The sequence below is a fragment of the Cervus canadensis genome, chromosome 13 (genome assembly GCF_019320065.1).
Source record: "Cervus canadensis isolate Bull #8, Minnesota chromosome 13, ASM1932006v1, whole genome shotgun sequence".
In the NCBI taxonomy this organism is placed as follows: domain Eukaryota; kingdom Metazoa; phylum Chordata; class Mammalia; order Artiodactyla; family Cervidae; genus Cervus; species Cervus canadensis.
Window position 1 is genome coordinate 65,775,297 of NC_057398.1, and position 126,186 is coordinate 65,901,482.

Here is a 126,186-nt window from a genome sequence, read left to right on the forward strand (position 1 = left end):
GTCGGACTAGAAACCAGATCCCATATGCTTTCTCCATAAGATAAGTCCTTGGGAGCCACTGAAGTAACTTGTGCACAGGCTCTTGTAATGGGAGTCCAGGCTGCAATGTCCAACTTGATTTATTTTTTCGGCATAAGATTTAAATAAACAGAACAGAAATTTCAAGTCTGGCAGCAGTCCTTATGGATACTCTGGAGAGAAGAGATACTCAGGAATACCGAGATCAGGAATACCAAGATAAGAACCAAAGAGATGAAACCGAATAAAACATATTTGTAAAGCTGTGCCTTTAAGATTATAAATATCCACTTCATAAGTTCAGGTTGCATAAAAACTTGATTAATAGTTCATTAGAAATCTACAACTTAATTAACCACAAGATTAATGAAAGTTTAGTGGTAGGTAGCTCCTAAAAACAAATGTCCTATTTGGCTGTGTGATCTGAACATGAGTGTCCAGAACAAGAAAGACGTGACACTGCACGCTTTTTATCCCACCAAGAAGTGCGTCCAGTTCCAGGTGCTAAACTCTAAAAATGACACTCTTCATAAACTGAAGAAGTATAAACTGAACCGAAACAACTAGGATGACGGTGAAGGACTGAAGAAAACCATGGGCGTTTTATGAGGAAACCTGAGGTTTAACAAGAGAAAAGGAACAGATTTCCAAGAGCAAGAGACAAGACAGAATGAGGGCCAGGGTGAGACTGCAGTGTTTGGTCAAATGTAGACTATTTTCTCCCGGGTAAGAGTCATCTGCAAAATGCTAAGTCTGAGGTTCCAAATGTACAAGTAACAGCTGGGGGTCTAATATGTTGGAGCTAATTGTCAGTCTGCATACAGGGTTTTGAGATCTTTGAAAAATTGAGTTTATGATTTTATACACACACATAGCTTTATACACATAAAGTTATAAACTTTTGACAAATTTAGAACAAAAGGAGGCTATAAATTATGGTGTTTAAGAGTAGAGAAACTTTTTTATAGCTCATTCAGTCCCAAAATATCGTATTATATTTCTTCCCCTTCAATTCATCCAGAGACAACCACATGACATTATATCTATTCTACAAATATTGTGAAAGATGGATATACATATTGATAGTAATTTATGAGTCACCATTTTCATTATTTGTAAATTAATAAGGGACTTCCCCAGTGGCTCAGCTGTAAAGAACCCATTTAAAATGCAAGAGACTTGCAGGAGATGTAGGTTTGATCCCTGGGTCAGGGAGATTCCCTGGTAAATGGCTTGGCAACCCACTCCAGTACTCTTGCCTGGAAAATCCCATGGACGGAGGAGCCTGATGGGTTGTAGTCCATGGGGTCACAAAAAAGTCGCACATGACTGAATGACTAAACAGTAACAAAATTAATAAAATAATTTATAGAGACAGGGATTTTCAGTTACCTTTTATTTCTTTTATGGGTCTTATAAATACAGTTGTCACTTTCTAAATAACTTATCAATATTATTATTAAATGTGCAGCAATGCAATATCAAACATTCATCATTCAAAGCTTCTTTTTTCTCATAATTTATATGTGCTTTGAGGAATAAACAGTCATGTAACTGGACTTTTTTTTTTACTTTTTTGGGAATAAAACATTTTTGTTAATTTCTGTTTAGTGCTTTCTCTCAAAAAAATTAAAGAACAGAAAAATTCATAAAAATCACTAAATTTTAACTTAAATCACCTCACATTTTTCCAAAAAGAACCACTTATAGATAATTTTATTCATATAGCTTTTTTAGCTTGTTCTATACATGTTTGTCTAATTTAGTGTTTATGTTATTTATCACATCTTGAACTGTGAACAATTTGACTATGTAACAAATGCCTTTGTATTAGTCATCAGTTTACGTACATGATAAAAATCAAACCTATTATTTACTACACTGTTAATTAGAGACTCTTTCTAGCTACCAATTCTGCATTTAGAAATAAAGTGATATCACTCTGAAACATCTAGATGAGGCCTTGAGGTATTCACTGAAGTATGTTCAAATTAGATATAAAGTATATCTAGTTATGTTCTTATTCTCTGCAAATTACTAATATAAGTAGTATATAAATTGTATTTTTAACCACACATCTCTTTCCTCAATCAAAAGTCCAAAACACACTTAAATACTAAGCACAAAACCTATATAAACTTCTTTTCCATACCTAACAGAAACACAAAAAGTAGAATTTGCTGAAAGTTTTCAATGAGCTTATGAGCTGTTCAATGAAATAAGATATTTGTGAAGATATAATTAAAAGTATGACCAAAATTTTACAATGACAGCTAAATGAGTAGTGATAACTAATATAAAAATTATTTTGACACAATTATCTTTTATCAGATCTTTTATCACTGACTATTCCTTTAGGTCAAATGAATTCAAAGAAAATGCAGTATGTAAACTATAGATCTTTATGTTTGACCAGTTAATAATGGTGCATCATTTATAGGAAGTGCCTCTTGATATATGAGCAGTACCAGTTTCTATAAGATTTCATTACTTAAACACTTTATAATCAAATAAGAAGCCTGCTGAAACATGAGAAAGAATTCTTCAGTTGGCTTTAAACAATTGTGGTCAGTTGTTCTTTTTTTAAATGGTCACATTCTGTTCTAGTCTTATTTATATTTAGGGAGATTTTTCTTTTACTGCATCTCCTCAAAGATTAATTTTATTTATTTTGTTTCATTTGCCAATGATGCATCATTTAGAGAAGGGTCAGACTCAGCTATTCTAAAACAGGGATGACTTCTCTTAGACAACATCCAACCGAAACAAAGCAATTAATATTTATATATCAAATCTGGAGCTTCCCAGGTGGCTCAGTGGTAAAGAACCCGCTGGCCAATGCAACAGATACAGAAGACGTGGGTTTGATCTCTGGGTTGAGAAGATCCCCTGGAGAGGGAACTGGCAATCCACTCCAATATTCTTGCCTGGAAAAATCCCATGGACAGAAGAGCCTGGCGGGCTACAGTCCATAAGGTCATAAAGAGTCAGACATGACTGAACACAAGCATGCATCAAATTTTGACATCTGGAAGATTTTCAAAAAAAAAAAAAAATCCTCCTGTGTCAAGATTTCTTTTAATGTGATAAATAATATGGCTAGAGAAAGAAATGGATAGATTTTTGAGCATCAACAAAATGACCAACACAGTTAAACAAGGATGAGAGTTGTTTCCATGCCTCTGCTTCTCAACTCTTTTCATTTGTTATCAGAGTTATGTGTTTGAACTTGTCTTCTGATTATCATCCACTAATATAGATTACAAGTCTTGGCTCACTGTTTTATAAAGCATCCTATAATTCAAATGCTGTAATAGCAGTTAAGCAGCAAGGACATAAACCAGGTTATTTTCTTTTAGAAGTCTTAAATTCACTTCTTATAAAAGGTGACGTTCCTTACCAATAAATATGCACAAATAATTTTTAGAATATGTTCTCTCTAGTCAACAGCTTGTGTAAAAGTAAAGTATATACCAGAAATTAGAGAAGTTAGTAATAAAAAATTCTTCAACCTGTAGAATCAATTAGCTGTCTTCTGAAGACCAACCCAGAAGGAACTCACTCTATGATGTGGTTAGTTACAAGCAAACCACCTAGAAAGTAATCAATCAAAAGTAATACAGTTAAAACATAGACATTGTTAATAGACTATGATAAAACATTAAAATGAGAGAGTGAAACAGTAGTTAGTGCAAATCCAAAGTAGTGATCACAGAACAGTTTTAGGAAATTTAGAGCTGAAAAATTATAAATGGTGTATAGTCTTGGTTTAAGATCTCAGATAATGATTTCAGACTAATCAGAAAAGGAAAGCTCTTCATGGTATCATAGCTTGATGGAAGCCATCTTTAAAGTATTCAATTTCTTTTGCTATTCCCTATTTACCAAATTCCTAAGCAATGATTTCTTGAGTAAAAATTTCCAGGAAGAGAGTATCTTGGGCAGAATTTGCTTTTATAAATCAATACTTTTGTGAATTCATTAAGTACAAATCAATTAAGAGCTTCTGAGACCTAAAATTCAGACTGGAAACAAAAACATACCAATTTGTGACACTTGAGTCAGACTGCCAATCCCCCTACTGTTGCCAGTTCATTGCTAAATGTGGACCATTTATAAACATTTATAAACATCACAAATAGTGTCCACATAAGCAGAATCTCTAAGACTGTAACATGATACCCATATAAGTAGACCTGAAGACTTTTAATTTTTAACATTAAAGGCCCAGCTACATAGAAAGGTGAATGAACTTAAAACTTCAAAAGTCCTACTTATGTGAAAAAATACATAAAATTATGAACTCTTAGGCCAGAATAAATAAAATATTGATCACATTCCATGTGTGAGGCATATAAAAATAAACATCGTTCCTGTCCTCAGAGCAGTCACAGTCAACTTGGAAAAATAAGATCTATGAATAAGTAAAAAATTGACTAACAAAGCCAGGCATGACACCAAGGTGAAGGAGAAATCTGTGTAGATTAGGGATGAATAAACAAAGAAAAGGGCATGATTTGAGCAGGACTTAAAGAAAAGGAGTGGGAAATAAGTCAGGAAAGATACTTACCTGAGTAGGCAGAAAGGACACATAAAACACATTTAGGGAGAGCATGTCCGCATGTGGGACTTCAGCGGAGAGTTTAGCTAAGGTTGAGTGGGAGATAAATTAAGGAAGTAGAGTAGGATCAGCTTTTTAAAAGCCACCAAATATAAAGATTTACCAGCCTTTACAACTGCGTTTCAGGACAGGAACTGTATCTTACTCATTCTAGTAGTTTCCTGTAGCCTAACCTCTGCCTTTTACAGAGTAGGTACTATGTGTGTGAATTAGCTTCTGTTGGAAATTTAAAACAATTAAAGTCTTTTAATACTGACACAACATGAAAGAACAATTCATAAAAATATTTACGTAGCTAAGCCAGATGCTTTAGGTAGGGAGAATACTGATTGGAGGGAGACCACTTACGAATTAGGAAAGTCAAATCTACTTTATATTTGCTTTAGTAGAAGCTAAGCACCTCTTACAGGTTTATTTTTAAAGGTAAGATTATAGTTAAAGTCAGCACTCAAAAGATGCTCTCATATTAATTAACCTACCACATGACTATGGGAATGCTAGTTGTACAAAACAAATGTTATAATTATGATGTTTGTAATTATTAGCAGCAGCAGCGTTGAAGCTGCTGCCAAATATTTCAACCAGATTTAGAAAGTGTTAGGGCATATATCTGCTAACTCTCCCTGGTAAAATTTCCCTGGGAGGGGAAAAGTAAAAATACTTTCATATTTTCTGTGTATTCTTAAAAAGTTTAAATTATTACAATATGATGCATCTAAAATACTGTAGCCATTTTAAACAGGGTTTTGATGGGAATTTAGGCTTAATCTCACATGCAAGTTCTGTGGAAAACTGAGGCAAACAAGTGAATTTGGTTCCAGATATCTAGTTCATGAAAAAGAGAAAGCAGACGAAAAGGAAGAAACATCTGAAGCTAAAGTGGGTTTTATTGTTGCTGGTTTTTTAAATTGTCAATTATACAAATACGTTTCAAATACAGCTTGGCTTTAGAATAAAATCACTTGGGAGGTTTTCTATTTTACAGTTTTCTGTTTCTAGGAAAGATACCATGTCCTTTAAGAGGTGTCCTAATCATTATGTCAGCACAACTGAGCTTCAGATGGAAACCCAGTTGCACTTGGGCCCAAACCCAGGAGATGAAACAACCTACACTGCGCACCTGGGAAGAGAAGAAGCCAAAGGCACGTGCATGGCCTCTGAATCACAGGGAGACCTGCTTAAAAACAAGACTATCCTCTTCAAGACATTTTTAAACAGTCAATTAGGAGGTGACTGGGAGGAGCCAAGGAAGAGTCTGGAGAGATAAGAGCCAGGTAATGAGTCATTCTACAAGGATTTGTATCCATTGCCATGCAGAATGATTCAAAGTTGAATCATTTGGTCTTTCAAAAATAAACTTGGATTCAATGTGCATGTGCGAACTAAGTCACTTCAGTTGTGTCTGACTCTGCGACCCTATGGACTGCAGCCCACCAGGTTCCTCTGTGCATGGGATTCTCCAGGCAAGAATACTGGAGTGGGTTGCCATGTTCTCCTCCAAGGGATCTTCCCGACCCAGGGATCGAACCCACGTCTCTTATGTCTCCTGCCTTGGCAGGCAGATTCTTTACTGAAGCCTCTGCAGATTCTTCAATGCAATCCCTTTCAAAATGTCAACGGCATTTTTCACTGGAACTAGAACAGATAATTTTAAAATGTGTATGAGAACACAAAAGACCTGAAATCACCAAAACAATATAGAGAAAGAAGAACAGTGCTGAAGGAGTCATACTCTCTGACTTCACATTACACTACAAAGCTACAGTCATCAAAACAGTCTAGTACTGGCGCAAACCATACACATATGTCAATGGAACAGAATATAGAGTCCAGAAATCAACCCGTATAAATCATTCCAGCAAACTGAGCCATTGTAATTTCATCAGGCTACTATTAATAAGGGAAAAGTTTCCCTTAGAACAACCTAGAAGTCATTAGACCTCTCAAATATTTATTAATCAATTTATTGATTTGTCAAATATATTTAATGCCTATCATTCTAACTCCAGGGAGTGAACAGGAAGATAAAGTCCCTCCTCTCAGGGAATTTAAATCCTAGTAAGAAGAGAGACAATAATCAAATATGTCAAGTGCCAGGGGGTCAGAGGCATCAGTGAAGAAAAATAAACAGAGTAAAGGTGATCTTGATGGTGACTGAGGAGAGTGGATACAATTTTCTACTGCAAGCTTAGGGAAAGGTCTCAAAAAGTGAGATATGGGAGACAGGGAGGCGGTGAGGGAATGAACCATCCAATTATATTTGTGAGAAGAGTGACTTGATAGGGGAACAGTAAATGCCAAGCCCCCAAGACAAGGTGCTCTTGGCCTGTTTCATACACAGCAAGTCACCTGGTGTGGCTGCAGTGGGGACGGCGGGGAAAGAGGGACAGAGTGGATGACAAAGGCGCTGGGGGGTCCAGAGGGAGGTCAGAAAGGTTATATAGAAGCTTTCAGGTCACAGGAGGTATTTGAGCATTTCCTTTCAATGGAAAGCTGTTTGATGATTTTGAAGAGAGGAATGCCACTTTGAAAGAATCACTGTGGCAGCTGTGTGACAGGAGATGGGGTGGGTGGAGGCAGGGGTGCTGAAGAGGCAGCATTATAATCATCAAAGTGAGAGGTGACCCCTGCATGGAGTAAGGAGAGAGCAGCTGACATGGAAAGAAGTAGGCGTGTTCATGACACACTTTCCAATAGACCCACAGGCTTTGTCTATGGCCTGACTAGGCGGTATAGAAGAGCTGAAGATGAACACAGTGCTTCTAGTCTGAACAGCTGAAAGGATGAGTTGCCATACCTGGGAAAATTCAGGAGGAGGTACCATGGGGGAGAGTGAGAGGAGGGTGTATTAAGAGTACAGTTTCAGCCTGGTGCACCGGGAAGACCCAGGGGAATCGGGTGGAGAGGGAGGTGGGAGGGGGTATTGGGATGGGGAATACAAGTAAATCCATGGCTGATTCATGTCAATGTATGACAAAAACCACTACAATACTGTAAAGTAATTAGCCTCCAACTAATAAAAATAAGTGGAAAAAAAAGAATACAGTTACGATAGGTGAAAGGAATTAAGGAGTACAAACTAGCTGTTATAAAATAAACAAGTCACAAAGGTGTAATATACAGCACAAGGAATAGTTACAATAACTCTGTATGTTGTATAGTCCATAAAAATTTCAAATCACAGGACTTTCCTGGTTGGTCCAATGGTGAAGACTTCAGGCTTCCTCTACAGGGGCACAGGTTTGATCTCTGGTCAGGGAACTAAGATCCCACATGCTGCGTGGTGCAGCCAAAAAAAAGAAGAAAAAAGTCAATCACTATGCTGTATCCCCCTAAACTAACATAATAGTGTTAGTCAACCATACTTCAGTAAATTACCAAAAAAAAAGTACAGTTTGAATGTTACATGTGAAATGCCTATTAAACACCTGCATGGAAAAACTGAGGTGCTGATTGTATGTACGGAGTTCTAGACAGAGGTCAGAGTTGAAAATAGAAACTCAGGATCATCAGCTTTTGCATGATATTTAAAGGCATGGGGTTAGATGAGGCTACCTGGGGACTGACTCCAGAGAAAGAAGGTAAGCTTCTGATACTGAAACAAAATCTAGAGTTTGGAAACAAGAAGACTACAGAAAAGTGGGCTAGTCAAGCAGCAGAATAAACAACAACAAATGGCATCTTAGAAGCCAAGTGAAGACTGTGTTTCCAAAAAAGAAAGGGCAGGTGTCAATGTTGCTGATTGGTCCAGAGAGTTCTGAACCAAGAATGTGACATCCGATTGGAAAATGTGGAAGTCATTCACCACCTTGACAAAGGTGGAGGGTGAATGATAATAGTTATGGGTGAAAAAGAATTAGAGGGGGAGAATGAGAGAGAGAGTATGGACAACTCCTTTAAGGGCTTACTTGCAAAAAGCAGAAGAGAAATGGTAACTAGAGGAAAACAGGCAGATTTAAGGAAGGAGTTACTGAAATGAAAATTGCTTCAGCATGTTTGTTTCTTGGTGAGGAGCCAGTAAAGATGGGGGAAAGACAAAGAGGGACAATCATAGAAGCCATGTCCATTGTAGCCTGGGAGAGTTGGAACCCAACAATGCAAGATTGTGATTGTTTTACGTTAAGAGCCCTTGAGTGTGGTTCTTAGTTCTATCAATTGATCACATTAGCAGCCTGTTTGAGGACTGATGATAAAGTTGTACTGAGCACTTACAATATATCAGGCACTAATCACTTGACCTATTTTCTGTCTCATGCTCAAACCAAATCTGAATCAAACTGAGCCCACAGTGCATTCATTTAATGAATCATTGAACAAATACCGAGTTAGAATCCACTGTGTTCCAAGCACTATATTAGCTGTTGAGGAGTAAAAAGTCAATAGTGAATTATCAGGTAAGAGTTGTGAAATATTCATGATGGACCAGGTTTTTGCCTATCAGTTCAGTTCAGTTCAGCTGCTCAGTTGTGTCCGACTCTTTGCAACCCCATGAATCACAGAACGCCAGGCTTCCCTGCCTATCACCAACTCCCAGAGTTTGCTCAAACTCATGCCCATTGAGTCGGTGATGCCATCTAGCTATCTCATCCTCTGTCTCCCCCTTCTCCTCCTGCCCCCAATCCCTCCCAGCATCAGCGTCTTTTCCAATGAGTCAACTCTTCGTATAAGGTGGCCAAAGTACTGGAGTTTCAGCTTCAGCATCAGTCCTTCCAATGAACACCCTGGACTGATCTCCTTTAGGATGGACTGGTTGGATCTCCTTGCAGTCCAAGGGACTCTCAAGAGTCTTCTCCAACACCACAGTTCAAAAGCATCAATTTTTCAGCACTCAGCTTTCTTCACAGTCCAACTCTCACATCCATACATGACCACTGGAAAAGCCATATCCTTGAGCAGATGGACCTTTATTGGCAAAGTAATGTCTCTGCTTTTTAATATGCTATCTAGTTTAATATGCTATCTAGATATGCTATCTAGAAAACTTTCCTTCCAAGGAGTAAGCGTCTTTTAATTTCATGACTGCAGTCACCATCCACAGTGATTTTGGAGCCCAAAAAAATAAAGTCTGACACTGTTTCCACTGTCTCCCCATCTATTTCCCATGAGGTGATGGGACCAGATGCCATGATCTTGGTTTTCTGAATGTTAAGCTTAATTTAAGCCAACTTCTTCACTCTCCTCTTTCACTTTCATGAAGAGCCTTTTTAGTTCCTCTTCACTCTCTGCCATAAGGGTTGTGTCATCTGCATATCTGAGGTTATTGATATTTCTCCCAGCAATCCTGATTCCAGCTTGTGCTTGTTCCAGCCCAGCGTTTCTCATGATGTACTCTGCATATAAGTTAAATAAGCAGGGTGACAGTATACAGCCTTGACGTACTTCTTTTCCTATTTGGAACCAGTCTGTTGTTCCATGTCCAGTTCTTACTGTTGCTTCCTGACCTGCATACAGGTTTCTCAAGAGGCAGATACCATTTCTGTCCTTTATCGAATCCATCTTTGGATCTCTAGTCTTTCCCATTCTGTTGTTTTCCTCTATTTCTTTGCATTGATTGCTGAGGAAGGCTTTCTTATCTCTCCTGGCTATTCTTTAGAACTCTTTAGAATGGGAATATAAACTCTATATTTATGATCTCATTTACTTCTGATACCAACCCTGGGAGATTGGTATTACTGTTTAAGTTCTATAGATTAGAAAACCGAGGTATAAGAAAGTTAAATAATATCTAGGTGAAACCATCAACAATTAAAACTCAGACTGTGTGATTCCACTCTGGTACCTGCATGTTCCCTCTCTATCCTTTACATCTATGTTGCCGAGACAGACAAAACTCAAGTGAAAAAAAAATTTAAATAAGAAAAGAATTGCAATGTGCTAAGAACAAGAAAATGACTGGGTGCCAAGCCAGAGAATGATGGAGTAACAGAATGGGGGAAGTTAATAAAAAAAAAAAAAGGGTTGGCAGGGAAAGCTACTTACTAAGGAGAGTAATATTTCAACTGAGACCTAAGAGATAAAAAATATATTGAACGCGGATAGGAAGAAACTTCCATGTCAAGGGAAGAGTAGAAAATGCAAAGGCCCTGAGGCAAAAAAATAAATAAATAAACACTGTGTGTGCTCAAGGGGAAAGGAGAAAAGGAAAGATATACCCATCTGAATGCAGAGTTCCAAAGAATTGCAAGTAGATTTTTAAAAAAAAAGCCTTCCTCCAGTGACCAATGCAAAGAAATAGAAAAAAATGATATTGGGAAAGACGAGAAATCTCTTCACGAAAATTAGAGATACCAAGGGAATATTTCATGCAAAGATGGGCACAATAAAGGACAGAAATGGTATGGACCTAACAGAAGCAGAAGATATTAAGAAGAGGTGACAAGAATACACAGAAGACCTATACAAAAGAGATCTTCATGACCCAGATAATCATGACGGTGTGATCACTCACCTTGAGCCAGAAATCCTGGACTGCAAAGTCAGATGGGCCTTAGGAAGCATCACTACGAACAAAGCTAGTGGAGGTGATGGAATTCCAGTTGAGCTATTTCAAATCCTGAAAGATGATGCTGTGAAAGTGCTTCATTCAATATGCCAGCAAATTTGGAAAACTCAGCAGTGGCCACAAGACTGGAAAAGGTCAGTTTTCATTCCAATCCCAAAGAAAGGCAATGCCAGAGAATGTGCAACTTACTGCACAATTGCACTCATCTCACATGCTAGCAAAGTAATGCTCAAAATTCTCCAAGCCAGGCTTCAGCAATACGTGAACCATGAACTTCCAGATGTTCAAGCTGTATTTGAGGCAAGAAAAGGCAGAGGAATCAGAGATCAAGTTGCCAACATCCACTGGATCATTGAAAAAGCAGCAAGAGAATTCCAGAAAAATATCTACTTTTGCTTTATTGACTATGCCAAAGCCTTTGACTGTGTGGATCACAACAAACTGTGGAAAATTTTTCAAGAGACGGGAATACCAGACCACCTGACCTGTCTCCTGAGAAATCTGTATGCAGGTTAAGAAGCAACAGTTAGAACTGGACATGGAACAACAGACTGGTTCCAAATTGGGAAAGGAGTATGTCAGGGCTGTATATTGTCACCCTGTTTATTTAACTTATATGCAGAGTACATCATGCAAAATGCCAGGCTGGATGAAGCTCAGGCTAGAATCAAGATTGCCGGGAGAAATATCAATAACCTCAGATATGCAGATGACACCACCATTATGGCAGAAATTGAAAAATTAAAAAGCCTCATGATGAAAGTGAAAGAGGAGAGTGAAAAAGTTGACTTAAAATTCAACATTCAGAAAAGTAGGATCATGGCATCCAGTCCCATCCCTTCGTGGCAAATAGATGGGGAAACAAGGGAAATAGCGAGAGACTTTATTTTCTGGGGCTCCAAAACCACTGCAGATGGTGTCTAGAGCCATGAAATTGAAAGATGCTTGCTCCCTGGAAGAAAAGCTATGACCAACCTAGACAGCACATTAAAAAGCATAGTCATTACTTTACCAAAAAAGGTCCATCTAGTCAAAGCTATGGTATTTCCAGAGGTCATGTATGGATGTGAGAATTGGACTATAAAGAAAGCTGAGTGCCAAAGAATTGATGCTTTTGAACTGTGGTGTTGGAGAAGACTCTTGAGAGTCCCTTGGACTGTGGGGAGATCCAACCAGTCCATCCTAAAGGAAATCAGTCCTGAATATTCATTGGAAGGACTGATGCTGAAGCTGAAACTCCAATACTTTGGCCACCTGATGTGAAGAACTGACTCATTTGAAAAGACCCTGATCCTGGGAGGGAGTGAAGGCAGGAGGAGAAGGGGACGACAGAGGATGAGATGGTTGGATGGCATCACTGACATGACAGACATGAGTCTGAGTAAGCTCTGGGAGTTGGTGATGGACAGGGAAGCCTGGCATGCTGCAGTCCATGGGGTCGCTAAGAGTCAGACACTACTGAGCCACTGAAGTGACTAAGTGACTGACTGTGCTCAACAGAGCATAAAGGAAGAACACAAGAATGACTTGAGATAAATTAAGCAACTAGGGAGAGCTCTGATTATGCAGGATTTGAAGACCAAGCAAAGAGTAGTTTAGATTGCATTCTAAGTTTAATGAGCAAACACTGAAACTTTTTCAGCGGGAGAGGTCACACCAGATATATATTTAAGGCTAACTCTTGAGCAATGTATCTGAGGGACTAGAAATATTTGTAGGGATGGGCAGGGTGCAACAGTGGAAAGAGGTAGACCAGTTGGCAGGTTGTGAAGCAGTGGCCCAGAAGACAGAGAAAAGTGATGCATGGACAAGGAAAGAAGCAGCAGGATCTGAAAAATATTTTGGAGATGGTGTTTATAGGATTTGGTGATGAAATGGATACTAGGGATAAGAGTAAAGGTGGATGACTCCTGGGTTTTAAACTTGACCAACTAGATAAATCATGAATTCATTTATTGAGATGGGAAAATTTTACGGTCTGGGGCAACAGAGAGATTTAGGAAGTAATAAGAATCCTCTTTTGGAAAATATTTGTTAGAAATATCAGAAAACTGAATGTTGGGATCTAGTGAAGAGCTCTGGGCTACAGAGATAAATTGGGGAGTCAGTGATGTAAAGACAGTATTGGATGAGATTATGCAGGAGGAGAAGAGTGAGGTGAAGAAGGAAGGCAAGGGAAGAGGAAAGGATCCAAGAAAAGACCCAAGATCTTCAACCCCTTACATCTGGATAAGGAATGACAAACTGGGGGGGAAAAAAAGTGAGGGCTGAGAAAACTGTCCAGTGTGGTTAGAAAATGTGGTTCCAAGGAAGCCAGAAGAGAGATTCATCGAGAGAAAGGGACTAGTCAGTTATCCCAGATGCTGGTGAGAACTAAGAAAAACAAGGATAGAGAAACATCTGCTGAGTTTGGCTACATGGAATTTACTGGCAAAAGTGGCAAAACTTCTTTAGGAGGGACAGTAGCATATGGATGGGCTGGGGGTTGAAGAGTACACGAGAGGTGAGGAGAGAAAGAAGGAAGTGTGAGGTAATGACAGGGAGCCAAGAAATGGGGAGACGTGTGTGCAACGAGGGCTTTTCAACATGGGAATGTCAAAAGGTCAGCTGAGGGATACTAAAGAACCTTAACAGTTAATTTGAGCAAAATATCGATTCAAATCAGGCAGCACCAAATCAGAAGTGGTTAGGAGCGCTCCATGGACAAGAGTGGAGGGAAAGACCTCTACAGAGAAAAGGAGGTACAGCAAGGGCATTGCTCGATTGGCTTTAACTTAAGCCTCTGCTTTATCTAGAAAATTCTACATGGTTGGCTGTTTGTGACTGGCTGGCCTTGGGTTTGGATTTCTTACCCTTCAGAGGCCGTGGCCTTGGAGTGCCTTCTTAGGCTGTTAGGGTGGTAAAGCCACCTCAGTCTCATGGCCTCCTTGTTTAATTAATACATTTCACAAGAGATATGAAAGCCCATTAGTCTGCTGATTGAAATGATCCGGCAGAGAGGAGTATGATGTATCATAGACCACACTGAAAGGACAATACTGTGTGAATCCCTAAAGGAGGTGAGAGAAAATCGAGTCCATAAAGCAAGTGAAAACAACTAGCACCAATGTAAGAGAGAGACAACCTCTTCCTTATAGGGGGAAGAAGCGGAAAACAGGTGTCAATATGGGTAGGTTTGTACATTTGACAAAAGGAAGGAAGATACAGAAATTGGCTGATTAAACACAAAATCAAAGTCTGAACCCAGGTCTGTCCATAGAGACACACGGCGTGGCCATGGACACAGAGCCTTTAGAAAGCAACTTCCAGGGAGTGAACAGGGTCTCTGCCCAGCCTTGGGAATCACTATTCTCCCAGAGCAAAAATGGTCCTAACTTGGCCCCTGCCATGTGAGGGACGTCCTGCCTGTACCTTTCTCCTAACAGGGTCGGGGCTCAGAGGCTTTAGCTCAGGACAGAAAGAAGGTAACTTTCCTAATCCTGGGGAAGCGAACACGCCCCAACCTGAGAGGGAGTGGAGCCCACTGTGCTCAGTCTCTTCTTCTTGGCCATTTCATGTGATAAATCTAAAATCTACATATTGAGCATCTCTAGGTGTTCAACTTCACATCAGAGACTGTTGCACGTATCAAACTTGGAAACTCAGAGAACAATTGCTCCAAAATACCGGTTATTACAGCATCATTTTCCCTCCCCAGGCCCCATCCACCATCCTCTCCCCCTGCTTCCCATACCATTATCTTGACCGCTCCTCCCCATTTCTGCCAAGACAACATCAAAGCTTTCCTCTCCCTCTTGTCTTTGCTACCTACATTTGCTAATCATTGTCTAATCGGGCAACAACATTCTTCCCAGCACGATTCACAGGTTGAGTCCCAGGTCCTTCAAGATGACATCTGACAGAGGCCAGATTTTGTTTCCCTGAATGGTTTCTATCACAGTCACAGAAAAGCCTTCAGCTGAAAAATTCAAACTGCTCAAGCTCCTGTGTTTGAAAATCCACATGAACATGGTTTCCCTCCCTCCAGGCAAAAAGCCTCCAGGACCGGCTTTTTGGTTCCTGGATTTTTATACCCAACGGTTACTGTCAGCACTCCTGGCTGCTCCTTGCCTATTATCTTTCATTTCTCGTTTTGTTCACAATTCCACCCACTCCTCATCGTTCTCCTTAGTAATCCTGTCAAGAAATCAATTTGCTCCTTCCTCTGCTATTAAATAAAGTGGCTTACCCAGCAATTCTTTCCTTTTATGGAAGAGAAATGAGGGTAGAAATAAGCTCTCCTCTGCTGGTTCCGAACATAGCATGACTGGGTTTCTAACACGGGTACCGTGTCATTTTAGATATTTTACAGAGACCTAGCACTTAAATCAAGCCTCATTAAAATGGAAATATTCATTAGAATTCAAGAGTGCTTGCTGAATTGTACATTACTTATTCCCTGAAAGCATTTACTTTTAGGGTAATGTGAGAGTCTGTCTTTAAATACATTCATCTCTTTCTGATCTCTTCTGAAATCACTGTAGATGAGTGAGACAATGCACTCACTGCAAGAAAGAATATTTAAGAATAAGCCTCAATTTGTGAGCATGTAAAAGTAAAATGTGAATATGAAGAAAAAAGGAAGCTTTTTTTAAGAAAAAAGGCATTCATTTCTATTTTATTTCTATTTCCCAACATTCAAGCAATTTTGTACAGTTCTACATTGGTCTATATGCGGGTACTCATTTTAAAATGTTATATCATTATAAGTGAACACCAAAGATATAAAGAAGTTTGACTTCAATAAATTACACTGAAGGAGTTTAGGTTCAGGACTATATATTGTTGATGTTATGTAAAAGAAAAATAATCACCAGATGTTATATTTAATGGATGTCATCACTCATAAATAAGTACTTATAGTATCTAACTAAAAAAATCTTTATTAAAATGAGCAATATTTGACATGGGCATAATAAACATATGGGCTTCCCCAATGGCTCAGCCGCAAAAGAATCCACCCGCAGTGCAGGAGGCGCATGAGCCTCAAATTCAATCCTGGTTCGGGAAGATCCCTTGGAGGAGGAAATGGCAACCCACTCCAGTCTTCTTGCCTGGGAAATCCCATGGACAGAGCAGCCTGGCCGGCTACAGTCCAAGAGGTTGCAAAACAGAGCACGATGATAATAAATGCTGCTGTAGGAGAAGGCCTTGCATTTACCCAGAACTAGACCAGGGACAATGGAACCAGGAAGTTTAAAAAAAAAAAAGATTTCAGACCTGTAGGACATTCTGGATCTGAGATGCTAAAGCAGCCTAATCAGGGCTGTGGCTGCTGTGTATTTAGTCCACCTGAGGGAAGGGATGGTATTGTCAGCATTTGGAAATTATATCCTAAAACTTAGAATTAGGGATTTTCCTCTGAAAAAAAGGTTAAACAGTGAAGTTAATACATAGAGGTTGGAGTTCTTCCTCAAGATAGCAGTGGTCCTCCTACACAATGACCTGTGAGTAAGAGGCTGAAGATTTTCATCTAATTATGTGAACAAGGTGTAGATCTGTTGGAACACTAAGTACTGTAAATTGTGGCACCGATACCAGTGTTCATATGTCTAAGAAGAGAACAGGAAGAAAAGATAAGGTATAGGTCCCGAGATCTCATGCATCCTCTCATGCTGTGACTCCAGAGGGTCCAAGATACCCCAGGAGTTGGGCCCCCAGTAGCCAGCTCTCTATATAGAACATTGATTCAAACTAGTGATTGCTTTTAAATTTACATTTTGATATCATTTCTTTTATATTAGTATTTCCTCTCTCTCTTTCTCTGATTTTTTTCATGTATTATTTGCCTGTAAGTTGCAGATATAATGCCCCCATTAAAAAGCCCCAAACAGAGTCACCATCTTCTCCCATGAAAGCAAGCTAAGATTTAACTGCCCTTTCAGCTTATCTCAGGAATGTGATCTTTAAACAGGCCATCTGAAATTTCCTGATCAGCACTATTGAAGTGACCTGCGTAACAGGATCCCTGCTGTTCCTTGGCCCCCCCAAAAGAGAATTGTCTGTCCCCAAACAATTCTTTCCCTCTGCCAGCATCCTCTTTGCCCCTCTTTCTGCCTGTAAAAGCCTCCCATTTTGTACTGCTCGGAGCCCTCTTCTAGTTGCTAGATAGGATGCTGTCTGACTCATCAATCACTTAAAGCCAATGAGATAGCCAAATTTACTCAGCTAGATTTTGCTTTTGTTTTAAACATCTCTTTATTCCCGAATACTTCAGTGTGTATATCTTATCTAGCTATGGTACAATTATCAAAACCAGGGAATTAACTTTGGCTCAATACTATGGCCCCTATTTGGATTTTGCCAGTTATCCCACTAATGTCCTTTCTAGCAACAATACTGTAAGATGAAGAATTGATTCAGTTGTCACATGAGCCTCTCACCTAGAAGTCTTACTCAGTCCTTCTGACAGTGACATTTGAACAGTGGACATCATTTATTTGATGGAATGGCCCCCAATGTGGGTTTCTCTGGTGCTTCCTTAGAGTAGGTCAGCTTTATACATTTCTGGAGGAACATCGCAGAGTGATGCTCTTTTCCTCTTGGTGCTCAGTGATCGTATCCGGAGGCACTGATGTCAGCTTGCCCTACTCCATGGACGTTAACTTTAAACACTGTGTAAAGGTGTTTTTTGCCAGGTTTCTCCACTGTAAACTGACTCTTTTTCCCTTTATAGTTAATAAATATTTGATGGGGAGCTATTATGTAAGTATCCTCTTACTACTCTCCCACATGAGCATTTATGGTGACTTCTGCCTATATTCATTATTATTTTCATGGTTGCCAAAGGTCATTTTCAAATTCCATCATTCTGGCATCATTTATTAGTTGGTTTACCTCCATCCCTGTGATTTTCTTTATTTATATGTCAATATAAATCCATACAATAGATCATAACACACATATAGATAATGGATTATACTTTTTGCTACCATTTATTTTGATTCTCAAACTGATACTCAGATTTATCCACAAGCTAAACTTTTTTTTTTTAATTCAGTTTTCTGACTTTTACTGAGAAATCAATGCATTGGAGAAAATGGGGCATTAATTCCATGGATCAGAATAACTGAGAAAAATGTAAGCAGGCTTGTTTTCTACAATTTCCAGATTCTGCTCCTGGTTGACCTGACTCAAATATGTTACCTAACCTAGCATGTATGTGCCTGACTCTACTATAGGATTTCTCATTTGTTGTTGCTTTTCACTCGCTAAGTCGTGATCGACATTTTGTGACCCCATGGTCACACCAGAGGAGCACACCAGGTCCTCTGTCCTCCAGTATCTCCTGGAGTTTGCTGCAATTCATGTCCATTGAGTCAGTGGACATCTCATCCTCTGTTGCCCCCTTCTCTTTTTGCCCTCAATCTTTCCCAGCATCAAGGTCTTTTCCAATGAGTCAGCTCTTCACATCAGGTGGTCACAGTACTAGAGCCTCAGCTTGAGCATGAATCCTTCTAATGAATATTCAGGGTTGATTTCCTTTAGGATTGACTAGTTTGATCTCCTTGCAGTCTTGAGAGGGACTCTCAAAAGTCTTCTCCAGCACAACAGTTCAAGAGTATCAATTCTTCGGTGCTCAACCTTCTTCATGGTCCAGCTCTCACATCTATACATAACTACTGGAAGTACCATAGCTTTGACTAGATAGACCTTTGCTGGCAAAGTGATGTCTCTGCTTTTTAATATGCTTTCCTTCCAAGGAGCAAAGTGTTAGTCATTCAGTCATGTCCAACTTTTTGTGCCCACGTGGACTGTAGCCCACCAGGCTCCTCTGTCCATGGAGTTCTCCAGGCAAAAACACTGGAGTGAGTGAGTCATTCCCTTCTCTAGAGAAGATTCCCAACCCAGGGAGAGAACCCAGGTCTCCTGCACTGGCAGGCAGGTTCTTTACTGTCTGGGCCACCATGGAAGCCCTAAAGGAGCATGCATCTTTTAATTTCATGGCTGCAGTCACCATCCACAGGCATGTAACTGTTGAGTTTGTACATTTGAAAGCCATTGATCTAATGAAAAAATAGCCTAAGGTGAAATTAAGGCCCCAGTCATATGTCTGACTCTTATATTTGAGTAAGTTATTTAACTCCATCTTGTTCTAGTTTATCTGCTATTTGGAAGGAGTAATGCTTGTCTCTGCCTAGCCAAACATTGTGAGAAAAATGAGAAATGCACATACCTGCCACAGCACAAATGGAAATGAAGACATTCAAATGATAACATGTCTTATTTTCTTTCTATAAGGATATTATTAAGCAAAATAGGTGTAATAATACCTTTTATACAGATACTCTGAGAATTGAAAATAATGCATGTAAAACCCTCACAGTAACTAATGTAAAACAGGAGACTAATAAATTGTAGCCATGATTTTTAGCATCATTACTGAGGGACTTTAGAGTCATTTCTGCCCCCTGTAAAAGGAATAAGACAGAACAGCTGTGCAAACAACGTAGAAGTTCCTTGGAATTAATAGAATATGTGCACATTTCAACTTTCAGGAGTCCACTGTGTTCTTGTTTGCTAAATGAGGACACCATGAGCAATGAGAATGAGTCAGTTCTATCTAGCCTTCCTTGGATGTTATAAAATTCAGCATAATGTTAATTAACAGGAATCATGGTTCTCTAAGACTCACACTGGTGTGTCTCATCAGAATTGCATTACAACGTAAATGGGATATCTATTTTTATCACCACACCTAGAAAGTCACCAAGGGTTTAGAAGTCAACCTGTCACTGAGAAACTCCCAAAGCAAATATGACTATCTCTTTACAGGCTTATTATTCAGTCAGGCTGAACATGGGATCACGTTTGGATGATCTTTTTGAAAGTTCCCTGGTTCTGTGATATATATGAAGTATATATTACTCTTGTCTAACATGTTTTCATCATTCTTAGCTTAGTCAATTCTCATGCTGCCCCTGTAGTAGTCATGCTGACTGCAATAGGTGATATGATCTCCACATTACAGATTTAAAAACTGAGATGCCATGAACTTCAGTGACTTCTGAGGGTCAGTGATTAACGCAGAACTAGAATCCAACTTTCTGGGTCTAGCTTCTTTCCACTGCACTTTGCTATTTCCACATATGTCCAGTGTGCCAGGAAAATAAAATGACTCTAGGCAATTCACCCCTCTTTTTTTAATGACGACAAACAATACAACCAGACAGACATAATACTAATCACTCTAGGGAGTTCATCCGATATTGCCATTTGTAACATGCAAGAAGAAAATAACTTGATATCTCAGAAGAGGAACTTCCATAATCACGAACGATAAGAACTAATCTGTCAGAAAACTGACCCCAGATAAGGGTGCAAGCAACGGGAAGAGCTTCAGGTCAGAAGGCTGGCTTCCCAGCTAATTCTGGTTCTAATTAGCTATGGTGATTTTGGATAAATTCTTTCTCTCTCTAGGGCTCCAGTGTTACCATCTGTATAATAAGGGAGTTGGACTGAAGGGAGCTGCGGGATGTTGAAATGATCATAACAAATCAGCACTGACTCCACGGAGGCACTCATCACTTTACCATAAACACCGATAAGATGAAGGAGAGACTAATAAAGTTTACAGTAGTGTACTGTACAATGGAAGACATGAATTATTCTCATGGATAACCTGTAATAAAATATATGGCTGCACCAACAAGTGTCTCAGAGCCTTATCAGAGTCAGATGAATGATTGTGGCATCTGCTCATGGGGCCTACTGAAGTGCCCTTGTCACTGCAATTTTTTTCTTTATTTTTTTATTAAAGATCTACTTTATTTAAGTCTTTTATTACTTTTTAAAAAAATTTCTCTTTTATCTTTTTGCCACCCCACGCAGCATACTGGATCTTAGCTCCCCAACCAGGGGTCAAACCCATGCCCTCTTCAGTAAAAACACAGAATCCTAACCAATGGACCATCAGGGAATTCCCACAATATTCTAATTTTAAGAATAACACTTTTTCCCCTTTGTGCCCAGTTCACCCTTGGAGGTTGAGCAGTGAGGAAAGGTAGCTGCCCTTAGATTGCCCCAGACCTTGAAGAGACCTCATTTGTCCAGGAAAGGCCAGTCAACCTGACCACTCACTTCAGGAGCTACTTCTCTAGGAGAGAGGGAACTGCCTTTCCTCACTTTCCACATGCAGTCCACAAAATTTATTTTTTATGATTACTTTTCCCTCCTAAAGACTTTCCTGAAACTTATTCAAACTTGGTTTTACCTGACCTCTATCCCAGAAATTTTTTTTTTCTTATTGCCACTTACAGTAATCAAAAATTCCTTAGGGAAACAATTTCAATTTTCTTTGCTTTATAAATATGAAGCAAATATCTGTTTATCTTGAATTTTGATGAATGTCTCTTTAAATACTTGACTCATCTTGAAATAAATGAATTGTCATATTCCTCAGATGTTCCTTGAGACAGATCATTAATGAATAACAATAGATTTTAATGCTGCCCTAGAGAAAGAGAGATGATTTTAGATGGCTAAAAAACAACCTTTTATCTTTTTGTTAAGAATTTTAAATAATTCATTAATTTACCACCATATGTCAGTTTTTTTAATAACTGGAAATAGAGCAGAACAAATTTTTAAAATTCTAAGAAGGGTTCCAGAGGCAGCTCTGGTACCTTTCCTTCAAAATTGTTCAAAATGTGGGTTATTCTGTAATATATCAAGTATCTGATCTAGGTTTTCTGTGACCATCCTAATTTAAAAGACTTTGTCATCCTCTATAAATAAGTAAACTTCTGCCTGGCAGATCATGATTTGGATATAATATCACAATATGCACAAAACTCAGGGAAAATGTCTTTCCTCAGAAATACTCTAACTTCTGTGCACAGTAACATAAAGAACTTAAACTGAAATATTGTACTAGTATATAATGTGAATATTACATAAATTAATATACTAATATTATGTATAATAATTTAATATTATTAAATTTATGATACCTTCAACTTTCTTAGGAATATGAAAATCAGAAAAAGTATTGTTAATTCATGTAGCTGTTTCTCCTTTGATGCTGGTTTGCTAGCCTCACATGGCTTACAAATACAAAGTGGAGGTATATATCTTTCTGCTACATAAATATACTAGATGTCATTATACCCTCCCCAGGTATAAGCTACCATCTCTATGTAGATAACTCTTGAATTTATAATTCTAGTATACTGTCCTTTTTCTCTGACCTTTCTTCTGAACTCCAGACCTATATTTTCAGTTGACATGCCCGACTGACATTTCAAATTCATCAAATCATACCGTCTTCCCCTAATCATCAGAGGAAGACACATTAGAGTTAATTCCTTTCCTTGGTCATCAAATTCAAAAGAACATTCAAAATTTTCAAACCAAAAGCCTCTCAAACCAAATTGTTATTGCAGCCAACATAGGAGAGTGGTCTGGTATATGAACTTTGACATCAGACAGAGCTGAGTTTTATTCACCACTCTGCCACTGATAGTGTAATAGCTGGCAAATAATTCAGTCTTTCTGAACAGTTTTAACCGGAACCTGGGGATAAGAAAACCAGTCCTATAGGGCTGTGTGAGGATTTATAAAGGTAACACATGCTCAGGAATCAGCATATTCCCCAGTTCAGAGTAAGATCACCACTATCGCTGTCTTTTCTAGACTCTGATCCTAGACTACTTGTCACCTCTCTGCTTTCTGTCTTCTTCTTTAGTCCCTGCTACACAATCTTTGCTATGCCACAATAAAGATCTAATCAGTATTCTAATGAAAAGCTTTCTGGTTGCCAAGGAAAACCAAGCTGTTTATTGGATGAATGAAGCAGCCATCACTGCAGTGCAATGACCAATCTTGGCATCACTAACAGTGATGAAATATGACAAGTATTATCTCTTGATGAGATAAAAGATGAGGTATACAACACTACACGTGTTAGAGCAAAAAAAAAAAAAAAAAAAAAAAGTTCCACTGGAATCTATTCAAGTCTGTAGCTGTAATTTGTACCTTATAAGGAATATAGAGAATAGAAGCTAAATAATACCAATAAGTCAGAGAGTCCCAGAAGATAGGACATAAGACTGGAGAGGAAAGGGACTATTCTAAATTAAAAGATATCAAGGACCTACACCATTATACAATGGTTGTCCAAGATTGGACACTCATGCTGACAAACGAGCTATAAACATGTGGAGAGTACTGGAAATGCTTAATACAGTCTGAATGATAGATAATGCTAAGAAATTATTATTTTAAAAATATTTATTTTTGTAGCATGCAAAGTCTTCAGTTGTGGCATGTGGGATCTAAATCTCTGACCAGGGATTGCCCTCTAAATTGGGAGTTCAGAGTCTTAGCCACTGGACCACCAGGGAAGTCCCCAGAAATCATTGTTAATTTTAAAAGTTTCCATAGTATTTTTTATATGGAAAAATGTTATTTTTAAAGATGCGGACTACATCATTGAGGGGTAAACCATAATGTTTGCAGTTTAAAGTGCTTCAGTATCAAAAACAAGAAAGTTTTTAAAATTCATAATCTTGAATACATTACTATTGTCTACAAAACAGTGCTACTAACATAGAAATATAATGCAAGCCACATGTGTAATTTCAGGGTTTCTAATAGCTACATTAGAAAGATAAAATAAATAAGTGACATTCATTTTAATAGTCTATTTTATTTAACTTAACATATCCAAAATATTATCAAGCATAAGCAATATAATACATTATTAACAAGATGGTAGAAGATACTAAGAAGAGGTGGCAAGAATACACAGAAGAACTATTCAAAAAAGACCTTCATGACCCAGATAATCACTATGGTGTGATCACTCACCTAGATCCATACATTCTGGAATGCAAAGTCAAGTGGGCTTAGGAAGCATCACTACAAATAAAGCTAGTGGAGGTGATAGAATTCCAACTGAGCTATTTTAAACCCTAAAAGATGATGCTGTGAAAGTGCTGCACTCAATATGCCAGCAAATTTGGAAAACTCAGCAGTGGCCACAGGACTAGAAAAGGTCAGTTTTCTTTCCAATCCCCAAAAAAGGCAGTGCCAAAGAATGTTCAAATTACCACACAATTGCACTCATCTCACACGCTAGCAAAGTAATGCTCAAAATTCTCCAAGCCACGCTTCAACTGTATGTGAACCATGAACTTCCAGATGTTCAAGGTAGATTTAGAAAAGGCAGAGGAACCAGAGATCAAGTTACCAACATCTGCTGGATCACTGAAAAAGCAAGAGAGTTCCAGAAAAACATCTATTTCTGCTTTATTGACTATGACAAAGATTTTGACTGTGTGGATCACAACAAACTGTGGAAAATTCTTCAAGAGATGGGAATACCAAACCACCTGACCTGCCTCCTGAAAAATCTGTATGCAGGTCAAAAAGCAACAGTTAGAACTGGACATGGAACAACAGACTGGTTCCAAAACGGGAAAGGAGTACATCAAGGCTATATATTGTCACTCTGATTATTTAACTTATATGCAGAGTACATGATACAAAATGCCAGGCTGGATGAGGCTCAAGCTGGAATCAAGATTGCCAGGAGAAATATCAATAACCTCAGATATGCAGAAGACACCACCCTTATGGCAGAAATTGAAGAAGAACTAAAGAGCTTCTTGATGAAAGTGAAAGAGGAGAGTGAAAAAGTTGGCTTAAAACTCAACATTCAGAAAAGTAGGATCATGGCATCCAGTCCCATCACTTCATGGCAAACAGACTGGGGAAACGAGGGAAATAGTGAGAGACTTTATTTTCTGGGGCTCCAAAATCACTGCAGATGGTGACTGCAGCCATGAAATTAAGAGATGCTTGCTCCTTGGAGGAAAAGCTATGACCAACCTAGACAGCATATTAAAAAGCAGAGACATTACTTTACCAACAAAGGTCCATCTAGTCAAAGCTATGGTTTTTCCAGTAGTCATGTATGGATGTGAGAGTTGGACTATAAAGAAAGCTGAGCGCCAAAGAAATGATGCTTTTGAACTGTGGTGTTGGAGAACACCCTTGAGAGTCCCTCAGATTGCAAGGAGATCTAACCAGTCCATCCTAAAGGAAATTAGTCCTGAATATTCATTGGAAGGACTGATGCTGAAGCTGAAACTCCAATAATTTGGCCACCTGATGTAAAGAACTGACTCATTGGAAAAGACCTTGATACTGGGAAAGATTGAAAGTGGGAGGAGAAGGGGACTTCAGAAGATGAGATGGTTGAATGGCATCACCGACTCGATGGACATAAGTTTGAGTAAACTCTGGGGGTTGGTGATAGACAGGGAAGCCTGGCATGCTGTAGTCCACGGGGTCGCAAAGAGTTGGAACTAAGCGATAAACTGAACTGAATGAGATGGTTAACATTCTTGTATTTTTTCATACTCAGTCTCCAAAGTCTAACTTGTGTATCATACATACAGCACATCTCAACTTGGAGTAGCCACATTTCAACTGGCCACATGTAGTTAGTGTCTCCAGTATTGGACTGTGAATGGCATATAAGACTACTCTTGATCTGTGTTTAGCCTATACCTTCAGCCCCATCTCCTCTGTACACCCTATGATTCAGCCATTCTGTAAAACGTCCAGCTCACACGCACCATGTGCTCTCACAGAGACCACATTCCTCCAACAGATCCAGCCCTTGGCTGTTCTCAGTCTGAAGAACTTCAACTCATGTGACAACAAGGATACTCCTTTAACTACACCTCATTGTGGCACCCATGATTTTTACAAGTGCTTGTTCTTTCTGACCCTGGCTAAATCATAAGTTCTTTAATGGGGGGACCATCACAATCATTTTTGTGCTCCCAGCATGTTTGATGAAGGGAAACATAAATTCACATCACAGGCTTTCCTTTTCACCCCTTATCTCAGGTTTTTTCCTTCCTTCCAGCTCTTCACACTTTTATTAGCATCTTTTCTTGTCGTTCAGTTGCTCAGTCGTGTCCGACTGTTTGTGACCCCATGGACTGCAGCAGGCCAGGCTTCCCTGTCCATCACCAACTCTCAGAGCTTACTCAACTCATGTCCATCGAGTCCGTGATGCCATCCAACCATCTCATCTTCTGTTACCCCTTCTCCCCCTGTCTTCAATCTTTCCCAGCATCAGGGTCTTTTCCAATGAGTCAGTTCTTTGCATCAGGTGGCCAAAGTATTGGGAGTTTCAGCTTCAGCATGCGTCATTCCAATGAATATTCAGGATTAATTTCCTTGAGGATTGACTGGTTTGAACTCCTTGCAGTCCAAGGGACTCTCAAGAGTCTTCTCCAACACCACAGTTCAAAAGCATCAACTTTTTGGTGCTCAGCCTTCTTTATGGTGCAACTCTCATATCCATACATAGCTACTGGAAAACCATAGCTTTGACTAGATGGACCTTTATTGGTAATGTCTTTGCTTTTTAATATGCTGTCTAGGTTGGTCATAGCTTTTCCTCCAAGGAGCAAGTGTCTTTTAATTTCATGGCTGCAGTCATCATGTGCAGTGATTTTGGAGCCCAAGAAAAGAAAGTCTCTCACTGTTTTCTTTGTTGCCCCATGTATTTGCCATCGAATGATGGATGCCATGATCTTAGTTTTTTGAATTTTGAGTTTCAAGCCAGCTTTTTCACTCTCCTCTTTCACCTTCATCAAAAGGCTTTTAGTTCCTCTTCACTTTCTGCTATAAGGGTGGTGTCTTCTGCATATCTGAGGTTATTGATATTTCTCCCGGCAATCTTGATTTCAGCATGAGCTTCATCCAGCCTGGCATTTCTCATGATGTACTCTGCATATAAGTTAAGTAAGCAGGGTGACAATATACATCCTTGAAGAACTCCTTTCCCAATTCTGAACATTGTTCCATGTCTGATTCTAACCGTTGTATTTAATCTGTGTACAGGTTTGTCAGGAGGCAGGTGAGGTGGTCTGGTGATGCCATCTCTTGAAGAATTTTCCAGTTTATTGTTATCCATACAGTCAAAGGCTTTGGTGTAGTCAATAAATCAGAAGGAGATGTTTGTCTGGAATTCTCTTGCTTTTTCAATGATCCAACAGATGTTGGCAATTTGATCTCTGGTTCCTCTGCCTTTTCTAAATCTACCTTGAACATCTGGAAGTTCTCAGTTCACATACTGTTGAAGCGTGACTTGGAGAATTTTGAGCATTACTTTGCTAGCATGTGAGATGAGTGCAATTGTGTGGTAATTTGAACATTCTTTGGCACTGCCTTTTTTGGGGATTGGAAAGAAAACTGACCTTTTCCAGTCCTGCAGCCAGCGCTGAGTTTTCCAAATTTGCTGGCATATTGAGTGCAGCACTTTCACAGCATCATCTTTCAGGATTTGAAATAGCTCAACTGGAATGCCATCACCTCCACTAACTTTATTCCTAGTGATGCTTTGTAAGGCCCACTTGACTTCGCACTCCAAGACGTTTGGCTCTAGGTGAGTGATCACACCATCATGGTTATCTGGGCCATTAAGATCTTTTCTGTATAGTTCTTCTGTGTGTTCTTGCCACCTCTTCTTAATATCTTCTGCTTCTGTTAGATCCATATTGTTTCTGTCCTTTATTGTGCCTATCTTTGCCAGAAATGTTCCCTTGGTATCTCTAATTTTCTTGAAGGGACCTGTAAGTCTTTCCCATTCTATTGTTTTCCTCTATTTCTTTGCATTGTTCCCTTAGGAAGTCTTTCTTATCTCTCCTTGATGTTCTTTGGAAATCTACATTCAGATGGATATATCTTTCCTTTTCTCCTTTGCCTTTTGCTTCTCTTCTTTTCTCAGCTATTTGTAAGGCCTCCTCAGACAACCATTTCACCTTTTTGCATTTCTTTTTCTTGGGGTTGGTTTGATCACCACCTCCTACACAATGTTAGGAACCTCTGTCCATAGTTCTTCAGGCACTCTGTCTATCAGATCTAATCCCTTGAATCTATTTGTCAATTCCACTGCATAATCATAAGGGATTTGATTTAGGTCATACCTGAACGGCCTAGTGGGTTTCCCTACTTTCCTTTCCATCTAAAAAAACCACAAATATAGAACACTGATTCCTTTTTGGAGCTATTTCTATTTGAGTTGGCTGTTTTAATTTCATTTTGCTTTTTTTAAAATCAGAGTGTAGTTGCTGTATCATATTGTGGTCGTTTCTGTTGTACAACGAGGTACAGCAGAAATCAACTGTACAGAATCAGCTATATGTATATAAACATCCCTTCCCTCTTGGACCTGTTTTTACCCCTTCCCATCCCACCCCTCAGGGTGATCACAGAGCACTGAGCTGAGCTCCCTGTGCTATACAGGTTCACACAAGCTATCTATTTTACACAAGTAATGTATATATGTCAGTTATATACACGGTAGTATATATGTGTCATACCAAAACCCCGACATCAAGTTAAAAGCGCTGAGTGTGACAATGTTGAGAGGGGGCTCAGGGTAGCCATAAAGAATAAATAATCTTGGAGAAAAAAATAATTGTTTTTCTTTTTATCTATCTACTTATATTATTTACATTAAAAGAATGACTAGCTGTGTGAAGTTTATGAACTTGGGCAACTCAATTAACTTAGACCTCAGATTATTATTCTGTGCAACAAGGAGTTTGAACTACATGAACTTTAAAATTTATTTCAGCTTTAAAATTTTACGGTTTCAGGGTTCATCTTTGCACATATGTGAAATATTCATGACTGCACTAAAAACTTCATGATAATAATACTTTAGAATGAGGGAGAATTGGGTAAAAGCAGTGTTGCTATCGGGGCCAAAAGGAATAAAGTGGGCCCGGCCTTGGCTGCAGAATCCTCTCACAATGGAGGAGGCCCTTGCAACCTGCTGAGTTACTATCAACTACTTCTCTTTCTAAACCCCTCCCCATTTATGGACTAAGATTTGCCAGCTACTCTATTATAAAACACTTCCAAGGAGCTAGTTTGACACTGTTAATCTCCAAGACACACAGCTCAAGTCAGACGTTGGGTTTCTTTTTTTTTTTTTAGGTTTTAACATGTGCCATTTATTTAATACTTTTATTGAATACATTCTAATTTTTGTGCACAGTGTATGCAAGGGGTATACATCAGTAAAGAAAAATGAGCTAAAATCTGGTGAGAAAAAGTCAATGAGAAGTTAACAAGTGTATATAATGACATGTTGTGGAAGCAAAGGGAATTCAGTGATAGAAATTTAATACAAACTTTTAGGGTAATTAGAAAAAACTTTTGTGATGAGATAAACCTTAAACTGGCATCTGTAAAGGTAAAGAGGCATCCATTAAAGGCAGGGATGGAGGAGCGTCAAAAAAAGTTTAGATGCAGGAAACAGTTCTCATAACTAAAAAGGTGAAAAGTGAATAGGCGAAGGAGTGGCTAAAGATGAAACTGGAAAAATAGATTAACTAGATCTTGTGGTAGCTCATTGGCTATAGTAGTAAAGGCTTTGCATTTCATTTGTTGTGAACTGGGAAACAGTTGAAGAGGTTTAGGGAAGAGACTGATTTGGAGGTAATAGCAAATAACATTTGCAAATCTTAGTTTAGACTGTAGTGAACTGTTAAAATATATAGAGTAGTACAAAAATTATCTTTAATTTCACAGTATGCATTAACATGTATATGTATAAGCATGTATTTACTGTTCTATTTTGTTTTTTCTACTTGTTTCTTTGCTATATTTCTATCTATCTATTGTGGTTGCTCCAGGGCTAACAATGTGTATCCCTAACTTTTCAAAGTCTATTTAGAGTCTATATTTTCACTTCACACTTTCTATTTCATACTTGTTGCTTCTCCCTTCACATTCAACACTTCATTCTTCCTACTTCACACTTGAAACATTGTAAATATTGTAATAGTATAATTCTATTTACTGGCATTGTTCTCATCTTTTGGGTATTTTTAATCTTTTTTCTTTTGTACATCATAAACCCTACTTTATATTGTTAATATTTTGGCTCTGGTGAGTTGACCTTTAAGTATATTAAATTATAAATTCAAAAACATAGTTAAAAAGCCCACAACTTCTACTTTTCCTCATTCTTTTCTGTAGATCCAAGTTTCCAGCTAACTTTTCTTCATATAGCTTGCAGTTTCTATCAACCTTTTACGGATTCTTATAGTGCAGGTCTGATTTTTCTTGTACTAAATCTTCTCAGCTTTTGTTTTATGAAATTGTATTTATTTCACCCTTGCTTTTGAAGAATATTTTCATGTGACACAGAATTCCGAGTTCACATGATTATTTTTGTGTGTATTTTAACACTAATGATATTACTTCATTGTCTTTTAATCGCCATTGTTTCTCATGAGAATTCAACTATTTTTCATATAATTGGTCTCCTGTATGCGGTTCTTCCCTCTGTGTAATCCTTAAGTTCTTCCAAATCTGACGAAAAACAACAATTTATATATCTAAAAAGCTCAGTAAACCCCAAGTACGATATACAGACATGCAAAAAACAAAAAGTATACCACAGATATATTGTCAAATTGTGTAAAACCAAAGCCAAAAAGTCTTAAAGGCACACAGAGGGAAGACGTTGGGTTTCTAAGACAAGACAGTGGCAATTTCTGACATTCTTCTTTTCAGCCCTTTTTAAGAAGTCAGATGGCCAGTGAGTAATTAGCTAAAAATTTATTATGAAGTGCAATTAAAGTAGCTACAAAGTGAGTCTGGTCACTGAGTTTTTTGTTTGCTTGTTTTTAGTGTTTTTTGTTGTTGTTGTTACACCCTCTCTGTTTGGCTTATGCTTCTCAAAGCTAACTGTTAGTTACAGAGCCTCTGCTCTGGAAAAGTGAGGAGTCAGTTAAAGCCTTATTAGCACTGGTGTGATAGTGCCATAGTACAACAGTCTGTTCTGATAGCATATGATATCTGTAATTGTAAAAACCCCTGTCACAAAAAGTTACTTTTTTTTTAATAGTGAAAAGATGGTCAGAGGCTCAAAGCAACGTTTTTCAATGGCTTGGGGTCCACTTGCATAAGAATTATTTGAGGAACTCAGTAAACAGTCAGATTCCTGAACACTATTCCATACCTGCAGAATCACAACCTATGTAGGGCCTGAGAATCCTGGATTTTATCAACTGCCCCAGATGATTCTAATGAACCAAGCTAAAGATCTTCTGAATGTAAGCAGAGATTCCCACAGAAATTTCTGTAACAGGTGGTAGGAAATAAATCTATGTTTTGCATGTGTGTGTTTAACAAATTGGTTAGTTAACACTGACAAAAACAAACTAAAATAACTGGTCATTCGCACTTTGATTCAAATGCTCAAGGTGAATCTTTGGCTATCACCTGGCCATGGTGTTCTAGTACAGTTCACAACTATCAGTAAACAGAAAAGTGAAAGACGAACAAGGCAGCAGTGACTAGATTAAATGGGTCAAGTTCCCATAGTTTGCACACATCAGACTTCTTTTTCACCCTTGGGAAGTGTTAGTCCTAATATTCTTATGACAACCAGTCATGATCAATGTCATGAAACCATACTGCAAATTATTTCATTATGCTTAGTTCAAAATTCTTGTATGAACAAGCGTGCTGTAAGAGAAATGCCTATATTTTATCCAAAAATACCTATAGTTGACATGTGGACTGCCAAATATTCACATGTGATGTTAAAAACGAATTTAAATGTCTGTTTAAATATCTGGATATGTTTGACATTATACAAATAGTCCAAATGTCTGCATTTTTGCTTAAAAAATCTACTTTTTTTTCTTTTTATTTTATATATATACATGTATCTGTTCTTTTTCAAAGTCTTTTCCCAATTAGATTTTTACAGACTATTGAGCACAGTTCCCTGTGCTATATAGTAGGTCCTTGTTGGTTATTTAGTTAAAATATAACATTGTGTTCATGTCAATCCCGAACTCCCTGACTATCCCTCCCTCCCAAAATATCTATTTTCTTAATCGTGCTTTTAAGCCCCCTTTCTATCAAAAATTATTTCTAGAAAAATCTACCTTGTTAACACTATTTGAGCTGAGTTGTACAGTTAATAATACAATTAAATAGTTTTTGTTTAATTCTGCTATTATAAATAAAACTAACCCATTATTAAACAATTTAAGAAAGGAAAGGAAAGCGAAGTTGCTCAGTTGTGTCCGACTCTTTGTAACCTCATGGACTGTAGCCTGCCAGGCTCCTCCATCCATGGGATTTTCCAGGCAAGAATACTGGAGTGTGTTGCCATTTCCTTCTCCAGGGGATGTTGCTGACCCAGGGATCGAACCCTGGTCTCCCGCACTGCAGGCAGACTCTTTACCATCTGAGCCATCAGGGAAGCCCACAATTTAAGAAAGTATTACCTAAAAGGGAATTGTATTTATGTTGTTTCATCCCCCAGGAAAATTCTGTCTTGAAACCTATGTAGAGAAGGAATCTTTCTGAACATAATGTATCCTAATGTTTCTTCAGATAAAGAACTTTGCAATAGCATGACTTTCTTCTCATGTAACAGTATTAAGCTTAAAGTGACCCACAATGCCCTTTGAAAATAAAATGAAACAATCACATATTTAAGAGTTTGCAAAAAAAGAAAAAAAGAAAATGAGAACCAGGATGGGCATTCTTTCCCTTCATTAAATTACACAATCATTTTTTTCATAAACAGCTGTTGAGTACTTTCTCAATGATATAAATGACATGATGGAGGGGAGGAGATGGATAAAATTCCTGTTCTTAAGTGGTATGCATTTGCAGTAGACCTCAAAGACAGTACAGATACAGGTAGCTATTATAGGCTAAGAAAACATATAAGGAGAATGTCATTTCTTCCAAATGACTCATGGAAAAATATAGACAGACGGAGAGGAGAGCAGAAGTTAATGACTAACTACACTCTCAACAACCGTCAAGGTTATACCAGCACAATAGCATCCATCGTTGCCGCTCTGGGTGCCCGCGACGGCACCTGGTTTTGGCAGTTCACCAACTTCAGGACCTTACTTACACTCATACCCTGTCACAACAATTATTCGCTTTGTGTTCCAGTCCTTGGGGAACAGGCATTTTTAATCATCAACTTTAATAAATCTGATTGTAGTTTTAGTAAATTAAGGTGATATAACTTCTCAAGAATATTTATATTTTAGTAGCACTTTCTGCATCATTAATTCATGTTATTAAAGAGGGTCTTAGTTTGGGTTCTCTCAGAAACTGATCTTGAATAAGGATTCAAGTACAAATAGTTATTCTGGAAGATCTTCCAGGAAATAGTGGAGGAGTGAGGAAGTGGAAGTAGGAGGGAGTGGGAGCAAATAAAGGGTGAATTATCAGGCAATTCTCCATGGTGGGTAAATAGAGCATAATCTCTCTGGGGAACTCTTGCCCCTGAAGGACACAGTGCCAAGCAGAGCAGGAGCTGGGGTCTTTATACACCAACGACCACCTGAGGGCTGCTCCAAACAGGCATTAATTCTTTCAGTCACCTGACAAAGTTGACTCAGGTGGCCAGAGAAAACCCTCAAAGAAATGCAGGGTCTGGCAGATGGAGGTTGGGCCAGTGTGCCCTAAAGTAGACACATGGGGGTATAGATGGCAGGCTTGGTAGTCTTTCTCCCGAGAGAAAGAATCATTTGAAAACACTCTGAAAGAAATAATTATTTTAGTCATTCATCCTCCTCTTACTGACTTCACTTACACAATATTTTGCATGCAACCTTCTTTAGCTCTACTTTAACAAAATTCAAGTCAAAATGTATATATTCAACTGCCTGTCACATAATAATTTATCATCTATTTCCCTTTGTCTACATGTTCATAAATTTCGCTTTAACTTTCTTTCCTACAAATATATTTCTCATCCATTTCTTCTGATGCTCACTGAGCACCTACTGGGAGCCAGGCACTGTGCCCAGGGCCCGAGGATAGGGATGCAAATGAATTTTAAGGTTTTGAAGAAAGAACCCACACATCTACAGAGGGGCACTAAGGCCAATGCCAGAAGTATGTTCTACTGAAAGACATAAACCGAAACAGGTGATTAGCTGAAGCCCTCAGAGAAGGTCCCCAAATGGGGGATGTCCGGTTTAGATTTTGAAGAACAAACAGTGAGGGCGTGCCAAGGCAGAGGAAGAACCTGTGTAAAGGACTGAGGTGTGAGTGTTCACTACTGTCAGAGTGTGTGCAAATGAAGAGCATCATAACCCATTTCACAGTTCTCCTCTTATTGGATATTTTCATTGTTCCCTCTTTTTGTTGTTATAGATCATTACAGCAATAGACACCACTATGATTAACTTTTTATTTAGTTATTTTTAAGTGTGAACTTCTGAAACTGGAATTACCTGGCCAAAGGAAAGTCTTTTTTGGAGAAGGAAATGGCAACCCACTCCAGTCTTCTTGCCTGGAGAATCCCATGGGCAGAGGAGCCTGGCAGGCTATGGTCTGTGGGGTCACAAAGAAGCAGACATGACTGAGCAACTAAACAATATGTTTATTTAAGATGGGCCTGACTTCTTTGAGGACAGTATCTGCAAAAAAAAAAAAAAAAAAAAAGAAAGTCTTTTTTTTCATCAGGGGCTATGTCTTAACTCTGCAGTATGGGTAATGGAATTCCCAGCAAAATGATCCAGTGGCCTAAAGGGAGTAGCTTCAGTGCAAGACGGAGCCTGCAGTTTCCTTCCCTTCTGTCTCTTCCGTAACGCTCTGGGCCTTTTCCTTGCAAGTTTCTACAGGGTGGTTCACGTGTGGGGCCGTGTGATTGGTGACTCTACTTGACCTAGCAGTAGTAAACAGAGCAGAGCTCCAGAGATCAGACTATAAATCTGGTCATTTTTATAACAGGACTCTGTTCTAAATTGCTCCTTTTACAAAGAAGAAGAATCCCTATATTAACTGAACTGACCTAGCAACAAATAGGCAACTTGTTACCTTTTATTTAAAAAATTAACAACTCTCAGGACTATTATTGAATCATTTATTTTCCACTTTTAAAGCATTCAGCCAATATTTTTATAAAATGAGTGATAAGATTTTCTTTCTACTCATCAAATCTTCAAATTAAAAGAAGAAAGATACTTGGGACTTCCCTGGCGGTCCAGTGATTAAGACTCCAGGCTTTCACTGTAGGGGTGTGAGATTGATCCCTGGTCAGGGGACTAAAATCCTGCACACCATGCACTCCACCCTCAAATTAAAAGTACTGCTTGACAAGAGAAAGAAGAAAAAAAAGGCCTCTACTTTTACATAAATACTAGCACTTTGGGCAAATTACTTTTTAAAATTATACAACTAGTCAGATATAAAATTTTTATCCATATGTAGAGAGATATAAGAATTTTAACTCTATACGCACCAAAATCTTAGTATAAAACTCTTAGGAAGTTTTAACTAAGTAAGACATAGGGGACAAAATACTATATTTACACAAATACTTATTTCCTTCACTTAATTTAAGGAAATACTTGATTTAGTCATATTCCAAACACGAAAAAACAAAATTAAGTGGATAATCCTGATTCACACAATTCCTGGCTTTTACACTCAGTACTGTTGTTTATTTTCCTTTTTTCTGTTTTTCTTGATTAGCTGCATACTTGCTGTCATTATTGCTTCAGATGAAATTGCTTCAGACAATTTCTTAAATGGAATTATGTAATGTCTCTCACTCCTTTGATTTTTTTTAAATTATTGTTTCTTTTCAAAGTAGAGTAAGGAAAATACACCACAGAAAATCTCTCCTATAGATTCACCTAGAGCAGCTTCTATCCAGGGATGAAATTCAAATTACCTTTTGGGCCATCTGTTCCTCACTCAAGCAAAGTTATCTTAAGAGGGAGTTAGAGGTGTTAACTTCGAAATCTCTCTGTCCCTTTTTTTAACAAACTCCTTGAGACACAGAATCTCCGTACTCACTCCTGGCTACCCACACCCACCCTGGAGCAGCCTGTATCCTACATATCTCAAACCCAATAAAAATGACACAATGTGGAGTCCTCGTAATTGGTGCCATCGTCCGATAACTAATCCTTACTAAGATGCTAAAGACTATGATATAAAGGCTTGATATAATCAACTGCCGTATTAGAAAGAGCACTGAGTTTGGAATCAGAAGATACTCTCATAATCTTTCTGTACCACTTGTAGGTTATCTGAACCTCCATTTAACAGTGTAGTTCATATGATTGAGTACCTATTATCTGCCACTATTCTTGGGACTGGAGATACAAAAATAATTGAGAAAAAACTGGTCAATGTGCTCGACTAGTTTGCCAATAGTGAATGAAACATAAAAGTGAAAAAAGATCATGTCAATACAATGATACTGCTAAGTCACTTCAGTCATGTCCGACTCTGTGCGACCCCATCCCTGGGAGTCTCCAGGCAAGAACACTGGAGTGGGTTGCCATTTCCTTCTCCAATGCATAAAAGTGAAAAGTGAAAGTGAAGTCGCTCAGTCATGTCCGACTCTTCACGACCCCATGGACTGCAGCCTACCAGGCTCCTCCATCCATGGGATTTTCCAGGCAAGAGTACTGGAGTGGGGTGCCATGGCCTTCTCCATGATATTAGATACTTATTCTGCAGGGAGAAACTGGAAAGCTAACTGACATTCAGGATTTTTTCTTTTTCCTGAAAATATAAAGCCTTGGTAAATACCACTCAGAAGAGATAAGTTCCCCTCTTACTGGAACAGGAAAGTCTTTTTACTTCCTTTCACTAAACCTTGTTTGTCCTAGTTTAAAGACACTACCTGAAGTAGTTAGAAAAAACACACACCAAGCTTCCTTAGAGATGTTGCTGCTGACTTAGGAGATTGGCAATGATGTCACTGCTATACTGGGTGTATGTCAAAAGTAATGGATGAGAAGACCTAATCTAACCAATGGAAACAAACACGGCAACATCTGCTTCCTCTTTTACAGGTGAGGAGATGGCGTCTGGAGAGGTCCAGTGGCTTGTCCAAGGACACAGAGTGAGTGGCTAAGAAAACTCGAAGCTAGGCCTCTGACTTTTACTCATCCTCTCATTCATTTCTTTAACAGACACTTAGAAAGAATCCACGGCACACAGATTATGCAAGCACTGCAGGGAACTCAGTATGCACAACACAGGCTATCTGCTTCTTCTCTTTCAATTCAGTGCTTAATGTCAGCTGCATCTTATGGCCATTATGAAGAGTTAGAGAGATCCTATTTATGTGAACAAAATTTAAAAGTCTGAATTAATATGAAGTGTACAAGGTGACATGAGTTCTCAGGATAATACAGTGTAATGAGCCAGCAGTATATTGGTAGAAACGAATGAATATTCTCACTCTAATCACAATGGTGGCCAGGCTGAGTGAGGGTAAGTGACCTGAACTGTGCCTTTGATCTTAGTCCTAGGGACAAAGAAGAGAGAGAAACAGCCACAGTTCCCTAAATACAAGAGTAAGGAAAAGACTAAGAAAATTTGCTCTTGGTCATTGGCCCAAAAGTGGGTAGGAGCTTTATCTTGTGGGCACTCTAGTTCCCAATCATAGCTCTACAGAACCAGACCACCATGGAACTCTGTCAGAATCCCTACTGAAATCCTTCTAGGTTAAAAGAAAAAAGTATATGAAAAGTAAAAAATAAAAATTATCTCTGTGCATACTTTACTGCACTGCTTATTGAAATATTCCAAGATGTGGTTCAGTGGGTTCAGCTGTCAGATGTAGCTGATTTGAGAGTCTCAGAAATCACGATCTCTTCCAGCTCTAAAAAACTACATTCCAACCAGAAATCCAAACCGAGAGATGGGTTGGTCGCTCCTTGCGTATCTGGCTCCTAGAACCCGTGCAAGAACTCCCCCTCTGGTTGTCGTCCTTTTTTTGTTCTTATTGAAGGACAATTGCTTTACAGAATTATGTTGTTTACTATCAAACCTCAGCATGAGCCAGCCATAGGTACACATATGTCCCCTCCCTTTTGAACCTCCCTCCCGTCTCCCTCCCCACCCCATCCCTCTAGGTGGATCAGAGCCCCTGTTTGAGTTTCCTGAGCCAGACAGCAAATTCCCATTGGCTGTCTATTTTACATGTGGTGATGTAAGTTTCCATGTTACTCTTTCCATACATCTCACCCTCTCCTCCCCTCTCCTGAGGAAACCAAAATTGAAAGAGACATATATATCCCATTTTCACTGCAGCACCGTTTACAATAGCTAGAATATACAAGCAACCAAGATGTCCATCGACAGATGAATGGATAAAGAAGTCGTCATTCTTTTTGATGTAGGGACTTCTACATCGCAGACTGCCAGGGGTGCCCCTGGTTTCCACAGACCTTAGATATTAAATTCTACAAATTTGGAAGTTGTCATTTCTCATCCTTTTTCTACCTAAATCTTCTTTACACACGACTGGTAATTTCACTGCTACAAGTTATGTAATTTCATTATGATTTAAGTAGTCACAGTAAAAAGAACAAACACCGTAGTCTGAGTCCTGTTGACAGCAGTCAATGTACACATTTAAGTCTATTCCTTTAAACCCAGAAGAAGTTAATATCTGTTGTATACCATCGGTGACAGGAGAAAATAGCTTAAAAAGGGAAGCAAGGACCACAAGTATGTCTTATCTTTTGTGAATTCCTCCTTTCCTGGTCACTGCCAGACAGAATATTTATACACCTCTCTTCTTTTCTAAGGAAATTTATACTTGAAGTGGGAGAATAAGCGAGATTTGGTTTCATAGCAATATTGAGTTAATCCTCTCATAATGCAAATGGGGAAAGGTTGACAGTTTAGTTTCATTTTTTAAAAATGCCCTCTTGTGAATACCTTCATTTTCTCAATGCACCAAACAAGAAAAAGTGGGGTTGTTACAGGCCTTTAGGGGCAGAAAAAAAATGTGTTCCTGGAATAAAGCATATCAGGCTTCCAAGCTGCAACTAAAGCCATCCACAGCTATGGGGATCCTTTTAGGGAGTTCATGCCCAGAAACAGGTTTTCAGAAACAGGGTGTAAAGTTACAGTGCACCCTATAAATGTGCAGGCCTGCAAAGAGCACCACATTCAACATACATATTAGGGCTGTAAATTACATGCAAAAGGGTCACAGCAATATTTCCACTTTATCTTCACCGATATCTCTGATGAAAACAATTAGACACGTGTATGTTACTTATTTTTTGCTTTTAGGGTTTAAAGGATTTTTGTTATTTTTAATTTAAACTGGTGCTTGTGAGTTCAACTATTGGTCAAGCTCTGGGCCGAAAGCAGCTGAAATAGGCCCTGTTTCCTAACATGCTTAGTTCCTCAAATTAGATACATTCTGTGCACATAAAATTGTACAAGTGTGAGAAAAGGGCACTCATGGTTGACCACAAAGCTTACTAGGCAAATTACCATGATGCAGGGTTACTAGGCAGAGTGTTCAGAGGTGACTGACCCCTTTCTTCCCCCACATCTGGCCTTTCTCACTCCCTGATGACAAGAGGACTGGAAAATCTCGGGCTCCAGCAGCAGCAAACAGGCAGATCCTACTGCTTTCTTCCAAATTCTTTTTTCTGCTTTTTTTTAGATTTTCGTTTTTTGTTATTTTTAATTAGAAGATAATTACTTTACAATATTGTGATGATTTCTGCTATACATCAACATGAATTGGCCACAGGTATACATATGTCCCTTCCCTCTTGCACCCCCCCTCTCACTTTCCTCCCCACCCCACCCCTCTAGGATGTCACAGAGCACCAGCTTTGGGTTCCCAGAGTCATATAGCAGATTTCCAAAAATTCCCATTCCCATATTTTACATACAGTAACGTATATGTTTCAGTGCTATTCTCTCAAACCATCCCACCCTCTCCTTCCCCTTGTCCAAAGTCTGTTCTTTATGTCTGTGTCTCTTTTGCTGCCCTGCAAGTACGATCATCAGTACTATTGTTCCAGACTCCATATATGTGTGTCAATATATGATATTTGTCTTTCTCTTTCTGACTTACCTCACTGTGTATAATAGGCTGTAGGTTCATCCACCTCATTTAGTCAGTTCAGTTCAGTTCAGTTGCTCAGTTGGATCCAACTCTTTGCAGCCCCATGGACCGCAGCACACCAGGCCTCCCTGTCCATTACCAACTCCCAGAGCTTACTCAAACTCATGTCCATAGAGTCGGTGATGCCATCCAGCCATCTCATCCTCTGTCATCCCCTTCTCCTCCTGCCTTCAATATTTCCCAGCATCAGGGTCTTTTCCAATGAGTCAGTTCTTCACATCAGGCAGCCAAAGTATGGGAGTTTCAGCTTCAGCATCAGTCCTTCCAATGAACATTCAGGCCTGATATCCTTTAAGATGGACTGGTTGGATCTCAAGAGTCTTCTTCAACACCACAGTTCAAAAGCATCAGTTCTTCGGCGCTCAGCTTTCTTTATAGTCCAACTCTCATATCCATACATGATTACCGAAAAAACCATAGCTTTGACTAGACAGACCTTTGTTAGCAAAGTAATGTCTCTGCTTTTTAATATGCTGTCTAGGTTGCTCATATCTTTTCTTCCAAGGAGCAAGCATCTTTTAATTTCATGGCTGCAGTCACCATCTGCAGAGATTTTGGAGCCCCAAAAATTAAGTCTCTCAGTGTTTCCACTGTTTCCCCATCTATTTGTCTTGAAGTGATGGGACCAGATGCCATGATCTTAGTTTTCTGAATGTTGACTTTTAAGCCAAATTCTTCACTCTCTTCCTTCACTTTCATTAAAAGGCTCTTTAGTTCCTCTTTGCTTTCTGCCATAAGGATGGTCTCATCTGCATATGTGAGGTTATTGAAATTTCTCCCGGCAATCTTGATTCCAGCTTGTGCTTCATCCAGCCCAGCATTTCTCATGATGTACTCTGCATATAAGTTAAATAAGCAGGGTGACAACATACAGCCTTGACGTATTTCTTTTCCTATTTGGAACCAGTCTGTTGTTCCATGTCAAGTTGCTTCTTGACCTGCATACAGATTTCTCAGGAGGCAGGTCAGGTAGTCTGGTATTGTCATCTTGAAGAATTTTCCACAGTTTGTTGTGATCCACACAGTCAAAGGCTTTGTTGTAAAGCAGAAGGACATGTTTTTCTGGAACTATCATGCTTTTTCAATGATCCAACGGATGTTGGCAATTTGATCTCTGGTTCCTCTGCCTTTTCTAAATCCCGCTTGAACATCTGGAAAATCATAGTTCATGTACTGATGAAGCCTGGCTTGGAGAATTTTGAGCATTACTTTGCTAGCATGTGAGATGAGAGCAATTTTGCAGTAGTTTGAGTATTCTTTGGCATTGCCTTTCTTTGGAATTGAAATGGAAACTGACCTTTTCCAGTCCTGTGGCCACTGCTGAGTTTTCCAAATTTGCTGGCATATTGATTGCAGCACCTTCACAGCATCATCTTTCAGGATTTGAAATAGCTCAACTGGAATTCCATCACCTCCACTAGCTTTCTTTCTTTGTAGTGACGCTTCCTAAGGCCCACTTGACTTTGCATTCTAGGATGTCTGGCTCTAGGTCAGTGATCACACCATCATGGTTATCTGGATCATGAAGATCTTTTTTCTACAGTTCTTCTGTGTATTCTTGCCACCTCTTCTTAATATCTTCTGCTCCTGTTAGGTCCATACCATTTCTGTCCTTTATTGTGCTCATCCTTGCATGAAATGTTCCCTTGGTATCTGTAATTTTCTTGAAGAGATCTCTAGTCTTTCCCATTCTGTTGTTTTCCTCTATTTCTTTGCACTGATCGCTATGGAAGGCTTTCTTATCTCTCCTTGCTATTCTTTGGAACTCTGCATTCAAATGGGTATACCTTTCCTTTTCTCCTTTGCCTTTTGCGTCTTTTCTTTTCTCAGCTATTTGTAAGCCCTCCTCAAACAACCATTTTGCCTTTTTCCATTTCTTTTTCTTGTGAATGGTCTTGATAACTGCCTCCTGTACAATATTATGAACCTTTGTCCATAGTTTTTCAACCACTCTATCAGATCTAATCCCTTGAATCTATTTGTCACTTCCACTGTATAATCATAAGGGATTTGAGTTAGGTCTTACCTGAATGGTCTAGTGGTTTTCCCTACTTTCTTCAATTTAAGTCTGAATTTGGCAATAAGGTGTTCATGATCTGAGCCACAGTCAGCTCCCAGTCTTGTTTTTGCTGACTGTATAGAGCTTCTCCATCTTTGGCTCAATAGAGTATAGTCAATCTGATTTCGGTATTGACCGTCTGGTGATGTCAATGTGTAGAGTCTCCACCACATTAGAACTGACTCAAATGCCAAATGCATTCTTTTTTTTATAGCTGAGTAATATTCCACTGTGTATATGTACCACAACTTCCTGATCCATTCATCTGTTCCAAATTCTAAAGCACAGTTGAGAGCTCATCTCAGAGCATAGTTGAGATGGGAGCTGTCCTGACCACCCTTGTCTACCACGGGTCCTCTCCACTGTTCAACCATCTATAGTGTGATGATATGAAACAACCCTTGTGTTAACCTCAATTTTTAAATCCAGCTTGGAATGGGGGATTCATGTGATACAGTTAAATCAGACAGACTGGATTCAAACTCTGAACACAACCATGCTGGACTGGTTGTGTACTCTGAGAAGGGTTCTTGAACTAATTCCATTCAGCAGGTATTTATGAAATGCCACAGGCTGTGCTGGGCTGGGGAATAGGAGAGGGAGAATCCATGTGGACCAGTCTTAACAAGTAGGAGAGAATCACAGCAGTTGCGGAAGAGGCGGCAGAACCCGCAGAGCACGTGTGCAGGGCTCGAAGGCAAGTCATCTGGGTACCTTGCTTCCTCAGGGCCCAGACACCTTCGCTGTTGAAACGTGCGGCAGGCCACGAGGCCAGGGGGACTCACGTGGCCTGTCCCAGCCCTCAGGAGGGATGGGTTGCTCTCCAGCTATGGATGTTCCCGAGCAGCTCGTGGAACTGAACCAGATGGCCCAGGAGGAACCTGCCAGGAGCTCTGGCCAAGCTTGGCAAAAAAACCAGACCTGGATCCTCCTTCAGAAACCATGACCCATTTCTCTTTTGAGTAGAAGAGAGACGGAATCTGAGGATGAGGGAACTTGGCAGGCAGATAGAGGGGACCCTTGGCACGCTCTTTGCTTTCAGAGGCCAAAGCAGGAAGCACAGCAAAGCCTCGCAGAGAGAAAAAGGGAAGCGGGGAAAGGGTGTACTGTCCTGACCAGTGAGGCCCTGGGGTTTCTTCTGCACAGCTGCTATGAAAGAGTCACTGTCTTCTCGTCTGCCCAAATGCAGGGTGAGGCCTGATGAGTCCTCAGATTCCTGAAAGCCTTCTGTGCCCCAGATGATGCCCCACCACGTACGAGGGGCCCATGAAACATGGTGATTCCATGAATAAATGATGGAGACAGAAATGACCCCAGTCCTCTGAGCTCCTTATCGTAGGGGCAGCTCAGTGACATGTGGTACCAGAGAGCAGGCCAGGGCTGGGCTGGGGGGCGGGAAGTTACTGCAGAACTGGGAACCCAGATATAGAAGGAAATGATATGTCAAGTGTGACCGGAAAAAAATGAGAAGTTAGACAAACAAAAAGCAGAAAATAAGGGTTGGAATGAAACAAATTCTGTAAAAGAGAATATTTCAGACCAAAGGAATGGTTCAAAGATGGCACACTGGTATAAAGTGAGTGGATTCCATCAGTAGAACTGTTGTATTTGGCCAGAGAGTTGCCTCATATTTAAAAATCAGAGTTTAATTTAAATACCTGTAATGAGTTTCTCTTTAAATGCACAAAGGAAGCCCTGTATAGAGGCTGACAGCTGCACAAGACGGGTGCCTTCAAGGCGAAAAAGTGCTGTGGCTGAAATGTAATGTGCAACCCGAAGAGTAAAGACGTAATCATGTTCAAATCTTGAAAACGTTTAAATGCCATTAAGGAGTTTCAACTTTAATGTGAGAGCAATGAAGAGCCACTGAAGTGATTTACGCAATGAGTAACAGCTCGTTTGTACTCCAGTAGGATTGCTCAGTTGAAGTGGACGGGAGTTGTGCAAGACAGAAGCTAAGTGACCCATTACAAGACAATCATAGGAATCCAAAAAAGACAGGATGTTGGCCTAGCCCAGGAAGGCATGGGAATGGGGGTGGGGAGATTCTAGAAGCATCCATTCTCCCCTTCTTCATTATTAACATGTTCTCCTTTGTTTAGGGTGACATTATGCCCAGTAAGATAACCCCAGATTTCTCTGTGGAGCTTTATCAATTTTCCAGAACAGTTGTACCAGCCCTGGACTCCTTCCAAGCATACTGTTTGCTGGATGACAAAAATAAGTCTGTTTTTGGTCAATATGTATTCAATACAATGCATCTATCAAGAGACAAAACTGGCAGAATTTAGCAGACATGAAGGATACTTACTTTATAGACTTGTAAGGATTTAGTATGTAGAGTATGTAACCCTATCCAAAATAGAGGCCAGCAGTAAATATTCATTTTATAATATTCTTTCTTCCTGTCCCTGATTAGGCATTATTAGCATACTGAAATCAGAAACTAAAAATTCTGATCCTCCTAGCATTTGAACTGCATCTTCCACACTCTACATACCAAGCATTTGAAACTGATCCACTAGCAATTTCAATAAATGTTTAAATATTACTTGGACATACAGAAAGTAATGTTTGTAGCAGATGTCCTCAAACACAAGTAAAATCCCAAATGGATTATTCACACTGATGTAGCTACAGATGATTATTGTGCCAGGAGATTTTTTATTTACTCTATTCAGCTCTTCTAGCAGTTTGATCTTTTTTTTTTTTTCATTTTGTATTCAGCGCCATGTTGAACTTTCTTTTTTTTTTTAATTTTTTCATTTATTTTCATTAGTTGGAGGCTAATTACTTTACAATATTGTAGTGCTTTTTGCCATACATTGACATGAATCAGCCATGGATTTACATGTGTTCCCCATCCTGATCCCCCCTCCCACCTCCCTCCCCATCCCATCCCTCTGGTTTGATCATTTTTGACTCAGAGTCATGGTGAAAGCAGAAATAAACTTCACATTTATTCTGATAGAATATTTATTCTGATAGCGTTTATTCTGATTAGATAATACTTTGGGTAATATCTGATCATGGAAGAGAATATTGAAAGCTGAAAGCAAACCTAAGGAGACCACTGAGAAATAGCCACGTAAACAATAAACTATATACAGGTTATATATCTGCTCTCAATGCAGTTATGTTACATAAAGAAGGATTTGAACTGCCTACGTAAATGTGTCTTGATCCTCTTAATGTCCACTGAGAACAAATTGAAATTAAACAAAAAACCAGTCAGAAAGTAGCTATGTGATCTCAGCTGTATTGGGAAAACAATTATCTATCTATGTGAATAGTGAGGAAAGTCATACAAGAGGCCTGGAAGAAAATGTACCCGGAAGTGACCATAAATCCTCATGGACTGGCTTAGTTGCGTGTGATTTTACTATATTTCTAAGTTTTCTGTGACAGCGTGCACTACTTTTATAATAAAAAAGACAGATATTAGAAAGCGTACTGGGCAGCATTCCTTTGACTTGACAGAGTTGTGTATGGGTCTTTAACTTAGCAGGTCTCTCGAGTGGTTCCAGCCCCTGGGGACCTTTATCCCCTTTCATAAGAGTAAAAAGAACGGAAACAACATGAAGTGTGGATGAGGCGATACAGTTGGGTCGAGAATAGAACCATGGACAGAAGCACCTAACAATATTAACTTAGAAAATTTATATTAATAAACCAATACATGCTTTGAATTTGAACTTCCAAAATTATTTTGATATATACAAACCCATTACACACAATAAAAGCGTGATGTAAACAGACATGATAAACAGGGTCTGTGCCTCATCTCGCCACACTTAATAGTGTATGAATGCTCTTCGGTAACTGGGGAGATCTAGTCAACTATAACTAAAGGGACCTATGATGCCCTCAAAAAGCTCATTTAAATCAATTGGATAAGCAATTCTGCCCCATGAAATTTGACCTTTTGCTGTTAGCTAATCATATTTATCAGAGAAAAGTACATTAACTGAAAAAAATAATTTGGCTTCTAAAAAGAAATGTGATCTTCCAAGCATATCAGCTAAGATGTACTTGACAACTTATTATTTCCAAAGAATAAAACTATTCCTCCAGTGGGAAGAAACTCAATAATACTAACTGATGAGCAAAATATTAGGTTAAAGAAATAGAGTTAAGTGAATTTTCTTCCCTTGGGTAATAGAACAAGAATAAAGGAAAGGACCTTGCTCCAAGAAACCTTTGGGGAAAAGAACGTTATTTGGATTGGTTGGCATTTCTCAGAGGTTTGCTTTAGACCTCTCAAAAAAAAAAAACAGCCATTCTAGAGAAGTGAGCTAAGAAAGCAAAATATTATGCATATGGCTATGGTGTAGTGTCCTTGCAGTATTGAAAGTAAGAGCAGCTGTAAGTCAGGACAACACACAGAGCCTATAAAAGCAGAGATGCAACAAAATGCAGCATAATAAAGTGAAAGGAAAGTTAGAAAGAAGCCCAGCCATCCAAGAAGCAGTGTAAAGTCAGATGCCATCAAAATTTACCATAAGGAGATAAAAGGAAATGCCAATGTTGATGACAAATGACAATCTGTAATATCCACAGAGGAATGGGGAAGAGAGAAGTCACTTCTTCATGTGAATATCTGGATGGTTCCCAGACATGTTTAGCTTAAGCAGGACTATGTGATCTCAGAGTTCTTCCTCCTCTGCTTGGCAAAAACAATGGACAATTGTCTCCAGTTTTGGTTTGATTTCTTTCTCTGCAACAAATGGCAGTTTGTTTACATGCAGGAGGGGGAAGAAAAATTGAGAGCAAAAACAAACAGGTTGTTAATCTGGAAAACAGAAATGTAATTCTAATGATCAAGCAATTTTGCTTGCTAACAGAACAATTTACTGAACACAGTGATAAAGAACAAAATGTTCAGAAACTGATGTTTTAAACACTGGATTTTTAGCAAATTCTCTTATTTGGTGCAGTCTTTTTGAAACCAAACTGATCCCTTTTTTTTGTTTTAGGTCTCACCAAAGAGTTTCTACTGAAAATGACTGAACTGTTGCTGTTACCCAGATGGTTTTCATCCTGTGATATTATTTTGTTTCCACCCTGACTGCTATACTGCAATTCATTTATGGCACTAACCACCCCACAGGTTAAGAGCTTAATCCTCCACAAGACTGATCCCACTTCAGATGCCGGTCATACTTCCAGGGTTCTCAAGCCACCCATATTTCTGACTACCTAGTTACAAACTGGGGGATTCCCATGACTCTCTTGTGGTCAATAATTTACTGGGATGACTCAGAACTCACAAAAATGCAATACTTATTGTTATCAATTATTATATAAAGGATATAGATCAGGACCAGCCAAATGAAGAGCAAATGAAGGGCAAGGCCTAGGAGGATCCTGAAGGTAGAGCTCCCGTGACTTCTCCCTGTCTAATCAGGGTGCGTCATTGTCCCAGTGTACCAAAATGTCCACCAGACTGAAAGCTCCACTAAGCTTTGATGCCCATAGTTTCCATAATATAGGCCTGACTTATGAGAGCACTGGCCATGTGGTTGAACTCAGTCTTCAGCCCCCACTGCCCTCCCTGGAGGTTAGGCTAGCTCAAAATCCCAACTCTCCAATCATGTGGTTGTTCATTCTGGACACCACCCCAATCCTGAAGGTCATCTAGGGAATGACCAAGGGTTACCTTGTTAGCATAAACTCAAGTGTGATCCAGGGGGCTCACAAGGAACCAAAAATGCTTCCACCACTTAGGAAATTTCAAGGGTTTTGGAAGCTTCCTGCCAGGAGCTAGGGACAAACCAAACAAATTCTTTTTGTGCAACATTAAACCAAGAACTGCCAAGTGACATAAAAACAACAGATATTTGCAAGACAAACAGAAAATTTTGTCTTTCTCATTTAAAGTACACATCTGAAGGATGAGGACACGTCTGGTATAAATGACACAAAGTTTTTGTGATGAACATATACCAGAGTAAGAAAAAACATCAATCCTATCCCAAGGAGAGTTGAAAGACAAAGATAAAATTGTCTTCTTTTCAATTGCTCTTGTTTAGTGGCTGAGTTGTGTCCAACTTTTGCAACCCCATGGACTGAAGCCTATCAGGCTCCTTTGTCCATGGGATTCTCCAGACAAGAACACTGGAATGGGTTGTCATGCCCTCCTCCAGAGGATCTTCCAAACCCAAGGATTGAACCCGTGTCTTCTGCGTTAGGAGATTCTTTCTGAGCCATTAGGAAAGCCCTCTCTTTTCAGTACTTTCACTTTATTTCAATGTCCTTCATTTCCCTAAGTGTCAGGCTTTCTTGTACTTCTCTGTTGACTATTTCTTCCAAAGTGTTAACTTCAACATTTATTCAGCATCCCCAGTGTACAAAGACTGTCATAACTAGGTCTCTGTTCTCACAAACCTGTCAGTCTAAAGGAGATTAACAATCATGCTAAAAATTAAGCAGTATGACAAAGGTAAAAACAAAGGATTTGGGAAGTGTTTGAGATATGAGGATTTATGAGAGAAAGCTTGGCGCTGGCTAGAAGGGGGCAGCACTTCAAAAGTGAGGTGAGAAGTTGCTATATAACACAGGGAGCCCAGCCTGATGCTCTGTGGTGAGATGGGAGGAGGGGAGGGATCTCAGGAGGGAGGTGATACACGTATAATCATGGCTGGTTTTTACTGGTTTATACAGTAGAAACCAACACAACATTGTAAAGCAATTCTCCTCCAGTTAGAAGATGGGGAAGGGTGTGGGTGGGGGATTCAGGATGGGCGGGACACATGTGCACCCATGGCTGATTCATGTCAATGCATGGCCAAAACCATCACAATATTGTAAAGCAATTATCTTCCAATTAAAATAAATTAATTTTTTTTTTTAAAAAGGAAAAAATAAGTTTTTTAAAAACCCTGTTTAGTGATACTATGTGGCTTCAACAAAATGCACAGGACTAGAATGGTAGTTGAGGCCATATCAGGCAGGCTCTAAATTCTGAACTGATGAGTTTGAATGTTATTCTTTGGGCAATGGAGAGCCATTGAAGCTTGTTGAAGAAGATGCTTTTGTGTCTCAAATTCCTCTAAGTCCTTCAGAAGCTTACAGACAAAAAGTGAGCCAGTTAAGACATTATTGAAATAGTCCAGACAATAAATGACAAGGAACCTTGGTACTGAACAATGAAAGGACTATTGGAAAAAAAAGAACCAAGAGAATTAAGTAATGGATTGTGGGGAGCAGAAATAAGAGGAACTGAAGAAAATTTCCAAATATCTAATCTGCCTGCTGGAAAAACAGTGTCATTAAAAAAAAATGATAAACTGCCTTAGACTTCTCAGGCTGCTACAATAAAATACCATAAACTGGGTGACTTCAACAGCATTTATTTCTCACAGTTCTGGAGGCTGGGAAGTCCAGGATTTAGGTGCCAGCCAGTTCAGTTCCTGTGAGGGCCCTCTCTATGGCCTTCCAACAGCTGTCTTCCTGCTGTGTCCTCACAAGGCAGAGAAAGAGAGGAAGCAAGCTATCTAGCTCAGCGACAAATACCACCATTTACCATAACTCTAAAACCTAGCATGGCACTCCCACCAAAGCTCCTCACCTTAATCCCCACGGTATCCCAGATGTGGCTCCTGCCTCTTTCTACAATATCATTTATTAACACTTCATTTCACTCTTGTCATTCAATAATATTAAGAAACATATAATTCATGAATAGGTCACAATGTTTTAAGGTTCCCTATTCTACACATGCTGTTCCTTGTCTGGAATGCTCTGTTCATATCCAAGTCTTTATTTTCTTAATGATACTCATCTTTCAAGGTTCAGTTCAGGCATCACCTTTTCACAAAACATTGTTGGGACATATCCCACAAGCTGAACTGAAATGTCATCAAATGTCATCTAGGATATACTACACCATAAATTGGTCATTGATTCATTTGTCTGCTTTTTCCATTGGACTGTTAATCCTTGAGAATAGGGATTGTTTCATTCTGCTTTCTAATTCCAATACCTAATAATATATGGCAGATGACTGCATGAAAAAAAAAAACTCAAACAGACCCAAAAAAAGTGGGTCCAGTTAATTAATTAACTGGCTTCTCAACATTCAAACATTCATGGGCAATTAATGTACAAAACAGCACCCTCAAATGCTCTGCTCCTCTTCCCTTGTGCTGCACTTGCTATTTGAAGGTCTATTTAAAGGGGCTGTGTCTAGACCAACCAAAGAAGGCAAGAACAAAAAATTCTAACTGTAAATTTCTCTCAAGTAATATGATCTATTTTTAAAACAACCCTGTGGACCATTTCCAGGATAGCCAAGTTGAACAGAGTATCTTCTCACGAATCACCTCTCTAAGCTAATTCTCCATGAAGAATAGGGGAAAATGTTTATTCAAAATGAAAACACTGGAAAATGAGGAACAGAGAATTATGTGGACTTGGATAAGCCAGCAAAGGATGCTGAATACTAAAAAGGAGAATTTGAGTTTGACACACACACATGATAAACCATTCTTTCCAAAAGAGAATAAATGTGATCAAAGGACTTAGAAGGAAAGATGTTTTGAGCAGAGAAATTAGAAGACATTTAGAAATTACATTTGTGCAGACTGTACTGTATTTTCTTTGAGAATGCAAGTTCCTAATCCCAGAATCACTTTATTGAACTCCCACAGGAAATGAGGCTTAATACAGTTGAGTCTGACAAAATACCAGTGTAAATCATCTAGCAAGCATGGCCACAGGATCACTACACCAATAATTAATCAGGCTTTCTGTTAATTCTCCTTTCCAGGGGTTAAAAAGTCGACAGTATTACATCTAATAAATTGAAATCTGCCATACATGTGCTAGGTCCAGAAGAATCTATTACAAAACAAAAATATGCCCCCAAAAAAAGCTATTTGGCCACCTACATTATTTTCCAAAACATTTTCAAACACATTCAATCTAAAATTAGATTTTTAAAACAAGTTACTATCAATTTGAAAAAGATCACAAAGTTAACTACTTTACAATCTTGAGCAGAAATAAAGGGTCCATTAATTGCGTAAAATTCAGCAAAATCTCATCATGGAATCTTACTCAACTTCCGATAAACGAAAAATATTCAATATCTGTAGTAAGTGCAGAATGAATAGCTTCAAAAAGAGCTGATATATCACCATTTGAAAACCTACATAAATGAAAGACTTGTTGGGTCTAATGGAAATACTGATAAATGGAATCTTGAATAAGATCTATGAAACTGAGTGCTAAGTATTAAAAGGATGCTCGTGATTTCAGATTTGCTTGGGGATATGTAACAAGTCAAGACATTCTGATACACTCTAATAGTTTTGAGAATTGTTTTTGAATATGATTCAGGGTTTAGTCCTTCATTCTAAAACCCTTTTTGGACATATACTATATATCAGGAATCAGATGATCTCAAGTATCTCACGTTCCAGTAGTGGAAACTGACTTATAACTAATTATAAGACTGAGGACCCACACTTCAGTGATAAAACTATTGGCTGAGAGAGGGGTAATCTCCAAAGTTTGGTGCTCTGCGGGCCCTGAAAACTGAAGGGAGGGCATTCTGAAATGGGAGAACAAAATTTTTCTCTTACAAACTAGATTACAGTTCATTGAAGGCAGAACATCCTCTTCCAACAACACAAGTGAAGACTCTACACGTGGACATCACCAGAAGGTCGACACTGAAATCAGATTGATTACAGTCTTTGCAGCCAAAGATGGAGAAGCTCTATACAGTCAGCAAAAACAAGACCAGGAACTGACTGTGGCTCAGAACACGAACTCCTTATTGCCAAATTCAGACTGAAATTGAAGAAAATGGAGAAAATCACTAGACCATTCAGGTATGACCTAAATCAAATCCCTTATGACTATACAGTGGAAGTGAGAAATAGATTTAAGGGACTAGATCTGATAGACAGAGTGCTTGATGAACTATGGATGGAGATTCGTGACATTGTACAGGAGACAGGGATCAAGACTATCCCCATGGAAAAGAAATGCAAAAAGGCAAAATGGTTGTCTGAGGAGGCCTTACAAATAGCTGTGAAAAGAAGGAAAGCAAAAAGGAAAGGAGAAAAGGAAAGACATACCCATTTGAATGCAGAGTTCCAAAGAATAGCCAGGTGAGATAAGAAAGACTTCCTCAGCGATCAATGCAAAGAAATAGAGGAAAACAATAGAATGGGAAAGACGAGAAATCTCTTCAAGAAAATTACAGATACCAAGGAGACATTTCATGCAAAGATGGGCACAATAAAGGACAGAAATGGTATGGACCTAACAGACGCAGAAGATATTAAGAAGAGGGAGCAAGAATACACAGAAGAACTGTACGAAAAAGATCTTCATGATCCAGATAACCATGATGGTGTGATCACTCACCTAGAGCCAGACATCCTGGAATGTGAAGTCAAGTGGGCCTTAGGAAGCATAACTATGAACAAAGTTAGTGGAGGTGATAGAATTCTAGTTGAGCTATTTCAAATCCTGAAAGATGATGCTGTGAAGGTGCTGCAATCAATATGCCAGCAAATTTGGAAAACTCAGCAGTGGCCATAGGACTGGAAAATATCAGTTTCCATTCCAATTCCAAAGAAAGGCAATGCCAAAGAATGCTCAAACTACCACACAATTGCACTCATCTCACATGCCAGTAAAGTGATGCTTAAAATTCTCCATGCCAGGCTTCAGCAGTACGTGAACTATGATTTTCCAGATGTTCAAGCTGGTTTTAGAAAAGGCAGAGGAACCAGAGACCAAGTTGCCAACATCTGCTGGATCACTGAAAAAGCAAGAGAGTTCCAGAAAAACATCTATTCCTGCTTTATTGACTACACCAAAGCCTTCGACTGTGTGGATCACAATAAACTGGAAAATTCTGAAAGAGATGGGAATACCAGACCACCTGACCTGCCTTTTGAGAAATCTGTATGCAGGTCAGGAAGCAACAGTTAGAACTGGACATGGAACAACAGATTGGTTCCAAATAGGAAAAGGAGTACGTCAAGGCTGTATACTGTCACCCTGCTTATTTAACTTATATGCAGAGTACATCATGAGAAACGCTGGTCTGGAGGAAGCACAAGCTGGAATCAAGATTGCCGGCAGAAATATCAATAACCTCAGATATGCAAATGACACCACCCTTATGGCAGAAAGTGAAGAAGAACTAAAGTCTCTTGATGAAAGTGAAAGATGAGAGTGAAAAAGTTGGCTTAAAGCTCAACATTCAGAAAACTAAGATCATGGCATCCAGTCCCATCACTTCATAGCAAATAGGTGGGGAAACAGTGGAAACAGTGGCTGACTTTATTTTTCTGGGCTCCCAAATCACTTCGGATGGGGATTGCAGCCATGAAATTAAAAGATGCTTACTCCTTGGAAGGAAAGTTATGACCAACCTAGACAGCATATTAAAAAGCAGAGACATTACATTGTCAACAAAGGTTCATCTAGTCAAGGCTATGATTTTTCCAGTGGTCATGTATGGATGTGAGAGTTGGACTATAAAGAAAGCTGAGCACTGAAGAATTGATGCTTTTGAGCTGTGGTGTTAGAGAAGACTCTTGAGAGTCCCTTGGACTGCAAGGAGATCCAACCAGTCCATCTAAATGAAATCAGTCCTGAATATCCATTGGAAGGACTGATGCTGAAGCTGAAACTCCAATACTTTGGCCACCTGATGTGAAGAACTGACTCATTGGAAAAGACCCTGATGCTGGGCAAGATTGAAGGCAGGAGGAGAAGGGGATGAAAGAGGATGAGATGATTGAATGGCATCACTGACTTGATGGACTTGAGTTTGAGCAAGCCCCAGGAGTTGGTGATGGACAGGGAAGCCTGTTGTGCTACAGTCCATGGGATCACAAAGAGTCAGACACAACTGAGCAACTTACTGAACTGAACAAGAAAAAAATGGAGCTAGCCATAGGGTTGATATATGTAATTCTGAAACCAGGCATTCTGCTTCCAAGTTGACTGATTTATGTGGCTCGTGACTCATATACAGTCACTATTACCAGTACAAACTCCTGGTCTCATAGACCAGAAAGTGGAAGCGAGTTCTTGCTGTGAATACTGAAAGGCTCTGGCTTATACATTGTTATGAGAGAAAGAAGTATCATAAGAAAATAATTTTAATTCTGTGGACAACTTAGAAGTCTTTATCACTGGAGAAAAGAATAAGAAAGAAAAAGAAGAAAATGAAGGAGAAATTGAAGTAAAGGATATGAGAAGAGGAAAAGAGAAGGAGGAAGGAAGAAAAGAATATCATAGGGAGCACTAGAGCCACAGATATTCCATTACTAGGATGCAGGCTAGAAAAATTTGCATGGTATCATCACTAAGCACTGAAGATTTGGGCAATAATCATATGTCCAAAAGCACAGAAATTCATACAAGGTGCTCCTTTGAAAACTAGAACTGTTCTCTTCTGCTATTTATGATATGAGATAGAAGTTTGTTTCAACTTCCAGTTTAATTAGTGCATGTGCTTCCTGGAGGTTATCCTCAACCGCCTCTTCGAGTGAACTGTTCCCCTTACCCCCAGCCCTCGTGGTCACCAGTCAAGTTAGCCCATGCCCAAGTTAGTGGCAGGGGGAAGTCAGGCGAGGTGGAGTCTCTGGGTCCCCAAGGAAGTAAAGGAAATGCTTGGTTCTCTGACAGTGTTGGCAACAGTACTTAGTCTGGGGGCTTTGGTATAATTTACTGCGATATAAACCTGCCAGGACAGGTGCAACAGTCAGCACTCAGTTGTTTGCAAGGGAATCGATTTTTAGCCCCATGAGGAACAAATCCTTGGTGTTATACAACAGGTAGGCACAAAACCAGGGAGGGAGCAATGCCCTTCAGAAGCCAACCTAGCTCTGATCTCTTCACAAGGTTTAATTGGGTCCTCACCACCAGGAGGACGATCTGGCTTCTCTTTAAGTAGAGATTGCCTGTATTACTGCCTAAACAAGTAGAGGTTGTTCTTTAACTGTTTTTGAGAGTGAATGAAGTTTTCACTAACTATTGAAGTTACTATTGTCATAAAATATGACTCTCCTCCAGATATATTTTCAAATGGTTTTATAAGCTCTGTGAACAATGGTGCAAATTTAGGAAAATATTTCATTTCTCTTAATGGGTCTGAGCAAAACAATAGACTAAGAAGGGGGTCTCTGTTTGTACCCATGATAGCTTCTATAATGAAAAAGGACAAACACTGATATTACTCTGATTTTTGCCTGCTTTCTTAATGAGGAGAATTAGGTTTTTTACCCACTCCAGTATCTTTGCCTGAGAAATTCCATGGACAGAGGGAGCCCGGCAGAATACAGTCCATGGGGTCATAAGAGTCAGACACAACTTACCAACTACACAACAACAAAGACATAGGATATCAATGTAGAAGGTGTTTGTATCATTTCCATTCTACATCCTTTCCATATCGATGTAGAACAAATCATTTCCATTAAGTCATCCAGACAATGAGAGTAAAAAAGAAAAAGCTAGTCCCTTAAATATTATCCACAGGTCACCTTACCTAAAGTAAATATTTTGTAAATGTGTCTTTTCATGTATCAAACACTTGAAGATACACATGTGCATTCATCATATCACATTCATCAGACAGCCATTGGAAGACACTGAAATACTGTTTAGTGGTGGTCAAATTAAGTCATTTAAAGTAGTATCTAGGCAGCTTTTCCTGCATTACAGTGTAGTCCTATCACTCAATTAAATCAATAGCCCATCAAAAACTATTAAGAATGTCTATTGATTTTCAGGCACCATTTTTAAATGATTTTCCAAGAGTTAATTATCTTAAAAGCACATGGGGAGCTGCCCCAGCATGTTCCACACCAGCCTCCTCTAAGACAACAGTGATCATCAGGAACCCTCCACCAATGATGACGGTACCTCCTTGAGCACCAAGCTGCTCCACAACAGGTGGGTTTGGACCAACATGGGTCTATCATTGTTACATCTTCCTTAGACACCTGTGTCTGAATTCAGAAATAGTGATGTTCATTTTCAGGCTGACATTTTCTGAGAGATTCATAGAATTAATTTCAAAAGTCAGTGGGACCTTCTACAGAGCAAATGGCCGATTAATTCTTGATTTAGTCATGAGTTCAGTTCAGTCACTCCGTCATGTCCGACTCTTTGCAACCCCATGAATCACAGCACACCAGGCCTTCCTGTCCATCACCAACTCCCAGAGTTTACTCAAACTCATGTCCATCAAGTCAATGATGCCATCCAGCCATCTCATCCTCTGTCTCACCCTTCTCCTCCTGCCCCCAATCCCTCCCAGCATCAGGGTCTTTTCAAATGAGTCAGCTCTTCGCATCAGGTGGCCAAAGTACTGGAGTTTCAGCTTCAACATCAGTCCTTCCAATGAACACCCAGGACTGATCTCCTTTAGGATGGACTGGTTGGATCTCCTTGCAGTCCAAGGGACTCTCAAGAGTCTTCTCCAACACCACAGTTCAAAAGCATCAATTTTTCAGCGCTCAGCTTTCTTCACAGTCCAACTCTCACATCCATACATGACCACTGGAAAAACCATGGCCTTGACTAGACGGACCTTTGTTGGCAAAGTAATGTCTCTGCTTTTTAATATGCTGTCTAGGTTGGTCATAACTTTCCTTCCAAGGAGTAACCGTCTTTTAATTTCATGGCTACGATCATCAGCTGTAGTGATTTTGGAGCCTAAAAAAACAGTCTGACACTGTTTCCACTGTTTCCCCATCTATTTCCCATGAAGTGATGGGACAAGATGCCATGATCTTAGTTTTCTGAATGTTGAGCTTTAAGCCAACTTTTTCACTTTCCTCTTTCACTCTCATCAAGAGGCTTTTTAGTTCCTCTTCACTTTCTGCAATAAGGGTGGTGAGCCTGCATAAAGCTTAGCGATTACTCAGACAAGTGGTTTCCAACATTCTTTGCTGTTCAAACCCCTTTTGCACTAATACACTATCTTGAGAACTCCCTTAGTGATGCAAAACTTTCATCATTTTTGCCTGGCATACAATAAAGCACTAATTTTTTTTAATTCATTAAAAATATGCATTAGATTACTCAGTCATAAAAAAGAGTGAAATAATACCATTTGCAGCAACATGGACAGACCTAGAGATTATCACACTAACTAAAATAAAGTCACAGAAAGACAAATAACATGTGATATTGCTTAATGTGAGTCTAAAAATACGATAAAAATGAATTTTGTATCCCACAGACATAGAGAACAAACTTATGGTTGCCAAATGGGGAAGGGGATAGGAGATAAATTAGCAGTTTGGGATTAACATATACAGACTACTATGTTACAACCAACAAGGGACAGCACAGGGAACTCTACTTAACATTTTGTAATAACTTGTAAGGGAAAAGAATCTTAAAAAGAATATATATGTGTATATATATACACATATACATATATATATATACATATATATATCTGAATCACTTTGCTGTACATATGAAACTAACACAATATTGTAAATCAGCTATACTTCAATAAAAATTAAATTAAAAAATTAAAAAAAAATTAATCAGGGTCTTCCTGCATGCCATGCACTGTGCAAGATGCCAGGAAGGCAGAAGAGAGCAACATGTATGTGGTCCCTGTACAAGGAATCGACCATCTTCCAGCAGAGCCAGACAATTTAATCAAGAATATTATACTAAAGTGTATTAAATGCTCTGGTAGCATTTACGATAATTTCTCCAAAAGGGAACTTTCCTATACTGTTGGCGGGAATGTAAATTGGAGAACAGTAAGGAGGTTCCTCAAGAAACTAAAAGCAAGGTTACCATATGACCCTCCAATCCCACTCCTGTGCATCTATCTGGAGAAAAACATGGTTTGAAAGGATACGGGCACCCCTGTATAAACGTGCATTGTACCACTGTTTGTAACAGCCAAGACACAGAAGCAACAGAAATGTCCATCAACAGATGAATGGATAAAGAAGATGTAGCACATGTATACAGTGAAATACTACTCAGTCATTAAAAACAATGAAACAGTGCCATTCGCAGCAACATAGATGGACACAGAGATTATCATAGTAAGTGAAGTAAGTCAGAGAAAGACAAACATCATATGATATCACTTATATGTGGAATATTTTTTTTTAAATGATACAAATGAATTTATTTACACAACAGAAACAGACTCGCAGACTTAGAGAACAAACTTATGGTCACCAGGGGAGAAAGGTGAGGGGTAGGGATAGACTGGGAGTTTGGGACTGACAAATACACACCAGTACATTTAAAATAGATAATCAACAAGGACCCACTGCATAGCCCAAGGAACTCTACTCTACCTGAATGGGAAAAGAATTTGAAAAAGAATAGATACATGTGTATATACCACTTAATCACTCTGCTGTATACCTGAAACTAACATAATATTGTTAATCAACTATACTCCAACGTAAAAAAATAATAATAAATGAGTAAAATCATTTCCCCAGTTTTGATCTTTCTAATCAGGTTTAAAACACTTCACACTCAACATGTTTAAAAAAGCAAGTGGAATGTTATAAAACAACTATACTTCAATAAAAAAATAAAAATAATTCTTTTTTTAAAAGTTAGTTGTCTTCTCCCTCCCCTTTCCTGCTGTTCCCGTCTTTTTTTTTTTTTCGTTTGTTTCACAGCTTCCCCTTCACCTGGCCAGAACCAGTAGAAACTAGAGTCTTTAAGCCTTTTCCTGATCTCTCAACCTCTACACTGAAACATCCCCAAGATGTCACTCTATGAACTGTCGCAAAGAAGCTATTACAAGAAAAAATACATATATAACAGTATATTGTTAATTTAAGGCAATTTTAACATATGTAATTACATTAATGACTTTTAAAATTCTCTTCCCCATTTAAAAAGTGAAGCCTGATGATTTTAAATTAATTGCAAAAGAAGTTATGATTTGTCAGCAAATAGAACTATATATCAAATTTTCTTTGGGGGACCAAATGTACATTAAACTTTAACCATATGCTACAGAATCAAAAATAGATAAAAATTGCTTTCATGTTATGATTGCATTTTTGTGCTAAAATTTCCTACACTTTAACAAAAAATCAGTAGAATCTTTAAAAAAAAAAAACCTTAAGTCTTCTCTTCCCACCTGAAAGATGAAAAACCATAACTCCCAGTGGTAAAGCAGCTTGTCTATGATCACAAAGACAGCAAGAAAAAGATAAATCTCCCATCTCCTGACAAATCTCCACAGAACTTCAATACTGAACTCAGAGAACATCCGCCAGTATTATGATGATTGCTAAAGTGAGATTCAAGCCAGTTAATCATCTAGATACCCCATCTAGGGCATATGATTACCAGCATGCATTTATTTGTAAGAGGTTTCTGGTAACAGACACTGTGTTATTCTGCAACAAAACACACATTAAATAGCAGGCATAACCCAACGGAATTCTTTTCTTCTGCTATTGCTGAAGGCTTTAGGGTAGAGATTGAAAACTGGCACTCATGGGCTGGATTCAGCCTGAGATGTAATTGTCTGGCAAATGTAATTTTTTTAAATTAAGTTTTGAGAAATTTTAACCAGTAATCAAAAAATTCTCCCATTAAGAAAAATCATTGTGTGTTCAACCCTGGTACCATATTTCTTTCCACTTGGCAATAACCATTAAAGTTGAGCAGCTGCTCTGCCAAGAAACAGGCATTCTCTGCTTTACCAGTGTCCCCACCCCTTCTAACCCTCTCTTTTCCCAGCTGGCTCCTCTCACTTCTGTTACTTGACTGGTCCCTAGGACATCCAAATTTGCAACATACGTTTCAGAGTCTTAGCTGACAAGATTTTGTCCATTCTTTAAAAGATATTATATAAAAGGTTCACAGGCATTTGGAGGATGAAATGTTTGAGGGAAAGTAAAGTATCAAAAGTACACCTTGAAAGTCCCTTGGACAGCAAGGATATCAAGCCAGTTAGAATATCAATTAGAATACCGATTAGAATATCAATTTAAATATCAATTCTAAAGGAAGTCAACCCTGAATATTCATTGGAAGGACTGATGCTGAAGCTGAAACCCCAATACTTTGGCCACCTGATGAGAAGAGCTGACTCATTGGAAAAGACCCTGATGCTGGGAGGGATTGGGGGCAGGAGGAGAAGGGGATGACAGAGGATGACATGGCTGGATGGCGTCACCGACGGGCATGAGTTTGAGTAAACTCCGGGAGTTGGTGATGGACAGGGAGGCCTGGCGTGCTGCGATTCATGGGGTCGCAGAGTCAGACACGACTGAGCGACTGAATTGACTAACTAACAGATGCATTTCAAATGCAGGGCTCTAATGGAATAGCCAGGCTCTAAAGGCTACATACTGTATGACTCATGCGTATGATTCTATGTCTATATCATTCTGTAAAAGACAAAATTAAAGGAACAGATAACTGACTGGGGATTGATAGGGAGTAGTGGTAGAGGGAAGTATTGGTGATAAGGGGATAGCAGAAAATTTGGGCAAATTATGGGACTGCTCTGTATTCTGGCTGTGGGGGTCACACAACCGTATAAATTTGTCAAAACTCATAGAAATGCACACAAAAAAAACTAAGCTTTTTAAAGAAAACATTGAAACCTCCTTTGTTAGGTCTTCCCTGACCACCTAATGACTCCTATTGTTTATATTCATGTTTAAATTTTTCTGTATTGTACTTTATCACATTCTGGAATTTTTGTTATTTATTTACTGGTATACTTAGTCTTTCTTCTCTGCTAGAATATGCTCTATGAACATTCAAGGTTCATATTTTTCTACTTAAAACAACTAGATTTAATAGAGCAACAGAAAATAAGGAGGTTGGTTATACTGTTGGTAATAGATAAAATGGTCATCTGAATTAAATTTACCCATTCCAGTCCATTTTAGTTCACTGATTCCTAAAATGTCAACATTCACTCTTGCCATCTCCTGTTTGACCACTTCCAATTTGCCTTGATTCATGGACCTAATATTCCAGGTTCCTATGCAATATTGCTCTTTACAGCATCGGACCTTGCTTCCATCACCAGTCACATCCACAGCTGGATGTTGTTTTTGCTTTGGCTCCGTCTCTTCATTCTTTCCGAAGTTATTTCTCCACTCTTCTCCAGTAGCATATTGGGCGCCTACCAACCTGGGGAGTTCATCTTTTAGTGTCCTATCTTTTTGCCTTTTCATACTGTTCATGGGCTTCTCAAGGAAAGAATACTGAAGTAGTTTGCCATTTCCTTCTCCAGAGGACCACATTTTGTCGGAACTCTCCACCATAACCTGTCCCTCTTGGGTGGCCCTACACAACATGGCTCCTAGTTTCATTGAGTTAGACAAGGCTATGGTCCATGAGATTAGATTGGTTAGTCTTCTGTGATTGTGGTTTTAGTCTGTCTGCCCTCTGATGTCCTGTCTTAGCGCGTATCATCTTACTGAGGTTTCTCTTACCTTGGACTGAATATTCATTGGAATGATGCACGCTGAAGCTGAAACTCCAATACTTTGGCCACCTGATGTGAAGAACTGACTCATTAGAAGAGATTCTGATGCTGGGCAAGATTGAAGGCAGGAGGAGAAGGGGACCACAGAGGATGAGATGGTTGGATGGCATCACCGACTCAATGGACTTGAGCTTGAGTAAGCTCCGTGAGTTGGTGATGGACAGGGAGGTCTGGCCTGCTGCAGTCCATGGGGTCGCAAAGAGTCAGACATGACTGAGTGACTGAACTGAACTGAACTGTGTTCTGATATTTCTTTTAATCACATGGCACTCTGCCTCCCAATCTGGCAGCAAGCTAGTGACTAAAGCAAGCTGTCAAAATTAACAGCTGCAACACTGATTCCCAGGCCACACCAGGCGTCTTCCCCAGGGGGTGCCAAGTTCAAATATAAGCTACAAGGGAATGCTCCCTGAAAAGTATGAAGTGGGATCCCAGACAACGGCACAGCACTGACCCCAAGGGACACTGAGTCAAACGTCTCTTTAGTGACCTCCTATGTTTATTACCTCCAAGGCATAACCAAAAGAGCTTCTCTTTCTCACATCACTTCTGCTTCTTTTATAACAGTGGAGGCAAAGAAATTACGAGGTATTCCATGTAAACTGTATAGAACTATTTAACTCCTCTGCCCCATTGACTTAAGATATGTCTTATTTCATGTCTTATTTCAACCCCTATGACTTATATATGGCCTTTAAAAAAACAAATTTTCTAATTTCCTTGTCTGGCTAGTAGCTCACAAAAGACAGTTCTTTCATCGGTTTATAAAACTTCCACAGAATAGCCCTTCTCTAATAAAGCTGCTGTTGACAAAACCACCTGCTCACACTGCTTGGTGAAATGCTTGGGAAATTTAAAGTAAAATTTGAAGATGCTTCTCTGTCTGTCTGATATGAACTTACAATAGGAAGTCCATCTCAGTTCAACAAACTAGATGATCTGTTTAGGCATGGGAAATCACACTGTCCTGAAAATTGTCAAGAAAACAGTTTTAAGTTCCCTTAGTAATGCATTAGTTTTTTTCTCAGTCTCAGGACTGAAGACTGAAGAAGAGCAAAGTTGCAAGAGACTTGCATTACATTCTGTGGTGTTTTGCAGTTTAAAAATAAAGAAAATAAATAAAACTTCATTATTGCTTTATGATAAGTCACTAAGTATAAGATGAAGTAGAAAGAAAACAGGGTACAAAATGATACATATGTTTCTTCCTTTAAAAAAATGTTAATGTAATCTCTAGGTAGTAGGATAACTTATTGCTTTATTTGTTCTTAAACTATTCATTGTTTTAATTAAAATTCTGCAGGGAATGTGTACTATTTTACAATTTAAAAAACTATTTTTAAATGCCTTAACACATTTCAGAAAGGGCTCACATATTCTGTAAGTATGAACATGCTCATTGTACAAACGAAAAATTGCTCAGCTGGTACAGGTAGCAACTAGCCCCCAACGTTTGAATATTCTTTATATTTGCCAACTCCACAGAGAATCCTTCTGCCAACTTCATGCTGACATGTCAGAGAAAGGAATTGGGGCTATGAAAAAGGTTGAAGGAAGCAGAGAAGTAGAGGAAAACATATGTTTTATTCATGATTCTGACAAATTGTAACTGAGTCAGTGGTAAGTGCCCATCGCAGCCCTTCTGAGATCAGCGTGTGAGGCATCAACTGTCCCTGGGATCAAAACACTCCCAGTGGTTTGGTTTTGGTGATAAAGACGCCAACAACTTGCTCTTAAGTTAAAGGAAAGCAAAAGAACATACGTCACTGGCTGTCAGCTTACCGACAGCAGCCTATTATGATTCATTATTTTGGCAAACATATTAGAGATACTAATGTTTTATTTAGAAGTTTTATACAATTTAGCAATGTGCAGAGATCATGTTTCACAGGACTTCACCAGGGGTACATCATGTAGGTTTTGCAAACATATCCTAATCAATAATGTATGACTCTCTTAAGCATAAAATAAAAAATAATCAGTCCTTATTTTTTGTTGTTGTATTTAATCTTGAACATATATTGGAAAAATAATTAAATTTAGCATGTTATTAATCCGATTCACCTATTTATATCCACTAATTGTGAGGCATTTCTAACTACACACGTCAGTTCTTAAAGGAAATTATGAATTCTTTACCACTATACTCCTCATAAATTAGGGGAAAAAATATGCAATATCTACTGGTTTTGAGGAAAGACAGCCTTTTTTTAAATTCTCCTTTCTTCTTTCTCTCTGAGAAAAATATAGCCCTTCAAAGAGTAAACAATGACATCAAAGCTTTGATCACCATGAAGTTTGTTAAGTATCTCACCCTGTTCTGACTAGAATTTTCTGTACTGAATTTTTATAAGCGTGTCAGTGTGTGTGTGTGTGTTTGGTGAGGACCTTTAGGTCAACAATTTCAAATGAAGCTTACTTTTTACATTACTGACCATAAAAAAATAGCAAAACTGAAAAACCTATCAAGACTTCTTATGTAAACTGCCAAGCATTGGGTTGGCCAAAAAGTTTGTTCAAGTTTTTCCACAAGATGTTATGGGAAACCTCAAACTTTTTGGCCAAGCCAATATCACAAATTTTCTTCAGTTAGGAATTCCGTCAGGAGACTTCACATAAGAACTGTGGTAGTAATTCAAGTACTTGATTAATATAATTACATGTAATTGCTTTTTCTTATTCTAAAAATAATTCACTCTTATAAAAAACCAAACAAAGAATAATGTAAAGGGGAAAATTAAAGTCCTACTCTGCCAAATTACACTTGCCACTGACAATGTTATGCTCGTTTTGAATATCAAATCTTTTTGAGAGCACAGAACCAAACTTAATTAAAGCTGCCTTCTTACTGCTGCCTCTGCCACCTCAGTGGGTAACCTTGAACATGTCACGAACAGGTCATTTATCTGTTAGAGGAAGCAGGTAATTCATCCTTTATTCATTCATTCAAGGAATATATACATATTGAGGGCCTTGTGAAAAACATTAGGATTCTGTCCCCAAACTGTCTACCAGTGCTGCAATTTTATCCTTAGAAATTCATATGAGAGCATGTGAGTCATTTGTCCCTAAAAAAATTAGTAACAACCTTTATTTGATTAATTACTGTGTACCCAGCACTAAACACCTTTGCATATGGAGCTTCTTTAATATTCACGTTAACGCCATGGGAAGGGCCTGTTGTTCTCCTGTTATAGCTGAGGGACAGATAAAGGGACTGGCTCCGATGCAGGTGGCTGAGCGTGGGTGCAAACAAACCCAGCGCCCCTGCTCCGGGCCTGCCCTCCCAGCCACGCGACTTTTGGCTGCGCTGCGCACACTTCTGGGGGAGACAACAAAGCCGATCAGTTCTGGGCACTTGATGAAAATGAGTTGATAGAGGGATCAGCGACAATGTTCACACTGGAGGAGGGGTAGAGGGACATGGCAAAACGGCCGGCTGCAGAAACAGGATGACTCTGGGCCTCTTAGGGGAGAGCAGACTCTGAGAGGGGGTAGAAAACAGATAAGAGATGACTCAAAAATATTTAACCGGCTTTCCCTGGTGGTCCAGCAGTTAAGAATCCGCCTTGCAATGCAAGGGACACCAGTTCAATCCCTATGCCGGGAAGATCCCAAAGGCTGTGGCGCAACGAAGCCCCTGCACCACAACCTTTGAGCCTGTGCTCTAGAACCCAGGAGCACAAACTACTGAGCCCGCTCACTGCAACTACTGAAGCCCACGTGCCTAGGGCCGGAGCTCCGCAACAAGAGAAGTCAGTGCAATGAGAAGCCCGAGCATTGCAACTAGACAGTCGCCCCTGCTCCCCGCAACTAGAGAAGGCCTGCATCAGCCATGAAGATCCACTACAGCCGAAAATAAAATAAGAAGTAAATAAATCTTTTAAAAAATTTAATCTATTTCACAACTTTATCTCCGGGCAGTGAATAAGCTGTTGGCTTCTTTTCTCTTTTTTTTTTTTTACATACAGTTTATTACAGAATATTGAGCAGAGTACCCTGTGCTATATACAGTAGGTCTCTGTTGGTTATCCATTTTAAATGTAGCAGGGTACACCTGTCAATCCCAAGCTCCCAATCTATCCCTCCCCTCCACCCTTTCCCTCTTGTTCCCATAAATTTATTCTCTAAGTCTGTGAGTTTGTTCCTGTTTTGTAAATAAGCTCATTTGTATTTTTTTTATCTTCCACATATAAGCAATATTATAATGGTATTTGTCTTTCTCTGTCTGACTTAATCTCCAGGTTCATCCATGTTGCTGAAAATGGCATTATTTCATTCTTTTTAAAGGCTGAGTAATATGCCATTGACTTCTATGTACAATTTTCCTCATTTGAAAATGTCCTGTGAGTAGCATGATATTTTTCCCTACTTTATGCAGAGTAACAGATTGCTGACTGATCAAACCAATTATTAGTATGTTAGTGCAACCACTTACTAATGTTTTAGTCAAAGGCAATTTTGTGAACCACATTCCTTAACTTTTCAAGTAGAGCACAGTTGTAAAAAAATTTTGGAATATGTTTATTTTGCAGACACCACTAATATTTTTTATCACAACTGTGTAGGGTAGATGATACAGATATCTGAAGAAAATAAAACCAAGACAAAGGTGGAAAATATTTGTGTTGTATAAACTGAAACAAAGTCTAGCAAGACCTAGTCTGTCCAATGGGGTAGTCACATGTGATTATTTAAATTTAAATTAATTAAAAGTAAATCAAATGAAATTTTCAGTTCCTCAGTCACATTAGCCATGTTTCTAGTGCTCACCAGTCATATATGACTGACGCTTTACCCTACTGAACAGCCCAAATGTAGAACATTCCCATCACTAGGTGTAAACTCACAGAGTAAGAGACCATTGCATTTATACAGGTAATTAACCTAATGAGAGGAGAGAAGTAATAAAAGGGGACAGTTTAAGAAGAGTGACAAAAATCTATACTTGTTGTTGAAGAACAAGAAATGCTAAATAGACAAAAAGGTCACTACATAATATTATTAAATTGCTATCAAGAGTAAACAAATTTGTAGTTGTGAATATATTATTAGTTGCTATATCTAGTATGCTTACTAGAGTCGAGAACTAGTTTCATTATGATTGCATAATCAGTAATATGAACAGAAAAATTTTTTTCAAACTTCATAAATTATGCCAGTAGATTAAGGAGACAAAGGAGATCAAGTTAATTGTTAGAAAGTAAGATCCACAGGCTGGGAAATTCTCATAAATGACGGTATGAGAGAACTAGATAGGTTGAACAATCCCAAAGATGTCATAAGGAGACAGAGAAATGAAAGAAGAAAATTTGCTACCAGGAAGCTGTGAAAATGAGGTAATATTTGGTAAGTGGGCTCCTAGTACAGTGTGCAGCTGGTTACTTGGTTTATGTGATATATTGTAAACATTGCAAATATATTTTGAAAAAGAAGTTGCAGGATGTAAAATTTGTCTTACTCAGCTTTGCACAACTACTATAGGGAAATTTCTGAGATGGAGAAAACTGTTTTCGCCACCTCTTGGGAAAGACATGTAACCACAAAGGTTCTTATTACTGGGCAGCTCTTTTGCCAGGCGTGAGGCTGTGTCCTTCACGCTGATACATCATCCTCACATCCTCTCTCCCTGATAGGCTCAGAGACACTTTGACTCACCAGTGCATCATGTTCTCGGAGGTTGTTCTAAGTCCATTTTTGCAAAAGTACAAAATGAACTTATTCAGTCATCACTAGCATCTTACAGTGAGTTACTTCAATTATTACCTCATTTTGAAAATGTTCATAAGTGCTCATCATAAACCAAGTGCCAGAAGAAGCACCAAGTGGAACAAGAAGGGTGCTGAGTGTTAGTGGTTTATTTGGAGCGTGACCTGAGGGAGCACTGCCCGTGCAGTGGGAGAGAGGGATGGAGCGGGAAGGAAGCACACGCAGGATGTGCTAATAATGAAGAGATGACTTCTGTGAGGGGATATACATTCTGCCAGGGACCTCTGGGAAATGCTAGAAATCATGAGTGGTTTAATCTCCAAACTTTCTCCTTTATTGGCTGAAGGCTACTCCAGGCCCATTAACCCCCCAACCCCTTCTGAACTGCCCCAGGCATCGGCCCCCCAAAAAGCCCCCAGGCAGAGAGCCTCGAGTGCTTGAAGTCAGAAGCCTCTGACGCTGATGGGAACGCTGGGTGCCAGGAGGATCTGGGCTGGGCACAGACGGCTGCTCTACCACCTCAGACAAAGATAAACTTGAATCCCAACTCTGTGTGTTAACAGGATTTATGACTTCAGGCAAAGAAGGACCCCACTGTAGGTGATATATTGTATTTGGCTATTCTGTATCTGCTATGTCTCCACCTAGAATGGTTCTGCATCTTATTTTTTTTTTTTTCCATAAAATTGACTGTTGGCTGGAAGCAGTCCAGGTGTCTTACAGGAGGTCCTGTCTCATGCTTTTGCCTGTTTCTTCATGTACTATTTTACCATGGTACTCCACTCCCTGTATTCCCTGCAAACTGGTTGTTAGATCTAAAGACATGATTAGCTTTAAGCTAAACATTTTGGCAAGAATCCCCCCAGGAGGTGCCCTGTACCTCACAGAACATCCCATCAGGAGGCTCCCTACCTCTGGCTGCCCCGTCTCTAGCTGTGCTGAGGTCCTCAGCGGGCAAGGTCGTCACAGCTAGATCACTCTGATGAGCAGATTCTTTATTTGTAGTAAGGAATCTGAATAGCACTATCTCTGGATTCCTATGGAAATTAAATGATATAGTCAACGCTATTAACACAATCCGTAAATATAGTAGGGATTCCATTAAGAAGGATAGCACATTTGAAGTACAGACGGAGGAGAGAAGGAACTGCATTGAACGTACCCTTGACAGCTTCAGAAGGACAAAATTTTAAACTGGGTTTTAAGAACAGATGTCCTGGAGAAGGATATGGCAACCCACTCCAGTACTCCAGCCTGGAAAATCCCATGGACCGAGGAACCTGGTAGGCTACAGTCCACCGGGTCACAAAGAGCAAGTAATTGAGTGACTTCATTTTCACTTTCACTTTAAGAACAGATGGGGGAGAAATGCCTCCTGGTGTCAGTTACAAAAAACAAAACTACAAAGTACCTGGTACAAATAGCAACATGGTTTGGGAAAGAGATAAAAGTGGAAGCAGGAAAGCTGTGATGAGGAGAGATTGTGGGAGGATTTAGGTATCATGTTAAGTCTTTTGCATTTTATTTTGTGGCAATAAAAAGCCTTCACAGGTGAGATTCTGTTTTGAGGAACGTTCAACTTGTGTTTCAAGAGTATAATGATACTTGAGACCTTTTATTTGCCCTTCAAGATCCTCTCTCACCTTCCTCAACCTAGTTTTCTGCCCCCAGAGGCCACTCTGGCTGGACCACGTCAACACATTTTCTTGGTTTCTGGCTTCTGTGTGGTTTGGACCAGTGAGAATCCTGAGCAGTATTGAGAAAGGCTGGCATCTGGGACCCTTTGCGGCAGTGCCTGCACCTGGACAAACTTACCTGCTCAAGCAGTAAAATACAAAGAAACTATAAGGGACTAAAAATAACTGTGTGTGCGTGAAGTTGGGGCAAATTCTGTACAAAAGACACGAAATGACCAAAAAAAACCCCAAAAAAACTCCAACTGCCACTTCTGAAGAGCTGGAGCAAAAACAACCATTGGGAGCAAAAGCAAAGTGCTGTGCATGCCCCTTGCACTCAACATGGCCCCTGGCTTCACCCCTATCCTCACCCCATAGAAGGAGCCAGCTCACCCTCCTCTGGGAGCAGGTAAGGGAACTTGTTGCTTGTTCTCTCTGCTCCCTGCGATCGCAGGGACCCCAGTAAAGGCTTGCCTGAATTTCTGCTCTGGCCTCTGGTCAGTTTCTATTGACCGGACTTCCCTGGCGACAGTGGATACAAACCTGCCTGCCAGCGCAAGGGACGCAGGTTCCATCCCTGGTTCAGGAAGATCCCACAAGCCTCGGAGCATCTGAGCCCAGGCTCCACGACGACTGAAGCCGTGCGCCTAGGGCCCAGGCTCTGCAGCAAGAGAAGCCACCGCAGTGAGAGGCTGCGCACAGCACCCAGAGAGCAGCCCCCGTTCCCCGAAACTAGAGAGAGCCCAAGGGCAGACATGAAGATCGTGGGCAACAAAAAATAATGTTTTTTCTTATTTTTTTAAATTTTTATTGATTGAAGAAGGCCAAGAACCCCATCCGGCATCAGTCTGAGTCTCCATGTGGTTCCTGCTGCATATTTTGATACAGCTTTTTGAAAAATTGCTTTATGCTGCTGTGCTTCTGTGAAAGACCTACATTCGTGTCTGCTTTTGCTAACCAAAACAAATCCAGAGAGAATTTTCACTTTTAAGAAAAAAGGCAAGAAAAACTCGCTAGCATTCACTTTGTTTTGCAGCTAGTGAGAGCAGCACCACCCAGCCCCTCCCCTGGGAAGCACATTCAGCATCAAGCGGCCATGGCTTTGAACTGTCTGTGAACACCTGTGCTCTATCTCTACTTATTCTGTGCATCCATTAGCAAGATGTGTCCTAAGACAATTGCTTCTTCACTTTAATGCTGTTTTAACTTACACAAGGTTTCACAGGAACACTCTACTTTCAGAGAGCAGGGGAAACCTGTATTACATAATGACTTCAAGAGGAGATCCTCAAAGTAAGGTTCTGGGATTCATTTGCTTATCTACTTGATGTTGTTCAACCACTCAGCTGTGTCTGACTCTGCGACCTCATGGACTGCAGCATACCAGGCTTTCCTGTCCATCACCAACTCCTGGAGCTTACTCAAACTCATGTCCATTGAGTCAATGATGCCATCCAACCATCTTATCTTCTGTTGTCCCCTTCTCCTCCTGCCTTCAATCCTTCCCAGCATCCAATGAGTTGGTTCTTTGCATCAGGTGGTCAAAGTATTGGAGCTTCAGCATCAGTCCTTCCAACCCATAATCAGGATTCAGGCCCTTAGAAAAATGAAGCTCAAATATACCAGAAGGAAAGACCTGCCCAGCCACTGGTCTGGCAGAGACAAAGAAAGACACAGAGATGAATGTGTGGTAAAGGAAAGAGGCTCTGCAGTGTCCAGTTACAGGTGTGGGGGCTGGATCTGCTACTGTTAATGTCATTTGATTTTTCTTCCTTTTTCCCTCTGTTACCTTGCATGAAAAATCCTAGGGATCACTAATGTTTTCGCTCCAGCCCCAGGCATGACTAAATTGACATCACCTCATGACAATTCAGTAGCTGGTAGGACTCCAAGTATCCTCTGTGATGAAGACACAAACTTGGTTCACAAACAAGTTTGGGTGGATGTTAATGGGCTTGTGTACCACTCCAGATCCACGAGGCTTTTTACTATTAATTCTATCGGTTGTCTCCTTCACCTTTTGGGCTGTGGTCTGGTTCTCATACAGTCTGAGCAGCTCTGATGAAGGGATGAGAATGAAGGGAGGGTGTTTATTCCTCTGCTCCCATCCTGCTCATGGTCTCTGGCTGGCTGCTGCCTCCCATGACCAAAGGACAGAGGTCCTGTCATGGGGGTGCTACTGAGAGGGTAACAGGCAGGAAGGCCAGGGGTCTCCAAATGGAGGAAAGAGGCTGTAAGTGCCAGACATTTTTATCTCTCTTAAATGGCAAGAAGAAACAAACCAGCGATCTGTTTTTCATTCTCTATACAAATTTAAAAGGAGGTTTCTCTTAACATTCTGTGTTGCCATGACACCTGGTCTCACCTAAAGCTAACCACTCTCAAACTTTGAGTTAACCAATACATGCCTTTTTCGTATGGAAATATGGTCTTAAGCTATGTTAATGAACCCCAGACTCAATCTTCAAGTTGGTTCTGCTAAACGGCCTAACTTACTTCCTCAGGTATTGTTCTCCTAATCTATGTAAACGGAAGTATTTGTTGGTATTCTGCCCTTCTAAAAGATTCAAGTCAATCGTTTTATGGCCTGGGATGAATTATCTGATGCCATTCTAAATTTTATGACATTCCTTTCATTTCATTAACAGACTGTGAGTGACTATATAACATACAGCTAAAGACTAGGAGGGGGGTACTCTTTTGCCCCCTTCTGATGCCTATGTCAGAAGCTTTCCCTATCTCCTTTATACTTTAATAAAACTTTATTACACAAAAGCTCTGAGCGATCCAGCCTCGTCTCTGGCCCCGGATTGAATTCGTCTCCTCCGGAGGCCAAGAATCCCGCGTCTTATCGTTCAGCAACAACCTTTCACTACGACCTGAATCGTGTCCCCACAAATTAGTATACTGAAGCCCTAATCTGCCAATGCAACTGTATTTGGAATAAGGAGTTAATTAAGGTTAAATGGGGGCTTCCTAGGTGGCGCTGGTTGTAAAGAATCCACCTGCCACCAATGCAGAAGACACAAGAGACTAGGGTTCGATCCCTGGGTCGGGAAGATCCTATGGAGGAGTGCATGGCAACCCACTTCAGTATTCTTTCCTGGAGAATCCCCTGGACAGAGGAGTCTGGTGGGCTACAGTCCATAGGGTCACAAAGGATCAGACATGACTGAAGCAATTTAGCACGCACGTACATGCTTTTTCCTGTCATGGCTCTAGATTTCACATGAAAGATAAAACCCATAATGTGGGAAATTACAGGCCAGGAGACTTTTCTCAGTCCTTTCTTTTTAACAAGTATTCACTAAACATCTGCCTTGTGCCAGGCAGAAGGGACCTGTCCTCAAAAACATTCTAGTGCAGGAGACAAATAATAAACAAATAAGCAAATAAATGAGATAACTTCATGCTGTAGCCTAAGCTATGAAGGAAACGGTGCGCCGAGATGGAGAACAGTTGGACTGAACCCACTTTAGATAAGCTGGTCAAAAAAGACTTTGGAGATGACAGAAAAGCTACTGGGAAGGGAGAATCAGTAATAATACTGATTAAGATTAAATGTGGAAAATAAAGGAGAAAAAGAAATCAATGATAATCCCAAGATTTCTAGCTGAGTAACTAGGAGGAAATAGCTAGAAAATTGAAATTTTCCAATTGGAAATTCATCCTTCCCCTCTTTCTGTAAATTAAATGCTGTTGAAACACTGACACATTCATTTATTTGTTGTCTATATTTGCTGTCAGCCTACAACAGAGTTATATAGCTTCAATGAGGCTGTGTGGCGTGCAAAGCTGACCACACTTACTAACCAGCTCTTTACAGAAAAGTTGACTGATCCTCCCATCTGGCATGTTGCCACAGCACCATGTTACAGAATACTGAGGGGTGGTCCATATTCTCTAGGAACTTTTTGGTAGCTAGAGTGGCCTCTACTAATTCTTCCCATCCTTGAGTGGGTTAGAGCTTAATTAGTATGGTAAGATTACTTTCTCACCCCTTGAAAAAAAAACATGCTCAAGGACAGTTAGCAATGCCCTCCTCAGTGATGAAGAAATGAGCAAGAAAAGAAAGCTCCACCCCCTGGTCTGGGGCCGAACCCCACCTGCTTTTCTGCATGACCCAGCAACTTCTGGTTCTTTGCTTGCTACAAATGTCTCCCGTCCCGCCCCTACTTTCCATGTTGTCCCACTGACTCTAGCTGCTAATAACACCTAATCCTCCCAACAACATCTGCATCAGAGAAAATGACTGGGGCCAGAGAAGCCTCTCCGCCCCCCACCTGGCAGATTTGGAGGGGGGGCTGTACTGCTGTCTGCAAGTTAAGACTCACTTGAAGCCTTAACCTCCCAGAGAGTGAGTGTTATCCTCGCAAGGGTGGCAGCTGCAGGCAAATCTGAGGGAACACTGTCATCCACAAAGTAACTGGTTGCACTTGGGTATTAGATGATCTGGATAAAAACTTGGACTGCGGTCCTTACTCTCTGTCCTTCCACCCCCACCCCCACCCACGTCTAGAATGAAGTTTCCTATTTGGAAAAAGGAGTGCATCAATATGAGCCCCAAGGTCAGCTGATGCTTGAAATAATAGAAAGCACTTTATTTCAAAATAAGATTGAGTCCCCGAGATTACGCCTGCCCCTGTTTTAAGATTTGAATCTAATAAACAGCACAGGCTGCTCCATGATCACTTTACCCTCCCCCTACCCCCTTACCACTTGTTTGTATCTGTTTTTCTGTGTTGCTATTTTTGGCCATGCTTTTAGCCACAGGATTGAGTCTGAGAACAGGCAGATATGGACTCAAGAAAGCTAGATGATGGTTTAAATTTATTCTCCCTGGATGAACAGCAAAACAACCCCTGCTTAAAGGGCACTCAAAACTGGTTAGCGGGCTGCCAGTTTTTAGCAACACCTCCCAAAACATGACAAATTTAAAGGATTCTAGTCATCAGTGTTCACTGTCAGGACAAACTCTCATTTGGATAATCATAAATTCGTAAATTTTAGAACAAAATAGCTGTGAGATTCATAATCATTGAAAGCACCCTGGATTTGGGGGTACATGATCTGGATAAGAACTTGAGCTGCGATCCTCCCTCTCCGTCCTTCCACCCCCACCCGCGTCTAGAATAAAGTTTCCTATTTGGAAAAAGGAGTGCACCGATTCCACAAAACACTAGGAAAATGAAGACTGGGAAACCACTCAAAATGGAGTTGGGAAGTCTTAAAGTTGGGGTATTCAGGCAGGTACCTCTCCCAGATTCCTTTACATACCCTGGATGGGAGAAGAAAGATTTTCTCCTCACCCAGGAAGGACCTACCCAATGAGAAATCACTGCAACTCAGCCAGTGAGAGGCCACCACAACCCAAACTCTGTCTCTTAACACCATTTCCCCTTCCGCCTTTCTACAAATGAAATGTGAGAAAAATCAAACCAAAAGGGTGATTGCGTTAATAAAAACAAAAAATGCTCTTCATTTTTGTTCTCTGGACTTGCCTAAGATTTGCCATAATTTGTGTGTTCCAAACTGCAATTCCTCTATTCCCAAAGAGCCTCGATGTTACTGGCTAAACTGCTTGCCTGTTTTAAATGTTGACAGTCCCTTTTAGCACTAAAAGTCTGTGGATCTCCATCCACTCTAGTTTAACCTCTTTATGTTGATAGATGCAAAAACTGACACATACACAAAGGGTAACTCTAAGACAGCTGGTTAATGGTGTAGCTGACTTTGGAATCAAAGTCCTTTATGTTTTGTTTGAAATTAACTGTGTGTGTGTGTGTGTGTGTGTGTGTGTGTGTGTGGGTGTGTAGGTGTTCTGCAGAGTTCAGAATCGTAAAAATGCAATATCCATGGCTCCGGGAGTCCTTTATGTTTTGTTTTAAATTAACTGTGTGTGTGTGTGTGTGTGTGTGTGTGTGTGTAGGTGTTCTGCAGAGTTCAGAATCATAAGAATGCAATATCCATGGCTCCAGGTCTAACTCTGTGTGACTTTCTGCATCTTCCTGTTCTTAGAATAAAAGGGACTGTAGAGATTGTACAGTGGCCCTCTACTCAATTTATGGCCAAGAACTTACAAGACAGCTCAACTGAAACACCAGAGCTGGGACACATCTCCGGCCCTAGAACATCTGAGGAGCTGAACAACAGCGTGGTTTGTCTAGACTTTCAAACTGAGTGGTGGTTCTCAAATTTTCTTAATAATGAATGACTTACCAAAAAAGCTAGTGATTCAATGTCATTTGTTGTTGTTTTTTTCCAAGTTAAAAATTGTTTTTCAGGAGTCACTAGCTGCTTAGTATAAGGACTTTATTGTGGCATGATTTTAATTTTACTGTAGAAATAAGGATTATACCAATTTCCTTTACCTCAGAAGTCTTGAAATGGAAAATTCTGCTTGTGGAAGTACATATTTGTTGGGATAATTGTAAAATAAAACTGCTTCTAAATAGCACTAGTCTCCATCACAGGAGACATTTCATCAAGAATATAATCACTTAGTAAATTTATTGTTCCAAAATGCAAAAGTACTTTTACAAATTTTAGTCAATGACAAAGGAAATCTTGTCACCAAAAAATGTGAATCCAGCCTGTTTATTCATGATACTGTTTTGACACCATGCATAATTAAAATCAAAATGTCACCACCCCAGAAATAAATTAAATGTCCAATAGAAGATAATTAAACATATTATGACACGTTCACAAAATGGAAGGCTATCCATTTGAGAATGCATTTTAGAAATATATATATTTGTATAACTTAACATATTCATCATTAATTTAAAAAAACAGGTTATAAACTATTTCCACTTTATGATCCCCACTTTGTAACTGTGTGTATAAAATTCTAAAAATGAATTACATTAGAAATTTCAAGTCAATTTTGAGGGAAATCTTTTGTTGAAAGATTGTTTAAATAGCAGACTATTATTTTTTTTTTTCTTTATCTGGACAAATTCATTCCTATCATACTCCTTCCCCTTTTCACTCCCACCCACTCTGCAAAAACCACCACTTCCTCATCAGAATTGATAAGAATTTTAAATTGTATCATTCCATTTCTTTTTACACTTAAAGCCTTCATGGTTCAATTATAGTAAGAAAATCTGGGAGACTAAAATAGCTTTGTCTCTGGTTTGTTTTTCCACTTAACGAGGAAGTATGGTGCTCTGATACAATAAAAATGATTCAATATGAATCAAGTCTCAAAATGCCATAAATCATAGATATTGCACTTCAAAGTCAAAGTTACTTCCTTGTGTAACTGGAAAAAAGGAAACCTACACACATCCTTTCTTAATTCCTGCCCATGGGGCTGTTTTGTACCGAAGAACTCTGATTGTCTTGCTTGGTTTACATAGAATGGTGCTGGGATCTGCTGCCCTGCCTAGGAGAGCTGTCAGCTGACAGCAGGGAAAAGAATACGTCAAGGCTGTGGCCTCTTGTTTGTTTTGCTACCTAGAGAAGCCTTGTGATGGGCCCTGATCTCTTGTGCAGCTGGGCCTGGGGCCCTATCTGAGTCAGGTAGGCAGGTAGGGTGAAGAGTGACATTAAACTGCATGATAGTAAGAAGTCCCTCTCCTGATACTGGGGTAAACACTGTGGGGTGCTTGCCTGAGCTTCTACATCTGTAAGCTGGCAGCCGGGAGTGCTGGCTGCCAACAGCTCATACCTGCTCCCCTTCTCCAAGCCCCTGAATGACCAGAATCAAGCCTAGGAGTTGAGTCTCTTCTCTCCTCTCCTCTCACCAGAGCCTGGAGCCTCCATCTGACAGAGGCTACAGAAACACAAGCCCTGACATCGAGGAAGGACCACTTTGCAGAGTCCAGTCCAACATCCCCACTGTACCCCCTGGATGATCAGGGCAAGACTTCCCCTTCCATCACATCTTTTCCAGCTCCATCCCTTCCTCCTCAAACCTCCTTCCCTCAGTCTCCTAAAGAGCTGACCTCCACAGATCAACCCCATCCCTTTCTCAAGCTCTGCTTCTAGGAAGCCTCTGCTAGGACAGATACCTTGGCTTCAAGAGAAATTATTTCATTTCCTGAACAAGTTTCTGGACTCCTGATCAACAGGGACACAGTTCTCCCATGGTGGGGGTTCCACTGGATCTTCCAGGCTGGCCGGCACTGTACCTGGATCTCACTGTTTCTGAGAACTAGTGTTTGTCTTTGCATCAGTGTGTCTGAGCATCCCTGTGCCTGTGGAGGGCTGTGGCTGGCCCACTAGTTAACCCGCTGATGGTGAAGACAAAATGTCCTTCTGTCTTGCTCATTTGGAGGCCCTGGTGTTGAATGGACTAAGACTCTGTGTGTTGTGGAATATTCCTCAAATACTAAGGACAATCTGAACTCCACTCTTTTATTTATTCTCCCTCTCTGAAAAGCACTTCCTCCTCCTTACAGATTCTCTAAATCCCATGCGCCCTTCAAGGCCCTACTCTGTACTATGGTCTCCAGGCTCCACAGGGCATGTGCTGTGCTCAGTCATATCTCTTTCGCGACACCATGGACTGCAGCCTGCCAGGCTGCGCTGTCCATGGAATTTCTCAGGCAGGAATACTGGAGTGGGCAGGTTGCCATTTCCTGCTCCAGGGGATCTTCCCCACCCAGGGACTGAACCTTGCATCTTTGGCATTGGCAGGCAGATTATTACCACTGAGCCACGTGGGAAGCCCCATGTCTTATGCAGACTCTCCCTAAATGGTATGCACATTACCGATACTAAGTAAATACGTATTAATGATGTTGACACATATATTCATTGCTGAGCTTGCAAACATGATACGCTTTCATGTGGATAACAGAATATTGAGAAGTCTGCTAATTAAGATCCTTTGCTGCCCTAGAAATTACAAAATGATTGCAGGGATTGGAGGGGAGTTAGTGTTCTGCTGGAAGCAAAGACGTTAAATTTAAGTCCAAAGAGGGCTCAGTTCTTTCAAGTAGCCCCCTGCTTGTTCTGCCCCCACGGGCAAGAGAGGATGATCTGGGCTATTTGGAGATTAGGGGAGAAATGCAGTGTTTGTAACGATCAGTCATCTCTTAACAACCAGCTAGTTACAGCCTTTTTAGATTGTTTTGTGCCTCAAAAACCAAGGTTTAAGTTCAGAAGAGAGATGTGTCTGGAAGTTTTTGTGTAACTGAGAGATGGTGACAGAGGTACTTTGTTCTCTAGTTGGATGAACTCTGAGTCACCGGAATGGCCAACTAGTCCCGGTGCCAACAGAGCTCTGGGGAGAACCAGCATGGCAGAGAAGGGCCAAGAACTCCCCGATGCATGGGACGGTAACTACCTGAGCCCCGAGGCTCCAGAGCCAGGAGCAGGGAGGACAGATTGGGGTCAGGGTGGGTCCCAGGGTCCCGCTGCCTCACATGAACCTGCATGAAACTGCCAAAGAGAGGTCACCATCAGTGGTGGCCAGGACCCAGGAGAGACCACCATTACCTGGGAAACTCCTTGGGAGCAAGCCCCTTATCAGCAGGATTGGGGGAGCCCCATCTCCCCACCCCAAGTCTGTAGTAGACGAGTTCTCCAGCAATCACATGAACAACAGAAAGCAGGCGGCACCCTCCTTTCCCGGACATGGGGCTGTCACGTTCCCCGAGTCCCCAGAGCCATCCTGTCCCTTCTCCACACCACCCTGGAGGAGCTAGCAGGGCGGAGGGCAGGGGAGAGGCGAGCGGGCATACTCAGTGAACATGGAATCAGACTTTGTAAAAGGATAAAATGGTTAAAAGGTAATAACCTTACTGTACAGCACAGGGCACTCTACTCAATATTCTGTAATAACCTACATGGGGAAAGAATCAGAAAAAGAGGGGATATATGAATAATTGATTCACTTTGCTCTACACCTGAAACTAACACAACATTGCAAATCAACTGGACTCCAATAAAAAAATTTTTACAGACATAGTAACCCAAATTCGCTATACTATTTTCAGGGTTCAATGCAAAAGAAAAATGTGAGACCACTTGTTTAAAAAGAAAAATCACCCTGAAAGGTACTAAAATGTAAAGCTCTGTCCTTTCACCCATAGCCTCTCAACCTGTGGTGGAGCTTTTTACTCCCACTTAACGTCATTCTTCCTCCAGCACCGGGATCCCACTCGGCCAACAAAGGATGGGCCTAAACGTGCAGACTTGGGCCTAACAGCTCCCAGCCTCCCCTGCCCAGGGCTGTTGGATCCCCAGGGGTATCGTAGCCTCCGTGCCAGCATCTGGGCGGGAGTGGGTGAGAGGCTCACCCAGCGTGTTGTCCATCCTGGGACCTGGCACCTGTGCCCCACGTGGAGGCCCTGGGTTGTGTGGCTCCTCCAGGCGCCCCCGCGGGACAGGCAGGAGCCATTACTGGGCAGTGGCAGGAAGGGGGGTATTTCTGCAGGTGTTTGGGGTAGAGGAGGTGGGAGGTGGCAGAAGGCCTCCCACATGGGGCTGAAGCTCCGAGAGCCTGGGTGCCTTGTCCCACCGGACTTACAAGCTCAAATCCAAGGACGGCATCACCAAGAATGTCAAGATGGCATCAGCAGAGCATTCAACTGCAAGGCCCCTTCTGAGAGCGGGGTCCCCCATAGCTGCACCCCTGGGAAGCTGTCCCAGAGAGTCACTGAAACCAGACTTGCTAACACCAAAACCCACAGAAAAGGCATCAACTCACCTGAGGTGTTTTTAAAGGAACATCATCCAGCAGAAACACTGGTTGAACAGGGCATCACTGGTAGTAGTTTTGGGGGGAAAACAATCCTGTTTACACCTCGAGGACGTGAGACTCCTCAGTTCAATCAGTAACATGTTCGCTTCCCCACAGCAGGTCTCAACCTGTAGTAATTTAGTTCTTCCTTCCCCTCCTCTCCTTTGCCTCCTTGCTGCCAAGCTCGGCTACTTTTTCTTTAAAACTCTCTGAGATGCTTGCTGCCCCCCAGCCTCTTTCTCCGCACCCCCCCCCCACTCCAGGGTCCTGAACCATGCCCGTGCCAGCCTGCACCCCCTGCCCAGATGTGTTGACCAGCTCTGGCCTCGCCCCTTGCTACAGTCTTCACCTCTGACAGCTTGCTCAGCACTTTGGTGTCTCTAGTTCCTCACCTCACAAGGTTTTGGAGGACTCAACAAGGGAATGCATAAAGACCTCCTCACATATCTAAGCAGGCAGACTGCTCTCTACCAGGATGGAAGGGCTGGGTGGCTCTGCAATTCAACAGCCTTCCAGGACTTTCCTGAAGCACAGATGGCCTGGACCTAACAGATGGTTTCTCCAGCAGCGCTGCTGACAAAGACTCATCCGTCTTAATGGGAATATAGTGTTTACCCATCACAGAGACTTTGGGCTGGGGCCCAGAGGTACTACAACTGGCCAGAGGAGGACCTTAAAAGGGCAAGAATGGAGAAGACCAGGACACAGATAAAATCAGAACTGTAACCAACGAAACATTTTAATAATGTCCAGAGACCCAGGAGACAAGGCACTATGATTCTGTAGATATATGTACAATGAATGCTGTAGTAATAAAAAGAAGTCTGCGTATAGTACAGAGTTGTGTTTATAAGAGGAGCTTTCTCTTTTTGCTTCCCAGAGGATTCAACAGAAAATTTTATTTAAAGGACATTTCTTCATATATTCAAGCGTTTATACTATAGACACTCAATAGTGGAGTCGCTCAGTCATGTCCGACTCTTTGTGACCCCATGGACTATAGCCTACCAGGCTCCTCTGTCCATGGGATTTTCCAGGCAATAGTACTGGAGTGGGCTGCCATCTCCTTCTCCAGGGGATCTTCCTGACCCAGAGATCGAACCTGGGTCTTCCGCCTTGTAGACAGACACTTTACCGTCTGAGCCACCAGGGCATTTTTAAGACACTCAATAAATGTGTGTTTTAACACATGTATTTGGTCACAGATGGGTATGAACAACAGCAGGAACAACAATCAAAAAAAAGTCAGCAAACCAATGCTTTTTTATGACTTTGAAGGGACCCTGTAGAGTCATTCAAAGTTGTTACCTGATTGGACGTGTCTATTTAGAGTGAGTGAGGATAAGTAACTTGCTCAAATTGGAAGACAAAAGGGGCAACTGTAACTGAGTCTGCAGCCTGGAGGGCAGTACATGCCCATTGCCCACAGGGGTCAGTCCCTGCAGACAATTATTTGACATTTAATGGTTATATTTATATATAAATTTCATATCTATATCTCTTAGAGTTGTAACTGTATATTCTATATACACAATCTTCATATTTCCTTTTGTATTTGTTTTACATCACATGTATCAATTGCAAAGACATAAAAATTTCCTATCCCCATGCTGTCATAAAATATATACATATATATATATATATATATATATATACACACATACACCTGTATATTATAAACTTGTATATATATAAGGTAGTTAGATATATACAGGTATATAATACAGATGTATCCATTCATGAAGCGCATATGAATTGATTTGCTTCTGGGTTCCCCAGGGCACTTACAGACATACTGACCGGTCTAAGAAACTGGTACACTGGAGTGAAACCTCCTTCTCAGATTGCTGGCTTACAGGAGCACGTCAGCGGGAGCAGAGGGCTCTCCCTCTCCACTCAGGGTGCCCCACCACCATCTGCCCCGACAGAGAAATGGAAATCAGGGGCCCTGCGTGGCCCAGACTCTGTCACACTGCACGCCGGTGGCAGGACTGGAGCTGGAACACAGGCCTCCTCACCTCAAGCACAGTTTATCATCTGGAACTTTCTACCCCAAAGGTACTCCTGGTTATCTTTTCTTAGGAAAGTATTAGCTTTCCCACCTGAACTGTAATCTCCTGAGGCCAGAGGTAAAGTCTTTTCTCTATACACAGCTGCTCCCCACCCACTCCCAACATATTTATGACTAACTTGCCCATACTATTTTTGTGTGTGTGTTTTTCTTTTTTGCTGCACTGCATGGCATGTTCAATCTTAGCTCCCCAACTAGGGATCAAACTCATGCCTCTTGCAGTGCAGACTCCTAACCACTGGGCCACCAAGGATCCTGCCCCACCCTTACTGTTAATAAATAAAGAAGTTATTAGGAGCCTTGAGAAGGTGATGGTTTTAAACCCCCCATGAAAAGATGGTGCGTAATTCTCTCCTTGGCCACAGGCAGCCCTAGCAACTCGCTTCTCCCAGCTAGGATGCAGCAGGAGTGGCATTGTGTGTCTTCTCAGCTGGGCGAGCAAAGGGGGTCCAGCCTCCGCTGGCTGTTTGTCTCTCTCTCAGGACATTTGTCTTATGAAGTCCTTGCCAATATGTGGGAGGTCTGGCTGCCTGAAGCCACCATCCTGGAAAGCCCACAGACAGAGGCCACGCAGAGATATAGTGACGCCAGAAGGCTCACCACAAAGGCCCCAGCTGTGGTGGGTATTACCAGCATCACCCCCCAGACAGGAGTGGTGATTCCAGCCCTCAGCCTTTGAGACACAATAGCTAAAGGTGAGTGGAGCAGAGATGAGTCTTCTCCCAGGGGCCGGCCTAAAGCCTTGACCCACAGAAATGATGGGCCTAATATAGGGTTTGTTTCACGATACTAACTTTTGGGGGGTATTTTGTTACACAGAATTAGATAAGCAAAGCAGATAGTTCAATGATACTGGTAATAAACAACCATTTTAATAACCAATGTAGGTTTTCCATTCTTATCATTGCATTCTTCCTTCTTTCTGGGCAATACACAAAATTAAATTTTTTATTAAAACTAATTTACTAAAATAAATAAACAAAACTAATTTACTACTTTTACTGAAACAGTTAAGTCTTGGAAAGCATTATAGCATAGAAGGCCTGAAGAATTAGCGTCTGTTGTGATGCTATCACAACTACCTTTTTCACAATCACTGGCTTGCTCTGAGCAGCCTTTGTGCTGAGCAGTGTACACAGATCATCTCAGAACATGTTTCTCACACACACCTCGCTGATAGGTATGAAGGCCATGTGTCTCATTTAAAGGTTGACAACACCTCTGGAAGGCTAGTGCTACCATTATCCTGGCTCCACAAAGAGGAAATTGAAGTAGAGAGGTGTTGATTTCTTCAAGGTCATACATCAGAATCGGAACCAGGAATTGAATCCATTTATGAGTGACTCTTCATCAGATATGGGCTCCCTCTCGTTTTGATCTCAGGCCACCCAGTGAAGCTCAGTTTGGTCATCTGTAAGGTGAAGTTATTATAAGAACCTCATAAGAAACATATAAGAAAACAGAAGTTATCCATTATAAACAAATCTATAGTTAGGACTTATATTCAACTAAATTTAGAATTCTACTTCTCAAAAGGCTTCCCAGTTAACAAGTATTTAATCTGTTATTGTTCCCAACCTATTGTTACAAAGCCCATAAAACAAATTCATTTCAATTATCTATGTGCTTTGTTCAAATGAATTTGAAGGAAAACACTGTTTCTTGAAGCATGATTCAAAAGCATCTCTAGTTTCTGATAAAAGCTTTCATTATTCAAACCCTCTAGAAATAAGAAATCATCCAGAGCAGTAGTTTTTAGTATTTGATCTTTAAGGACCTAGGGGTTCTTCCCCCAGAGCTGTTCTCTTTAAATCTATTTCTTTTCTATCTAGTACAGGGGTAAATAATATCATATGTGCTTTTGTTTCTGGGGAGAAAAGTGATAGCTTTTATTAAAATCACAGAAGAATACCAGACTCAGAAAAGGTCAAGAGCCACTATCCTAGAACATAAATAGCAAAGGAAGAGACGTGAAATGTCATCTTCTCCAAGCATCCGACTGGAAATTAAACCTGCCCAGCCTGTGCTGGAACCTTCACAGTGTGTGCCCCTCTCCCAGGCCTCCAATTCCATTTCTGTGAGATGCAGACATGTGGAAAGAAATCATCTTCCTGGAACTTCGTGCTACCCTCGGACTGAATCCAGTACCTACAACACTTACCACTTAGCATTTACAAGGCTAAAACTCTTATTCTCATTCTCATCCCTAGAATACCTGAAGGCAGCTATCATGCTCTCCTCTATCCCTTCCCAATTCCTCCAACTTTCTCAAAAGAGCCTCCTGAGAGGACAGCATACCCTGCATATCACCAACTCGATGTACAACAGGGGTCTGGCATTGTCCTCCTCATTGGCCCCAGGACTATACTAACACAGCCTAAAGTTGAATGTGCTTTAACAACTCTATGGCTTTGAACCTGGCATTCTAGCATTCTGGGTAATTAAAACCTGACATTTTCCCAAACACTTCATTACCTGGGTATCTCAATAAATGAATGAATGGATGAACACAAATTAAAAGAGCTTGAGCACTTAAGGGTCAGCAAAGAGGGTTCTAAATAAATAAGAAAATAGCTGTTTTATCCTCATATCCCTTAAGTTGAAAAAATGAAACAGAGAGACGGGTAGTGTGGAAACTCTGGTTGTAGATTCAGGTTGGAAAAGGGGAAGTGGGGATTCCCATAGAACCAAATAAGAAAAACTTTCCATGACTCATTTAGACACTTAATAATTTTTTAAAGGAATCTCGACTTGTACCCATGTCCCCATCCACCCCGAAACACAAATAGGCACACTCAACTTAACACCTCCAACATCTCTTCCATAAAAGAACATACTCCACACTAAGGAGCCAAAATGTGTCCATTTTTATGAGGTAAAACAGAATGTTTTAGCTTGGAGATAAAGAATAAAAAAATTGACACAGTTTACAGGCAGCAAATAATCATATTGTGACTTGACAAAACTCTGAAATGAAACTTTTGGCAATATGAATTCCATCTCCTTGTGAAAGTATTTTAATTAAAAATTACTATACCCTCCAGGTTCCTTTCAGTTGTCTCTTGATCAAGCTGTTCTGTCTTCTTTTCCCTTCTAAGGCAGATTCCTCTTTTCTCCTCTCCCCATTTCTCTGGTATTACAACAATTTGAGGAGCACGTCAAGCTCATGACCACCTCTTGCTTCAAGCAGTCCTGCCCAGTTGTGTGTCTGTTTCCCACAGGCAAAAAGGGAATGTATGAACCATTTCCCTCTGATACACTTTTACTAAAAAATTTAACCGTCTAGTTGGCAGTGTTGCCAGAAGTGTGTCCACCCCAGAAATCTCAATGCCACTGTGCAGGGACCAGGGAGTCACAGCCACCTAGTGACTCCAGCAGAGGCCAGGGGCCCCAGACACTCGGCAACCACAAGCTGGACACCACTTCTACCGTCACCCACCCAGCCACTTCCTATGATGCTGGTTGGTGTGCTTCTCACTTCATTTATTTTGAATAGGTAATATCTTCACAAGGCAAAAAGTCAGAAGATGCAAAAGGACCTAATCTTTGTCCCCAGCCACTGAGATTCCCCATCTCAAAGCAACTGATGTTCTTGTGCTTTCTCACAGATATGCTTCATGCCAGTATGAGCAAATGCATAATTTTTACACAAATACGAGCACTGCACACACACTCTCCTGCACCTCAGCTTCCCACATTTGACTACTGGATACCACACGGCATCATCAAACAGGCAAAGCAACAGCAGGTGGTTTCCCAGAAACCATGTAAAGAGCTTCAGGAAGGTGGGTGTGCTCAGCGGTGTGAAGTGCTCCATTGAGATGAAGACTGAGAAATGACTGCTGGGTCTGGCAAAAAAAAAAGGGGGGGGGGTGCCATTTATGACTTTGGCAAGAGCTGTGACTAGCGAACAGTGGAGGCCATACCTGAATGAAGTGGATTCCAGGAAGAATGGAGGAGAGCAGGTATAGACAGCTCCATGAGACAGATTCACCCCAGCCAACTCCTAAGGAAGAGGATCAAGGCTGTCCCGGGGGTCATGAGAGGGATGCTTCTAAGAGAAATGAGGAACGGTTCTTACCGTAAGACTGAATGATGAAGAATAAGAAGGAGAAAATTACAGGAGCTCCGTCCCAGGCAGCTGAGGGGAGGGAGTTCGGGACACACTGGAGAAGTTTGGCCCACAGTCAGCGTGGAGATGGCTCACCCAACACAATGAGCAGGAAAGTCAGGCAGGAAGGTGGGGGTGTGGACGCAGACACAGGGGAGTCATCTGGCACAGGCTTCCAAATGGTCGTTTTATTTTTCAATTATTTTCCTAATTTTATTTATTTATGTCTGACTGTGCTGGGTCTTCATTCCTGTGCAGGCTTCTTCTCCAGCGCAGAGAGTGAGGGCTACTCCCCAGCTGCAGGGCACAGGCTTCTTACTGTGGCGGCGTCTCGTGTCGCGGCGCAGAGGCTCTCGGGCTGACACGTGGGCTCAGCAGCTGTGTGTCCAGGCTCCAGGGCACAGGCGCTGTGGTCGTGGTGCACGGGCTGAGCTGCTCCACGGCATGTGGGATCTTCCCGGACCAGGGATCAAACTCATGTCGCCTGCATTGGCAGGCAGACTCTTCACCACTACACCACCAGGGAAGCCCCCAAATGGTCACTTTAAAAAGCAGGCAGGAGGCAGAGGAGAGTCTTATAGGGGAGTCTTTATCCAGAGGAAGAAGAGAACGAACTGACAGGAGAGCTGAAGACCCCAAGGGTCCAAGCAAACCGAGTGCTAAGTTTGTGGTTCAGAACATAAAGTAGTGGACTGGGATTTGGGGTTAGCAGATGCAACTATTACAAATAGAATGGATAAACAACAAGGTCGTACTGTATAGCACAGGGAACTATATTCAATATCTTGTGGCAAACTGTAATGGAAAAGAATATTAAATGCATATATATACAGCAGAAACCATTGCAAATCTATACTCCCATATTTTTTTTAAAAAAAGAAAATGTCCCTCTAGTGAAAGCTATGGTTTTTCCAGTAATCATGTATGGATGTGAGAGATGACCATAAAGAAAGCTGAGTGTTGAAGAATTGATGATTTTAAACTGTGATGTTGGAGAAGACTCTTCAGAGTCCCTTGGACTAGAAGGAGATCAAAAAAGTCAATCCTGAAGGAAATCAGTCCTGAATATTTATTGGAAGGACTGATGCTGAAGCTCCAATACTTTGGCTACCTGATTCAAAGAACTGACTCATTGGAAAAGACCCCGATGTTGGGAAAAATTGAAGGCAGGAGGAGAAGAGGACAACAGAGGATGAGATGGTTGGATGGCATCACTGACTTGATGGACATGAGTTTGAGCAAGCTTGGGGAATTGGTGATGGACAGGGAGGCCTGGTGTGCTGCAGTCCATGGGGTGGCAGAGCTGGACACGACTGAGTGACTAGACTGAACTGAACTGATATGTATACCTGAATCACTTCACTGTACAGCAGAAATTAACACATCATTGTAAATCAACGGTATTTCCAACAAAACAGAACATAAAGTGAGATTAGTCAGGATGTGTGTTTCTCACGCAGATGAATATACACGTTCAGGTGAAATGTTAACCCTGTCTGGAGCCTGGTGCTTTGGTGGATGCGCCCGACAGCGTGGTGGACAGAATAAAAGACATCCTCTGGGATTCTGAGCCCCTGGTGTGAGCAGGGACTGTGGATGCGATAGTTACATTATGTTTTGTAGCAAAGATGAAAAGATTTTGCAGGTCCCTAATCAGATACCTGTGTGTTAGTCATTCAGTCATGTTTGACTGTTTGTGAACCCATGAACTGTAGCCCACCAGGCTCCTCTGTCCATGGGATTCTCCAGGCAAGATTATCGGAATCAGATACTTAGAGGTCATCAAAGGAGATTATCCTGGGTGGGCTGAGCTCACCAGCAAGCCTTCTAAGATGGGGCTCAAACTGCATGAGTCCTGCAGCAGCCAGAGGTGAACCCTGCTTGAGTTTGGAGGATTCAGAAGGCAGCCCCTGCCGATTCCTGGCTGGCTGCAGGGTTTTGAGACCCCAGGAAAGTGGGGGGGGGTCTTGGCTGAGTGGGGGGTTGACTGGACTCCTGACACTTGGAAAATATGTGATACCAAATAGGTGTTGTTCTGAGTCCTCAAGTCTGTGAGAATTTGTCATCGCCGCATAGATAACAATATATGTTACGTATAACTGATTTACTTTGATGAACAGCAGAAACCAACACACCACTGCAAATCAACTATACTCCAATTATTTTTTTTAAAAAGAAAACAAAACTAATATAGAGGGGGAAAGAGGCCACAGAGTGAGGGGTGTAGACAAAGACTGATAATGAAGGATGAACTGAGCTGAGTGAGGAAGGAAGCAGGAAGACGAAGAGGGTAAAGCTCAGGGAGAGAGTTGGCGCATCGACGTGTGTGACCTCTGAACGTCATCTGGTGTCCAAGGTGGGCTGAGCGCCATGCCAAGCAGGGGCTCCAGGGAATGGGCTCTACTTGGAAGAAGAAGAGCTGTTTAAACAGCATATGGCAGCGGCTCTTAGTGGCTTGACTGCTGGGCTCCACGTGACTGCAGATGTGTGTTGCTCTCCAGTGTGATTTGAAGCCACAGAGGACGGGGTTGAGATAGCTTCCCCAGGGATGCAGGTCCTGTGCCATGAGACTGGCCAGACATTAGCAGATTTTCTGGGCCTCCACTCAGGTTCCAGAAGGTTTCCACAGGAAAGCACAACTACTCGAGTTGACGTGACTCCCTGAGGACAGGTCTGTGCAAGCTCCAGGAGAAACATCCCTCCAGAAGCCCTGAGAAAGGAGAGTGGAGGGATGGAGGCAGAGACCGAGGGAAAGAGAGGCAGCAGACAGAGCAGCAAGAGAATCTACAGATTTTGAGAGGACGAAGGCTTCCTTCCATCACAGGGTGTGACAGGGTGAGAAAAGTGCCCTGAAACCCTTAATGAACAGATGAGGCTTCAAAGTGATTTTCAGTTCAGTTCAGTCACTCAGTCGTATCCGACTCTTTGCAACCCCGTGAACCGCAGCACACCAAGCCTCCCTGTCCATCACCAACTCCCGGAATCCACCCAAACTCATGTCCATCAAGTCTGTGATGACATCTAACCATCTCATCCTCTGTCGTCCCTTCTCCTCCTGCCCTCAATCCTTCCCCGCATCAGGGTCTTTTCAAATGAGTCAGCTCTTCACATCAGGTGGCTGAAGTATTGGAGTTTCAGCTTCAACATCAGTCCTTCCAATGAACACTCAGGACTGATCTCCTTTAGGATGGACTGGTTGGATCTCCTTGCAGTCCAAGGGACTCTCAAGAGTCTTCTCCAACGTCACAGTTCAAAAGCATCGATTTTTCAGCGCTCAGCTTTCTTCACAGTCCAACTCTCACATCCATACATGACCACTGGAAAAACCATAGCCTTGACTAGACGGACCTTTGTTGGCAAAGTAATGTCTCTGCTTTTTAATATGCTGTCTAGGTTGGTCATAACTTTCTTTCCAAGGAGTAAGCGTCTTTTAATTTTATGGCTGCAATCCCCATCTGCAGTGATTTTGGAGCCCAGAAAAATAAAGTCAGCCACTGTTTCCACTGTTTCCCCATTTATTTGCCATGAAGTAATGGGACCAGATGCCATGATTTTAGTTTTCTGAAAGTGATTTTAAATGACACCAAAATCCTAAGGAATGTTCTCGGGTTGAAATGCATCACCAGTTCCATGGTGCACTTGGTTTTCCTTTGAGCCCAGTTATTCCCATGTGCAGATTTTCAACTTAATGGGCATCAGAATTTTCAGAACAAAATTATATTTAATCCAAATAGTAAAACTATCCCGTTACAATATTCAGGAGAAAGAGTGGAAAGTAACATATGGAAAACAAAAACAAAAACAAAAAGGTTGGAAATCATTTGCACAAGCCTTTAGTTAATAAATACATAATGCATAATGAAGTTTCCTATCTCCCCACCATGCAACTGTTCATGTGCTGTTATGTGGAATTTTATTGGCATTTCTAATAATGGAAATGATGCAAAGAGGCAGGATTCTTTAGTAAACAGCATTTTCCTTAGTGATAGCTGAGTATTATCTTCTGTTACATTCTTGCTGTTTTTTTCCAGAGCTAGTCTTTATGCCAGCACAGAAAAAAGTTCATTGAGTGCTTGTTGTCTGCCTTTGCCTGTTCTTCACTATCTATTGAATCTATGATTATACGGAACCAGCAAGAATATAAAACAGGAAAGATAACAGATGAAAAAAACTAACTGGGAGATGTCTGATTGGTCTGCTTTAAACTATTGCTTCTGAACAATTAAGAGAGCTCTGCATTAATTCATCAATATGAATATTAAGCATCAATACAACTATCCTTTTGGAAGGTTTCTATAAGCTCTAACCTTTGGCTCTGGGTGTTATCTCTGAACAGTAAAACCAGACTTAGACGGAGACTTTTTGACAGAGGTGATTCTAGCCTCATCTTTTTTTAATTGAACAAAAGATTCTTTAAATTCTACAGTGCTTTACAATCTTCAAAATATTCACACACATGATTTCATATAATCTCATAATTACCCTTTTTTATCCTCAGCCCCTATATTTCCCCTGCTTCCCTCTCCCCAGTGGTAACCACTAGTTTCTTCTCTATCTGTGAGTCAGCTTCTTTTATGTTTTATTCACCAGTTTGTTGTATTTTTTAGATTCCACATATAATTGACATCATACAGTATTTGTCTTTTTCTGATTTTCTCAGTATAATGTCTTCCATGTCCATCCATGTGGCTGCAAATGGCAACATTTCCTTCTTTTTTCATGCCAGTCTACTACTCAACGTGCTTCTTCACTTGGGTTCCAGGACACCCCTGTGTGAAAAGTTCTGTGAAGAAACGGAGTGGATCCAGGGGTGGAGCGTGAGCCGCTGTAGCACAGCAACGCCGCCAGCAGGGTTGTGTTCCTTCTGGAGGGAGAACCCATTGCCTGGTCTTTACTTCCAGAGCTGCCTGCCTCCTTTGGCTCGTGGCCCTTCCTCCATTTGCAAAGCGCATCATTCCCCAGTCTGGTTCTATTGACATATCTCCTTTTTCTGACTTATCCCCCCATTGCCCCCTTACAAGGACCTGGGGATGACACTGAGCCCAGATGGATATTTCAGAATACTGTCTATCTCAGGGTCCCTAACTTAATCACATCTGTCATATACATTCCAGGGATTAGGACGTGAATATCACTGGGGAGGCAGGGGCAGGGGATTTATAGTCTCTACCACACTTTCTTGCGATGCTTCACTTTCTCGAGATCAGTTAGCTAATAAGCGGCAAAGATGGGGTTTAAACTTGGGCTTTTTTGACTCCATAGTGAAAATTCTATGGTTTGTGCTTCCCTTTAAGCCAACACATACACCTACCTACCCAGTACTCAGAAAGTCACACAGGAAGATTCTGGGTCTGAAGTTAACCCATGACTCCAAGGAAGAAATACTCATATTGTATGAAGGATGGCAGCCTTGGGGTTCCTTATCCACCAAGTTACTTTTGTCACAATACATTACAAGCAATCCCTACATCTCCAGAAGAGGTTAATGCATAGAGTCTGCTCTAGACGCACAAGTGCTTCTCACTGACAAAGATCTCACGAGGCTGATAAAGGGACTTACTCTTAGCACTCTAGACTATGTGAAAGAATAATAATATGAATACCTACCATTTTCTGAATGCTCTCATTCCCTCAATTCAGATCAGTCGCTCAGTCGTGTCTGACTCTTTGCGACCCCATGAACTGCAGCACACCAGGCCTCCCTGTCCATCACCAACTCCTGGGAGCTTGCTCAAACCCATGTCCATTGAGTCAGTGATGCCATCCAACCATCTCATCCTCTGTCGTCCCCTTCTCCTCCTGCTTTCAATCTTGCCCAGCATCAGGGTCTTTTCCAATGAGTCAGTTCTTCACATCAGGTGGCCAAAGTATTGGAGTTTTAGCTTCAGCACCAGTCCTTCCATGGAGAAGGCAATGGCAACCCACTCCAGTACTCTTGCCTGGAAAATCCCATGGACGGAGGAGCTTGGTAGGCTGCAGTCCATGGGGTCGCTACGAGTTGGACACTATGAGTCAGACACTACAAGTTGGACCAGAGTCGCTAAGAGTCCAGACGAGTCAGACTAAGTGACTTGGCAGCAGCAGCAGCAGCAACAGTCCTTCCAACAAATATTCAGGACTGATTTCCTTTAGGATTGACTGGTTTGATCTCCTTGTAGTCCAAGGGACTCTCAAGAGTCTTCTCCAACAACACAGTTCAAAAGCATGAATTCTTTGGCGTTCAGCTTTCTTTATGGTCCAACTCTCATATCCATACATGACTACTGGAAAAACCACAGCTTTGAGTAGATGGACCTTTGTCAGCAAAGTAATGTTTCTGCTTTTTAATATGCTGTCTAGGTTCATCATAGCTTTCTTATTCCCTAAATATATTCATATGTGCTTTATCTCACTTAATTCTTAATACAACCACAACTAATGGGAATTATCATTTTTTGATAAAGAAATTGATATTTATACATATTGAGTGAATTACCATAAGCTGTAAGTGAAGGGAAAGGGTGCAAAGGCTGATCTGCTTGCCTCCAAAATCCATATTCTCTTCTGCTAACCCAAATACCTTCCCAAGCAAACAGCGATTTCCTATTGAACTCTACTCACGACCAATCGCTAGAAAGGAAAAAACTGAAATGTGTACTGCACTAGCGAATTACTTTCTGCAATTTTTTCTTCGGCAAACTTCAAAGGCAAGACAGTGACTTGTGCAGACGTTGCAAATAACAGAATCTTTTACCCCTCATGCAGATTAGCATAGTTCCCAGAACAGTACAGATACCCGGTAAATATTTGGTGAAAGGTAGTGAATAAATTTATTTAGATGCAAATTTTCAACATTTTCAGAGAATGAGATATTATTCATTTCTTCTATGAGATCACATGGGATTTAGTTAGGGGAAGGGCAGATAACCCCAGCTAGTACACTAATAGCAGGATTCCTCAACGGAGCAGGGAAGGGATGCTCGTCATTGCAGGGCTCCACGCCCCAAGGGGAGTGATGGTTTTTAAAGTATTAGTTGTAGGGCCATGACCACCAATGCACACTAAGTAAAGCTTTCAAATCCTTTAACACTTACCAACTGATTCCCCGAGGCCCTCCCCTACCCACCACGCTTCATCCACTCATGCATTATGCTAACATACACTGTTCCCTACAAAGTGAGAGGCTCTGTCCCAAATTCTAGGGATACAAAGATGATCAGGAATCAGTCCCTGCTCCCAAGAGGGCAGAAACAGTAGCAGGAGAAAGATACATGAAATGAACGCACTAAAGTATTATAAGAACTGTGCATGTTTGCCATGTACAGTGAGGAGCAGCTCAGAAACAGAACAGTAAATTCTCCCTAAGCAAAGGAGAAGTGGGACCAGGAAAGGCTTCAGGGAAAGTAAGCTTTTAAGGACTGGATAGGTGCTCCTGAATTTGGAGGAAAGGGCAGGAGACAGGAGGAAAAAGAGGGACGTTTCCAGATAGAAAGAAATACATGAGTAGAGCTGCAGAGGGATTGAACCACAGTGCTTAAGAAAAAGAGTTAAAACAGGGTGGTTTAGTGGCTACTTTTCACTGTGAAGAAACAGCCGTCAGTCAAAAACGTAATTCGACCCTACACAAAGAGCGTGTATTTCTGCCTCCATTGCCTGCTGTCGGCCACCGGCGTGGCCTCAGCTGCAAGACCCTCTGTGGATTTGGGGGGCCACATCTGCTTCTGGAAAAGCACTTGACAGGACCTCTGCTTCAGCGGCCCCAGCACTGCACCTGGGCCAGGTCTCCCACTTCTCTGCCCATCAAGGAACAGGTGAAGCCTCCCCACTCCTGCCTTGGCACCTTCCGGCGGCAGCCTTCTTTTCCCCCCTCTGACTGTCTCCTCCTCATCCCGCTTCTATGTTATCTCTTCAGTGGAACCTTCCAAGTAGCTAATGTGTACCTAGCTGCCATCTCTCACGTGAGCCAACAGAACTAATCGAGGTCAGAATGGAAAAACAAGCAGACATTTGATGCATCATTGCGCTAAAACAAAACGGTCTCTGGGAGTTTTGTCTGTGTGTCCTTCCCTAGTTCATACACCTTAGAGATAAGAATGTGAGGTAAGTACTTAAGGGATGTTTGAGTCCTTGAACCGTGTATACTTCCCCTCATTTTATATTTATTCTGTTCCCATCACTTAATCTACACAAAGAGAAGCCCACAGTAGAGAAATCCTCTATGAAAGAGCATGTAAGCAAATGATTAAGTTTGACTTGATGTACTTTCACGTCTGTTGCAAGCTTCTCCAGGGATAAGTATCTTGGAAAGACAGTATTTCCAAGTTTAAATGTCAAATTAAGTTCAAAAATAGCCCACTGGAGTGTTTCCCTCAGGCAAAGCAAATCCCACTGTAAGCCCAACACGTCAGGAGTGTGTACAGTTTAAAACAACGGCAGATAACGCCACAATAAAACCCCAAACACTGGCAGCCTATGAAGATTTATGATTGGCCATGTATTAGGAGAGTCTATTTTCAGCACTTTCTTCCCAAACAAGGGGACTTTCTGCATTTGCAAAGAGCTATCCAGGATAATCACCAGAAAGAAAACAGCATGAGTAAAGATATCCAAAAATAGTTTTAATAATGCTAATCTTAAAAAAGTAATTAAATATTCACATTTCATTACCACCCACATTTATAGTCCCCCTGTTTTTCCTTTTCAATGTCCAAGTGTCCATATATCTCTTAAAAACCACAGTACCCATCACTTTGGTCTTCAGCACTCTAGTCCCCTAGAGTTAGGGAGGATCTGAAGTATCGTATCATCCAACCTTTTCTGTTTCTCTTGGCTGCGCTACACGGCATGTGGGATCTTAGTTTCCCAACCAGGGACTGAACCCATGTCCCCCTGCATTAGAAGTACAGAGTTTTAACCACTGGACCACCAGGGACGTCCTTCAGTCCTTCCATTTAACTCATGACCAATTTGGCAAATTGTACAGAGCATCTGCTACCTAAGAGGCAATGGACCAAGGCCAGAGGAGAAATGCTGACATGAAAACTACATGATTCCACGATTCATTTAACAAAGGTAATTTCATTTCTACCTTAAAGAAGTTTTACATTTATTTGAGTAGACTGATAAAATAAGAATAAAGCAGAGAAGAGTAACTGTAAAAAGACTGATTCAAACTAAGAGCAATGCAGAGATGAAGGAAGTTAGTTTAATTGGTGGCATGTTGCAGTGATTTGGAGTAGATGTGAAGCACAGACACATCTTCACTAGATGTAAGTTATTTTCCAGAGATGGAATAGTGTTGGTAAAAGGTCAAAAAGAGTAAAGAATACTTATTAGCTCATGCGAAATAGACATCCAGAGACGGGTGTCTGCAGGATACATTAATTCCGTGGCTTATCAAATTCATCAGGGCACCTCTTTTCCCATTTTTCTCTATTCTGCCACACTCAGTACGTTGGGTTCAATCTTCCCTTCACGTCACAAGTTAGTCTCTGCCATTCTTTGCCTCACTCCAGATACCACAGCATCCAAACAAGAGAGCCTGTTTAATCCCTGGGTCTCCTTCTGAGAACGAAGAGATCCTTCCCAGAAGTTCTGCAGTTGACTTCACATTAACTAGAAGTAGATTATGCACGCATCCCCAGATCAATCTCTGACAAGGAAATAGGATCACCAAAACTAATCAGGATATTGCAGTTGAGTCACAGACAGATAAGCAAACATCCAACGTTTGTGTTTTCTAGTAAGGGGGAAAGGAGACTAACTTCTGAGAAGGCACAGTGCTGAGTGATCAGAGCTATTCCCAAAATCAGGGTCTGGGAGCCAATGTGCTCCTTTTCCCTCTTTGGAAAATGGCTCATCCACAAAGGCTGAAGAGGATGAAGACTAGGGGGTCCCTCTAGGCAACAGCAGGCCTGGTTTAATAGACAAAGGTTTGGGACTGCCTTTTACATCCTATTCAAACCACCATGCCATCAGGAGCACTCGAGAGAGAGGGGCAGAGGGAGGAGGCAGTTCAAGGGGCAAGCACAGGTTAAAAAAAAAAACCTTTGGATAAGATGTTTGGAGATAAAGTGGGTTTTTCTCTGCCTTCCTGTGTTGTCAGGAGGTCCATCACCTCATTAACCAATCTTGGATCCTCAGAGGGTAGGTCTTTCCCACCTCTTACTGGGAAAGTGCTTCTTACTGGCCACATAATGCTCAATACATATATTTAGAGAATTTTTAAAATCAATTTATTATTTTCTCAATTACTGTATTTCACAACATGATGTCAGAATTCCTACTACCTCAGAGAGGGTAATGTTTTGGTGAAAGTAACTGTTGCATCCTGCGTCAAGGGCGTTATCACCTGGGACCCAAATCAATTTCCAAAATCATATGTTGTGGTGTTGTCATTTTAGTGAGGAAATGATGACGATGCTTTGTGAAACCACATCTTTTTTTTCCAGCCACTGCTTTTTTTCTTTATGATAAGAGGGAATTAGACACAAAAACAGAATGAATCATCATTCCATCACCACCACTTCCCTTTTGCTTTCCTTCCTGTTTTCTCATTGGAGGCTGCATGTCAGGTCACTGCTAGTCTCATTAGATTCTCAAACCAGGCTTAGATCAAAGTGCTGAAAAGATGTTTTGTCCTTTATTCAACTAATATTTATTCCAAACATTGTGTCAGAGAATTAAAAAATCCAAACAAGATACAGCTGTGCTTTCCAATGAAGCAGCTATTAAAAATGATAAAAGTACATTTATTGACATGGAAAGAGGTCCACAATAAATAAAAATATATAGGTAGAAGCACTGTTTATTTTGATGTGTATATATCCATCCAAGTATTTATTTGTTATTCAAATATATACATAGATACATTTGGGGATGGGGAGTGCTATTTTAAACAAACAAAAACACTTGACTGTAATGATTTGTCTTCTATAGGCTGGTAGGGGTGGGAGTGGTGTAGATGGTGATCAGAAGAGAGCAGATTCATGCCAGTGAGAATAAATCTCTATGCTACTTCCTTCTGCCTCTACAAACCAGGGAAAACTGGTCTTGCTAAGATTCTAATCATGGTAAAAGAAAGATTATAATTTTAGAACCTAGAGTAGATTATTTTTGCCTAGTATACTTTAGCTTTCCTGCAATGTACATTAGCTACATAAGAAAAATCTTAAAGGATATAGTTCCTATCTTCAAGAATCTCTTATAGAAGATAAGATAGAAATAAAACATTGCCACACAATATTCATGAGAGCACAGAGGAAAAAGCCAGTAGCTGTACCTGGAGGTACCTAGAAAGGTTTCCCCTAGGATCTGGTCCTTGAATTAGGCCTTTTATTAATAAATCAAAGTCTCTCAGAGAGACTACTGAACATCAACACACAAAGGAGCCTGATGATCCAGTAGGACTGGATCTTGGACGGTGTGTATGGAGATCCACATGGGAAGGGGTATTAAGTGGTTGGAAGAAGAAGCTGTAGTAGTAGATGGGAACCAGATGACAAAAACACAAGTTATCTTAAAAGTGGAGCCTTCATCCTAAACATGATGAAGAGTTACTGAAGACTACTCTTGCCTTTAACAAAAAAGTAAACACAATATTAAGAATTTTTTCATGTTAATTTTTTCTGCAATCATAGGACAAAGAACACAGAGCACCATCTCTGTTCATAACCTGAAGCTGTAGGTCCTTTAGACTAACTCTTTCAGATTGGAACCGTATGATTAACCCTGGGTCTCCTGCATTGCAGGCGGATTCTTTACCATCTGAGCTACCCGGATGCCCTATCTGCAAAGCAAGTCTCCTGATTGGGGTCAGTAGGTAATAAATTTTTCACTGGTCTAAGAAGCAATAAGAGAAATAAGTATAACATAATAAATTTTGTGTAAATCTAAATCTATTCAAAGCAAACTCCTAGAGATAGTGAAGGACAGGGAAACATGGCATGCTGCAGTCTATAGGGCTCACAAAGAGTCAGACACGACTTAGTGACTAAACAACAAATCTATTCAATTTTTAAACTTGTTTCTGATGTCTATCATTAGCAAAACAAAAAATAATCTTCTGTTGGCAGCCCCTAAGTTTTCTTTAGTTTCTTGATTATGAAAGAAAGCTTAAGTTCAGGGAACCACTAGACTCTAGTCTAGTTTCACTAGACAGTGAAAATAGACCAAAAAAGGCAGGGCGGAGGGAGGGGGTGGAATAAGTGAGCAAAAGCACAGGAAAAACAAGACAGAAATCGGAGAAAGGAAATTCCAATGGTCTAGAAGAAAGTGTGGAGGTGAAAAAGGAACTAAATTTAATAACAAAGCATTTGTTCTCTGCAAGACTGGAATCAATCTTTTATTTAAGAGAGACACAGTATATCCTTCTTTTAAATGTTTCACACCAAATATCTAGTTTACGTGTTTCTATTTTTAGGAGAATCATGGGAGCCTGAAATGCAAGAGAGGTATGTGTGTTAGTAGAACTGGCTATAAGGAAATTTTTTACCAAGTGAAACTTCATTCTTCCAGTTTTTAATACTGGGGAAAAAACCCTCAGTAGAACATGTTGACAAGGAAGGAATTAAGATTATGTTCCGGCTTATGGAATGCAGAGAAATTGCATGTATTTGATGGGAGTTTCACCTTATAATTCACTTATTCTTTGTATAATCTTTTTCTCCAGGGTTGTTCTTGTCTCTGTCCTATAGTTAGTTCACTTGCAGGCACTTGTTCCTAGTCTGTCTCTTGAGTGGTTGTATTCTAGCTACCCACTTTAAGGCTTGCAAACCCCAGAGTCCTTACCCTGTCTTTTGCGTGTATCCCTGCAGGGCACCCAGGCCCACAGACTCATTTAAGTTTGTTTACCTACTTTCCCTTCCAACAAAGAGCAATAAAGAAAATGACCTTAGCTCCATAATCCTCAACCCTGATTTATAGACTGAGGCATCCCATTAGTGGTTTTAATTTCAATCCTAACAATCAATTGTGTTTTGGCAGGATATCTCAAAGTTAAACATCATAAAGCTAGGTTTAATGTCAACTTATTGCTGTATAAATGGAAATATCCTTTTCATATTTCACTTTCCATTTGTGTTAGATCATAATAAAAATTAAATTCATCTGTCTCTAGCAAATGTGTAGTATGTTTAGTTAAGAGACAAGAAGAATAGAAATTAGAAGGGCAGATTGAAAGACAGGTTTGAAAATGAGAGATATAGAAATTTAAATCAGACTTTCCCTTTTAAAGAACAAACATTCGGGTTTTGTAAAATCCATCAATGTGTGTTTCCTCATAAATAACAAAAGAGGAGGATAAAATTTAAAGCCACTCATACAAATTTTTAAAAATGTTACATTTTTGCCAGGTAAGAAAATAATTTTGAGTGTGTGTCACTATTTTATTTATTTATTACTTTGGCCTCAAGGCTTTGAGATCTTAGGCTCCCCAACCAGGGATTTAACCCAGGCCCTTGGCAGTGACAGCTAGAGTCCTAACCACTGGACTGCTAGGGAATTCCCTATGTCACTATTTTATTTTCTTCATCATCATAATTATTTCTAACATACAAATAATTTATAAACACATTTTACCATCAATGGTTTAAATTTTTATAAGCATTTTTAGTAAAATATATAAATCTATCTTTAATTCTATTCAGCTTTTTCTACTCTCCTACCTAAAAACATCTACAATGAGAGTTGTTTGCATTCTTCCTCTTTGGGGTACATTTTAAGCGGCTAATAATGAATCTAATTTCTCAATAATTTAGAGTATGTATCAGAAAGATATATAAATTAAGTACAGAGGCTTGCATTGAAAAAAATATACTACTATGACCGTTTCTTAATTGAGGATTAATAATAAGTATTTAGAAAGTATGTAATAGGTAGCTAAAAACTTCACACATGTGTATACAGACACATGCATACATAAATACAGACATATATAATTTTGTTTATTCTTTATAATGACACTATGAGGTGGGTGCTTTTGATGTCTCATTTTACAGATAAGGAAACTGAGATTTATTAAATGGAGGCACTTGGTTAGTAAGAGGCAAAGTCAGAGACAAAATCTAAGTCTGTCTAATTCTGAAATCCATTGACAAAAGCCTCAGTTCAGTTCAGTTCAGTTGCTCAGAATAGCCTAGGTAATTGTAAAATAGGTAAGCAGACCAGTAGCCCTATAAATCATGATCATTCAGTTCAAAATGACAGCTAACACTGACAGCCTTACTATAAATGCTCTAGTGAGAAAACACTTTCATTCTTTACAAAGTCCATTTCACACCTCCTCAATGCCTGGCACCTAGGCATTGCATGCTTAGTCGTGTCCGACTCTGCGCCCCGTGGACTATAACCCACCAGGCTCCTCTGTTTATGGGATTTACCAGGCAGGAATACTGAAGTGGGTTGTCATTTGGCACCCTAGGAGCCACTTATACATATATATTTAATATATATATATTTAATAACAATAGTAATTATAATAGCAAGCACTTAAGACAACAACATGCTCCAAGTACTTTCCTTACCTTTATATATATCTAACTCATTTAACTCACACAACACATCTATGAGGTAGTTACTATTGCTATGCCCATATTACAGATGAGGAAACTGAGGTACAAAGAGTTGAGGAAACCTGTCCTGGGTCACACAAGTAGTAAGTGACACAATTAGACTTCAAGCCCAAGCAGTTGTGGTTCCATAATCTATAGTCTAAATAAACAGATGAATGAACGAATCATAATGATTTTTGTCGACATAAATAAAAATGTATCACTGCTTTGTTTACTGCATGCAAAGTAAACATTTTAACGTCTCAGTCCAGCCTGTAAGGTAGGATCTCGGACTTCATCTTTTGTCTCACACTGCCTCTCACTCCATTCTGATTCAACAAATTTGCTTCAGTGGGTTTTTTTCCCAGTTTGAACCCTTCACACATGCTGTTTCTTCTCTCAGGAAAGTCATTCCTATATTCTTAACTGGTTAATTCCTATTCATCATTTAAGACTCCACCTAAATACAGCTTCTTGTGAGAAAGTTTCTCTGATATGCCAATATAACCTGAAAGGTCGGGGCATGCCCCGGGAAAGTGCTGCAAGGCAAATTCCGGAGGCTGGCTAAACTTCCGGGGACCGACCCCCTGCAGCCTGGTCCAATCAGGTACCAACACAGAGCCCTTGGACACTCACCGCAGCTGTAGCCCGCGCTTTCTTCCTTATATGAAAAGACCTGGCTTGGACGCCGACCCTGGCTATAAAACCCCTCCCCACCCCTCATTCCTCACAGACTCCCTTTGTCTCCTCACTCACCCGCCCCCGGGAGTTCTGCCCGAGAGCGACGCTTAATAAAAGGCCTTTACCACCGGTCCTTAGAGGCGGCTTTTTTCTTCCCGCGGTGTTTTTCTAACATAACCCAGATGTCTACTTCTGTTATAAAATCCAATAACATATAAAATAATTTCAAATTACGCTTGCCAGTGTGTGTAGATCTAATTGTCTTTCTTTCACTACCTTATAAACTTGAGGAGAGTAAAGGTTTTGCCTCTTTTTTTCTATACATAGCCTGTAATGGGTACTAGATAAAGGTTGCTGAAAGAGAGAAAGGAACTCAGTCAAAAGCATTATTCATAATAAACTCTCTTAATATTGTATGTGTATATGAATGATTGAAAATTATCAAATATATTTGCCAAGCGCTAACTTAAAAACCAATGAACACCCAGGACTGATCTCCCTTAGGATGGACTAGTTGGATCTCCTTGCAGTCCAAGGGACTCAAGAGTCTTCTCCAACACCACAGTTCAAAAGCATCAGTTCTGGGTATTCACTGGAAGGACTGATGCTAAAGCTGAAACTCCAATACTTTGGCCATCTCATGCAAAGAGTTGACTCATTGGAAAAGACCCTGATGCTGGGAGGGATTGGGGGCAGGAGGAGAAGGAGACAACAGAAGATGAGATGGCTGGATGGCATCACCGACTCGATGGACATGAGTTTGAGTAAACTAAACTCCGGGAGTTGGTGATGGACAGGGCTGCTTGGCATGCTGCGATTCATGGGGTCGCAAACAGTCGGACATTACCGAGCGACTGAACTGAACTGAACTAAACTTAAAAACCAATACATGTTGAAAGAATATTCATCACAGTTTAGAGGCGCTAAGATTGAATATATAACACTGAATATATAACAGAGAAGAAGAAAACTGACTTCATACTGGCTCTGTTTTTCCTTAACCTTTGTATTCTATTGTTTTTGCTACAAATTAATCACGAAAGGAATGTTTCCTATAGTTTAGAGTATACATAATGGTCCATTTCCTGAGATCCTGACTCCCAGGCCTGCCTGAGTTAAGCTGAAATACCTTTGTTTAGTTCACAGGAAACATCCTGACCAGGCCTACCTGTGAATGGCTGCAGGAAAGAAGAAATAAACATATCCACTCCAGAGTCTGGCTGGAACCAGTAACTATTTGCAGTAACTTAACATCTTTTTTTTATTTTACCTCCTCACCCCCTTCTACTCTATAAAAGAAACCAGCATCAAACCCAGGCAAGATGGTTCACTGGGACACTAGTCCACCATCTTCTTGGTCTGCTAGTTTTCTGAATAAAGTCATTATTCCTTGCCTCAACAACTTATTTTTTCAATTGACTGGCCTGTCGTGGGGTGAGCAGTACAAGCTTGGACTCTAACAAATATGGTTATCAAGTCAAGGATGCAACCAAAACCAAGGCAGATCTACCTCCTCTTTTCTTCCTCACCATGTGAAAATGAGGCTAAGCTTGTGACAACAGCACACCCCATCTTCTTTGAGAAATATCTCCCCACCACCACCATCACAGGGCTCTGTCAAAGTGTGAGCAAAGACCAGTCAGGGCCTCAACACCTCTAGTAACCATGATTCATTCAGAAACAAGTCCAAGACCCTATTTTGGTCAGTTCTCCACGTGACGGCTGTGCCATTTCAAATAAGGGGAATTTCTTCTTCACCTTTGGAGTCACAATTATGGGAGATTTTAAATTTAAGGCTGATTACTAGCCATCTTTCAAAACCACGTGGAGAAAATCTCTCTACACTACAACAGAAAGAGGCCAAAATACTAGCAAGAACAGAAACAGAGATAAGAAACCAAGAGAAACCTCTAGTCATGCAAGCCCTGGTATTCAACTGTACCCAAAGTAAGCTGTCTCCCAGATTTCCCAGGTATATGAGCAAGTATTTATTTTTGATAAAGTTGACTTGAGAAGAGCTGTTAGTAACAGCCATATCCCCCAAATCATCCATCTTCCCAACCAGCTAACACTTCTAGTACTTGAAACCATAAGGTCTCACAGAGACCCATTTCAAGATCTACAGAGAACATAAGGTTGTTGGTTTGACTCAGGCTTATGGTGAGCTTACCCACAATGCATAACAACAAAATTTTACGTCCTAATCATAAAATCATACCAGGCCAACCAGAGGCAGGGAAAGTGAGTATCCCTGAGGAAGGAAGCAAAAAGGAAGAAACTCACCCCATCTGGAGCAGCTTCTGTACCCCTGTCACCGGCATTACAGGTGAGGCTCCTGGGGAAACATCACCTGAGTGAAGAGAATTTCACCCCGTCAGGCCTGGCTTCCTCGCAAGAATTGTGACTACAGAGGCTGCTGTTGGTCTGAACCTGAGTCTGGGTTATCACTATTTTAAACTTCGAGAACAAGTAATCCTAAAATCATCTTGTAACCATTGGAATTTCACATATTTGTAGGATAGAATTGGCTTGAGTGTTAGAAACTGAGGTCTTCATTTCATTTTATCCACAGAGTTCCTCAGTGCCTTAGAAGAAGAGGGAGAAACAGTACAAAGTTAAATGAGCTTCTAAATAGATTTTTTTTAACTCATAGCATAAGCAGCAGCCTGAAGGCTAAGTGCAGGCTCATCATAAAATGTGGGCTTTTTGACAAAGAATTCTATGTTTTTTAGGATTTTTCATTCCAAGAGCTTGGTTTTCCAAAGAGAAATGGACTCAGGTCATATTAATTGTTAATATTTGAAGAACATTTACTGGAAGGCAGGTGCCACTGCTTCTTGTTTGACATAATTTAGCCTTTTTAATGATCTATTGTCTTCATTTTGCTGATGAGAAATTACAGCTTAGATTATTTGTGCAAATTCACACAGCTGTGTAACCACAAGCTTTCTCTACTATTTCCAGTTTCTCTACCTTTTCCAGAACCTCCAAACTGCCCATCAATCTTGGGTCTCTCTAGGCAGCTCTTTCTGCCCCTGTGTACATCAGTGATTTTAAATCCTTGTTACTCTATATAAAATCTCTACCCTAGACTTAGCCATTTTGTTCTACTCTCTGGGAGATTCCTCAACTTTATTTTCCATTTCTTTTATAACACTTTCTAAAATTTAATGAACACTTTTAACTTCCAAAAGCACTCTTTTGTTCTCTGAATTTCCTCAACCATGATATCCTTAATTCCTCCTGTAAGGATACTTATTAGAACGTATTTGTGTTTCTCTCTTGTTCCTTGTCTTACTGAAAGGCAAGTATGTATGCCCGACCCACGATGAGGCCAAACAATACCAACATGTTGGAGTTTGCAGCAGAGAAAGGTCTCCTGCAAGGAAAGGAACGGCACAGGCCTTAAAACCCCCAAACTCCTGGAAAGCTCTCAACTAAGCCCTTTGCTAAGAAAGGGTAGGAAGTCGCAAGGGGAATGTAAACATCTTGGTGGCAGAGTCTTTGTTCTGGAGGTCAGGGCTGGTCGGGGAACATGTTCCTGTAAATCTATATCTAACAAGCGTTACTCTCTGTTCTGACAAAACAGGCCCAGGTGAGGAGGCACAACTCTCCCCTCTGAGGTTGTGGTCCTGGCTGAGAGGAGGCAGAGCTCAGCTAGTGGCTCTCTCGGGGCCAGGTCCACAGACCTGTCCCACCGTCATCACTGAGGGAGCCAGGCGCCCAGGACCCAGCTGGCTCTCAGGCTCCTCAGGTCACCCCTATGGCAGGAGCAGGTCCTGCAGACAGCGGCCCGGGCAGATGGCCGCTACCCTTAGGTCGCAGAGGTGGGGATGGGGGCAAGGGTCACCACCACCTCAAGGCCTGGGCCAGGCCAGTGGGTGACCACTGAGAGCTCTGTGTCCCTGCCGGACACAGCCCGCCACCTGTCCGCTGGGCCCCCAGGTCACCCGCTGGACAGAGGCTGGATGAGTCGGAGGGCCCTGGGGAGAGGGCTGGGACTCACCTCTTACCTCACTCCCTGCCTGAAGCATCGCCCCACCGACTGGAGCGACTTTGCTGAATGGGACCTCAAACAGTCACTTACTGACGGTTGCTCGCTTGGGGGATGGGTCCATGGCAGCATCAACCAATGGCCAAGCAGGGCCACTAATGGTCACTCACTGAGAGTTGCTCTCTTGGGGGAGGGCCCACTGCAGTGCTTCCCAATAGTGGAGCTGCATTAGTGGCCTGCTGGTAACCAGCTGCCTGCTTCGAGGGTGGGAGGCTAACAGAGTGCTGCACTGTGGCCTCCCGAGGACTGCACTGGGCCTGCGCTCCATACAAGGAGACTTACTAGAACGTGTCTGTGTTTCTCATTTGTTCCTTTCACTACATTCATTTATTTTCCACTGGTGTTGGAGCATTACCTTGGATGTGCGGTGATCCCATATTCTTTGTTCATATTTGAATGTAAGTGGAGCTGAAGATGGAAGGGGAACAGGGTTTGAGGAACGGTTGCTATATAGAAACTTGAGACCAGACATAAAACACTCTCCTTTCTGACCCTATTATACTGGGTTGGCGAAAAGTTCGGGTTTTTCCCATAAGATGTCAAGATAAACCCCAAAGAATTTTTGGGCCAGCCCAACAGGAGCTTAGGAAGACTTAAAGAGATGCAGTTGTACTGAAAAGATTACACCGTAACCTTGTCCCGGCTGTCACTCACCAAGATACAAGCGAACGCCATGAAGCAGTCTGGATGCGGGAGCTCTTCCTGGTCTCCGAGACCTCTTGTTTGCGTCCAGCTGTTCTGTCAAGATTTTGTCTACCATATTTTAATCTTTCTTCCAGGTCCTACACAGGTGGGTCTTTGCTTCCTAACCCTGAGAGTGACCGTGTAACGCCCGCTGTTTCAGATCTTGTTGCTTCTTTTGAGTAACTGCCTTCTCCAGGCACAATTAGCATTATTCCGCCTGACTGCTTTGTTCTCATTTGTTGTCGACTATGAGGAACGTTTCAAAGGGTCTCTGGCCAAAGAGACTGTTTCTGCCTGGAGTCCAAAATGAAAATATATCTGACCCTTGTGTGGAGCTACTAAATGTCATTCAGTCACGGAGGCTGTGCAGCGTCACTTGGTGCCGGGTCCCGCGAGACTGAACCACTGGCTCCCGCCAGCTCCGGGCAGTGTGGTCTGCGCATGCTTCATAGCGGCCATTCCGGGAATCGCCCTCAGCGGAGTGACCAAGTTTATGTCCAGCCTCTCCACCCCATCAGCCCCCATCCGATCATTCGCCATCATAGGTGTGCAAAGGCGTGGCCCCCTTGTCTCCATTTGGGAGACATTTGAAGGCCCCTCAGAATTCCGGTAGAATAGGCCGAGAGTTCAGTGGCAGTCACGCGGTGGGTCTGCCTAGTCCTGCCTTCCTGCCTCCCTCTTACAATCCTTCTGCATGTAACCAGCCATCCGAGTCTGTTCCGGGGAACCCAGTCTAATGACTAATGTCAGTAAGGTTTAATAATCTCTTCATGTCCAATATCTAACAGGTTACATTACATGTAGACAAGTGTGGAAAGAGAAATGAATCATTGATTCTGCCATTAGAGAGAACTAATTCACAATTATTTAAATCTTCCTCCAAAGTATTGGCCATTTTATATTTCATAATTTGTGTTTACTAATGCATAGCTCTTTGAGTAACGAGTTTATAGGAAAAACATGAGTTAGATGGAAAAAAGCACCCTACCTGACTCAACTTTTATTCAGTTCTGATTATTTCATCTCTTCTAATTTTAGGACATAGCATTTCTAGATAATTTGAAAAACTCTGTCCATAATTCATGTTTAATTTCAGTTTCAAAACTTTAGGTGCAGTGTTAAATGTGAAGACTTTTTTTTTTTTTTTAAATCTCAAATCTCAAGAATAGCTTCAAGTACACCTATTGTCTGTCCAGCAATCCTTCCTTTCTTCCCATTCCTATAGCTTGTGGTCCCATCCCAATGGGCTGTCAGTATGATGCTGCCTTGTCCCAAGACCTGAGCAGTGACCTAGACTGGGTAATAAGAGTACTCTATCTCCCCAGACAAAACTATAATTCAAAAAGATAATGCACCCCTATGTTAGCACTGCTCAAGATAGCCAAGACATGGAAACCACCAAATGTCCATCAACAGATGAATAGATAAAGAAGATGTGGTACATATATGTTACTATGGAATAGTACTCAGCCATTCAAAAAGAACAAAATAATTCCACTTGCAGGAACACAGATGGAACTAGAGATTATCATACTAAGTGAAGTAAGTCAGGGAAAGATAGATACCATATGATATCATGTGTGGAATCTAAAATATGACACAAATGAATTTATCTATGAAACAGACTCACAGACATAGAGAACAGACTTGTGGTTGCCAAGTGGGAGGGTGGGTGGAAGAGGGATGGGTTGGGAGTTTGGAATTAGCAGATGTAAACTATTATATATAGGATGGATAAACAACAAGGTCCTACTGTGTAGCACAGGGAACAATACTCAATATCCTATGATAAACCATAATGGAAAAGATTATGACAAAGAATATATGTATATGTATTTATAACTTAATCATGTTGCCCTACACCAGAAACTAACACAGCATTGTTAATCAATTATACTTGAATAAATAAATAAAGAGTACTCTATCTCCTTGGGCCAGAGAGAATTTATGACCCAGATAAGGCTAGCAAGATTCTTCCTTGGAATTCATATACACATCCTGAGGGAGAAAAAGGACATAGCCTTGGAACATCTCTGAGTTTCCTATAGGCAGCTTTAGTTTGTGTACCAAGGTCTTATGAACAGAATGAAGCCAACATTGAGAAAAGCAAAGTCAAAAAGTGATATAAGTTGAGTCCCTGGTTGCAGTCAGAGGGGTCCAGCCTGCATTTTGGACTCCCCACTTACATAAACCAATAAATTCTAATCTACTTGACTAGTGCAAGTTGGGGTTTTGTCACTTAAAAAGACACCTAATGCAAAGATTTACAATTATTTGCATCAGTCACCATCCTTACACTCAGAATCATCCCTCTAAGGAGATTAAATTTTCAGCTCCAAAATGAATGAGTCACTGGTATGAAATGTAAGTGTGGGGAATATAGTCAATAATTATGTAATATCTTTGTGACAGATGGTAACTAGGCTTATTGTGGTGATCATTTGAAATGAGTAGAAATATAAAATTACTATGTTGTGTATCAGGAACTAACATAGTTAGTTATAGGTCAATTTTACTTCAGAAAGAAACAAAACAAACACATAGAAAAAGTGATCAGATTTGTGGTCAAGAGAGGTGGGAGATAAGGCGAGGGAATAAGATGAAGGTGGTCAAAGGTACATTTCCAGTTATAAGTAAGGGACATCAGGCTTCCCAGGTGGCACTAGTGGTAAAGAACCTGCCTGCTGATGCAGGAGACATGAGACGTGGGTTTGATCCTTGGGTCGGGTAGATGCCCTCCAGGGCATGACAACCCACTCCAGTACTCTTGCCTGGAGAATCCCGTGGAGAGAGAGGCCGGGCAGTTTCCTCACAATGAGTTGGGACACAACTTGAGCAACTTAGCACACAGGCATGAGGGATGTCAAGGCTGTATATTGTCACTCTGTTTATTTAACTTATATGCAGAGTACATCATGTAATATGCTGGGCTGGATGAAGCACAAGCTGGAATCACAATTGCCAAGAGAAATATCAATAACCTCAGATACACAGATGACACTACCCTAATAGAAAGTGAAGAGGAAATAAAGAGCCTCTTGATGAAGGTGAAAGAGGAGAGTGAAAAAACTAGCATAAAACTCAGCATTCAAAAAACTAAGATCATGGCTTCCAGTCCCATCACTTCATGGCAAATAGATGGGGAAACAATGGAAACAGTGACAGACTTTATCTTCTTGGGATCCAAAATCACTGCAGATGGTGACTGCAGCCATGAAATTAAAAGATGTTTGCTTCTTGGAAGAAAAGCTAGGACAAACCTAGACAACATATTAAAAAGCAGAGACATTACTTTGCCAACAAAGGTCTGTCTAGCTATGTCAAAGCTATAGTGTTTCCAGTAGTCATGTATGGATGGGAGAATTGGACCATAAAGAAGGCTGAGCGCCAAAGAATTGATGTTTTTGAACTGTGGTGTTGGAGAATACTCTTGAGAGTCCCTTGGACTGCAAGGATATCCAACCAGTCAATCCTAAAGGAAATGAACCCTGAATATTCATTGGAACGACTGATGCTGAAGCTGAATCTCCAATACTTTGGCCACCTGATGTGAGGAGCCAACTCATCAGGAAAGACCCTGATGCTGGCAAAGATTGAAGGCAGAAGGAGAAGGGGACAACAGAGGACGAGATAGTTGGATGGCATCACCAACTCAATGGACATGAGTTTGAGCAAGTTCCAGGAGATGGTGAAGGACAGGGAAGCCTGGCATGCTACAGTCCATGGGGTTGCAAAGCGTTGGACACAACTAAGGGACTGAGCAACAACAGTGAGGGATGTAATATTCAACATCATAAATATAATTAATGCTTTAGGTTGTATATTATGTATATACATATACATATAATATATGTATATTATGTATATTATGTAATAAATATAATAATTGCTTTAGGTTGTATATTAAAGTTGCTGAGAGTAAATTCTGAGTTCTCATTACCAGGAAATTTTTTTTCTATTTCTTTTTCATGTATGCAAGACAATGGATGTCCACTAACTTGTGATAACCATTTCATGATGTATGTAAATCAAATCATTGTGCTGCTCACCTTAAATTTATCCAGTGCTATATGTCAATTATACCTCAATAAAGCTGGAAGAAAAAATTTTTTCTCATTAAAAACTAAAACATCCCTCTGAGGACTCCATTTCCAGCATTATTTTTCAACGTCCACTGTATTCCACACACAATTAGACTCACTGCAATCGCTTTCCCAGGCTCCTTTAGCTGTTTTCCTTATGTGGTCATAGTACGTGACATTTTTACTCAGCCAGTGCTTATATATCTTCATAAAGCACTACTTTATAACCTTGCAGCAAATAGTTCCCGGTTTCTGAAATAGACCAGTTTCTATTTAAGAGACCTACCTCCTGGTGTGCTACATTTTTTTTCTTTTTTTTAATAATAATTTGCCTGTGGCAAGGTGAGTTTTAGGATCATGAAACTGCAACCAAAGCAACACAGTTTCCCCGATGGCAGTTTTCTCAAATTGCTGACATATTGCTTAGGAGAAAATAGCCCCTGTAGTGCTAAATTTGCAAACCTAAATCTGTTGAGGCAGCAAATATCACATGCTTCATTAAAATAGTGAAGCCAGTCATGGGACAATTAATTGTGGAAAACTGCCGTTCAAGTGCCTAATAAAGAAGCATCCCCAAAACATGACAGGGATGACTTATATACCATCTTAAATACGCCCCAAGAATCATGGTGACAAGATTAGCTCATCAACAGATTATTTTTGCAGCTCTAGATTAAAACTGTTCTGCAAACAAAAACTCCTGTGACTTGGGTTATGAGTTTATGTTGATGTTCAACCCATCTGTTAACTGCTGACATTTTCACGGGTGCTCAAGAGGCATGAACGTGAAGGCGAAAATAGAACCCCAAGCCAAACACACAAAGTCGGTTCCTCTTTGGTCACTGGGGAAGCTTTACAGCTCATATAAAGCACGATTTGTACTCTATTTGCATAAGCAGCTCTCGGTTACAGAATCACAGGATACTAGAATCAGGAAGCACATAATAGATTACCTAGTGTAATTCTTTGAAATTGAGGCTCTTGGAGATAAAATGATTCACCTGATATTTCACAGCTAGCGGTTGACACAGCCAGGAGCAGAATACAGTTTCTGTGCAGTATGTCTGGAGCCACTTGACTACTTCCCTTTCGTAAACTGTTCCTTCCCCATAACCCATAGGTTAGCTCCAAACTCTAGCTGTGGTTTTGTGGCAAAAGCACTAGGTCTTGGGTTATAGAACCCAGATTTAAGCCCGAGCCTTGACACTTTGTAGATGTGTGACCCTGGTCAAGTCGCGTGACCTTTCTGGGCTCCATTTTTTGTCTCTTCAACTTTTCTTCTATCTCACAGGGCTGTCATTGGAACTAAATAAGTGACACAAAGCACTTTGCAAACTATAAATCAGTTTGCAGATGCAAAGTGAAATAATTCTAACCACATCGTAATAGTGGTATAAAAGGAAAAAGCAGGTAACAGCGAGCTGCAGTTAACTGTTCTCAGCAGAACACTGAGCTCTTTGTCTGCAGGCTTTCTTCCTAGAAAGAGAACACGTATCTAGAAGAGTTTGACATTTCAAAGGACAACAAATGAATAAATAGATTTCTGGAGGTTGTGTCGTAAGTCAAGAGTATTTTACCCATTAAACAAAGAGGTGGTGAATTTGGAAGATTTACTATTGAGGGTGCCTTGAACTGAGGGGACCAAGAAGACCTGACTCACAGGGTCTGAAACGATGGAGGTCGGGCAACTCCAGCTGGGGTTTGTCAGGGTCTCAGTTCAGCATCTCTGTGATTCTCTTGGTTCCACCCTCCTCCATATATTGGCTTCTTCTTGGATGGTGGCAACCTTTCCAGCCACCATATCCTGACGGGGTAAAGTTCAGAGGTTGAAAAGCCCTGCTTCTTCAGCGTCACCTACTTAAAACTGAAGAAATCATACCAGCAGAACGCCCCTCGTACTTCTGTGGCCTGAAATGGATACCATGGAAGTACTACAAATGGCTTAAAATAAATCAGTACAAAGGTACCTGAAAAATTGGTATACATGATCTCATTTATAAAGCAGAAATAGAGGCACAGACGTTGTGAACAAACACACAGGTACCAATGGGGAAGGGTGGGATGGGATGAATTGGGATACTGGGATTGACATATATGCACTATTGATACTATGTATAAAATAGATAACAAATGAGAACCCACTGTCTAGCACAAGGAACTCACCCAATTCTCTGTGGTGACCTAAAGGAAATCCCAAAAAGGGGGGATATATGTAAATGTACAGCTGACTCACTTTGCTGTACAGTAGAAATCAACACAACATTGTACAGCAACTATACTCCAATACAAAAATGTTTAAATCTAAATTCCAAAATAAATACATAAATAAGTAAAATAAAATAATCAGGATGGCAGCTTCCCAGGTGGTCCAGCAGTAAGACTCTGCACTCCCAATGCCAGGGGCCTGAGTTCAACCCCTGGTTAGGGATTGAACCCTAGATCCTACGTGCTACAGCGTAAGATCCGGAGTGCCACAACTAAGACCCAGCATAGACAAATAAACATTTTTTTAAATGCTGGCTATAAAAAAACAATCAGGACACATTAACCTGAGTTGGAGATGGAGCCAGACTTTCCTCATGCTTAAGTGTATAGTGGAGGGGTGGATGCTTGAGCGAAATTAGGAAGGATGGACTCAGAGGATTCTGCTGCCATAAGCTTTCTCACTGTTGTGTCTCTGTCAGCAGTCTCGCCTCTCAGGAGCAATGATCAACAAAGGTGGTAGTCCTGATGGAAGAAGAGGACAAACTATGTATTGATGCCAGTTCAGGGTCCAGCTTGTCAGTCCTAGAAAAGGTATTTTGAGTTTTGTCAGCATCCTGGGTTTTTTGTTCCTTTGCTATCATGCTGCTCCAGGGAGAAGCCAAGCTGGGAAACAGAAGAGCAAGACGTACAGAGTTATGACATACAAAGTTGAATGGAGAAAACAGATTTCAAGAATTTAATAAGAAGAGGAGCATCACTTTGGAAGACTGAGGAAGACTGAGATAGAGAAAGTGGCATCAGATAGACTTCAACTACCATAGGAAATGGGAATGAACACATGAGGAAAGTTGGGCAAAATATGGGCAACCAAAGAGCAAAGTTGAAATGAAGTACATTCACATTCAAAACAGGTTTAAAGAAACACACTTGAGAGCCAGATTTGGCCTTGGCCTGTCACTATGTTACTAATAACAGAGTAGTTGAAGAGAGTCACTGAAGAATAATTTCTAGTCAAGTAGAGTCAAATGGAGAGACATTTGCAAAAGTCTAAAGTTTAATCTTTAAAAAAAGAAAAAAAAACTATTGTGAAAAAAGAAAATAACAACTTCCATATATTAAAAATGAGTTCTGTTAGGTTCTATTTCATTTGTATGGATCATTTCACATATAATGTAAAATATAAAAAGATTCCCTAAACTATTATCTCCCAAAGTTTTGTTTTCAAGACTGATTCTCAACATAAAAAAATAAGCAGTTCACGTTCCTCAACAGTAAGATTTTTTCATGCCTAGGAAATTCAATCATATTGTTTATTTCTACTTGAGTGGTATTGGATCTAGCAGAAATTTAATATGGTTTATTTTTTCTATTCAGTTTATCAACGATGACTGCTTTCCAACTCTTCTTTAAGCACTCTGTACTCCATGTGCCAACCATATTCAAACAAAGAGGTGTGAGTAGTTTCCTATGCCACTTTAAGGGGTGTTTTGCTTAAGAGACACAGTACTAATGGTCATCCTGCAGCTCAGCTTTACAGTCTTGCTTCTTCTTACCTCAACTGAAATTACCGTAAAAGACAAATAAAGTCACTTTTTCAACCATGTCAGGAGACCAGAGAGATGACTGCATAAATGCTAAAGTAATTCAGCAACTATAAATGCATAGAGACAGGGCAAACGTACCTGAATCTATTTTTGGCTGGTGAACACTCTCACCATTTTTGGCAGTGTGAACAGTCATGTGCATGCAATCTCAGCTCAAGGCAAACACCAGCATTAGCCTTGATTTGTTTCTATGGTTTCAAATCACTCCAGATGACACCCGAGGTACAGCTTACAGTAATGCCTCCCACTAGAAGTCTGGTTCCAAAACCCTCTTTATCTAGCTCCCTTCAAGAAATACTAACAAAACCAGCAATTCTGAATTCCTGAGTTTTTTAATCACTACTTTAAAAAGAAAACCCCTCTAAGTATTTGAGATTTCTTTGATAATGCTCTAAAACAAATTTAGGTTGGGGTGATGAAGTATTTATGCCCAAATAGGAGAAATGTGGGTTTGAGTTTTGAGAATAAAGCACTAGGCCCCCTCTTTTATTATCTGGCTGATTCTCTTGACTTAATATTTATCATCATCCATATTTAATGAGCCCTTAATAAGCCTACACCAGTCTTTTGTTTAGATGGTATTTTGCTAGGTAATCATTGACTTTGGTCAGTAGAAAATATTTAAATGACACATTTGTTATTTAGTCACTCAGTTGTGTCTCTTTGGTGACCCCGTGGAGCCCCCCAGGCTCCTCTGTCCACGGGACTTCCCAGGCAAGAATACTGGAGTGGGTTGCCATTCCCTTCTCCAGGAGATTATCCTGACCCAGGGATTGAACCTGCATCTCCTGCACTGGCAGGCAGGTTCTTTACCACTGAGCCACCAGGGAAGTACCAAATTGCACATTAGATATAAATAAATTAGGCCAGACCTAAGAAATTTAAGGAATGACAAAGTTAGATATACTTATTACCATAGGGCAGCAAGTAAAAAAGGATATCTGAGTCCTATCCTGCTACTTCCTGACAGTAAATTTGTAAGAGAGATTTGCAGGATGGATACACTGCAAAAATATACACTGTATTTTAAAAGGCCTTGACTAAAAAGTCCTTATGAGACTCTCAACTTTATGTGATGGGTTGAATAATGTCTTCACAAAATTCATGTCCCCACAGGACCTATGGCAGTGGAGATAAAGAGAGGCAGATGGACTGATTATTATATTTAATATTAATAATATTAAAGATGTAATATTCAGAAGGACAGGATCATCAGAAAAGGGAAGAACTGAGTTTCACTCCCTAATTCTGATTTGGGATCCTGGGTTAATTGCAGTATCACTCACTGATATGAGAAAAGGTGAGAATTAAGGAGAAGGATGAGATATGTTGAGTGTCGCATTAGGACTGCATTCAACCAGATACAAGAAGCTCTACAGTAGTGGCCAATTCTTGTTTACTCACACAAAACACCTGGGAGCAGACAACACAGGCTGGATTCTGTGTTTAAATAAGGCCACCGGGGACTCATTTCCTTTAGTCTTTCTCTTCTCCACCCTTACTGCATAGTTTTCATTTCCTGTGATCCCAAGTGACTCCTGTGCCTCCAGAGTTCTAGGGAAAGAAGTAAGGACAAGAAGTGGCACCAAGAGATTCCCAAATGTGTGACATTTGTAGAACTTTTAACATGGCCACCTTTAACTGCAGAGGAGGCTCGAAAACTGAGTCTTAAATCTCTTACAGTCAATGTGGAAAAAAACAGGAATGAGTTTTAAATAAACAAACAGCAGTATTTGACACATTAAGATTAGAACGTCTGTGCAACATCCATTTGGAAATTAAGAGTGTGAAGGGAGGAATATATAGATGGCAATCAAACCCTCAGGAGCGAATGAGACAGATCACTCAAGAAAAATGGTTACAGTGAAGCCCAGGACAGAAGTGTGGAGAAAGGAACATATGCACACACAAGGAAAAGAAGACACTACGAAAGAAGCAAAGAAGAAATAAAGCTAAGCAAAAACAGCAAAGTCGATGCCAAGGAAAATAACTAGGTATGGCATTCTCTGGGGAAATATAAGTGATTCAGGATTGCTGGAATGTAAACAACAGAGGGTCTGATGGGACTACAGTGCTGTCAAAGGCGACAGGGCAGATCCTTAAAAGTCTCATAGTATATCTGCAACCACAGAAACACAAAGGATCATAATAGAACACTATGAACAATTAAATGACAACAAATTGGACAACTGGAAGAAATGGATAAATTCCTAGAAAGTTTCATGAAGAAATAAAAAATTTGAACAGACCAATTATTAGTAAGGAGACTGAATCAGTAATCAAAAATCTCCCAATGAACAAAAGTCCAGAATCAGATGGCTTCACTGGTGAATTCTACCAAACATTCAAAGAAGAGTTAATAGCAACACTTGTCAAACTTTTTCAAGAAATAAAATAGGAGGGAACACTTCTGAACTCATTTTATGAGGCAAATATTACCAAAACAAGGACACTACAAGAAAAGTACAGCCAATATTCCTCATGAACATAGATGCAAAAATCCTCAACCAAATATTAGCAAACTGAACTCAATAGTACATGAAAAGGATTATACACTATGATCAAGTGTATCATCTCTGGGATTTATTCCAGCAATGCAAGGGTGGTTCAGTATCCACAAATCAATCAATGTGATACACTACTAAACAAATTGAGGAACAAAAATCATTTGATCATCTCAATAGATGAAGAAAGAGGATTTTATAAAATCAACTTTTATTTATGATCTTTTTTAAAAAAACTCAACAAAGTGGGTACAGAGGGAATGTACCTCAGTATAACAGGCCATATATGACAAACCAGAGCTAACATCATATTTAATGATGAAAGACTAAAAGCTTTCCTCTAAGAAGAGGGACAAGACAAAGATGCCCACTCACATCATTTTATTCAACATGGTATTGGGATTCCTAGCCAAAGCATTAAAGAAACAAAAGGCATCCAAATTGGAAAGGAAGAAGTAAAACTGTCATTATTTGCAAGTGACATATCAAATGTATAAAACCTAATCACGCCACCAAAACAACTGTTAGAACTAATGAAAGAATTTAGTAAAGTTGCAGGATACAGAATAAATAAACACAAATCTCTTGTATTTCTATACACTAATAATGAACTATCATAGAAAGAAATTAATAATCCCATTTATAATTTCATCTAAAATAATAAAATACCTAGGAATAAAGTTAACCAAAGAGATGAGAGACCTGTACACTGAATACCATGAGACATTCATGAAAGAAACTGTAAGAACACACAAATAAATGGAAAGTTATTCCATGCTCATGGATCAGAATTAATATTGTTAAAATGTCCATGCTATCTAAAAGGAAATGATACAAATGAACTTACTTATAAAACAGAGACTCACAGGCTTAGAAAATGAACTTATGGTTGATGGGGGGAAGGGACAGTGAAAGGAGTTTGGGGTGGTCATATACACACTCCTGTATTTAAAATGGATAACTGACAAGGTCCTACATGGAACTCTACTCAATGTTATTTGTAGAAAGTTACATGTAGAAATGTTATGTGTACACATAACACACAATATTATGTGTGGAAATGCTTTTTCAATGTTAGGGGAGAATGGATACATATATATGTATGGCTGAGTCCCATCTGTTCACCTGAAACTATCACAACATTGTTAATCAGCTATATTCCAATATAAAACAAATAGTTTTAAAAAGTAAAAAAAAAAAAAAGCCTCAATACAAAGTAAAAAAGTTCAAAATAAAATGTTGATACAACATTGTTAATCAGCTAAACTCCAATACAAAATAAAAAGTTCAAAATAAAATGTCCATACTACCCAAAGCAATCAATAGATTCAATAAAATCCCTATTGAAATTGTAATGGCATTTTCACAGATACAGAACAAACAATATTAAAATTTGTATGAAAACACAAAAGATCCCATATAGCCAAACAATTTTGAGAAAGAACAAAGCTGGAGGCATCAAACTCTCTGATTTCAAACTATGTTTACAAAGCTACTGTAATCAAAATAGTATGTCATTAGCATAAAACAGGCAAACAGATTAGTGGAACAGATTAGAGAGCCCAGAAATGCATCCACATATATATAGTCAATTAATTTATGACTACAGAATCAAGAATATACAATGGTGAAAGGGCAGTTTCTATAAAAAATATTGGGAAAAACTGGACACCTACATGCAAAAGAGGAAACTAGAACACTACCTTTGGGTTCATACCCTTGGGTTCGAACCCAAAATGGTAAAGACTTGAATGTAAGATCTGAAACTATAAAACCCCTAGAAGAAAATATAAGCAGTAAGCTCTCTGACAATAGTCTTGGTGATGATTTTTTTTTATTTGACACCAAGTGAAAGCCACTCAGTCATGTCCAACTCTTTGTGACCCCATGGACTACAGCATGCCAGGGTTTCCCTGTCCATCACTTTCTCCCAGAGCTTGCTCAAACTCATGTCCAGTGAGTCAGTGATGCCATCCAACCATCTTATTTTCTGTTGCCCCTTCTCCTCATGCCTTCAATCCTTCCCAGCATCAGGGTCTTTTCCAATGAGATGGCTCTTCACATCAGGTGGCCAAAGTATTGGAGCTTCAGTTTCAGCATCAGTCCTTCCAAAGAATGTTCAGAACTGATTTCCTCTAGGATTGACTGGTTTGATCTCCTTACAGTCCAAGGGACTCTCAAGAGTCTTCTCCAACACCACAGTTAAAAAGCATCAATTCTTCAGCACTCAGTCTTTTTTATGGTCCAACTCTCACATCTGTACAAGACTACTAGAAGGACCATCTTTTAATTTCATGGTTGTAGTCACCATCTGCAGTGATTTTGGAGCCCAAGAAAATAAAATCTGTGACTGTTTCCACACTTCCCCCTTCTATTTGTCAAGAAGCAATGAGACCAGACGCCATGATCTTAGTTTTTTGAATGTTGAGTTTTAAGCTAGCTTGAATTTTCACTCTCCTCTTTCACCCTCATCAAGAGGCTCTTTAGTTTTTCACTTTCTGACACTAGAGTGGTATCTGCAAATCTGAGGTTGTTGATATTTCTCCCAGCAGTCTTGATTTCAGTTTGTGATTCATCCAGCCAAGCATTTCACATGATGTACTCAGCATAGAAATTCAACAAGCAGGGTGACAATAGAAACCTTGTCATACTCCTTTCCCAGGATGAACCAGTCCATTGTTCCATGTCCAGTTCTAACTGTTGCTTCTTGACCCACGTACAGGTTTCTCAGGAGACAGGTAAGGTGGTCTAGTATTCTTATCTCTTTAAGAATTTTTCACAGTTTGTTGTGATCCACACAGTTATATAGAGTATAATGTTATTTTAAAAGTAGGAAAAAAGTAAAAATAAATGAATTTAGAGATCATTCTTTAACACATTTATTGTACAGTAGGGGATCCAAGTTCCAAGGCAGTTGTCTGATTCCACACTGCTGGTCAGTGGCAGAGTCAAGAACAGACACTCAAGTATGTAAGTTTCACTTTATGGCTCTTTTCCATGAAACTGCATTGGAAAATACAATCCCTATTCTGAAGGAGCATGTCTGGTTGGTCAAGAACAGATAAATTCACAGTCCTTAAATAATTAGAGAACAATTCTAAGGACATATATAATTAAGTCAAAGACATGGATCACCCTCAGACTAGTTAATTGGTACTTGAGTGGTTGAATAATTCAATTCTGATGATAGCAGTTTCTTACTCTTCTGAATCTAAATGAATAATTGATTAAAATAATGGTGAGTCTTATTGTCACAGATTATACAACAGATTATCCTCAATTTGTTTGTTATCTTGAAACTGCATCTCCCTACGGGTAGCAAAGTTAAGCCAAATGTTGAAGACATGTTCTTAAGTCAGCAGAAATCTGAACAAGGCCTGTGATGTTATATGTGTTTCCCTAAACCCCAGGGACTTAAATATCTTAAGGCTTGTTCATATTACATTAAGCAAATAATAAATGGGGGTAAAAAAAATCAAGGTAGATTATTTGGTATTAGTGGGGGGAGGGTGGATATCAAGTTAAAAGAAAAATGAAGTTCTTTTTTCTAAAAATTATGAAGAAAATGTCAACTTGAGATAAAACATTATTTTCAAGACTTCTCTAATGCAAGTGCCATAATTAAACCTCCATTTCAAAATGTTTCATGTTATCTTGTGTTTCTGGAGCAGCAGCAGTAAACTAAGTTTGTGGCTTAACAGCCTCTCAGATTTGTACACAGGGTTCCAAATGCTTTCTAATTATTTATAGTCAGTTGGATTCATTACATTTAGTTCATTTTTACCAACACTGCAAAACCTGAGGGGTCACAAATATAAGTAAGACGTAGGCTCCACCCTCATGCTTTAATCAGGAAGTCAAATAATATTTAAACTGAAGTAATATTTACTTAGAACCTTTTGTGTACCTTTAATGTGCTACCATATATTTAATAATTTCATAATATTCCTCCAACATATGATGAAAGGAGGAAAATGAAACCCAGTGAGATGAATGTGGCTGGACAGAGACACAGAGATAGCAGCAGGAGGGCTGAGATCTGAAACCCATTTTTCTTTTTCCAGGTTCAGTTACTCTTGACAACACTACATTTACCTTCAAGGAAGGGTAAGAGAAAAAGAGAGAGATAGTCAGCTTTGGAGACCTGAGAACAGGAAGAATATAGATTAGGCCCTGAGGATAAAATGTGAACTGGAATCTCACCTGGCACACTCCTCTGGGAACAAGAAGCAGCAGCAGCACTTGTCAGCTCAGGCTAGGAATCCAGGTGGGAAAGGGACTTGAAGGGTTGAGGGAGGCGGTGGGTAGGAAGAAAGGATTCCATGAGAAATGGGATTTGCAGAGAAGCTGCCTGTGAACAGACCTTGAGGATTAGCATAATTTGGGTAAGTAAAGAAGAGAAGAAAGGAGATTGGAGATGATCCCAGGAGCATACCCTTTTTAACAAACTCTCCCCAGTAATTCTTGTGCAAACTAAAATCTGAGAACCACTCATTTAGATATTTGGGAAATATAGCACTATAATAAATTATGACATCTAAATTGATGGGAAAAGATCATTAAAAGGAAAGAGCTCATTTTTACCCTATGGCCAAGTATTTAAAATTTCAGAGAATTGCAATATATATATATACATATATATATATAGGAAAGTGAAAGTTGCTCAGTTGTGTCCAACTCGACCCCATGGACTCAGACAGTCCATGGAATTCTCTAGGCCAGAATACTGGAGCGGGTAGATTTCCCCTTCTCCAAGGGATCTTCCCACCCCAGGGATCGAACCCAGGTCTCCCACTTTGCAGGCAGATATTTTACCAGCTGAGCCACGAGAGAAGGCCATATATATGTGTGTATATATATATATATATATACACACACACACACACACACAAAGTACATTTTACTTAGGACTAAAGTTTTGATTAAGTACTTCAAAGTTTTAATATAAGTACTTTTGATATAAGTACTTTGATATAAGTTGAGTTGCTGGTCTCAACTGAAATTTATTTATAGAATGTGTGTGTGTGTCTGTGTGTTCAGTCGTTCAGTCATGTCAGACTCTTTGCGACTCCATGGACTGCAGCCTGCCAGGCTCCTCTGTCCATGGGATTTCCCAGGCAAGAACACTGGAGTGGGTGCCGTTTCTTCCTCCGGGGGATCTTCCTGACCCCAGGGTCAGGAACCTGTGTCTCCTGTATTGGCAGGCGGATTCTTTACCACTGAGCTACTTGGATAGAGGCATGATTTCCATTTATATAATATCTGGTCCCAAAATGACTATGTTAAAAGACTGACAAGGATACATTAGGTGTTTTCTCTGTCATTAAATATATCACTGTCTGTTAGGAGAGAAAGACATGTAAGTGACGGTTGACTTGCAGGGTGATAAGTGCTATGCTATGTTAGTCACTCAGTCATGTTCAGCTCTTTGTCCATGGGGTTTTCATGGGATTTGTCCATGGCTGTCCAGCCAGCCTCCTCTGTCCATGGGATTTTCCAGGCAAGAATACTAGAGTGGGTTGCCATTTCCTTCTCCAGGGGATCTTCCTGACACAGGGATCAAACCTGGGCCTCCTGCTTTGCAGGCAGATTCTTTACCATTTGAGCCGTCAGGGAAGGCTGATAAGTATACACATGACTATATACACATATACATACACATATACATATAGTACACATGACTTATGTACAGTGTGGAACAATGGAACTACAATCATCTCTGTTTAGTTCATGGTGGGGAACGGCCAGGATTCAAGAGAGATGTTCTCCAGAAATAGACTTAAGCTGTATTTTGAACGATCAGAAGGTGTTTACCAAGCAAATAAAGGAGGGAATTTATAACTTCAAAAACCAACAGGGGGAGAAAAAAATAGAATGATATAACAAATAAAAAACCCAACTTAAATCAAAAGAAGGCAAGAAAAAAGACATTAAAGAAACATCAATTGGATGAGACAAGTAGAAAATGAAACTAAAGTGGCAGATTTAAAATTCCTCATATCAGCAATTACATTAAATGTACTAAATGCTCCAAGTAGAAGACAAATATTAAGACCCTAGATTTAACTTTTGCTATGTGTGACTTCCAAAACATAATTGTACAGAGTATTGAAAATTTTAAAGTGGGAAAAATTCAAATACTAACTACAATAATGTTGTAGTAATTATATCAAAAGCAAGATAAATACATTACTGACAATAAAGAGGTTTTCTTCATTAAGATAAAAGATTTAGTACTCTGAGGATTAATAATTTTAAATTTATATGTGCTTAATAACATGCTTCATAAGAATAAATACAGTATTATTGTATTTACAAGAGTTATAATGGACAACATTGCATTTTATTCTTTAGAGGTACATACATAGTTTCTAAGACTATATTGAACAAGCAAGAAAGACTTTATCACAAACACCACAATAATACTTCCAGGACAGAGAAAGGGTCATATAGTTAGTAAGGAATATCCAGGAGCCTTCAGCAGGGCTGAAAAAGTTCTATCTTTTGAAGGGTATGTTTCCAGAGGTGTCTGTGTTTTAACTGTTCACTACCCTGCACATTTATTTTTCATCTATCGCTGTTTTCTTTTTTATTGGAGTATAATTGTTTTAGACCTGGTAGCTCAATCGGTAAAGATCTGCCTGCAATGCAGAATACCCAGGTTCGATCCCTGGGATGGGAACATCCCCTGGAGAAGGGAATGGCTACCCACTCCAGTGTTCTTGCCTGGGAAATCCCATGGACAGAGGAGCCTGGTGGGCTACAGTCCATGGGGTCACAAAGAGTTGGACACAATTGAGCAACTAACAAATTCACTTTTCATAATTACTTTACAACATTGTGTAGTTTAAGCTCAACAATGAACTGAATCAGCTATATGTATATACATATATTCCCTCCCTCTTGGACCCACCCCTCCCATTCCACCCATCTAGGTCATCATCACCGAACATCAAGCTGAGGTCCCTGTGCTATACTGCAGGTTCCCACTAGCTATCTGTTTTACACATGATAGTGTATATGTCAATCCTAATCTCCCAATTCATCCCTCCCTTCACTGGACCCACACATCCATTTTCTATGTCTGCATCTCTATTCCTGCCCTACAAATAGGTTCACCAGTACCATTTTTATAGATTTCACACATCTGCGTTAATATATGATATTTTTCTGTCTGACTTACTTCACTCTGTACAACAGACTCTAGGTTCATCCACAGTTCTACAAATGACCCAGTTTCATTCTTTTTTATGGCTGAGTAGCATTCCATTGTGTATATGTACCATATCTTCTTGCAGCACTATTTACAAAAGGCAGGACATGGAAGCAACCTAAAGGTCCATCAACAGATGAATGGATAAAGAAGAGGTAGCACACTACACATTTATGATTTGTGCACTTTTCTGGCATAATATATTTTGCATTCCTTAATTTTAAAAAACATTTTAAAAGACCAGCAATTGTAACTTAGGTGTTTAATGTCCAGATGAGATTTTCAGAGGAGAAGCCTGGGCTGAAGAAGCCAACACTGGAGCTATGCCCTGAAGGCAGCAGCAGAGCCATGAGCATGAGACTGTACAGAGAACACATGGGAAGACGTGAGCTCCCCAGACAGAGGCTTAGGGAGCACAAACATTTAAAAAATAGGTGGCCTTTAAAAGGAGCAATCTCAGAAGTTTCAGAAGAGCAAAGAGAAAGTCAAATTCAGAAACACAAGGGGTAGGATGTTTCCTGAGGAGGAAATAATCAACACCAAGTTCACTAGCAAGGTAAAGTCACACAAGAAATGACAGGTAATTACGGACATGGCAATTTAAAAGTCAATAAACTTAGTAAGAATAGCTTTACTTTGTATCAAAATCAACATGGAAATCAACTTATTTTCAGTGATAATAGATAAACTGTGTGTATCTTAAAGACTCACAGGTTTTACTGTATCACGAGTCATTTTGCCTTCGATCTAAATACCTGAGAATACTGATTCACTGTTTGAAAAACCCAGCCCTTAACTTTTTGAGATTCTAGTAATGCAAGTGTTAGTAATCCAGCAGTTTAATCACATACTGTGATGGAGATTGTCAGTTTCCTCTCCCTATTCATTCTGCCTTCCTTTTATAATAAAAGTACCTCTGTTCTTCAGATATATTTTGCCACCCAACCCAAAGACTACACTCCCCAGCCCCCACTGAAGGTGGGAGGGACTGATGTCTAAGTTCTGGCCACTGACACGTGGAATGAAGACTGCTGACCATACCCCAGTAACCGTTCTCTTTTTCCTGTGGGTAATACAAACTTCTCACCAAGTTAAATTGTAGTCACAGACAGCCAGCCTCAGACATTACACTGTTTGACCATCACAGTAAGACTGGAGCAATGTGTCAGCCTCCCAGGACGATTGCCCTGGTCTCACTACAACTACCTGTCTCCTTGTTGGCTAAGAAATAGCCACAGGCAACATCTGCGGCAGCCTTTTAACCCTTGTGTTGATGGTGGCAGGGCCACCTCACTAGCCTGGGTGCCTTGGATTACTTCATGGAGCAGAGTCCTACCTACCTGCCACTATATGTTGACCTCTTTTTATTAACTAGATTAATTGGAACAATCAAAATAAACACCGTGCGGTATTTCCCGGGAAGGACCTTACTTAAAAGAGAGGGAGAACTATCTCCTAACACTCCCTTTCCTCCTTCCGGGACCATGGTTGTTATGAGTTAGGCTCCAACATCCAGGTGGAACTGTTAGGGGAACCACTGACTGACACCGCCCATGCTGGCCAGGCCCAGTAGTAACTGCTGGCATGAGTTATCGTAAACAGGAGGTCCTGTAAGAAGTGTGAAACTAACAAGCTACCACCATCCAGAATTCCAGAAAGGTCAAATGGAGAAAGGAGACTCCAGTCCATATGTCCTACCAATCTTCCAGAATCTTCACTGGTATCCCTCTAGGCTGAGTGATGTATGTGTCACCAGGAAGGATCCTAGGTGGCCAGAGACAACTCAGAAACTAACCCAGTTACTATAAAACCTGAGACTGTGAGCCATGGGGCAAAGCAGTTCTCCTGGGTTCCCTTATGCTTCTGCTCTCTGCCCAAGAGTCCCTTCCCAATAAAGTCTCTTGCTTCGTCAGCACGTGTATTTCCTCAGACAATTCATTTCCGAGTGTTAGACAAGACCCCAATCTTGGACCCTGAAAGGGGTCCCCCTTCCTGTTGTAGAGCTCCCAAAAAGGTGACCTTGGGAGGTGGAGCCATGTTTGACAGAAAAACAAACTAGAAAGAAACTCTGTTTCTGATTCCATGGAAACACCATACTGCTCAGGCCTACCTTCCTCTGCAGGTGTCCTTTTTAAGCCATTACTCTTCATGTGTGACTACTTTCAGTTTCAAGTAATCATTATTATGTATATATAGTGATAGGATAGTCCTCTGTATGAAAATGAATGGAAACAAAGGCAAAATGTTAACTTAGCCTTGCTTCCCATGACCAAGACTTACAACACAACAATAGTGATGCTATTATATTCATTCAGAAGGGAAACGGGACAAAACACTTGTTAAGAGCTTACATTTGTCATTTAAGCAGAGATTAAAATCTTCACCATAACTCTACAAGGTAGACAACATCACCGCTAGTTGAAAGAAGTTGAATGGGAGGTGGGTGGGAGGGAGCTCCAAGAGGGAGGGGGTATATGTTTACATATAGTTGATTCACTTAGATGTGCAACAGAAACCAACACAACATTGTAAAGCAAGTAAGTATATACCAATAATAAAAATAATAAAATTTTTTAAAATTAAAGAAATTGAGACCTAGAGAGAAAGTGAGTGACTTGGCATCACCCAATGTGTAATAAAATAGGGTTTGAATTCATTTTCATGAACAAAGTTCTACTCCACC

General features: G+C 40.3%; 2 long non-coding RNA genes across 2 annotated transcripts; both read right to left on the minus strand.

Moving 5' to 3' along the window:
- Positions 1-82,646: 82,646 nt before the first annotated feature.
- On the minus strand, positions 82,647-107,393 carry LOC122452391. The gene is made up of 3 exons (XR_006272674.1): positions 105,866-107,393; positions 103,441-103,507; positions 82,647-83,248 (listed from the first exon to the last, which is right to left on the minus strand). It is a non-coding gene; the product is annotated as an uncharacterized LOC122452391 (long non-coding RNA).
- Positions 107,394-112,440: 5,047 nt separating this feature from the next.
- LOC122452462 lies at positions 112,441-120,978 on the minus strand. The gene is made up of 3 exons (XR_006272705.1): positions 120,494-120,978; positions 115,191-115,340; positions 112,441-112,845 (listed from the first exon to the last, which is right to left on the minus strand). It is a non-coding gene; the product is annotated as an uncharacterized LOC122452462 (long non-coding RNA).
- Positions 120,979-126,186: the final 5,208 nt, after the last annotated feature.